Here is a 124,048-nt window from a genome sequence, read left to right on the forward strand (position 1 = left end):
TAAAATTTTAAATAAAAATAAGTATTCTGAGATTTTTATACAAAAAATATTAAAATGTGACCATCAACTTATATGACCATCAACTTAAAATAGCCTGGTGTATACCACAAACCAAGACCTAACAGATACACAAATAAAGAGAAAGGAATCCAAGCATAACACTAAAGAAAATCATCTATTATAAGGGAAGGGATCAAGAAATGCTCCAATTAAAAGACACAGGATGAGTAAATGGATTTAAAAAAAAAAAAGAGAGAGACCTATCTATATGTTACCTACAAGAGAATCACTTCAGACCAAAAGACCCATACAAACTGAAAGTAAAAAGATGACAAAAGATAGTCTATACAAATGCAATCGAAAACATTTAAAAAGCTGTAGTAGCGGGATCCCTGGGTGGCGCAGCGGTTTGGCGCCTGCCTTTGGCCCGGGGTGTGATCCTGGAGACCCGGAATCGAGTCCCACGTCAGGCTCCCCATACATGCAGCCTGCTTCTCCCTCTGCCTGTCTCTGCCCCTCTCTCTCTCTCTGTGTTACTATCATAAAAAATTTGAAAAAAATTAAAAAAAAAAAAAAAGCTGTAGTAGCACTACTTCTTTTAGGCAAAACAGACCTTACAACAAAGACTGTAACAAGGGACAAAGAAGGAAGGGTTTATTACATAATGAAAAGGGATCAATCCAACAAGAGACTATATTAGTTGGAAATACCTATGCACCCAACTTAAGACCACATAAATAGGGATCCCTGGGTGGCGCAGCAGTTTGGCGCCTGCCTTTGGCCCAGGGCGCGATCCTGGAGACCCGGGATCGAATCCCACGTCGGGCTCCCGGTGCATGGAGCCTGCTTCTCCCTCTGCCTATGTCTCTGCCTCTCTCTCTCTCTCTCTCTGTGTGTGTGACTATAATAAATAAATTAAAAAAAAATAAAAATAAAAGACCACATAAATATATAAAGAAAGTATTAATAGGCAAAAAGGGAGAAAATGAAAGTAATACAGTAATAGTAGGTGACTTTAAGACCCCATTTGCATCATGGATACTGACAGAAAAATCCATAAGGACACAGTGACTCTGACACATGAGACAAGATGGACTTACCAGATAAATACAGAACATTCCATCCAAAAATAGCAAAATACACATTATTTTCAAGTGCCCATGGAACATGCTCCAGGACAGATCATGTTAGGCCACAAAACAAGTCTCAATAAATTTAAGATTGAAATCATATCAACCATCTTTTCCAACCACAGTGCTTTTAAACTAGAAATCAATTACAAGGAAAAAAACTGGAAAAAATACAAACATGTAGAGGCTAACCAACATACTACGAAGCAACCAATAATTCAATGAAGAAAGCAAAGAGGAAATAAAAAGTGTCTGGAAACATAAATGAGCATGGAAGTATGATGTTTCAAAATCTATGGGTCTCAGCAAAGCAGTTCTATGACGGAAGTTTACAGTAATACAGGCCTACCTCAAAAAATAAGAAAAATCTGAAATAATCTAACCTTACAACTAAAGGAACAAAAAAAGAAGTAAAAATAAAGCCCAAAGTTAGCAGAGGGAAGGAAATATTAAATATCAGAAAGTGAAAATAAATAGAGATGGAAGAAGGAAGGAAGGAAAGAAAGAAGGAAAAGAAAAAGTCAACAAAACTATGGAGGACTCAAAATCAAAAATCAAAGAAAAGTTACAACTGACACCACAGAAATACAAAGGATTACAAGGAACTACTACAAACAAGTATATGGCAACAAATTAGACAACCTACAAGAAATGGATAAATTCCTAGAAACATACAGTCTTCCAACATTAAATTAAGAAGAAATAGAAAAACTGACCAGACCAGTTACTGGTAATGAAATTGAATCAATAATCAGCAAACTGCCAGCAAACAAGTCCAGGACCAGATGGCCTCACAGGTTAATTCTACCAAACATTTTTTTAAGATATATATATATAATCATATTATATATGACATATAATATGATTATATATATCTATATGAATATGATTGATGGGGGGGTTGACTGATTGGGGGGGAGGGCAGAGAGGGAAGGAGAGAATCTCATGCAGACTCCACACCAAGCATGGAGCCCAGTGCAGGGTTCAATCCCATAACCCTGAGATCATGACCTGAGCTCAAATCAAGTCAGATGCTTAACTGACTGAGCCACTTAGTGCCCCTCTACCAAACATTTAAAGAGTTAATACCTATCCTTCTCAAACTATTCCAAAAAAATAGAAAAGGAACACTTCCCAATTCATTCTACAAGACCAGCATTACCCTGATACCAATGCCAAAGAGAGTCTCTCTCTCTCTCTCTCTCTCTCTCTCTCTCCAGGCCAACATCCCTCATGAATATAGATGCAAAAATCCTCAACAAAACATTAGTAAACCAAATTTAACAATAAATCCAAAGGATCATACACCATGATTAAGTGAGATCATTCCAGTAATGCAAGGATGGTTTAATAACCACAAATCAATGTGATGTACCACATTAGCAAAATGAAAGATAAAAATCATATGGTCATCTCAGATGCAGAAAAAGCATTTGACAAAATCCAATATCCATTTATGATAAACACTCTCAACAAAGTGGGTATAGAGGGAACATACCTCAACATAAATAAAGGCTATGTGACAAACCCCCAGCTAACATCATAGCTGAAATGGTGAAAAGCTGAAAGCTTTTCCTCTAGGATCAGGAACTAGACAAGACTGCCCACTCTTGTCACTTTTATTCAACATAGTACTGGGAGTCTCAGACACAGCAGTCAGGAAAAAGAACTAAAAGGCATCCACGTGGTAAGGAAAAAATAAAACTGTTACTATTTGCAGATGATATGATACTGTATGTTGAAAACCCTAAGGACTTCACCAAAAAAACTACTGGAACTAATAAATGAATTCAGCAAAGTTGCAGGATACAAAACTAATATCCAGAAATTTGTTGTGTTTCTATGTGCTAACAACAAACTATCATAAAGAGAAATTGAGAAAACAATCCTATTTACAATTACATCAAAAAGTATAAAATACCTAGGAATAAATCTAACCAAGAAGGTAAAAGACCTGTCCTCTGAGAACTATAAGACTATGATAAAAGAAACAGAAGATTACACAAATAAATGGGAATACATACCATAATCATGAATTGGGAGAATTAACATTGTCCATACTACCCAAAGCAATCTGCAGATTGAACACAATCCCTATCAGTAGTATTTTTCATAGAACTAGAACAAATAATCCTAAAATCTATATGAAACCACAGCCCCAATAGCCCAAGCACCTACCCCCAATAGCCAAAGCAATCAAGAAAAAACAAAGCAGGAAGTATCATACTCTGAGGTTTCAAACTATACTACAAAGCTGTGGTAATCAAAACTATATATGGTACTGGAACAAAACCAGAAACCCAGAAAAATGGAACAGAATAGAGAGTCCAGAAATAAATCCACACTTATATGGCCAATTAATCTATGATGAAGGCAAGAACATACAATGGGGAAAAGACAGTCTCTTCAATAAATGGTGCTGGAAAAACTGAATAACTACATGCAAAAGAATGAAACTGGAGGGATAGAAAAATACTCATTCTGCCTGCCCACACTCCTCAAGTCATGTACACACACACACTATGCCTGAGCTAAACTGGACCAGTTTCTTATACACAAAAATAAACTGAAAATGGATTAAAGACCTAAATGTTGGGATCCCTGGGTGGCGCAGCGGTTTAGTGCCTGCCTTTGGCTCAGGGTGCGATCCTGGAGACCCGGGATCGAATCCCACATCGGGCTCCCGGTGCATGGAGCCTGCTTCTCCCTCTGCCTGTGTCTCTGCCTCTCTCTCTCTCTCTGTGACTATCGTAAATAAAAAGACCTAAATGTAAGAACTAAAGTCTTAAACTCCTAAAAGAAAACATAGGCAGTAAATCTTGGTCATTGGTCTTAACAAAAAAAAAAAAAAAAAAAAAATTGGCTTTGTCTCATCAGGCAACAAGAACAAATGCAAAAATAAATAATCAGGACTACATCAAATTAAAAAGTTTTTGCACAGTGAAGGGAAACTATCAACAAAACAAATAGGGAACCTACTGAATAGAAGAAAATATTTGCAAGTAATATATATCTTGATAAGGGGTTAATATCCAAAATATATATATCAACACCAAAACTACAAACAATCCAGTTAAACAGTGGGCTAAGGACCTGAATAAACATTTTTCCAAGACATATAGGTAGCCAACAGGCATATGAAAAGGTGCTCAACATCGTTAATTATCAGGGTAATGCAAATAAAAGACACAATGAGATTATCACCTCATGCCTGTCAGAATGACTAATATCAAAAATATAAAAAATAACAACCATTGGAGAAGACATGGAGAAAAGGGAACCTTCCCATAATATACATTGGTGCAGCCCCTATAGAAATTCCTCAAAAAATTAAAAATAGAAATATCATACAGCTTAGCAATTCCACTCCTGGGTATTTATCCAAAGAAAACAAAAACACCAATCCAAAAAGATATATGCACCCCTGTGTTCACTACAGCATTATTTACAATAGCCAAATATGGAAGTGTCCATCAATAGATGAATGGATAAAAATGTGATATATATGTATGCATATATATCAGAGAACAACAACACATGATTTCACTTAGATGTAGAATCTAAAAAACAAAATAAATGAACAAAACAAACATATTCACAAATACAGAAAACAAACAGGTGGTTGTGGAGCAAAGGGGTTGGGGCAAGTGGCAAAATAAATGAAGAGCATTAAGAGGTACAAATTTCCAGTTATAAAACAAGTCACAGGAATGTACAGAACAACATAGGGCATATAGTCAACAATATTATATTAACTTTGTATGATGGTAGATGGTAACTACATTTTTATCATAATGATTATTTCATAATATATAAATGTTGAATCACTATGTTTTGCACCTGAAACTAAATAATATTGTATGTCAAATATATATATATATATATATATATATATATATATATATATATATGAAGATTTTCTAAATTTCTGGAGGAACTGGTTATAGAGTAGTACAATAATCTTCCTACCTAATAACATACATGTATTCTCCACTTTTGTTTTAAAGATTTTATTTATTTATTCATGAGAGACCCAGAAAGAGAGAGAGAGAGAGAGGCAGAGACAAAGGCAGAGGGAGAAGTAGGCTCCATGCAGGAAGCCTGATGTGGGACTCGATCCTAGGACTCCAGGATCACACCCTGGGCCGAAGGCAGCGCTAAACTGCTGAGCCACCCAGGGATCCCCATATTCTCTACTTTTAATATATTTTTCTTATTGTGAGAGAATAAGTGAAATTTTATAACTGTAGTTGTGAATGTTTTGGGCCATTGCTTGCCACCAATAATGCTGAGGAGGACTATAAAAAAGAAAGAGAAGAAAATGCTAATTCAAAAATGTGTCTGCAATACTGACTCTAAATATAATATTTTTCAAAGTTTATAGGCAAGGAGAAAGTCTTTATATAACCATGAAAACCACACAAAAATGCTTAAGATTTCTAAACTGAGTTTTAAGATACAAACTATAAAATGATATAAAATTTATATTTTAGAATAGGATGAGATGTTTCCATTTTTTTCTGGTCTGACGTTTCACCTTTCTTATTTAGTATCTCAAGATATTTGGTCTAAATGCTCAACTGAATATAGTACTACTAAATTGTGGTGATTGGCGGTATTGAGGCTATAACAAATAATACATAGTATTTATTCTCCTAAAATTTTTTTGAAAGAAATTTACTCTTTTATAGAAAATAGCAATCCCTTAATCTTTTCAAGAAATTGCCTCTATCAATATATTCTGAATATCTTACTTCTATTTTACAAAAAATTCTAGTTTCTTCCCTGTGTCTATTTCAATGGAAATTCATATAGTTATTTAATATTTTCAAAGTGTTTTCTCATTATCTGTTCTTCCTCTTGTTTCCTGTTCCTGGAAAATTCTTAGAGTATGCTCTTTTGGTTATATATGAATGTATAGTCTAAAAGACTTAGGTATACAATGCAAGCTATTGAAGGTGACCTGTGATAAAGCATGAAAATAAAACTTTCCTAGTTTCAAAATAATTAGAGAAAAGGGGGAGGAAGGGAACTAGATTAGTAGGATTTGACCAGAAATACAGTGCTTTCCATGTGCAATGATAGAAAGTAATTAGAGATCTCTAAAAAATTTAAGATTTCTGACCTAGCACTCAATATATTATACAAGTAAGTCATTTTTGCTGTTTTATTTAATTCTTCTAGAAACAAGATGGAATTAACATATATACTTTTAGATATGCTTACCCTTGGATGATGCTAAGGTTAACAACACAAAAGTGACCTAAATTTTTAATCCTATAAAGTTGTCTTCTCACTACTACAGATTTAATGGGGTTAGTTTATTTTTTTTTAAATTTTTTTTTAATTTATTTATGATAGTCACACAGAGAGAGAGAGAGAGAGAGAGAGGCAGAGACACAGGCAGAGGGAGAAGCAGGCCCCATGCACCGGGAGCCCGATGTGGGATTCGATCCCGGGTCTCCAGGATCGTGCCCTGGGCCAAAGGCAGGCGCCAAACCGCTGCGCCACCCAGGGATCCCTTAATGGGGTTAGTTTAATATAAAAACAGAAAAATGGATACCTTGGGGAAATCCTGTTGGATATACTTGTACTGTAAAGGATCTCTTCATTCACTCATTCAGCAAATGACTCTCAACATTGCCTGCTGGTGGTTAATACATTGACAAAAGGGGATTCAAAGTGTCAAATCTTATGAGGAAGAGAGAAAAGAAACCTTCACCATCAAAAAGTCACATTAAGAATTTTAAAAATTCATTTCTGAAATGTTAATAGTAAAGCTAGTATCTTAATATTGATGTCCAAATGCAAGGTCCTCTTATAATAATTCTAACAGAATACCCATCTTAATATCTTTTTTTTTTTACTTTCCTTTATTCCAACCTGAAAGAGATCATCCATAAGCTTTACTGACCAAGTTTTCTGGCTGTTAGAACTTGAAATGAAATCTGTGTTCAAAACAAAGTTTGAAACCAGAATATACGGTACCTCTATTCTAAATCTAATGATGTGGTTCTATTGCTACATTTTCAATAAAACATTAGCACAACTTTTGGCTGTTCCTCAGCTGAAGTTGAATTAACAAGCAAGATAAATCAATCAGCCTATCTCAATTTTCATGAATCCATGCATTCATTTATACACAGTTTTTTTTTTTTAAAGATTATTTATTTATTTATTCATGAGAGACAGAGTGAGAGCGAGAGGCAGAGACACGGGCAGAGGGAGAAGCAGGCTCCATGCAGGGGCCTGGTGTGGGACTCGATCCTGGAACTCCAGGATCACGCCCTGGGCCGAAGGCAGGCGCTAAACCACCAAGCCACCTAGGGAACCCCTATACACAGTATTAAGTACTTTTTATGTGCATACTATTGCTGATCATTTTGTACACATTTACTCTCAGTCATAGGGAAGACTGTATTGTAAGATTGGTTTGTTTTGTCTGCACAGCATTCTGAGTATTTTCAGTATAATTCAATGTAAAGGAAGTTTCTGCCTCCTCTCAACTTTGGCCACATCTAATATTAACCACTTAAATGATCCCTGAATATGCTGAGAAAATAATAGAATGCAATAATATAAGTCTAAACTTTTATATAGTTCTTGTAAGAGAATACTTACAATCAGTTCTGATTCATTTGAAGGTTTGGGTACTCTCATTTGATGTGTTTGTTGTAAAATCCTGTGAATACTGCAGGTGTATATAAAGAACAAACTGCAATAATTTAGACAAGACAACTGCAGTACATAAAATCAGGCATACTACTGGCTTCTTATTTTATTGTACTGCTTTGACATTCTAGGAAAATTAGTACTGGACTTAATTTGTCCAGATTTTATCTGGAGAAAAGGAAAATTTTAGATTTCAGGCCATTTATATCAATTCAATAAACTGTCCTCATAGAAATGCCAAACCTGATTTTTCTCATCAGACATACTAAAGCAATCTGCCCTCTCTGTTTTAGTTTTGCATGCAACTCTAAACCTGAATAAATAGGCTTTCTAATGAAGAGATCAATGACTTTAAATGATACACAATTTTATGTCTTTGTAAGTCACCTTTCCACACTGAAACATGAAAGCTCCATAAAATAAGTTAATATTTTGCTTACAGAGAAACAATATTACTTGACTTCATTATAAATAAATATACTTCATATGAGACAATGATATTTTCAAATTAAAGATTAAAATACTCCTATTAAAACCAAAACAAAGATATTTTATGTTCTCACATCTTTATTAAAGTACATAATCCTGGCTGAATAATAACTCATATTTCTATATCACAAACTTGCCTTTCAGTAACACATAATACACTTAAGGTAGATTTACCTTATAGATAGCCTCAGCTTCTAAACACCACTACACTGATTCATACAAATAGCAAAAATCACATAGAGGAGCATCTATCGTTATCTTTCTTAGTACTTATCTTTAGATTTAAAAGCTCCTTAATAAGCAGAATTCCCATAAAAATCCATTTCTTGAGATAGGAAACAAATACTACTCCTATCTTAATATTGCCTTTATCTGATTTGATTGGAAGTTATTATTAATAACATAACCTTTAAATTTCTGGGGAAAACCAATACTTTATATTCACTCCTCAGGGAAGGCTTGATAGCAAGCAAAATGAGGAGCCATTATAAAATCATATTGCTAAGTATTACATTAACTCACAATTCTACATATATAATTATATGCATATCACATCTAACAACTGCTATTTAGTATATCAAGATACATCCATAAGTATCCTTTGGTTGGATTAATATCAGGAGGCTCTGCAGCACTGAAAAATTCATTCTCTGGTCTTCTGGTTGTTAGTATAAATAGAAGCTTTTGAACCTATTTGGTGATCCCAATTTTGGGGCCTATATCACAAAATCATAAAGAGACTAGTGGCCTCAGGTGGAAGAATTTGAAAACTGGAAGGCTTACAATTAAGTCAGAGTTATTGTTAGCAGATCTTTGGGAAATAGAAATGCAGCCAGAATCACTTGATATTAGAAATAAAGATTCATTAAATCTCTTTCAGAAAAATAGCTTTAAAATTTGTGTATCTCCAAATGTTCTTTTTTTTTAAAGAACATATAAAATTAAGATATGTGTGAAAATAAGCCAGTTTCAAGTAAACTTTTTTCTTTTCATTTTTCCCCCTTCAGAAGAATTCTTCTCAACAAGCACAAATACGCTAATCTTTAGAGCAAGACAAATTCTTCTGTGCTAAATCTTTTTAATCTTTTCTTTTCATCCTCTGAGAAAAGGTCTTCTTCATTGGTTGTAGTAGATGTAAAATCATAGTCTCTGGAATGACCATTTACAAAAGTAAACAAGGGATATTTCTCCTTAGAAGAAATTTTCAGCATCTGTAACAAAAAGTACAGAAAAATCCCTTATTGGATGCAAGAGTGCACAGTAGGACCACATGAGGAAATCTAATGTTTTAATCCTGAATCTCTCTTGTTAGTTTTTCTCATTTATAATTATTCATACCACTGTTTCACTGTTCTGGCTAAAAGACAAAAAGTTCATTAGCATTATAGAGTTTACTTATAGCTAAATATCTGCTTCTCCATTAAGAGCTATTAAGCCATCAAAAATTAAGCACATTCATTCCCACCTTACCCCTCTCAAAGTAAGTCTTCTAATCACCTTCCAATTTAAAGGTTTACCGAAGAATCAAGAGTTATCTTCTTTTGGTAGTAATAGACAATAAAACAAAATGGTATCACTGACTATAGGAAAATATTGTGAAAGACTAGTACCATTACACAGTAGAAAAATCATTAAACTAAGTCAGAAGATCCATTCCAATCTCAATTCTACAACTTACCTTGATGAAACCTTGGACAAAATTACCTGACTGTCCTTTACAAAATGGGGCAAGTTACCTCATAATTGTTAAACTGACCAAAAGCAATATAAAAAGTTATTTTAAAAATTGTTTAGTCTTTTCAGAGTCACATATTTGAAAAAATATTTCTGCAGTAATTTGGTAAACATGAAAAATAGTATTCTTATGCATAGTAATAATCCACACCTTATGTATTACCTTCTAAGCCACATAATTCAGAAGTAAAAAAAAAAAAAAATACCTGGAATTTTGTGGGGAGACCAACCACCTTTATAACCTCTGTCAATTTGGGATTCATTAACAATCCAACAACCCATTCTAAACCACTTTAAATCTTTCTGTTAAACAAATTCTATTTAAAAATTAAAACAATTTTCATTAAAAATGAATAAAAATTTTTTGAATGACATTTTGATAGAAACAAAGTTTCCTATAGATAACCAGGACCTATAAGGATTCTGAAAAGTTAATGTGAATTACGGAGAATGCTGAAAAATATCAACAGCATTTACACATCATTAATCATGATCAATTAATTATAACTTGTTTCTAAAGGATAATTTCAGGGGTAAAAACTAAATTCTCCCAAATGTCAATATTCAACTGAAGGATCATCAAATTCTTATATATTGCATTTATAGATTCTCTTGAAACATGGCTAAAATAAATATGTAGCTCTAGCATACAGATACAATGTTAAAATATTTCCATGAGACAGTTAACATGAAATACATTTTTTAATTGAATGGGAATGAACCATGTAAAACCAATTAAGTACTTAGAAAAACTAGATATAATGAAAATCGTAACCTGTAATTTCATATGGCTCTCCTAAAGTATATATTGGTCAAATTTATTTTATTTACATTCTATTTTTTAAAAAGGAAGAAAGAAGAAAAAGTGCAGAAAATAAAAATAAGACAGAGGAAGCTGGCATGTGATCAGGCCTCTTTCATCTCCAGCCAATGGCTGGAATACAGTCCAAAATTGTTGTCATTTTATATCATTTAATGTCACTTGTAAAAGTCCATTATCTAATGGGCATTGTATCATTTTCAAGTCAGCACAACAAAGCTAATATTATCATCTCTTCATCTTTTCTTTCAAGATCAATAAAGAAGTCATTTAGGTTTATTAGTGGCTCAGCAGCTAAGATTCAAATCTGTCACCCAGGGCAAAATGTCAGAAAGGGGTCCTCTATCCTTTAATTATAAAATATACCTACTTTTTCCATATGGACTTGTAGCGTAAGGCCCCCTTTTGCATATTTATTGATTTAGGCTTTGAGAATTATGGTTTTTCTAATTTTTTGTGATTTACTTAAAATATTCTTAAAGATTATCAATGAAAAAACATATTAAAAGTTACTCAAATCGAAAGTTATATCCACACAAAAACTTGCACATGGATATTTATAGCAGCTTTATTCACAATTGCCAAAAATTGTAAGTAACAAAGATGTCCTTCAGTAGCTGAATGGATAAATTGTGGTACATCCAGACAATGGAATATTACTCAGCACTAAAAAGAAATGAGCTATTAAGCCATAAAAAACATGGAGGAACCTTAAGAGCATATCACTAAATGAAAGAAGACAATCTTACATATTACATATTGCTGTAAGAGTCCAACAATATGATGTTCTGGAAAAGGCAAAATGATGGAGGTAGTAAGAGAGTAGTGGTTGCCAGAGATTAATAGAAAGGGAGAGATAAACAGGTGGAGTACAAATAATTTTTAAGGCAGGAAGACTATTCTGTATGATACAATAATGATAGCTACACATCATTATACATCTTTCCAAACCCATAGAGTATATAATGTCAAGAGTGAACCCTAATGTAGACTATAGACTTTGAATGATAATAAGGATGTGTCCAATGTAGGTTCATCAATTAGAATTATGTCTAAAAAAAAAAAAAGAATATATGTCTAGTGGGAGATGTTGATGGGGGAAGGGAGTATATAGAAACTTTCTATATTTTTCCCTCAATTTTGCTATGAAACTAAAACTCCTCTAAAAAAATAAAGCCTATTTTTAAAATGTATATTAAAGGACAAGTGAGTTCAGCAGTAAGGTAAATGATAACCTATCAGTACCTAAACATGATATGGCAGGGAAGAAATAATTTTAGGACATATAAATATGGAATGCCAAAGGAAATTTTAGAAATTATTGAGCTTACTCTCATTTTATAAATGGGAAAATTGAGCCTCAAAGGACTTAAATTACTTTTCCAAGATGATTTAACAGCAACAGCAGCAACAATAAAAAGAGATAAATAAGGAATTATTGGAATATTATGGTGTCACTTGCAACATGCCTTTAAAACACTTTTCCTAGCTCCTAAGCACCCTATTAAGAATATTTTTTCAGACTTGTTTTCTTTTTAAAAAGAATAACCATTGCTTTGAAAATCTGATTCTAAAAACTTCTAAGAAAGTGAAAACTTTAGTTTTTTTTTCTCATATTAGAAGTCAAACCTAAGCTTAAAGTCCCTCCATGATGGATAACATAAAATCTACATGAAAAAAAAATTCTAAACTAGGTTACCTATATTACATAGGCTATTATCAATTGATATACTACACAAAATAAAAGATAACAAAAGTTATCTAATAACTTTGAGAAATTTTTTTCTTTTTTTGTTGTGGTGATATTTTTAATTTTTTAAAAAATTTTAATTTAATTGCAATTAATTAACATAATGTATTATTAGTTTCAGAGGTAAACTTGGGAAAATATTTATTATATAATGTTAAAAGAAAAAACGATATAAAGCCACATGTAAAACTTAATCTCAGGATAAAATCATTTTAAATACATATTTTCAAAAGATTAGAAGGATATACAACAAAATATTAAGTTATCTGTGAATGAAAGACTTAGTGGTATTTTTTTTTATATTTCTAATTTCCAAACTTTCTAACATATATTTCTTGGATAGTTAGGAGAAAACAATTTTTTTTTAAATTTAAGATAACTGAGTACACTCAGTAACTATCTCATAGTTGCTTTTCAAAAGGGGATTCAGTGATTTGCTCAACAATAATTTTAAAATAGGCAAATCCTCTGTTCTATTTTAATAACATAGTCAAAGACTGAAGTGCCTTTATTATCTAAAAGGCAGATCACTTTTCAAGAGGTCAAATAATATTTATTACATTTTTCCTATGTGCTACATTGATGGGTTTCAAAATCTACAAAGGAAAAAGCTGGAGGACAGAAGTTAAGCAATTTCTTCATAATGCTAGTAGGTGTAGGGAGAACCGAAATAGAACCAGATGAGGGCATCCCGGGTGGCTCAGGGTGCTGCCTTCAGCCCAGAGCATGATCCTGGAGACCGGGGATCGAGTCCTGCATTGGGCTCCCTGCATGGAGCCTGCTTCTCCCTCTGCCTGTGTCTCTGCCTCTCTCTCCCTGTGTCTTTCATGAATAAATAAATTTAAAAAAAAAAAAAAAAAAAAGAACCAGGAGATGACCTCTTCTCCCCAGGCCAAATGTTTATCTCTAGCCTCTGCTACCACACATGTACAATTATACCCAGTACAGAGCAGTCTAGACCTATATTCACAGTGGAGCTACATTTTATGTAGTGGTTAATTTCTAAAGTCAGGGGCGCCTGCGTGGCTCAGTGGTTGAGCATCTGCCTTTGGCTCAGGTGGTGATTCCAGGTCCTGGGATCGAGTCCCACACTGGGCTCCCTGGAGGGAGCCTGCTTCTCCCTCTGCCTATATTTCTGCCTCTCTCTGTGTCTCTCATGAATAAATAAATAAAATCTCCTCCATTGACTCGACTTATTCCTACATCCCAAAATGCAGATATTAATTACTGATCCTTTATCTTTATATATTCTATAGTATCTCTTAAAAATATTATCTATTCTCAGTTTCAACCATTTCTCTGTTAGAGAAATGTTATTATCCGTATTATCCATATTTTATAGTTGAGGGAACTAAAAAATACTGAGTGGTTAGGTGACTTGTACAAGTTCACATAGCTAGTGTCTCACAGAGCCAGGATTTAAACTTAAGCAGCCTGGTGTGTTACAACTACTATATTATACTGCCTCCTACAGTAATGGAGGCATGCTGTGATATCAACTCAAATTCATGATCATTTCTGCCTCCCAAAATGAGCTCCCTTCTAGACTTCGCTAGGCTTCTATCATTAGTAACATCATCTTTATTAATTAGGAATGGTTTTTGTTGCCAACTGACAAAAAGTAAAATAAAATAAAATACAACAATGGCTTTATCACAACAAAAAGTCTGACATTGCTAGCTTTGGTTCCTTGATGTCAAGCAGTTCCTGCAATTCTCTTGGCCTTTCCCTTGTGATCACAAAATACTGCTGACACCCCAGGTATTGAGTTCACATTCAGGGCGGGGGAGGGGGGGGCAGGTAGATACAAGGGGAGTGACAGAACCACATCTAAATCTACCCATTTTATCAGAAGAGCAAAATTTTTCCCAGATACTTTCAGTACACATCCAGTTATATTTTACTGGCCAAACTGTGCTTAAATACAAGGGAAACCAAGAAAAATGAATATTTGGGCACACTGTTACCCCAAATAAAAGCAGGATTCTCTTAGCAAAAAAAAAAAAAAGAGGTGGATATCGAACAGGTAACTAATGGTACTTGCACACCATTCAGAGAGGAGAACCCTGATAAAAATAAAACGGGGCAAAGTGATAAGAAAGGATAGGAAGGCTTCTGTAGGTTGTATGGTCAGAAAAGGCCAAGTTGAGACCCAAATGATGATAAGTAATCACACATTAGAATTCTAAGGAAAGAGCACTCCAGCTAGGAAAACCAGCTAGCAGGAAGGCCTAGGAGGCCAGTACATTTAGCATGTTCAAAGAACAAAAAGAAGGCTTGTGTGGCTCAAGGGTAGAGGAAAAGAAGAAATGATTGGTATATAAGAGCCAGATCACCCAGGCCCATGTTAGCCATATTAAACAATCAAACTCATAACATTCTACCATAAACACTCCATAATATTCTACTGTAATGTTTCTGCTCATGATGTTCCTGTCTTCTAACTGCCCTTCATACTTCCTTTCTGATCATACAAACTCAATCACTCCTCAAAGCTGCAGCCCAAGTTCACTGACAATTACCTCATGCTGAAGTGATTATTCTTTTCTCCAAAGTCCTGCAGATTTGTCTAGTGCAGCACAATGATTACAGATATGGACTATGGAGCACTAATTAGTCTCTGCTCAAAACCTGGCTAATACGTACAAACTATATGACCCCTGGGCAAGTTACTTAACTAAACTATCTCATTTTCCTTCAGCTATAAAATGTCAGTATTGATAGAATCTATGTCAGAAAGTTGTTGTGAGGATTAAATCAGTTAATGTATGTAAAATACTCAAAAGATTACCTGGCCTAATATGATAATCTAATATGTTGGCTATTATTCCTGCCATTATTATTACAGTATTAGTTTTCTGGCATTTACTAAATATATTTTTACAGTCATTTATCTTTAATATCCATTTCATGTCTTCCCAACTAACAATTAGCCCTAAGGATTTTAAAAGAAATCAGAGGGGACACCTGGGTGGCTCAGTGGTTTGGCGCCTGCGTTGCCCAGGCCGTGATTCTGGAGATCCAGGATTGAGTTCCACATCAGGCTTCCTGCATGGAGCCTGCTTCTCTCTCTGCCTGTGTCCCTGCCTCTCTCTGTGTCTCTCATGAATAAATAAATAAAATATTAAAAAAAAAAGAAAGAAATCAGAGTTCTAATCATTAAATCCTAGAAGTAAAAAAGACCTATGAAAGAAAAATATCCCTCAGATTTCACTTGGAGAATACAGAACTAGGAGGAAGGAGAAATATAATCATGAACATAAACCTGACACATGGGGCGCCTGGGTGGCTCAGTGGTTGAGCATCTGCCTTCAGCTGGGGTTGTGATCCCAGGATCCCAGGATCAAGTCCTGCATCAGGCTCCTTGCAGGAAAGCCTGCTTCTCCCTCTGCCTATGTCTCTGCCTCTCTCTGTGTGTTTCTCGTGAATAAAAATCTTTTTAAAATAATAATAATAAATAAAAATTAAAAAATAAACCTGACACACTAAGGTGTTTACAGAAAGACATTTACCAAAATAGTAATGGGTATGAGAAATTGTGTACCATTGAAGAAAATGGGTATGTTTGTTCTAGAAAACAAAGACAACTTATTCTCTTGCTTTCTGAGATGGAGTAAAAGTTACATAGAGAATGATTCCAACTCAATATAAGAAGTGCTTTTTTAACAATAAAGATCTGTCCAAAAATTGAAAAGACTTCCAAGGAAAATAATTGGCTCACCATTTGCTGAAATGAAGAATAGTCAGTCAACTGTCTAGACCATGTGGATTGATGTATAAACTGGAGACTGTAAAAAATCATGTTTATGAGCACATATTCTCAAAGTTGAACTGTCTGTCTGAGGTTTGAATTTCAGCACTACCATTTATTAGTTGTGACCTTGAAGGTTACTGAACCTTTGTAAGTAGGTTCCTCATTTGTATAAAAGGATAACAGTACCTACATCAGAAAGTTTGTGTAGATTAAATGAGATAATGTATATCAAGCACATAGCACAGTATCAAACATATGGTAAGGACTCTATAAATGTGAGCTTTGGATTAAATAACCTCTAAGATCTCTTAGATATCTAGGATTCAATGGCTATAATATAAATTTTGTTCTATAGCTAGAGGACAACTGGCTACTTGTAAATATTTTTTCCTGTGTGGACACCCATTCCATAATCAATTTCCTAATACGTTTTTATTTGAGATTTTTATTCTCAAGTATCAATACTATTAGGTAGTAAGTTTATCATTTAAAAAGAGTATTTTAGGGATGCCTGGGTGGCTCAGGGCGTGATCCTGGAGTTCCAGGATCAAGTGCCGCATTGGGTTCCCTGCATGGAGCCTGCTTCTCTCTCTGCCTATGTCTCTGCCTCTCTCTCTCTCTGTGTCTCTCATGAATAAATAAATAAATATCTATTAAAAAAATAAATAGTATTTTACTTGGGGTGCCTGGTGGCTCAGTCAGTCAAGTGCCTGTCTTCGGCTCAGGTCAGATCCCAGGGTCCTGGAATGAAGCCCCACATTTTCTGTCTGCTTCTCCCTCTGCCCCTCCCCTCTGCTTATACTCTCTCTCACTCTGTATCTGAAATAAGTAAATAAAATCTTTTTTAAAATAAATAAGAGTATTTTATTTTTAAATTATCTTTAAGCTGAGAACAAGTAAAAAGAGGAAGAATATGGGATGTGAGATAAAATGAAAATCTACATCAGGCCTTTTACAAGACAGCAGCGCAGAGGAGATATAGTCTAAGTTCAGAGCTTGGGAAAGAGATGTGTTGGTAGGATACTTAGGAAAAGTGAGCACGTTCACTTACACAACTTGGAGGGGAAGAATACATAAAACCACAAAAACAGAGGTGAGACACAAAACTGAAAACAGGGAAACTCACTGAAAGCCTATATACAGACTCAATTCCCAGGTCCCTCCTCAAAAACCAATACCCTTCTTTGCTCCACATTACCCATCCAACACACAGAAAAAGAAAAATTTGTCCTTTGGAAAAACTGAATAAAGATACAGCCTTTGGTACACCAGGCACAGTGATGACTACAAAAGCTAAAGAATTAGGTGAGACTCTAAAATATTAAGCTGTAAGGTCCCCAGTATCGTTCACTTGTTGGTCCAGAGCACCAGCAAGCAACACATTCCACAGGAAGATAGCAGAACTCCTCTCTGAAAAAAATGATACAACTCTAGAGAAAAGATTACCACTTAGGCAAACTCATCACCTCATCACCCTAGTATGTAAAATCGCCAGCTAAAAAGCCATGCTCAAACACACAGAACTGCTACTCACCTCTTTGGTGCCTCACTCTTAAGTATAAACAGACACAGAAGGTCACCAGTTATTTGAGGAAAAGCATCCAATGGAGAACTGGAAGACTAAAGCAAAAACAAAAAAGGATCCAGAAGGAAACAGAAACAGCAAAAGAAGCAGAAGAAAATTTCAAAATTACTATAATTAATTTCCTTGGAGGAAATAAGAAATAATACACCCATTAAAAAAGAAGACAATACAACAGAAGAAATAGGTGAAAATGTATTAGATTTGCTATAATTCAATTACTGAAAAAAATTCAATTACTGAGCTCCTTGCTAATTTATAAGACAAATTTATAACAAAATATCTTTAATTCATCCCTTCATTCAACAAATATTTATGGATTCCTCCCATGTGACGGCAGTTCTGGGCACTGGGGAAACAATAATATACAAAACCAACAAATACTCCTTACTAAAATTACATTCCCATAGAGTAGAAAGGTGGTAAATAAATATGCATAATGTGTTTATATGGCAGAATGTGTGTGTACTTAAGTGCTAAGGAGAAAAATAAAACAAGGAAAGAAGGAAATACTAACAAATGCACAAAGGGTGGCCAAGAAAGGACGAAGAAGGTGACAGGTGAGTAAAGACCTGAAAAAAGTGAAGGAGGGAAGCATGAGAATATCTGCAGGAAAAGACTTGTAGGCACAAGAAAACAAACAGAATCCTTGAAAGAGAAGGACACCTAGCATTTTCAAGGAGGCTAAGTGTGGCTGGACTTGAGAGAGGAAGGGGATAAGGTCAGAGAGGGAATGGAAGATAGAGGGAGATTCCACTTTTAGAAGGCCTTGTAGGCCACTACTTCTATTTTGACTTACAAAGCTCCTGAAGGGTTTTGAATAAAAAAGTAACATGGTATTAGTTACATTTTAACAAAATCACTCAGGCTGCTATACTGAGAAGATATGTATAGATACAGCAAGGGAGATCAGTTAAGAAGCTACTGTAATAATCCCAACGAAGCTATGATGGTGTACCAGGATAATAATGGTAATGGTGAGAGGTCACCAAATTCTAAATATATTCTAAAGGAGAGATGATAGAACTTGCTGATAAAGTTGGGCATGGGGTGTGAGAGTAAGGGATCCAGGATGATTCAAAGTTTTTATTTTTATTTATTTTTTTAAGATTTTATTTATTTATTCATGATAGTCACACAGAGAGAGAGAGAGAGAGAGGCAGAGACATAGGCAGAGGGAGAAGCAGGCTCCTAGCCCGATGTGGGATTCGATCCCAGGTTTCCAGGATCGCGCCCTGGGCCAAAGGCAGGCGCTAAACCGCTGCGCCACCCAGGGATCCCTGATTCAAAGTTTTTAGACTAAGCAATCAGAATAATACAATTGCCATTTATAGAGTAACCAAATTCTTTTCATTTGGTTTATTTTACTTTATTTTTATAATTTACCTAAGTAATATTTCTTTGGATGGATTTAAGACAAAACTGTAATGCCATGTTCCTTTCTAAACAGAGTACTCATGTGGTAAAAGTCCAATGAAATAAAACTAATTTTATGTTAGGAGTTTTTAAATGGGTTTTTAAATCTACAGTTATATCTTACAACTTAAAGAACTAAAACAAGTATTTTAGAAATATATTTAGAGGACCCTGATGAGATTAACCCTGCCAACAAGAACAATCATTAAGAAATGGAAAAAACAGATAAAGCAACTGTTAGGGAGCAGCCAAGAGCAGCTAAGAAAAGTATGTCTTGAGAAATGAAAATCTTAGAGAGGGGACATCAGGAAATGACAGGACAATGGAATATGTATCGTTAAGATACGAACAAAAAACTACTAAAATGGAATTCTATGCAGCAAAGATATCCTTCCAATAATAAAGGCAAGCTCTTCATCTTCCCTTCCACTCCCAAACAGTTCATTAATACAGCCACTAGATGAGGCTAGGCAAAACAGGCATCCATGCCAGGATCAAGGCAGGCCCTCTGGTCTACTGAGTGTGTGGAAGCCAGATTGGAACCTGGAAGATATCACTTTAATCAACTGATCAAAGTTAACATCACCAGTAAAGGCACAAATTGAAAACATGTACCAACCATTAGGATGCAGTAAGAACATACAGAACCACTTCCATGATATACCTGACAAAGATGCATAACCTGAAAGATTATGAAGAAACATCAGGGAAACCCAAGATGATAATCTATAAAAGTATCAAAAGTATCTTGTAAAATAAATAAATAAAAAATAAAAATGTCCCATAATCTTTGAAAATATCAAGGCCATATGAAAAGTCGAGATAAGATGAGGAACTATTCTAGATTGAAAGAGATTCAGTGTATATAAATACAACACAATATTCTGAACTGGAGCCTTTTGCTATACAGAGCATTACTGGGTCAATTAGCAAAACAAATAGTTTCTGAGGATACATGGTAATAATATACAATGCTACTTTCCAGATTTTGATAGTTGTATTGTGGTTAGGTAAGAGAATGTCTTTAGGAATTGCACATTCAACTTTTCAATTATGGGGCATCATGTTGGCAACTTATTCTCAAATGGCTCAGGAAAAAACTTATCTGTACTATATTTACAACTTTTCTGTAAGGTTGAAATTATTTCAGTTTTTAAATGAAGACAAAATAAAGTTGCAGTCAAACAAAATCAGAGAATTTATCACCAAACAGAACTAAAAGAAACCATAAAGGAAGTTCTTTAGAAGGAAGCAAAATGATCCCAAGAGAAAACAATAATACAGGAAAGAATAAAGGGCATCAAAAAGGGTAATATTGACTATTTAAAACAAAATGCTTTGTAGAATTTAAAACAGATGTAGGATTAAGATATATGACAACAAAGTACAAAAATAGACTCTAAGGAAAAAAATTACTAGAGATAAAGTCAGATGATTATAAAATAAATAGGAAGACCTAACAATACTAAATTTGTATATAACTAATAACATAGCATCAAAATATAGAAAAAAAAACAGAAAGCAAGAGAATTTGAAGGAGAAATGAACAAATCTACAATTACAACTGGAAACTTTTATCACATATCTTACATACTATGCAGGAACAAAAAGGACATGAAAAATTTTAACACAATTAACGACTTAGAGGCAAGAGGGAGGGAGGGAAGGAGGAGATTGTTAATAGGTCAGAGACAGGATTAAACAGAACTATTCCATAGAGATGCTGAAGTCTAAAGAAGTAGAAGATGGAAGAGGTATGTATTGTTTTAGCTACACACCCAAAAAACCTGACTTCATCATATTCACCTGACTTCCAAATTTTTCACCTCTTTCAGTTCTCCCAGACCATTTGCCTCCCTATCCACAGAGATTCCATGATTGACCATTTCAGTGAAATAAAAGATACTTGTAACTCTACCTGAAATTCTGCTATCTCCATCATGTCAGACTCTATTGCTCATCTTATCTGCTCCCAATTTAAGGTTCTGAAGCATTCTTAAAGCAAGCCATGAAAGTGTATCCATCAAGTTCATTGTAATTAGGACCCTGATTATTCTCTTGCTGATTTTTACTAATTTTAATGTGGTAGGTTTAAATAGGGCAGATTTTATGGACCAGGTAAGATTTTTATCTGGACCTTAAAGAAAATGCAATGAATATATCTTATAAAATGTTTTTGTACTCCCCTTCCTATTTTTCTTGTCCATAACACGGTATTTTTATGGAATTTTAAAATTTATTTGTAGATTTGATGTTCATCTTGTCCACTTAAGACTATAACGTCATGAAGCTAGGTGTCATAACTTTCTTACTCACCAACGCATACCCAGCTCGACAGTCATTCAACAAACATAGTGAGTACTTACTATGGGCCAGGCAGTGTTCTAGATGTGCTGGGATACATCAGTGACCTGAACAGACAAAACATTCCTGCCCTTGTGAAGTTTATATTCCACTGGGAAAGACCGGTAATAACAAGTACAATAGATAAGTAAATTATATAGTGTATTAGAAAGTAATAAGTGCTAAGAAAAAAATGACAAGGTAAGAGGGAATGGAAGGGGACACTGTACCTTTAAATAAGGTGATCAGATTAGGCCTCACTGAGGAGACATCTGAGCCAAGACTTAAAGGAAGCAAGGGACTTAATCCAGCAGATATCTGAGGAAATCCACTACAATTAGGTTAGACATCTACAAGGAGGCCAACATGACTAAAGCAGAGTGAAAAGGGTACAGTAAGAGATAAGGGGCTGAGGTAAGGGGAAGGGGCATGGGGACAGATCATCTGGGACCTTGGAGGATATGGTAAGAACTTTTTAAATTATAAATGAACTGGAAAGTCAATGCAGGTTTCTGAGGAAAGGAGTGGTATGCTTTGACTTAAGTTCTAAAAAGATCAGTGAGGCTGCTGAATCAATAACAGGTTCAGGGGAAGGGGGCTTAGAAATAAATTAGGCCATTGCAGACCATTATAGTATCAGTAGAGGTATGAAAAGTGGTCTGATTCTAGATATATACTGAACATATAATTGGTTATAGGATATGAGAGAGAGAAAGGAGGTAAGGATAACTCCAAACTTTTGGCCTTAGCAGATAAAAGGATAAATTTGCCCTTAGGTGAGATGAGGAAAATTATGAGCAGGACAGGCTTGAAAAGGAAGATCAGAATTTGATTTTGGAAATGTACATCAGACATACAAGGGATGCTGAATGGCATTTGGACATCTATAATCTATAATTGGAAGGAGAGGTCTGAGCTAAAGATGTGATATTGGTTTTGGTTGACTATAATTGGTATTTAAAGCTACAGGACTAGAGATCACCAAGATAAAGAAGACATGAGAACTAAAAACTAAGCGTGGAGCACTCCAACATTAAGAGACTCGGGAGAAGAGTAGACAACGGAGAATTGAGAAAGAAAAACTAGTGAAGAATGAGAAAAACCAAGAGAGTGGTCACAGAAGCCAAATGAAGAAGATGTATGAAGGTGCAGTGAGTGTTCAGCTATGGCAAATACTAACGTACTAATATTAGGATAGGTAAAATGGAAACTAAGATATGACCAATGGACTTAGGAATGTGGGGAGCATTTAGTGACCCTGAAAGGAGTTTTGATGGAGTGGTGGCGGTGAAAGCACTCAAATCTTGTTGATTACATGAATCTGCATATTAATGAACTATTAATTTTTTTCTCCTAGACACTTAGATATAAAGCAGACTTGTTTTGGGGCTCTCCCTTTCACTTGCCTTCAAGTCCCAGTGACTACTTGTCTTATAGATCCTACTTTCACAAACTCTCAAAACAGTTCCTTCCTCTCCCATCCCACAACTCTCTCCTCATCCAAGTCTTTGAAGAAGGCATTACAAATCAATGAAGGTTAGGCTTTTAAATAAATAATGCTAAAACAAGCAGTTATCCATGTTTCAAAAAAAGATACATATCAACACATATACAAGTTCTAAATGTGAAAACTTTTGGAAGAAATGCAGGAGAATGTAGGAAATCTGTTTATTTGGTTATTACAGATTCCTTTGATACAAAATCTGATACAAAGAGATACTTTGTAGTTTACAAGATTGGTTACGTCTTACAATACGAAGTGTTAATAAGGATGTGAATCATTGGAAATTTTCATATACTGCTTGGTATGATCACTTTGGAGAATATTTGACAGTATCTAGCAAGTCTAAAAATATGCCTACCCTGTAACCCAGCAATTCCACTCTAGTATATCTAGGGCATCTAATGTAATAAACCCAGTTAAACTAGTACAAGTGAATGAAGAAATATGAACAAGAATATTCTTAAGAACATTATTTGTAAAAAAAAAAAAAAAAAAAAGAACATTATTTGTAACTGAAAAGTGAAACAAGCTAGATGACCATCAAAGAAAATTTAAATAAGTAGTAATACATTGCAAAATGTATTATTATTCAGCAGTTATGATAAACTAGACCAAGACGTATAGATCTAATTCCTAAGTCACTACTAAATGAAAAAGCAAATTGCAGGATATATACATTTTCATATAAACATATCATTTATGATAAATTTAGTAACATGCAAAGCAATATATGTTGTTTATGGATATATTAAAATATGAGTATTACATACTAAGTTATAATAATAGTTACTACTGAAGGAAGGAAGAGAATAAGGTTGGGGAAGGTTAACATGCTTCAATTATTTATGCTCAATGGTAGCACATGGGTATTTATTATGTTATTCTCTGTATTTCTGTATGCTTGAAATTTAAAAACTAATAAAATCAACATATTGCTAAATCACAAACCTCTTCAGCCTGGCATTCAAGACTTTCCACAATATTATCCAACTTCCTTTTCTAGCCTCATCCTTTGATGTTTCCTACAGCAGTGTTTCCCAAGCCGTGGACACATATATACCTCTTTCATTATTTTTGTTATGTATGCCATCTCTGTTATGATCAATGATTATTTTTCTTTTTATAGTTTTTAACTTAAATAGCCTTGTACAAATCACTAATTAACAGGAAATTACATGTTTAATATGCCAGTTATATTTTTCTAATATGAATATAAATAAATACATATGGATTAAAATATGTGTCTCGGTGCCACCTAAAAACATCAAGTATCATACTTTGGGTTGCACAGTCTCACACCAGTAGTTCTCAGATTTGGTGTACAAGGCTACTTGGGAGGCTTGTTAGAACTGGAGACTCCCAGGGCACCTGGGTGGCTCAGTGGTTGCTCAACCACTTTGCCTTTGGCTCCCAGGGCACCTGGGTGGCTCAGTGGTTGCTCAACCACTTTGCCTTTGGCTCAGGTTGTGATCCCAGGGTCCTGAGATGGAGTTCTGCATCAGGCTTCCCACAAGGAGCCTGCATCTCCCTCTGCCTATGTCTCTGCCCCTCTCTTTCTGTGTCTCTCATGAATAAATAAAAATCTTAAAAAAATTAAAAAGAAGAACTGAAAACTCCCAAGCCATCCATATAGGATCCTAATTTAGGCAGTCAGAAGACAGAAATCCTATTGTACATGTACCCTTGGCACCTAAACAAATACTGTTTGCCATTCTTTAGACAAGCTCTATGTTTTCCTTTTCCAATACCTTTCCTCTTACTTCCTCTGCTAGAAGTAACCTTCTCTCTCCTTAAGACAGTAAAAATTCAGCCTACATTTTAGGGCCCAAATTAAATATCACCATCACAATAAAGAACTTTGACCTGGATCTGACATTGCTCTCATTTCAACATCCAACCTTCTGCTATCGATTTATTTCTATTTTTTGTATGGGTGCTTATCATATTCAATGTAACATATGTATTGTCTTATTCCCTCTCCTAGACTATAAATGCTGCTTGAGGGCAGAAGGCTTATACTTGTTCAAAAGTAGGGGTTATGGCTTAGTCATTTTATGGTTTCAACATGGTCGTTACTCAGATACTTGCTGGGCTGAGCTCTGCTAAACACTGAATTAATTTCACAATTTTTATTAACATTTTAAAAGTCATGTAGCATAAGGCATTAGAATATTCATTCATACAGCATTACAAATTAAACATAAGAATCTAGGCTACCTAGCTTTCTTTCAAAATGAGACAACTGAAATTATATCCTACATTGAAACAAATAATTTAAACTGTTTTAATTTTTTAAGAGAAAAAAATAAGTTTAACAAAAATGACAAGTTCAGTTTTTAAAATGAAAACTATTTAACTTACAATCTTCCAAGCAAAAGTAAATGATCAAGTTATTAATCAAAAAAGATAGTTTTTGATAACTGCTACAAAAAGCTATTAACTTAAGAACAACACTATTATTAAAGCAAAGTTAATTGACTGGCAAAATTCTCAGTACTTCCAAATGACATTTCAATATGGCTTCCCTTTGCTTTAATATTGCATATTACTCTGGTGCATCATGAGCAATAATTTCTAAGCATCTTTCCCATGTAAAACCTGTAACATATATACATACATACACTTATATATGTAAAATATATATTATATACATATATAAAACCCACAAAAACTGTAAGTTTTAATCAGAATATCAACATGCAACTCATTTGTTTATCTTGTTTTTTCAATTTGGTAATAATAATCTGGTTGGTTTCTATTCCAGGAGTAGACTACACTACTGTTCTAAATACACTTATTTTCACCTAGAGAGAAAATAAACTAGTGGAAGCAGAAACAGGGCTTCAAATGGGAAATGTTCATCAACATTAATCTATATTACAGTATCATCTGGATTTGTATATTTTAGCACATATTTTACATGATACTTTATAAAGACAGAATTGTCAAACAAAAAATATACAAATGATTATATTAACTTCAAGTAATAAAAGGGGGGGATGGAGAAGATATATTTTGTTACGTTCACTTGGTCCTCTGAGTTAAAAAGAATGAAAAAGGCGACAACTATGAGAAATGAAGAATAAGGAAAAGTTCTCACATATCTCATTTTCTCCCCTCATTCATTTTTCTGTCATGCTCCTGTTAAATTTCCTCTTTTATATGGCAGGTCAAGTAAACTAAGCATATACGAAACTTTTTTATTTAACTTTTTCATTCTATTTTTACATTGTAAAAATCAAATTTCAACCTGCTGGGTCCATTTTCCAAAAGAAAACTAACTAACTGGAAGTTAAAGCAATAATGAGGGCAGCTGTGGTGGCTCAGCAGTTTGGTGCCGCCTTTAGCCCAGGGCGTGATCCTGGAGACCTGGGATCGAGTCCCGTGTCAGGCTCCCTGCATGGAGCCTGCTTCTCCCTCTGCCTGGTCTCTGCCTCTCTCTCTCTCTCTGTGTGTCTCTCGTGAATAAATAAATAAAATGTTTTTTTTTAAATAAATAAATAAAGCAATAATGAGGTACTATTACACCTGAGCTCAAGTTAAAAATTATAAAAAATGAGTATAGTATTGGTTTTACTTACCATAAAATGACAGCCTAACTATTGATACTAATAAAGACAGCTACCCAGTTATGGTTACTTCCTAAATAAGTAATCTTTTTTTATTTTCTAAAGTACTAAATATAAACAGACCTTAAGGTTCTATAAATGTTTTAACAGTACTCAAAGACCAAAAAAATGCAGAAGTTTAAAGGTAACGAGAGAGAGTTAAATAAACCTATTTCAAAGATCCTATAAGTAGAATAGATCAGATTAGACAAGCTTATTGGAAGGTAATAACATAGCTCATTTTATAAAGCAGTTCTGAGAAATCCAAAAATACCATTTCTCTTTAAAAAAAAAAATCAAGGAAGCACTTGGACTAACATGAAATAATGCACAATTTGGCTTGATCAAATACTTCATTAATTTTTTTTCTACCCCCTAAGGTACTGCCCTTTTAAAATCCTCTTCAAATAAAATATAACCTAATTGCTTACACATGGCTAGTTTGCAAAGGGATTTTTATTTCAACAGTGCCACCTAGTGGAGCCACTGATACTTTCAAGTGGTCACTAGTTGGTTGCACTAGTCTCAAAGGTTAGGAGTCCGCAAATAGTTTTATTTTCTGGTTCACAATATTCTTATTAACATTCAAGGGGAAATTTTACAAAAAAAAAAATTACAGATTTTTGTCCTCTGACAATCTATCTCTAACAAAAATTAGGTTATTTACACATACAATATTTTAAATAAAAGTACCTTAGTGATTTCTTCAGAAGCTCGTTTGAAGTCCTGAACATTTCGACAGTAAAATCCTATTGTACAGCTAGGATCCATTTTTCGAAATGACATCTTTTTGGGAGAAGGGCAGTGGAATGTCTGCAATTTTAAAAGTTCTTTAAGATTAATTCAGTTTTATTTGATGGACTTGAGTATATACAAGATATTACTTAATTTAAAATCTTCCATCTAGCTTTTCTCACAAATATGCTTTAAAATAATGTTTTAGTCTATCCTGTGCAAGTGGTTCTTTCCATTCTCCAAAGCAAAACATCACAGCCAACATTCAATTCACCAAATCTCCACTTTATGTGACATTAGTGTCATCTGTAAAAGAAAAAATGTTGGTCAAGTGGCATACATTTATAACACTTGCAGAAAGGAGGAAAAATGTGCCACTGGAAAAGACATATATAAATAAGCTAGTACAAGGTTTAGAATCAAGTTAGTTATTTCTATGAAAGTTCACTTAAGCCTGGGGGTGGGGGGTGTTGAGATTGTTTAATGTTTAAAACCTTTTAATAAGGATATCACGACTTTGTAATAAACAAATACACAGATTCATGTAAATGTTCCATAATGATATGAAAAGAGGTCAATTTGAGAGTGTGACAATTCAAGCTGCTTTTTTCCCTTGTAGATAGTTCAGTCATACATTAGATTCAAATCCACTATCATGGCAGTGAATATAGGCCAAAAAAATGTGTTTTCAAAACTCTGACTTCTATAAAATGCTTAGCTAATACTTACTTTATATAGTGAGATCCAAACTAACTAAACTAGAGCCTCTAAAGTACGAGTCAACACAAGTATTATCTTGGTTGGATTTTTTTCAATACTCTTTCACCTGCTTTATCTGTTTTATTGAAAACAGATCTGAAAAAGCACAGAAGAAATATACAAATTTGTTAGCTAACGATATACAGGAGTATATTAGTGTATAAGGGACAGACAGCTCTAGGTCATATTTACAAAAAGTTATTCTACATAATACAAGCTATTTAAAAATAGTCACTCAACTCCTTCCAAAGCCAATAATAAGGAATGTTTATTTAGTTTTTACTACACGAAGTTAAGGAAGAAGAGCCAAAGGTTTATACAGAGTCCAATAAAGTATTTTTTAAACTCATCTACAAGGATGTCCTACATTATGCTAAATTAATGTTTTCATGTAAGAACCAATAAAACTAAACCAAATGGGCTTAAGTGTTGTTTCACTGTATTGCCTCAAATCATTGTAGATATTAACAACAAACACTACATTGTTATTCATCATTGTTTTGATACCTTCAAAGAACTTCTTAAATTATTCACAAAATCACAGATACAAATCTCTGATAACTGAAAACTGAAATTGCTATTGGGTATTACTATATAAGGACTTGGACTCATATTATAAAGAGGCATTTTATACCATTAAAACTTAAAATTATATTCTCTCATTCACCCAAGAAGATTCTGAAGTCAAGCCAACATTAATTTATAATTCAGAATCATTTCTGTTTGTTGCCAAACAAGTTAAGACTTTAAAATATTTTCCCAAGGGACATTACACAGCTATATTTGCTTTGTGATAATTCTTTGAGCCCTGTACTTATGATTTCTTTTTTAATTTTGAAACTCTGATGATTGGTAAGAGTAGCACCTTCTACTTTACAAACACATTTTAGGGAGTATTTACTAGATACACTTCTGTGACAATGAAATATGTGTCTGAAAAAAACTAGTCAAGGCGAGTCAACTCCTATTTATTTCATTTTTCAACAAATAATTTATTCATTGCCTCAACAAATAGTTATTAGGCACCTACTAAATGCCAGGTACTGTTCTAGGCTTATTTTTTGGAATAGTGGATTCTATTACCTAAACATACAAATAATATTGAAACAAATATGCTATTTTGGTGATTTAGACCCTTACAACAAAGCACCTCCTACTAACTGCAGTTCACATATGTTATTCATGAAGGGTACATCTTTCACTGATGAATTCAATTCACTCATCCATCTAAGCACATCACATCACTCTTTTTTTTTTTTTTTACATCACATCATTCTTACAGCTTTAACGCCACTATTCTCCAAATTTACTAGGGTAGATTAAAATAATCACCACTGCACGGACTTCCTAAAATCTGAAACTTGAAACTGGGGGCCCAGGAATCACAAAAGACTAACGTGTATTAATAAGGCTTTTCCTGCTTATTAGAATAATATTTAATAATAAAATATTGCCTTAATAATACAATGGAATTTGTTATTTGTAAGAGTTAGAACCAGTCACTTTTTTTTTTTTAATTTATTCATGAGAGACATAGGCAGAGGGAGAAGCAGGCTTCCTGCGGGGAACCCCATGCAGGACTCAATCCCAGGACTCCGGAATCACAACCTGAGCCAAAGGCAAATGCTCAATCACTGAGCCATCCAGATGTCCCACTTCTAATAAAATCTTTAAAAAAATTAAAAAGAATACTTGGTCTAATATAGTTTCAAAATGTTATAAGCTAATTCTAAATATTTAGGAATTCAATACCGTAAGAACAAAAGATGTAATCTGCTAAATCTCTTCTTCAATCTCAAATATTCAAATATCATACTACTTTCTTAAATTTTCATAATCTTAGTGGATTCAGGACACTCACTCAAAATTACTTACATGGAATTGAGTAAAAGACCTAAGATTTTAATTTCTCCATCTCCTGACCAAAAACAAGTATTGATCGAAAAAAGTTGCTTTCAAAAATAATTTTGGGGCTCCTGGGTGGCTCAGTGGTTGAGTGTCTGCCTTCAGCTCAGGTCGTGATCCCAGGGTCCAGGGACTGAGTCCCATATCACGCTCCCGATAGGGAGCATGATTCTCCCTCTGCCTATGTCTCCACCTCTCTCTTGGTGTCTCTCATGAATAAATAAATAAAGTCTTTAAAATAATAATAATTGTTATTATTGTTGTTGTTGTTGTTATTTTGGGTGCCTGGGTGGCTCACTTGTTAAGCATCTGACTCCTGATTTCGGCTCAGTTCATGATCTTAGGGTTGTGTGATTGAGCCCTGCATCAGGTTTCATGATCATCTTGGAGTCTGCTTAGGACTTTTTCTCTCCCACAGCCTTTGCCCCTCCCTGCCTCTCAAATAATAAATAAATAGAATCTTTAAAAAAAAAAAATTTTAATCACTGAAGTAAAAGTAGTTTTAGAATGCTCATATAATTATGTTAATCAACTGCAAAACATCAAGAGCTTATAAATACACACAACCTACATAACAAGGCAAAGATAGTCAACTAATATACAGGGTAGTTAAAATACCTCCCACTTGAAGCATTTTAAATTTAAAATATGATAAAAAGCAAAAAGTAAAATGTTATTTCTGTACAAAGGCAACTTGCTGTAGTTTTTATATTATACTCTCATAGAAAAATAAATGGTACTATTCACTAAATAGCCTAAGATAAATCCCTGAACTCAGAAAAATGAAAAGCTGTCCAGAGGAATTACCCAGACAGGTTGAGATACTCTCTCAGCATCTGAAAAATATAAATCTAAACCCACTTTCTCAGTGTCCCAATGTATAAGAAATAAATGCTCTGTGCGTTTCAGAAGTTATGTAACTTCACTAAACTTTACAAATCTCTTAAAATCATTTCCTCCTTTCCATTCTTACTACCAACATCCTACTTCAAGGTTCTATTGATGAACCTATGAAATGTTGCATCTGCCTCTCAACAGTGAGCTGCAGCCTTTCTAATATTGCTAGTGAAGACATAACCAGGATAATCACTCATTTGGTTTCTTTGTGGAATCGTTCAAAATATCAGATGAATAGTCTCTCTACTGGTTGAAATAGTCAACAATAATAATCTTTTAATTTGCCTATTTTTAAAAATATATTTTATTTATTTATTCATGAGAGACACACAGAGAGAGAGGCAGAGATACAGGCAGAGGGAGAAGCAGGCTCCATGCAGGGAGCCCGACATGAGACTCGATCACAGAACTCCAGGATCACACCCTGGGCCGAAGGCGGCGCTAAACCGCTGAGCCACCAGGGCTGCCCAAGAGAAGGAAAATTTAACTATTATTTAATACTTCTGGGGTTTTATAATGTATATTTATCATATAAATATGATTGTTAGTGTTTTCTAACTTTATAATATGTTCTAAATATACATATATATGCATAATATAAACTAAACTATTAGAGGCCAGGCGTCCCTAATTTGCCTAGTTTAGATAATACTAGAACACTATGAATAATTTTCCATCTGAGTTTCAAATATCTACTTTTTTAAGCAGTTACTATGGATGGCACAGATACACTGGAAATGTAACTCAGATATAGGTGCCACAAAATCACCACGTAGTTGAAAGAGAATTGCAACACGGTTTTAGCACAATTCTGTGCCTCCCACAGTATCAGTCAACTAGAAATATTTATTAAGGTTTACATGAAAGATACTATGAAGGAAAAAAACAGAAAACAAACCTTACTTCTGGGCTCAATCTACTTTTACTTTTAGTTCAGGTATAGTTTACAAAGAATGCTAGGCTGTTTTATAATGTATCTTTCAAACCGGATTTTAATCTTAAAGTTTATTTTCATAATCTATCCTTTAAATACTACTAGATATCAATATTAGCTAGGAAGCAATTACTAAATAAGTATTAAACCATATTTCCAATTTGTCAAGCCCTTGAGAATTATTGATCCATGCCATTCAAGTGATTACAATTATTTGAAAAGTTTGTAAAAGCAACAACTGGGAAAACAAGAATCAAAAACCATGTAATAATTACATGTCTCATGTATGCACTCTCAAAATTTTCTGAATTAAAATACTGGATCACAGGGGTGCCTGGCTGGTAGAGCACGTGACTCCTGATTTCAGGGTTGTGAGGTCGAACCCCAGAGTGGGAACAGAATTTGCTAAATAAATAATTTTTTTAAGATAATAATGAAATTTAAAAATAAAATACTGGATCACAAATGACCAACATAAAGGAAAAAATATGTTAAGAAATCAGAGCTAAAACAGGGGCATCTGGGTAGCTCAGTTAGTTAAAGATCTTCCTTCGACTTGGGTGATGATCTCCGGGTCCTGGGATCAAGTCCCATGTCAGGTTCCCTTCTGAACGGGGAGTCTGCTTTTCCCTCTCCCTCCGCTCCTCCACCCCACTTGTGCTCTCTGTCTCTCTCTCAAATAAATAAATAAAATATTAAAAAAAAAAAAAGAAATCAGAGTTAAAACAAATATTAGAAACCCAACTAAGCTCTTAAAAAACTTAATCAGAGGTTAAGACTCAGCTATTATACTTAAAATAATTTAGCAGATAGTCTTAAGTCACTTTGTCATTCTAACCCAACTCCATCATCTTCTTTTTCTCACCACCCTCTACTTTTTTCTTTTCTTAAACCATACCTAACATTTTAAATTCTTCAGTAACATTCAGCTGTTTATCTACAAAATTACCTGGAGGCTTGATTATTTAATTTGTTTTTTTTTTTTTTTCAGTTTTTTTTTTTTTTTTTTTTTATGATAGTCACAGAGAGAGAGAGAGAGAGGCAGAGACACAGGCAGAGGGATAAGCAGGCTCCATGCACCGGGAGCCCGACGTGGGATTCGATCCCGGGTCTCCAGGATCGCGCCCTGGGCCAAAGGCAGGCGCCAAACCGCTGCGCCACCCAGGGATCCTGATTATTTAATTTGGTAGGTGTTGGATACCTAACAAGTTAGAGACAAAGATAAATAAAGAAAAAAGTATGTCATAAATTAAAATTCAGCAACAAATTATTTAACCTCTGACCACTGTGTGGATTATGGTTTTATAAGTCAGTAAAATATTATTAACTTGTAATACCATAAAAGTATAGCTGTCTAGCACATCTCCAAATAATTGGAGTTTGCTTCATATAGTAAGGAAACAGTACCAGCTCTTTATCTATGGTACCTCAAGAGGGAAATCCTTTATGCTGACGTCTACAAAAGATTGGCAGTAATGAGGATCCATGTAAATCAAACTGTCATCTACAAGGACAAAACAGAAGACAAGTAATTCAAAAAACACCTTATTATTACACTGCTTACAATCCAATTTCTATGTAGAATAGCTGAAAAAAACCTGGGAGTAACAGCTTGCCAGACTGATATTCATTGACTGAAACATAGGTTTGCACAGGACAGATTAACTTTTGCATAATCAAATATGCTTGTATAAGCAGAATTTTTATAAAGTGATGAGACTGTCATTTAATTTTTGGTGATAAAATTACTTTCACAAACACACAATTATATTCTACAGTTTGCATATGAAAAATGTATTGCACTACTTTATCCTGACAGAAAGAACATATTGCTTGTCATTTTATCATCAACTAGCACCACTAAAACTGGTAAAAAGTAAATATGTAAATAGTAACTGCCAGAATGTGGCAGCAATGTCTTCTGAAGTTTATAGTGAAACCAATAAATTATGCCTGTTTATGCAATAACAGAAATTAGACATACATTTTACAGAATCCAATTATGTTGTGGACCAAATGACAAATGAGTGGCTATGGTAGGACTGATGAATTTATAAGGTACTCATTTTGCTGTTAATCATCCTGCTTCCAAATGATCCCAAATTAACTTTCCAACTTTTAAAAGAAAACAATAAAGAAATAAATTTTACTAAACCACTAACCTTGAAATCCAGCAAAGTAGTATGACTGCTTAGGTTTGCCACCAATAATACCCACACAATATTCAAGGCTTAAAATACCCTGCCAAAAGAAATTAATTCAGATTTAGACTCAAGAGGCAAATGATAATTATTGAAAACAATCAAATTCATATTAGCAGTATTAACATGTATAGAAGTTCCGAGATTTTTTACCACCAGTTTTACTGTTATTACATATGCCTCCATATTTTAAAATCCTTTTATCTCCTGTACCATTTTCCATTTTCTTTAAATCACTAAACATTAACAGGACTAAATCAACTATTCTGATCAGCATGACACTCAATGACATTAACTACTATGTCCCAGATACAGAAATAAATAAGGTCATCTTATAAAGGCAATAAAACTCCTGCCAAAGCCAAAAACACTTGGCCTTCAGTTAACTGGTTCAGCCTTATAATGATCAACGTAGTATTTTCATCAGGTTTTTTGAAATACTAGAAATAGTTCTTAGACCTTATTCCTGTTTTCGCTGAACCTCAAGTCTTAGAATCACAAACTACAAACCATTTTTCTAATCAACATTCACTTGACACATTTTTATGCTATTTCATAAATTTATTGCAATAAACATAAAGACAAATGAAAACAATTTAATCTGAGGCAAATAATAATTGCTATTGTACTTAAAGTCAATTTAATTTACTAATCATAAAATATCAAGCATACCTCAATAAATTATTTAGTGTGCCCCTCAGCATCTATTCTAAGTAGAATTCTATTTAAGCTGGGCCAAATAACTCTAAACCTTTTTTAAAAAAGATTATTTGTTTGTATTGATTAATTGATTGATTGATTGATTGATTGATTTTAAGGGAAGGAGTAGAGGAGGAGGAAGAAGGAGAGAGAAAATCCCAAGCAGACTCTGAGCTCAGCACAGAGCCAGACGTGGGGCTTGACCTCACAATGCAGAGGTATGACCTGAGCTGAAACCAAGAACCCTGTACTCAACCAACTGAGCCACCCAGATGCCCCAATAATTCTATACCTTTTAAAAAACATCCAGTTGAATTACATAAAGTCTTGTCAATAGTTTAGTTTATATTATGCATATATATGTATATTTAGAATATATTATAAAGTTAGAAAACACTAATAATCATATTTATTTGATAAATACACATTATAAAACCCCAGAAGTATTAAATAATAAATTTTCCTTCTCTTGGGCAGCCCTGGTGGCTCAGCGGTTTAACGCCACCTTCGGCCCGGGGTGTGATCCTGGAGACCTGGGATCGAGTCCCGTGTCGGGCTCCCTGCATGGAGCCTGCTTCTCCCTCTGCCTCTCTCTCTCTGTCTCTCTCTCTGTGTCTCTCATAAATAAATAAATAAAATCTTAAAAAAAAATTTCCTTCTCTTAAATTATAGGATGTTTTGTAATCTACAAGATATAAAAATAAAAAGTATATAGGGCACCTGCGTGGCTCAGTTGGTTAAGCAGCCAACTCTTGGTTTCGGCTCAGCCCATAATCTTAGGGTTGTGACATGGAGCCCTGCACTGGGCTCCACACTCAGCAGTGAGTCTGCTTCTGATTCTCTCTCTCTCCCTCTCCCTCTGCCCCTTCCACTCCTTGTTCTCTCTCTCTTAAAATAAATAAAGTATATGAACTAATGCTTTTTTCCCTTTAATAAGTAATCAAACCATGGAGCATTTTTTTTTAATTAAAAAGATGTTCTTAAAAAGAATATGTGTTTGGAGGTGCCTGAGTGGCACAGTCAGTTAAACACCCGACTTTTTGTTTCCACTCAGGTTATGATCTCAAGGTTGTGAAATAGAGCCCCACATTAGGCTTCATGCTCAGGACAGAGTCTGATTGAGAGTCTCTGTATCCCTCTCCCTCTTCCTCTGCCCCTCCCCGCCCAAGCATACACACACACTCTCTCTAAAATAAATGAATATATCTTTAAAAAATAATGATATGTGGTTATTACAAAAATATACATAGAATATATATTAAAAAGAAAAAATTGGGAGGACCTGCGTGGCTCAGTGAGTTAAGCATCCAACTCTTGATCTCAGCTCAGGTTTTGATCTCAGGGTCCTCAATTGAAGCCCTGAACTGGGTTCTAAACTTGGCATGGAGTCTATTTTTAAAAAGAAGTAAAATTTCCTGAGTGCCTGGGTGGCTCAGTCAGAAGAGCATGCAATCTCAGGGTCATCAATTCAAGCCCCATACTGGGTGCTGAGATTAAATAATTTTTTTTAAAAAACTAACAACAAAAAATAAAAATAATAAAAATAAATTTAAAAACTAACAAGTTCTCAAAACCCCAACACTCAGAGCTCATCATTATTAATATTTGGGGAATACCTTCTTGAACTCAATCGATGTTAATTATATTCACATAGAGATTTACGAATACAATTCTATGTATGTGGCATCACACTATCTATGCTGCTATAACTTTGGTCACTCATGTTGTAAACATATTTTTCTATCAATACATATAGATCACTAGTATAATATTTAATGGCTGTAAAATATTCAATTTTATGAAAATAGCAAAATGTGCTCCAAAATCTCCATTATGAATAGTTGTTTCCAGGTCCTCACTGTTCCAAATAACTCTTTAGAGCAAAAAACAACTATAGATTTTCAGTCATGTGAAAATATCATAGAGGGTTTTTTTGGAAAGGAGAACTGCAACTAAAAAAGTTAAATAAAACAAAGAAGGCATATTATAAGTTAAAATTTTAGAGCTAACAGGGATGCCCAGATGGCTCAGTAGCTGAGTGTCTGCCTTTGGCTCCGGGCATAGTCCCGGGGTCCTGGGACCGAGTCCTACATCAGGCTCCCCTCGAGGAGCTTGCTTCTCCCTCTGCCTATGTCTCTGCCTCTCTCTCTCTCACACACATGAATAAATAAAATCTTTAAAAAAAATTTTTAGAGGGCAGCCCAGGTGGCTCAGCAGTTTAGCGCCTGCCTTCGGCCCAGGGCGTGATCCTGGAGACCGAGGATCGAGTCCCACGTCAGGCTCCCAGCATGGAGGCTGCTTCTCCCTCTGCCTGTGTCTCTGACTCTCTCTCTCTCTCTCTCTCTCAAGAATAAATAAATAAAACCTTTAAAAAAAATTTTAGAGCTAACAAATAAATTAAGATGAAATTATACACAAAATAAAAAAATGTTATTATTCAATTTTTATTATTATTCCATTAAGTCTATTATTCTATTCCTTTCCCTTCAAATAAAAATATTTTGTTCAAGAGTGCCTTATTTCAACCTGAGGCAATCTGATCAGCTGACACACAAGGTTTCTGACAGAGAAAGCCATGAAGAAGTGAAAGTTCTAAGTCTCTCATAGCCAAGAAAAGAAAGAAAAAAAATATATAGCAAGAATCATCAGTGATTCTCCTCAGCAAAAAAGAAATGACTCCAAGTAATAAAGACTTTGGTTCCTGACATCTGTATTTCCTTTGCAACAGACTAGAGCAGATTTAGCAATAAACACTTAGAAGCAGATTAGGAACTAGAATGCCATTACATGTAAGAGACTGTATCTTTGGAAAACTGAAACATTTTTCAGTTCCTAAAAAAGCTTCTTCACAGTTATCTAGTAGTGAGAATTTATTGAGCTGTACCCACGAAGCAATAAATAAGACTGAAGTAATCAGTCAAAAAGAAAAGTCCTAATTTGTCTTGCTGGAGAAGGAGAACATATTAGATTTTCCCCATTCCAGGTCCTTTAAAATATAAATAAATAAATAAACAAACAAACAAATAAATAAATAAATAAACTTCTTGAGCTAAGAGCTGATAAAGCACCAACCTCACCAAATTTCTTTCTCCTCACAGAATCTAACAGGGGATGAAAGATTGGAATTACCTTGATTAATAAATTTGAAAAATAGAACTGAGTGAATTTTAGAGGGTACAATGCACAATGGTTTGGCAGGAATAAAATACAACTGCTGACAATGAAGGAGGAGGAAGTGGAGGGAAAGGGCAAGATGGAGTGGGAAGGGTGGAATGTGGTGGAGGTAGAAGGGGCAGTGGAGGAGGTGAAAAAGAGAAAGGAGAGAAAATGAGGAAGAAGCAGCAGAAGAGGAAAAAGATTATTCTTCTTTTAGGATTATTAGACACTATTTTTCACTTCTAAGTGAATGCCTCTTTACAAGTTATCATTTTGGCATTTGACCCAACCACCCCTAAGCAAACATAACACATCGCAATTAATCCACAGCCATTTCAATCATTTTTTGCTGATAATTGAAAATTTAAAATGTATAAATTAATCTGGTAAAAAGACTTTTACATTTTTAAAAGTTCGTATTTTAGGAGCACCTGGGTAGCTCAGTTGGTTGAGCATCCAACTCTTGATTTCAGCTCAGGTCATGATCTCAGGGTCGTGAGCTCGAGTCAGGCTCTATGCTCAGTAGGGAGTCTGCTTGAGATTCTCTTTCTCCCTCTGCCCCTCCCCCTACTCATGCTCCCTAAATAAATAAACAAAAATTAAAAAAATAAAAGTCCATATTTTAGGGAAAAATAACAAAATAACAAAAATATTGGTCTGTTACCAGTTTGCTGTCTGAACTTAAACTTACCACTTAACAACTGCCTTTTCTGTTTTATAAAGATAGTTCCTAGCTGTTGTGAAAGCAAAATAAGATATATCTGTATTAAAAGTGTTATACAAATATGAGAGTTAACAAGTATTTGTTGAGCAACTCCTACATGCTGCGTACTGAGGATCACTTTAACAGCTAATCATAGTTTGTTTCACTACACTTTGGCTTCCAATGAAATATTCAAGAGCATAAGGCAATCCTACCATCTGATAAAAAATATTAATATACCAAGTAGCAAAGCCTTCAGCTAGATGCAATATACCTTGAAGCCATCTGCAGCCCGTTTCATCAGAAATGGGGGTTTGACTAAAGAAGTCAGTTCCAAGATTGTCTCAGTTTCTAATCTTTTCATGGTTATATAAAAGGCAGAGGGAATCCAGTTTGGACCTGATTACAACCTACTGAGACATGGCCACATGCCAAGTCCCAAAACCCTCAATGGACTCACTAGATGAAATGGATCATAACTTCCTACATTCTACCATTAACTTTACTAAAGAGCTAGACGTTAGAAATCAAAACCTCACTTCTCGGTGCACCTAGGTAGCTTAGTCAGGTGTCTGCCTTTGGCTCAGGTCATGATCTCAGGGTCCTGGGATCAAGCCCCATGTGCTTCTCCCCCTCCCTCTGCTGTTCCCCATGCATGTGCATGCTTGCTCACTCTCTCTCTTTCTCTGTCAAATAAATAAAATCTAAAAAAAAAAAAAAAACACTTCTATGTAGGGGATTCATGTTATCAATATATTATAGTATTAGTATTATTAGTAACATGTATGCCCACAGAATTTTAGTAACTATTATGAAAAGTCAAACCTGCTACCAAACATCCATATCCCATGTACGTAAAACAGCTGCTCTAGATTTTTAGAAATAATACAGTCTACAGTAAGAATATATGTTCCACCCCATATATACAAGGACTGTGAAGCTTCATGTAAGGGACAACTGTTAAAGAAAAATTTCAAGATTACTATATGCCATAAAACTCTATTCAGAGAGGAATTCTGTCTCTGGCCTTGAAAAGATGAGAAATTTTACTAAAACTAAGAAAGTAATATAAATCCTACAAGCTTAACCAAAACTAAGTATTTCAAAAGTTTTGTGCAAAAAGCAGAATCAGACCTATAAATACAGAGAGAAGGGAGATGGGGAAGAGGGACGAAATGGGTTAAGGGGAAATGGAGATACAGGTTTCCAGGTATGGAATGAATAAGTCACAGTCATAAAAGGCATAGCATAGGGAATATAGTCAGTGATACTGTAAGAGCGTTGTATGGTGACAGATGGTAGCCACCCTTGTGGTGAGCACATCATGATATATGGAGAAGTTGAGTCACTATGTGGTGCACCTGAAACTAATATAACATTGTCAACTACACTCAAGTAAAAAAAAAATTTTTTTAAGTTTTGTGATAACTGAATACCTTGGTGCCCAAAACAAGGTAACATAATTAGACAAATTCATCTGGAAAAAAGAATTGTGTGTTCTCAATTAGAACAAATTTTTTAACTGGTTAATATAAAGAAAACCAAGACGGAAGCTTCCCCATACTATCTTCATCATTTCTATCTAAATAAATAGTCATCCCACTTATTGACTTTACAGTGGCACAGGAAACAAATTAAGAGGTAATAACAGCAGTAATAGAAAACTCAGTTTATTCCAATTATTATCTCAAAATAGTTTAATATGGGTTTTATAAACAAAGGTACATATTTTTAACAATCATAAATAGGGATAATGGGAACTGTAGACATAGTACAGATTATAATTATTGCTATATCTGTGTCTCCTTGATTAGTTACAAAAAAATTAAAAGGCTGTTTACTTGGTCATAGAACACCATACTCTTCAAATCACATTTGATCTTGCAATACTGAAATTTTAATCTCTAATATCAAGCTTTATAATCTGCAACTATAAAATCATCCCTATCCATTTCATAGAAAAAAAGACTGCAAACCTATATTTTTCATTTTAGCTAGCATTGCCTTAAAAAAATTAGTTATTTCATACCTTTACAAAATCTAAGTAGTCGATGTTGGTTCTTTCCCCACCAAGTCTAACAGGGATTAGAATAATAACAGCTTTGTCATCTGTATTATCAGAGGCCATGGAAGTGCATTGTTTATCAATTACATCAGAACTGTAAACTGAGAAAAATATAATGAATATGTTTATTAAATTTTCTAAAAATGATTTTCAGAAACATTATTATTTCAATCCCTCCTTCCCACTGGCCAGTCATCTAATCTCCAATATCACTATCAAGGTCTCAATGAGTTAAAAAAAAATCTCTACCTCACTTATACATTCAGCAGATACTTACTGAATATCAACTATATAGCAATAAGGGCTTCACAAGTGAGAAAAAGAAAGGAAAAACCCTGCCTTCATAGATTATATACTCTAATATGAGGAAATAGACAGGAAACAAATAAAATACATGTCAGATGGTGATGGGTGCTTTGAACAAAAACAAAGGGAGAAAGATGAATAGAAAAAATGGGCATGGCAGAGGATGGGGGTGAAAATAAGGTGGTAAGGAAGACCTTACGAAAAATATAACATTTAAGTCAAGACAAAGTAAGAAACCAAGAAATGCCAATACTTGGAAGAGCATTCCAGGTATAAAGATCAGTAGATATAAAGATCAGTCAATGAAAATGCCTTAAGGCAGAAGCATAGCCAGCATATTCCAGGAACAAAAGGGCTGTGTCTCTGGAGGCAAGTCAGCAATGAGTAAAATAATAGTAAATAAGGTTAGGAGATAAAATAAAATGTTGGGGGAGAATGAAGACAGATTGCATGAATTCCTTTTTTTTTTTTTTAAGATTTTATTTATTTATTTACTTGAGAGAGCAGAGCGAGTGAGAGAGAGCATGAGCTGGGATGAGGGATAAGCAGACTCCTCACTAAGCAGAGAGCCCAATGTGGGGCTCAATAGCAAGATCTTGGGATCATGAAATGAGCTGAAGGCAGACGCTTAACCTGCTGAGCCACCCACATACCCCAGACTGTGTGAACTCGTAAAGGCCATTGTAAAGACTACAATTTTTACTTTGAGTGAGAAAGCATGCTATTGAAGACATTTTTAGAGAAGGAATGTCCTAATTTGACTTATCCTTTACTAGTATGGTTCCTATGTTGATAACAGACTGTAGGGGCAAGGGATGAAGCACATAAAATAGTTAGAAAACAGGGCACCTGGGCAGCCTGGGTGGCTCAGCGGTTTAGCGCCGCCTTCAGCCCAGGGCCTGATCCTGGAGACCTGGGATGGAGTCCCACATCAGGCTCCCTGCATGGAGCCTGCTTCTCCCTCTGCCTGTGTCTCTGCCTCTCCCCCCACCCCGCCTCTGTCTCTCATGAATAAATAAATAAAATCTTTTTTAAAAAAAGAAAACAGGGCGCCTGAGTGGCTCAATCAGTTAATCACCCAACTCTTGATTTCGGCTCAGAGTTGTGAGATCAAGCCCTGCATGGGAGTTCTTTGCTCAGTGGGAAGTCTGCTTGAGGTTCTCTCTCTTCCTCCCCCTGCTCATGCTTGCATGCTCTCTCTCTCAAATAAATAATTATTTAAAAAAGAATAGAAAAGAAAAAGAAAGTAACCACAGTAATTTAACAAGAAATGATAGTGGCTCGAACAAAGGCAGTAATTGTGAAGATAGGGAACAGTCATAGAATGGTCATGTGGAGCTGGTTAAAAGTGATCGGTAAAAAATAAAATAAAATAAAAAAGTGATTGGTAAGTTAAAGAACTCCTTAATAGGGGATCCCTGGGTGGCTCAGCGGTTTAGCACCTGCCTTTGGCCCAGGGAGCGATCCTGAAGTCCCACAATCAAGTCCCATGTCGGGCTCCCTGCATACAGCCTGCTTCTACCTCTGCCTGTGTCTCTGCCTCTCTCTCTGTGTCTCATGAATAAATAAATAAAATTTTTAGGGAAAAAAAAAAAAAGAACTCCTTAATATGTTAAATGCGAGATGGGAGAGGGGAAAAAAAGGAGTCATAGGTGATGTGAATGGTTTTTGTTTAAGTAAACAGAGTAAGAGACATACCATTTACAAAGACATCCTATAGACAACTATAGGAGGGGAAAGAATAGGAAAATCAGGAATTCAATTCTAGACGTGCTAAGTTTCGGATATCTATTAAACATGCAGGCAGGGAGGCTAAGTATGCAGTATGGATATAAAAGTCTGGATTTGGTTGAAAGATCCTATAAATTTGGGAGTTGACAGCATATAGATAGTCCTGTAAAGCCATGAGACCAGGTGAATTCAAATCTGTGAACAAGAGATGAGGTCTAAAAGCTGAATAGAATTTTAGAGATCAGCGAGATAAGGAAAACCAGCAAAGAAGACAGTGAAGGAGTGGAGAAGGTAGAAGGAAAACCTGAAAAGTAGCATTCTAGAAACAAAGTAAACAAAACGTTACACAGAGGAAAAAGTGGTCAACTGTGTCAAATGCTGCTGGTAGATTATGTGATGTGAGGACTGAGAAGTGACCACCAGATTTTTAGCAGGATTAAATTATTGAGAAGAGCAGTTTGAGTAGAGTGAGGGATGTGACAGCCTAAGTCAAATAGTTTGAAAGAAAAGGGGAGGATTTTGTAGAACCAAATATAAACAAAACTTTGTTTTGTTCAACAACAAAAAAGCTTTCTTCAAACCCCCTGTTGGAAGAAAACCAAACTTCTGCTCTTATACAGTTAACTGATTAATAAATTATGCTTCTTGCACCCCACTTCCTCCCTTTAAATTCCAAATTTAGGATATGGCTATCAAATTTTCCTGTTCAGCAGCTTCCCTATCTCCCATAGTCAATCTAAACCAAAGGTACAAAAATGGAACAACAGTTCTTTCCATGTTTCAATTCTATAACTTTACTTTGTCCAAAATACTCTGTAACAGCTTCTAATTTATAAATCTTTAAATTCTCTAATTTTTCTGAGGCAGTGCACACATGATCATCCCTACCTCTGACTCTTCTGAACTAATTATACCTTAATCAAATGAGCTTTCCCTTTAGAGAACAGATTGCTGGTTTCTAGGTGGGGAGGAGGGTGACGTGGGTAAAGGGGGTAGAAAGGTATAAGCTTCCAGCCACAAAATTAATAAGTCATGAGAATGTAATTTACAGCATGAGGACTACAGTTCATAATATCATGTTATTATATTTAAAAGTTGCTAAGAGGGGTACCTGGGTGGCTCAGTTGGTTGGGTGTCTGCCTTCAGCTCAGGTCTCAGGTAGTAACCCCGGGATCCTGGAATCAAGCCCCATGTCAGCTCCCTGCTCTTCCCAGAGTCTGCTTGTCCTTGTCCCCCTCTCCTTCTCCATCTCCCCCTTCCCCAGTTCGTGCACTCTCTCTTTCTCTCTCAAATAAATAAATATTTTTTTAAAAAGATGCTAAGAGAGTTAAATATTTTTTTAAAAATCTATTTTTTAAGTTGCTTAAAAGATTTTATCACAAGAAAAAGAATTTTTGTATGGTGACAGATGTTAATTAGACCTACTGTGGTGATCATTTCACAATATACACAAATATTCAGTCATTATGTTGTACATCTGAACTAATATAATGTTACATGCCAATTATATCTAAATAAAAAAGTATGACCAAAAAATCAGATAAAAATTAGAATTATATACATTCCTTACCTGTACAATCCTGTGCAACATAAATAGTTATTCCTTGTAAATCAGGGTGTCTTGCTTCTTCAACTGCTTTTCTAAAAAAAATAACATGTATCATCCTTTAAAAGCCTAACAGTTCCAGTTAATAATTAAAGTTTTAAAGGAAAGAAAGCCATCTTTTTTTTTTTTTTTACTTTTCTATTTAACCTATAATGTCTGCTTTCAAAACTATTTTCTGAATGGTATCAAAAACCATGTGAATCCCTTCTAAGTAGAGTATTATACTAAATTACTCAAAGAACATTAAAGTATAAGTTACATGGACGCCTGGGGTAGCTCAATCGGTTAAGCATCTGCCTTCAGCTAGGGTCATGATCCTGAGGTTCTGGGACAGAGCTGCACACACATCAGGCTTCCTGCTCAGCAGGGAGCCTGCTTCTCCTGCTCCCTCTGCCCACTGCTCCCCCTGTTTGTGCACTCTCTCTCTGTCAAATAAAATCTTTAAAGGGGATCCCTGGGTGGCTCAGCAGTTTGGCGCCTGCCTTTGGCCCAGGGCATGATCCTGGGGTCCCAGGATCAAGTCCCACGTCGGGCTCCTTGCATGGAGCCTGCTTCTCCCTCTGCCTGTGTCTCTGCCTCTCTCTCTCTTTCTCTCTGTGTGTCTCTCATGAATAAATCAATAAAATATTTTTAAAATAATTTAAAAAACGTAAGTTACAAAAATTATTAAAAAAAAAATTCTTGAGTATAAAGCTGTAAACCCTGCCCTCCAAAAAAGGATTTCTCTCAACCACTCACCTGGCTATATTAAACATTTCTAACCAGCAGTATTACCATATGCTTCAAGTTTTACATCAAATTAGTTTACATTACTAACAGTGAATTATTGCCCTCTGCTACATTTATGAAAGTTTTTGCTTTTCTTTAAATAATAGCATGACTTTTGGGGCACCTGAGTAGCTCAGTTGGTTAAGCCTTGTACTCAATTTTAGCTCAGGTCATGATCGCAGGGTTGTGAGATCAAGCTGAGGGACATTCTCTTTACTCAGCAGGGAGTCTGCTGGAGATTCTTTCTCTCCCTCTCCTTCTGCGCCTCCTCACCATGAGTGCATGTGTGCATATGCACTCTCTCTCAAATAAATAAATAAATCTTTAAAATAAATTAATAAATAATAGTATGACTTCTTTTCCCTTCACTCAAAAACCTGTATAACCTGAACAAATGAATTTCCTAACTTTAAGCCTTAGAATTCTATAAGTAAAACTGCAAACTGAAAAATATTTCTGAGTATAATGTTCTCAATGGTGCACATGATTTGAAAATAGTCACAATAACATCTGTAAAAGGAAATTACACAAATGGAAGAAATAGAAATTTTTTTTTAATTCTTTTTTTTAAATTTTTATTTATTTATGATAGTCACACACACACACAGAGAGAGAGAGAGAGAGGCAGAGACACAGGCAGAGGGAGAAGCAGGCTCCAGGCACCAGGAGCCCGACGTGGGATTTGATCCTGGGTCTCCAGGATCGCGCCCTGGGCCAAAGTCAGGCACTAAACCGCTGCGCCACCCAGGGATCCCAGAAATAGAAATATTTTTATTTAACTTCATAATTTTTTAACTTCACATGACTTGTTATTTATGTTTGTATGTGTTAATTTAGAAGAGGGATTGGTAAAGAATGGCCCATAGGCCAAATACAACATGTGGCCTGTTTTTGTACAACCTGCAAACTAAGAATGGTTTTTACAGTTTTGAAGGGTTGTAAAACAAAAAAAAAGAAAAGAAAAATGGGCAACAGAGCCCTTTATTTACCATAAGGCCTTTTACAGAAAAAGTGCTCTGATCCCTGGAGTACAGAACATAATATCTTCAAGAGTAGAAACTAAGCTTTTATAATTATGCTTTTATACATCATACCAAGCAGGACTTGATATTATTAACAAAACATGGGACACCTAGGTGGCTCAGTCAGTTGAGTGTCTGTCTTTGGCTGAGATCATGATCCCAATGTCCCGGGATTGAGCTCCGTGTCTGGCTCCCTGCTCAGTGAGGAGTCTGCTTCTTCCTCTGCCACCTTTCCCTACTAATGCTCACTCTGTCTCTCTCTCAAATAAATAAATAAATCTTTAAAAAAACAAAACAAAAAAAGCAATCCATTTAACAACATTAGGTAAATACATTTCCATTTGTAAGCATCTGGCCTATACAATATTAAAGCCTATTAACATGCAAAAAATCTTATAATAATTTCCAATTTATATGATTTTAAATGTAATAAACTTATTATAACACACTATATTTGGATGGCATATTAATGATTCCATACACAACATGGGTCACACAACAAATAAGACAATTTTTTTTTAATTAAGCAGTTTCATAAAAGGCTGAGGTATAGTGAAATTTGACTTTCAACTTTTTTCTAACTACTCTGAATGTCACAGACCCTTTACTCTTACTATAATTATAATATTAATAGTCCCATACATTTACAATTCACAAGAATTTGATGTGTGCAAAGAAATGCTGAAAACATCAATTTTAGCTCTTGACATTTCATTACACTATCAGTACATTACAGCCCCCAGGTTACACTATTAAAAAAAAAAAAAACTATAATGTTATGCATGCTCCAAGGTTGAAAGAGTTGTTAGTTTTTAGAACATTCCGATAAGAGACCCTGAATATCTATACCTATGAACAAGAGGAAAAATTTGTCATAGATAAATGTAACTAGAGTGCAATGTCTTGTTTTTTCCTTATTAGCAAATGAAAGCTTCCTTATAAATATACTCAAACAATAAGACTTGAAAAGTTCCAATTATATGTATGCACTGCAAAAAACAGTATCCCTGAGCCTAAGGACCTCTGTCATAAGATAAAAGAGTTTAATACAATTTTACCTTAAGATGTGAGCAACCACAGCTGGTCCATACCAATCTCCGGCTTTTTTCCCAGACTTCTTTCCATATTTTATTAGTTGATGTAAACCAAAGAGAGCCAAAGGGGAATCACCAAACCAAGAGATGATTTTCCTGTGATAAATTTCATTTCGCATTTCATGATCATCAGAATGTCTCCTGATTGTTTCCTTCTGAGAAACTGTAGGGGTATTGAGTTCACTTTCCCCTGAAAGTGATGCTTCAAATGATGCAGTAAATTTTTTAACAGTGTTGGAAGTCCATGAGTCAGAGTCTGAATTTTCAATGTTCAAAGCATCAGGCCAGGTCCAAGCTATAGTAGTTCCAAAGCAAGGTTTCAGATCTTTTAAATAGTTAGATTTTAACAATTCTACTAAAATAGATAGCATTTAAAGTCATATAGATTACTAAACTAAAATAGTAAACTCAGAAGCAGCAAATTTCTAGAGACAAAAGGTAGATTAATGGTTGAATATGGCAAGCAGGGTATTGGGAGTGACTACCAAAGGGTATGAGGTTTCTCTGGGGAATGATAAAAATGTCCTAGAGTTAGGTTATGGTGATGGTTGCGAACCCTGGAAGCATACCAAAAACCACTAAATTGTTCACTCTAAGTGACTAAATTATGTCATGTGAATTATAAAGCTGCCTAAAAAAAACCCCAAAAAACAATTAAAGGTATGAGCACAGAAAATATGGTAAAATATCAATAATGTTTACTTTTGAGTGATAATATTATTCTCTGGAGTTTTCTGTTGTTTCCAAATTTTCTAAAATGGGATTATATTACATATGATCAGGAAAAAAATAACCAAAATGAAAAAGAAAAAAATGGTAAACTCAAGTTACAAATAAACAATTCTGGAAAATGCGTTTCTTTCTTCTCTTTTCTTTGACAGTGCTGAAATCGAATGAGGACTTTTGTACTCCCTTACCAGTAATGCTTATCAGACATCCAGTGTTGACTACAATTTACATAATGACTAACACTAATGAGAGAATAACTTCATAATGTGGATTTTGTTTTGATTATATGTTAAAATAGAAGTCTAACCACAGAAGTTTTAATTTTCTTTGTTTTTCTCTCAAACAATCCTTTCAAAATAACTCAATTACGTTTAGGGAGTAAAATCAATTCTTTAGTAAATGAAAAGTTAATAAATAGAAGTCATTAAAGATCAAAGATCCCACCAAAACCAAATATATTCACTACTTCAGTTTTTATGATAAGATAGTTCCAAGCATCCATGTAATTTTAACAAAATGAGTCACAGATTCAGAGAACTCGTTAGGACTTCGAAAATTATCCTAATTCTTGTCCATGATTGCACAAAACTACAAATAAACCATCTTAGAGAAAGTTTAATTTTTTTCTTTATATTATCTGTACCACTCTTGAATAAACATTCTAAATAATTTCATCAATAATACCTACAGAAAGGTTATCAGATATGTGCCATGCCTTGCATGTCTAACACTTTAAAAATATGGTAATGCTTAGTAATAACCATATATGATAGCCTAAAATAGTTAACTAAAAACTTCCTACAAATGTACAAATTATAAAAAATGGACTAATAGAAATGGTAAGAGTTTTTATTTTTTAAAAAGATATATGTAAGAAGAATCAATTACATTTTGGGGAATCTAGGAACATAATGACCTTATTATGAATATGCCTAGTCAATTTAACTGATTATAATCATATTTGCAAAGATAAAAATATTTTAAAGCATTATGGATATGTAGAGAGAAAATAAAGAAACCAGTTTAAATTTCTTAAGATTTAAATAATGTAAAAACATCAACTAACTGCTCAAAGTCATTGTTGTTGACTGCTCAAGATTTATTGAACTGGGGCAGCCTGGGTGGCTCAGTGGTTTAGCGCTGCCTTCAGCCCAGGGCCTGATCCTGGAGACCCAGAATTGAGTCCCCCCTCGGGCTCCCTGCATGGAGCCTGTTTCTCCCTCTGCCTGTGTCTCTGCCTCTCTCTCTCTCTCTCTCTCTCTCTCTCTGTGTCTCTCATGAATAAATAAATAAAATATTTTTTTAAAAAAGATTTATTGAACTGGAGATAATCCAGAGAAGTCAATCAAAAAGAACTAAATAATAACACCAAAAAAATCCAAAGGCTACTAAAAAATTGTAGTTACATATAAGTCATACCTAGCCTACTTCAATAAAGTTAGAATATGCTAGCTTAATTACAACTTTCAGGAAACATCAGGAAGTCAAGAAATTAACCATAGAAAATATCTGCAGTTTACAAGCTGGAGTTAAAGCAAACAAAGATGGGATCCCTGGGTGGCGCAGCGGTTTGGCGCCTGCCTTTGGCCCAGGGTGCGATCCTGGAGACCCGGGATCGAATCCCACGTCGGGCTCCCAGGGCATGGAGCCTGCTTCTCCCTCTGCCTGTGTCTCTGCCTCTCTCTCTTTCTCTGTGACTATTGTAAATAAATAAAAATAAAAAAAAAAAAAATTATAAAAAAATAAATAAATAAATAAAGCAAACAAAGAGGCACCTGCGTGGCTCAATCGGTTAAGCCTCTGACTTGATTTTGGCTCTGGTCATAATCTCAGGGTTCGAGGATCAAGCCCCACAGCTCTGCACTGGGCATGGAGCCAGCTCAAGATTCTCTCTTTCCTTCTTCTTCTGCCCCTCCTCCCCAAACAAAAAACAAAAAAAAAAAACACAACCCCTCCACCAACAAACAGAGATTTGATTTACCTCTACCAAGAAAGTGCAGTATGAGTCCTTGAGCCAGTAGCATCTGGCCAGTTCTTAATGTGCAGCCCCAACCACAGTCTGTCGTGAAGGCCGAGCCTTCTATTTGAGGAAATTCTTCCCTGTAGGTCAACCATATTCTTGAAATAAAATCTTTACGAAATTCTTCTACATTTCCCGCAATTACATGATCTTCTATTGTACATCCTGATCTTGCAGGTAACAGTTTATTTTCATCTACAAAATAAAAATATGAACTAAAGTCTAAATATATGCAAAGAAACTTCAATAATGCTATTATGTCCCCATCACTGTCCATCAGATATGGAGTCTATTACAGTTTTTCTGATACTTTTTCTCAATTTCAATGAAGATATATATTATTCTGCCTCATCAGACTGTTAGGAAAATCAAATGAGAATGGATGCGGAAATGTTTTGTACACTCTTAAGCTAGCTAATAAAAGGTGTCATCAGGGCAGCCCGGGGGGCTCAGCGGTTTAGTGCTGCCTTCGGCCCAAGGTGTGATCCTGGGGTCCTGGGATCGAGTCCCGCGTCTGGCTCCCTGCATGGAGCCTGCTTCTCCCTCTGCCTGTGTCTCTGCCTTTCTCTCTCTTCTCTCTGTCCCTGATGAATAAATAAATAAAATATTTAAGAAAAAAAAGGTATCATCAGTAATATTGTTAATAATATCCTATATTCCAAATATAATCAACTCTTTTATGAGGGGTTAATATAAAAATACCTTTTCCTTTTGCCTCATTTGGCTCAGGATATACATATTAGTGCTCTCTAAAATGAGATCTGCAAATAAAATATCATGATTTGTCAATATGTAAAGATGAATGTAATCACATAAACTAGTTCTAAAGATCAAATAAAATGTGCACATTGTACTTATTATCATGAATATTTATACTCAAGTTATAAAATCAAAACTAAGAAGCTAAAGAGTAAAATATGAAATTCTAAAATATAGTTATCCTTTCGCGTTGAAATAAAATTTTCTTTTTTTTTTTTTTTTATGATAGTCACAGAGAGAGAAAGAGAGAGAGGCAGAGACACAGGCAGAGGGAGAAGCAGGCTCCATGCACCGGGAGCCCGATGCGGGACTCGATCCCAGGTCTCCAGGACCGCGCCCTGGGCCAAAGGCAGGCGCCAAACCACTGCACCACCCAGGGATCCCTCTATTTTTTTTGAAATAAATTTTTTTAAAAACTGCTCCTACCCACGTCTTTTTTTTAGAATTTATTTATTTATTTATTTATTTATTTATTTATTTATTTGAGAGAGACAGAGCGCACCAGTGGTGGGAGGGGCAGAGACAGCGGGAGAAGCAGGCTCTCTCCTGAGAAGGGAGCTCCACAAGGGGCTGCATCCCAGAACCTGAGCCAAAGGCAGATGCTTAACCACCCAGACGCTCCCACATTTTTCATTTCAAGAAGCTTTTCTAAATTTATTATCTGTAGTACAGTTTCTATGGGAAAACTATGGTCACTATTTGCCCAATAACAAAACATGAGGGCTCAAATGAACTAACATTCCTTGATTACTCTCTCAAAATGAACTGACATTACTTGATTACTCCTAAAGAGAATATCTTAGAAACCTTTACAACCTCAGCATGCAGCACAGTGCCTAACACAAATAGATCCTAATAAATGTTTCTTGTTTTGGGTAGCTGGACAGGTGGATAGATAAATTTGCCTATAACTCTCAATTCCAAGGAGTTCTATTTCCACTATCCTTCTGCAGGATGTTAAAGCAATTTTATCACGCTTTTATTCTTTATCCTTCCTGCATCTATCCTTCTTCAAGCTCATTCTGAAAAAATTACAATCACCTAAACTTCATAATATTCAGCTTAATGGAGCTAACTTGTGGCATACAGTTTCAATGACAATACAAAGAATGACTGCCAAGCTCCCATTATCAATGAATCTCTCTCAATATTTGAAGTAATTACAAATAAAAATGCCTAGAAATTGAACATGGCCCTACAAATATGTCCAAAATGTAAGTAAATATAAAATCCTTTTTAAAAAGATTTTATTAATTTATTGGATAGAGAGAGAAAGTATGCGCACAGGTGAGCACCAGCGTGGGGAGAGACGGAGGGAGGAGAAGTAGACTCCCTACTGAGCAGGGAGCCCGACTTGGGGCTCCCAGGACCCTGGGAGTATGACCTGAGCCGAAGGCAGGCACTTAACCAACTGAGCCCCCCAGGTGCCCCATTAAGTGTAAGATTCTTAAATTTGATAATTTGCCTATCATTTCATTTCTACTAATATTAGGACACATTTGCAAAAAAAATTAAATTATTTTAACTAGGCTAAATCTGGCATCTTTCAAGCTTTTAAATTTATCTTTCTACCTTTCCTGAGCTACAAACTCTTCACTTTATATAATTCTTCCTTCCCAATGTAAGATATTATGTTGTGCATTGTTTTTTTGTTTGTTCATTTTTAAATAGTTTATTTATTTATTTATTCATGAGAGACAGAGAGAGAGAGAGAGAGAGAGAGAGAGAGAGAGAGGGAGGCAGAGACACAGGGAGAGGGAGGAGCAGGCTCCATGCAGGGAGCCCGACGTGGGACTTCATCTTGGGTCTCCAGGATCACACCCTGGGCTAAACCGCTGAGCCACCAGGGCTGCCCATGTTGTGAATTGTTATGTCAATATTTGTAGTACAGGGGCTCCTGGGTAGCTCAGGCAGTTAAGCCTCTGCTTTCGACTCAGGTCATGATCTCAGCATCCTGGGATCGGCCTGCTCAGGGTGATCTCCACTGAGTGGGGAGCTTGCTTCTCCCTCTCCTTCTGCCCCTCCTCCCTGCTCATGCTCTATTTCTAATTAATAAATAAAATATACTACAAATAATATTTATATTATATAAATCCAAGTGGTCCTGCCAGGTAGTATTATCTTGACCAAATATCAAAATTTAATTTTACAGGTTATCTGTGTGAGAAGCAATTGAGGATTTTATCTCATTCTAAGTAAGCTTAATCTTTTCACAGATACCATGCCCCTATCTGCTAGGATTTTTCTAGGTTTTCTCTGAGATGATTCAAGACATGATAGGCCCAGAAACTTTTAGGGAAAAATGTAATTTGAGGCTATCTCTAACATACCAATTCTATCATAGGGGCCAAAATGATTTAACTGTAAATTGAACAAAGATAAGGATCTCTCCCTAATTTTTGAGCTGAGGAATATCTACAGACAATCAGTTTAGCCTTAAGAATGAAAATAGTACATGGACAAAAGGAAAAAAGGAACTTTTTTAAAAAGTAGAGAGTAAAAAACTTTTACTAAAAGTAAAAGGCTAGAAAATAAAAGCTTTTTCTTAACTTTTTCTAACTAAAAGAGATCCCTGACTTTTGCCTAGGGATCTCTTTGTAGAACATTAGAAAAGGCATTAAAGTAAGATATCAAGTGATCTTATTCTGTGTGCTATTGCTTTTTGTACCCTGTCTACTGTTTTTAGGGATCAGTGTTGCTCTAGATTTTGCCAGAGTTATGCCCAAATGTTGTGGAAATAATATCCCAGAATTTGGAATTTTTTGAATCACAACTTTTAGTTAAAAATGGCATGCACGAAGAAATGAGGACTTACACAGAGCTCTATCACTTAATTTCCAGAAATCTGAACACTTTTTAGATCTCATTCTGTTGGGGCACCTGGGTGGCTCAGTCAGTTAAGCATCTGCCTTCTGCTTGGGTTGTGATCTTGGGGTCCTAGGATCGAGCCCCACATCGAGCAACCAGCTGAGTGGGAAGTCTGCTTCTCCCTCTCCCTCTACTCCTCCCCTGATCATGCTCTCTCTTTCTCTCTCAAATAAATACACACACACACACACACACACACATAATCTCATTCTATTACTGATTGATATTTAAAGTATTTTGTCTGACTACAATGGGATTGAATTAAAAATCAATAAATAATGCAAGAAAACACTACAGACACTGTTGTCTATATGTTTAGTTTTTCAAAATGTTGAAAAACTAAAAACAAACCAAATGCTCATCAATAATACAATGAATGATTTGTGGTAATTCATATAGTGGAATATTATGCAGCAATAAAAATAAAACTAGAACTACCGTAACAACATGGACAGTTCTTAAAAATACAACCTTGAAAGTCATAAGGAAGTAACAGAAATAAAATATAGTTTGATTCCATTCTCAAAAAGATCAGAAACAGGACATTCAAAATCACCGGTGACATTGCAAATAGCAGGATTTTTTGGCATGGGAGGGCTATAATTGGGTAGAATAAGCATACAGAGATTAAAAATTACTCAAATACCATACGATTTCACTCACATGTGGAATCTAAGAAACAAAACAAATGAACAAAGAAAAAAGAGACCAAGAAAACAGACTTAGTTATAGAAAACAAACTGGTGGTTACCTGAGGGAGGTGGGTAGGTGGATGGGTGAAATATGTTAAGGAGATCAAGAATACACTTACTGTGATGAGCACAGAGCAATTATCAATGGATAGAATTACTGAGTCATCATATTATACACCTTAAACTAATATAACACTGTATGTTAACTATACTTGAATTAAAAGTTAAATAAAGGGCAGCCCAGGTGGCTCAGCAGTTTAGCACCACCTTCAGCCCAGGTGTGATCCCGGAGACCTGGGATCGAGTCCCGCGTCAGGCTCCCTGCATGGGTCTTTGCCTGTCTCTCACTCTCTCTGTGTCTCTCATTAATAAATAAATTTAAAAACCCTTAAAAATAAAAATAAATAAAAATAAATAAAAGTTAAATAAATAGGGACACCTGGCTGGCTCAGCAGTTGAGCGTCTGCCTTCGGCCCAGAGTGTGATCCAGGAGACCTGGGATTGAGTCCCACATGGCTGAGTCCAGGCTCCTGCATGGAGCCTGCTTCTCTCTCTGCCTGTGTCTCTGCCTCTCTCTGTGTGTGTGTCTCTCATGAATAAATAAACAAAATCTTTAAAAACAAAAAAAAGTTAATAAATAAAAGTAATGTTGTATTTTTCCTGTTGAGTACAGTTTTGTTACTCTCCTTAAAAGTGTATACACAAGGTTTTTATCTTTTCTATGTATGAATTCATAATTTCAAAATTTTAAAAATTTAATATAAAATTATTAAAGTAATAAAAGTTCAGTATTTATAATAAAAAAATAATACAAAGAAAAAAATTTTTTAAGATTTTATTTATTTATTCATGAGAGACACACAGAGAGAGAGGCAGAGGGAGAAGCAGGCTCCATACAGGGAGCCCGATGCAGAACTCGATCCCAGGACCTCAGGATCGTGGCCTGAGCCGAAGGCAGACGCTCAACCACTGAGCAACCAGGTGCCCTGAAGAAAAGGGCATTTTTCCCACTGGATTCTGTCCTGTCATACACCCCAGCTTGGTGCTGAAACAGATACTTGCTACTTTAAAGAGCAGTAGGTGAAGATAAGGCCAACATGCTAAGATTAGCAGAGTAGGAAGATGAATAGAGCATGAGCCCGTGATGTCACAGAGGCACTGAATTAACCAACCTAGTGCCATTCCTACATAGGACTTCTGCTTGTGTACCTTAATACATCCCCTTATTGTTTTAGCTATTTTGAAATGCATCCATTAGCAATCTTTCCAATTTGGTCTCCTTCTGTAGTTTTATAGCAGCCTGTACTTCTGCTCCATCACAGATACCCTTATGGGAATAACTTTTGTACTTGTTTGTTGGATGTCTCTCATCTGCTGGACAGCAAGCTCCTTGAGAATAAGGACTGTGCCTGTCATACTTTCAGCATTAACTCCAGTGCCTGGCACATTATAAGGCTCTCAATAAATATTTGTGGAATAAACGAATAACCTTATTCATCAAATTCCTTACTACTGAATCCTTAAGTTGTTTCCAACTTTTTATTTGCTAAATAAAATATTTGCTTAAATGAAGCTACAATAAACATCCTTGTACATGTGCTGTCCACAAATACAGAGAACTTCTCTGTAGTAAATACTTAAAGGTCAAGTTGCTGGGTCCTAAGTTGTATGTATTTCCAATTTTTCTAAGTACTCTCAAATTACTCAGGAAGAGGCTGTACCAGTTTAAATACGCTCCCATCAGCAGTGCTTGAGTTCCTATTTCTTCAGTCTTGCTAATATCTGCTATCATGAAACCTTTCCATTTTTGCAAATATGATGACTAAGAAATTTGCACTCCCTTTATTACTAGCATAGCATAGCATTTGGCCATTCAAATTTCTACTTAAAAAGCACCTGACCTGTTCATTTTCTTGGCTCATTTTTTTCCTGGGTTGTTTATGTGCTTCTATTAATCTGTAGTTCATTATTTTGGAGACTAACATTTTATTTAAGGTATAGATGGAAAGAGAGAAAGATGATTGTGTGATACACACACAGAATATCTACACACACAAAAAAGAGGATGAGAGTGTGCAAATATCTTCTCTTTCTGGCTTGCTATGCAACTTTGGTTTCTTTTGTCATGTAGATATTTTACATTTGTATTTGGTCAAATTGATTGATATTTTCCTGTATAGGCTGTATTTTTATGTTTTATATAAGAAGTTCTTCTCTGGAGTGCTTAAGTGGCTCAGTGGGTTATGCATCTGACCTTGGCTCAGGTTATGATCTCAGGATCCTGGGATTGAGCCCAGTGTCAGACTCCCTGCCCAGTGCAGAGTCTGCTTGTCTCTCTCTCTGCCCCTTCCCCCTGCTCATGCACTCACTCTCTCTCTCTCCCTCCCTCAAATATTAAGTAAAATCTTTAAAAAAAAATAAGAAGCTTTTCTCTACCACAGTGTCATAACCACTAGCTCCTTAAAACAATACAATCTGGCCTTGATGCATAACACAGACCCACATCAATAAATGTAGGTTAGCTGCTGTTCTTTTCTACCTTTACCAACTCTGGTGAAACTACTCTCTCAAAAGTCATCAGCAATTTCTCATTAACAAATCCTACAGCCTCTACTAAGGTTATTTCCTACTCGACCTCTTTTGAGCATCGGGCATTTTGTCCAACTCCTTCTTCCTGAAAGTCTCTTTCCTTTGGTCTCTATGATAATATACCATTGTGGGTCTTTGTCCTACATATTGCCTGTTCCTTCTTAATTTCATTCACTAATTCTTCCTTATCAGGATATCCTTAAAGATGGATGTTCTCCACCTGTACTTTCCATCAATGTGACCTTACCCATTGGCCTCAAATGCCACCCCTTTGAAAATAAATACAAATCAACTCTAAATAGTTTACTTCATTCAGACTGTTCATTTCTAAATAGTCTACTTTAAACACTACATGTACCCCCAAACCCATGCTTCCTTCAGTATAGCACATTTGGTTACTAATACACCTATCATCCAAGATAATAGTTTTTAAGTCTTCTTTACCTCCTGTCTCTCATGTTACTAAACCAAATCATTTATTAAATGGTGTTGATACTATCTTAAAATATCTCAAATCCATCTCCTCCTTTCCATTTCTACTACCCTATATCAGAGTCATTGTATCTTGCCTGTTAACTGACTTCATTTTTTTTAAAGATTTTATTTTTATTTATTCGTGAGAGACACAGAAGGAGAGAGAGGCAGAGACACAGGCAGAGGGAAAAGCAGGCTCCATGCAGAGAGCCCGACATGGGACTCAATCCCAGGACCCCAGGATCACTCCCTGGGCTGAAGGTGGCACTAAACCACTGAGCCACCAGGGCTCCCCTGTTAACTGACTTCAAATCATTCTTCTGTCAGTTATTCTTCTAAAATATGTATTTAGTTATTATTATTATGTGCTCCTTCTGGGCAAGATCAATGTCCTAACCAGTACATTCTCAATATATGATTACTGAAAATAATCATGTGAAATTTGGCATTCTGTTGCTCTAAAATCATTCTAATTAAGAAACCAACTGGGCACTCCCACTCTCTATATCTTGAAAACTTAGTAAACTTACTTATGCCCCAAATTCTGTGAGATGTAGGAGTCCAAAGCTAGCCCCCAGGATTTCTGCTAGTTCTCCATAGCTTAAGCTTTAATGGTCCTCCCTGCATCCAGCCACTGCAATGAGTTGTCTTCTTCATTCCACATGTCAAATTCATCCCCTTTCCAAAAGAACTCCTCCTAGAGGGATCCCTGGGTGGCGCAGTGGTTTAGCGCCTGCCTTTGGCCCAGGGCGCGATCCTGGAGACCCAGGATCGAATCCCACGTCGGGCTCCCGGTGCATGGAGCCTGCTTCTCCCTCTGCCTATGTCTCTGCCTCTCTCTCTCTCTGTGTGACTATCATAAATAAATAAAAATTAAAAAAAAAAAAAAAGACTTGCAGTTGTCTTAAAAAAAAAAAAGAACTCCTCCTAGATCCAGCATTTCATAGGCTTAACTGACTTTACTTAAGATCAGGGGATGTCAACAAGGGAATGTCTCAATAGACATGCAGCCTCCTACCACCATTCTAGCTCCTCTCTTTTCTCCCTCCAGATCCCCACATCCTCTCCATCCCTATATCACCACTCCTAAACCAAAGCAAAATACAGTTGATCCTTAAACAATGTGGGGTTAGGGGCTCCAACCGCAACCCTGTACTCAAAAATCCATGTATGACTTTTGAGTCCCCAAACACTTAAACTGATAGCTTATTGTTCACCAGAAGCCTTACCTGATAACATAGTCAATTAACACATATTTACATGTTATATGTAGTATATACAGTATTTTTACAAGAAGTTAAAGAAAATATTAAGAAAAAAACAAGGAAGAGAAAATACATTACTATACTTAAATACATTAAGTATACATGTATACTTACATTACTAAGTAATGTAAGTAATGAAAAAGTAATGAAAATACATTACTATACTGTGCAGAAATCCACATATAAGTGGACCTGTGCAGTTCAAACCTGTTGTTCAAGGGTCAACTGTAGTCTTCTCTATTTGTCTCATTCATATGTCTTACAATCATTTACTTTTTGTCTCTCGAGTTGAGGACCCCCAAGAGCCTACTACAAGGATCAAAGTTCAAAGTATTTCTTCCAAAAAACATATAGTGCTATCCTTAAAAAAAAATTCTAATAAAGGGTGCCTGGCTGGCTTAGTCAGTAGAACATGGGACTCTTGATCTTGGGGCCACAAGTTAAAGCTGGGTGTAGAGATTACTTTTAAATTTTTTAATTGAATTTTAAAAATTCTAATAACTTTTTCTCCAATTTCCTATATCATGACTCATACTACTTAGGATGCTTATATGTACCAGGCACATCACTAAACCCTTATGAAACAATTATCCTTAATACTTAGGAAGAATAAATAATTTGCTTTAAGTAACAACTAATTAGTAAAAAGAGCAAAAATTCAAAGCACCTGTCTAACTCCAAAGCCCATATTCTCCTCTGCCTATAAACAAATGACATAACTTTTTAGCATAGCACTCAAGAAGCTCTCCATTATTTGATCCGTTTCAGTATTCTCTCTCACCACACCAACACTGGACATCTCTGTTTCTTAAATATACTCTCTAATACCTTGTGCCATTCTATTTACCTAAAATGCATCCCTTCTTCGTCCATCACCTTCTTATTCATCCCTCAAGAATGATGTGAGAATTCAATTAGTGAAACATGTAAATTACTTAAAATGCTGCCTGGCACATTATAAATAATAAATGTTAGCTGTTATTATTACATTTACAAGGTTTTAGAAAATTGCTGATAAATGATATGCCAAAATAGGTCAACCAAAAATAAAACCTTTGATAATGAATAACATACTCTCACGCACATTCTCTCCCTCTCTCTTACACATACATGCACATTCACACAAAATACACACTCATACACACAAAACCAAGCAAAGACATACAGTAGAAAAAACACCAGTAGTGAAGTGAGACATAGTCTTGGTTTAAATTTCAGCTGTGCCATTTAATGTGTGTGACTTTGGATAAATTACTGAAATTCTCTAAGCTCCTGTTTCCATACTCATTATGGTAAGGATATCTGAATCAACCTCGTAGGCTGGTGGTAAGAATTAAAGACATTTTACAAAGAGCTTAGCATGATGCTTGACACATAGAAGGCACTCATTAGGGGCACCTGGGTGCTCAATGGTTGAGCATCTATCTGCCTTTGGCTCAGGCCGTGGTTCTGGGGTCCTGGGATGGAGTCCTGAATCGGGCTCCCCACAGGGAGCCTGCTTCTCCCTCAGCCTATGTCTCTGCCTCTCTCTCTGTGTCTCTCATGAATAAATAAACAAAATCTTTAAAAATAATAATAATAATAAAGTTACCAGAGAACTTGATAAAAAATATCAATTCAAATCATATTTACTTATTAGCACTCATACTATTGTTAAGTCCAAAACTATGAGGGATATAACAAAAGAAGTCATATTCTCATCCTCAAGGAGTTTATTAAGAACCCAAATCAAAAAAAAAAAAAAAGAACCCAAATCATACGGCAATATATTTTGTGTTACATAAAACACAGGCTCTTAAAAGAAATATGCCAAAACACAGGAATAAAAAGTAGTATGGTGGTTGCCAGAGGCTAACAGAAAGAAGGTTGGGGAGTTACTGTTTAATGAGTAGAGTTTCAGTTTCACAAGATGAAAACTTCTGGAGACAAATGGTAGTAATGTTATTAGTACAATATTATGAATGTATTTAATACATCAAACTGTACAGTTGAAAATTATTAAGATGGTAAATTTTATGTGTATTTTACTACAATAAAAGAAGTATAAGTAAAAAACAAAAAGAAATATGCCGGGCAGCCCCGGTGGCACAGCGGTTTGGCACCGCCTGCAGCCTGGGGTGTGATCCTGGGGGCCTGGGATGGAGTCCCATGTCGGGCTCCCTGCATGGAGCCTGCTTCTCCCTCTGCCTGTGTCTCTGCCTCTCAGTCTCTCTCTATCTGAATAAAATAAATAAATCTTAAAAAAAAAAATGCCAAAAGTAGATTATCTAGAAATAAAACAATGAAAATAGTTACACAATGAACTTTGACAAAGATTTTTAAATGGGTTACAAATTTAGCACTTACCTTCAAATTTAAAATGGTAACATTTTCCAAGCAATAATACAGGGGAATTTCTACTAAAATATGTTTTTGTTTTCAACACCCAACCTAAACAAGAAAACAGAAAAGTAGTTTTGCAATTTAAGGATTTCAGACTAAGAGTCTAGCAGCATTTCTTTTTTTTTTTATTTCAAATAGTTAATTCTCAACTATGGACATGCATTTTTTGCAAGAATAGCAAAATATATGGACAATGAACTGAAAATACAGGTCATTTATGCTACATTCAAATATAATTAAGTATTTTAAACACATTCTATCCACGTAAAGGACATGAGAAAGAAAAGAGTTTAATTTCTTTTCAAACAAGTCACAATGTTCTTATGGAATAAAATTTAAAAGATACAAATTCTACTCCAGTTTCTGACATCAACCTCTTTTCCCAAATACAACAAATGTTGCCAATTTTTTATATTTCTTTCCATCATTCCAAGGAAGTAATTTAGGGATAAGGTAACACAGCACACTAGTGCTTGTGATAAATGTGGATCAATGTTTTCTAGGGAAATATTATAACACCATCATTTTAGCCACCTGAGGATCTCTGAAAGTAGCAAATAAAGCTTTTAGAGATCCTCTTCTCAGTTTTCCACCTCCCAGTTCCTAATCCTCAGCTGTAGCTGCAAACTCCAATTGTTCCAGTTCTCTTCCTACTAAACTGTATACGTCCAGTATCCCCTTGGTTTTTTCCCCACACCCCAGAGACCATGGCCTCAGCCAAAACCAAGAATCGATTGCTCAACCAACTGAGCAACCCAGACGGCCCTCCTTTTGTTTGTTTGTTTTTATAGTTCTCGGTTTCCTGAGAAAAACATTTGCCCATTACAGTCCTGAATATTCCCAAGTATAGCTTATGGTAGCCTTCAAAGTTGCTTCTAAAATGCAAGAAGAGGGCAGCTCCGGTGGCGCAGCGGTTTAGCGCCGCCTTCAGCCCAGGGCATCAGCCCGGGTGGCCCAGTAGTTTAGCCCCGCCTTCCACCCCGGATGTGATCCTGGAGATTTGGGATCGAGTCCCGCATCGGGGAGTCCGCATCGGGCTCCCTGCGTGGAGTCCGCTTCTCCTCTGCCTGTGTCTCTGCCTCTCTCTCTAGCTGTGTCTCTATGAATAAATAAATAAAATCTTCAAAAAAATAAAGTAAATAAAATAAAATAAAATGCAAAAACATATAAGCAGAAAGAATATGAAATTGGGAGTCAACAGACTTAGGTCTACTTTTTTTTTTTTTTAAGATTTTATTTTATTTACTCATGAGAGATACAGAGTGAGACAGAGAGGCAGAGACACAGGCAGAGGGAGAAGCAGGCTCCATGCAGGGAGCCCAATGCGGAACTCGATCCCGGGTCTCCAGGATCACGCCGTGGGCTGCAGGCGGCGCTAAACCGCTGCGCCACCGGGGCTGCCCCTTAGGTCTACTCTTAAGTAGACTACCTGCCATTTATATCGAAGAATTGTTAGAAAATTTAAAATCAGTGATTCTTAAGAAAATGCTCCCCAAAGTTGTATAATACAAACACATATAAAAAACAAATACATAAAAATTTGTATTCATGATAAGAATTATGCAAGTATTTGAATTTGCTGGAAAAAAGAATGGAAAATCAAACACATGAATCAGGCTTTCATTCAGCTTGGATTACTACACTATTCTCCAGAATGGTTTCCGTTGCCATCAGGCTTTCTTTGCTCTAGCATATGCCACGTGTCACTGCCAAATTCATCTCCCCATGGCTCAGCTTTGATTAGGTAACTCTTCCGCCTAAAAGCCATCTTCAGTGACTCATTACGTAACAGATTTATTATGAACCTCTCAGTGACACTAAGGACTTTCCAAAATATGATACAAATTACCTGTATAGTCATCTTTTCTGCTACTTTTCACCTGTACTCAAAGTGAGGTTTGCTATTTGGCTCCTACTATCCCATGACAAAAATGTCCTCCCCAATATAGGCCTATCTAAATCTTACTTCTTCTGGCTCATGTACGCACTTCTAAGCCATTTTTTTCCTAAGGCTCTAATGCTCTTCTCTGAACACCAGTGGGAAATTAGTATTCACTGACCACCTACTGTATACCAAGAAGTAGGCTAGGCAGTTTACAAACATATTGTCTTAGAAATATTATTACTACTATACCAGAATGATTCTAATCCCCCAAATAGTAATAACCCCTTCCCCTCCAAAGGCATTTTCTAGGCAAATTTGAAAAACTTCACAAAAACACCTTCAAATAAAAGGAAACAATCCTTAAGGAGGAACTTCTCTCTTTCTCTCTATGCTTTACTCTCTGCCTACCCCCTCTGAAGAGTCACCAGTCTTTCCTCAAGAAAAGAGAAGTTTCAAATCTGATTTCTTAGAGCCTGGGGCATGGCAAGGATCCACATTTTACATGAGCACAGATTTATAGTGCTTTCAAGCTCAACCATCATTCATATGGTACACACTCTCACTTTTGTACTTCCTGTGCAAATCCTGGCAGGACCTAACCCTCATAATAGCCTGACTTCCTTTAATACTCCAGGATGCTAGGTACATAAAGAAGACTTAGGACTTCTCATAAGGTCCAGCCATTTTTCTCTTTTTCTTTTTTTTTTTTTTTTTTTTTTTTTAGGGTCTTACCTTTTTATTTTTTTAAAATAAATTTATTTTTTATTGGTGTTCATTTTTCTCTTTTTCCACAGGCATATGAGAGCTGAATTAGACCAGTATGCCAAGTGACTAGTCTATATTCTTTTTTTCTTTTAATTGTTTAGTTTTAACTGATCAATTTTCATTTTATCTGTTTAAATGCACTGTAAGAAATGTACCATTATCTCTGCCCTAGCTTGTTGATGCTGAACCAGGGCACTAAGGCACCCAGAGATGGAAAAATGAAGGATGTAAAATCCATAGAGGCATAGGATAACAGAGCCTGGGGCATTGGAAAGAGCCATGAATAAGAAGTATGATTATAAATAAGTTATTCTAACACATATTGAAAAATATATATTCATCAGAATTCTTATACTCAAGAATATATTTTTTATTTTATTCCTCAATCTCCCCTACTTTTTACCTCTACATCTCAATTTATAGGAGCAGAGAGGCGAGGCAGGCAAATTAAATGTCATTATGATTTCTAAATAAAAACTAATTAAATAAAACTAAATAAAGAAAAGTAACTTAATTTGGCAAACAAGCCCTTAAATAAATTGACAAAGGGCAGTGACTTTCTATGAGGGGTGAGCATTGACCAGAAAGAAGAATGAAGAAACTTCCTGAGGTGAAGGAAATTTTCTATATATTGATTAGATTGTTAATTTCACAGGTATAAACATGTGTCACACTCTGGAACTTGTATACTTATGATCTGTTCATCTCACTTTACTTTCTCTAAATTACAAAAAAAAAAAAATCAAGAGATAAACTGGAATAGTGTTTCAATTATTTGTTCCTGTTTAACAAACCAATCCACAACTTAATTTGAAACAACTTTTTTCCTTCTATCACACAGTTCTGTGGGTTGACTGGGCTCAAGTTCTCCTGCTGGTCTTGCTTAGAGTCTCTAATGTAGTAAAAATCAGATGGAGAGACTCAGTTGAGACACTGCATTGGCTGATGCTTTCTCAGGGCCTTTCTTCTTCATGTGGCCTCTCCATGTGATTTCTCCAGCTGAGTACCTAAGTTTGTTACATAACAGTTCAGAGCTCCAAAACAAAGCAAGTAGAAGTTGCCTCTTAATGGCCAGGCATAGAATTGACACAGCCTCATTTCTATCTCATTCTATCGGTTAATATAAAGCACAAGCCAACCCAGATTCAATGAGAAAAGAGACAACACAAGATATGATTAAAGATCCTTACTAAGGACCATCTTTGGAGACTAGCTACCATAAGCAGAATATTACAAAACCTATAGTCCCTTAAGTCAGCAAATTGAAAATCACAAGTCTTTAAAAGACGTAAACAAGCCAAAGAACATAGAAATAAAAGATGGTAATGATTTTCTGGAGGATCAAAAACATGCAGAAAAAGGATGGTTAAAAAAAAAAAGGATGGTTTACTTATTACTATTTTATTTTTTTTTTTTATTTTTTTTATTTTTTATTTTTTTTTTACTTATTACTATTTTAAAAGGGAAGTCCAGTTTATATACCTCATAAAGTCATGGAAATAAAAGGGGGGAGGGGAGAAGAAAGCAAAAATGAAAGTTTTACAAGAAAGTAAGGTCCACAGCCTTTTAAATCTTAAATGCTATGCCATTTCTAGTTCCATCTTCATCATTTTATAATATTAAAATTGACGAAAGCAATCCTAACTTATGTTTCACTGTATTCAGAAAACAGCAAGACTGAGGAACAAGGGAGGCTGGGTTTGAATACCAGTTTCAAGAGTTATGACCAGTTCAAGACTTATGACCTAGATATGTGACCATGGATATGTCACTTAATCTCAGTTTTCTAATTACAAAAAATTTAAAAAAAAACCTCAGAAAGATATCTATCTCAGAAAGATATGAGATTTAAATGAGAAGGTACATAAATTATCTACAAAATGCTAGTGTGCTAATCAGTGTTCAATCAATGTTAGTCCTTCCTACACCACACATACTATACAAACTCTAAGCAAGGAAAATACATAAAACATTTTACAATGATTTTCACCAATAAAAATACATAAAACATTTTACAATGATTTTCACCAATAAAATCAAACAAAAATACTACTCCATAACTTGAAGCTATGTAGAATAGAATACTTAGCCTGAACAATCTAATCTGTTCCTTTGAGATTAGAGATTATCATAATTTTACTATGGACACTTAAAATATCTAGATATTGAAGACAACACAAATCTAAATGATAGGTTAAATAACAATTCCTAGGATACTACTAAAATGTATTATCTAGTTCCTATGTGGCAATTTTCAGCTTACAAATGAAATCTTCATTACATAACCTATTCACCAGATTAAATGGCTTAAAAATAGCATTAAATCTCTATTTGCAGGTGAACATGATCTTACATACAGAAAATCCTAAGGAATCCACAAAATAACAAAGCTAATAAAATACAACACCAAGGGAATCCCTGGGTGGCTCAGCAGTTTAGCACCTGCCTTTGGCTCAGGGCATGATCCTGGACTTCCCAGATCGAGTCCCACATCGGGCTCCCTGCATGCAGCCTGCTTCTCCCTCTGCCTGTGTCTTTGCCTGTATCTTTCTGTGTCTCTCATGAATAAATAAGTAAAATCTTAAATATATATATATATATTAAATAAATAAATAAATATATATATATATATATATATATATATACAAATAGCCAATAAGTATATTAAAAAAATGCTTAACATCATTATTCATCAAGGTAATGCAAATCAAACTCAGCAACATACTCACACCCACTAGAATGGCTCTAATAAAAAAAAATGGGCGGGGCACATGGGTGGCGACATTGTATGATGGACAATAGAGAGAGGTGGGGAAGAATAGGGAGTAGCTATGAATGGGTATAAGGTTGCTTTGGGGGTGATGATGGTTGTACAGTCCTGTAAATATACAAAAAAACACTGAATCATAAAAGGGTACGTTCTTTAGTATGTAAATTATATCTCAATTTTTTAAAAATCAATGTTCAGAGTTTTCAAAATGCAATGTCTCATTATTACCAAGTTATAACTATCTAAAGAGCTTGCTGTCCATGCCTTCCAGTAAACCAAGAGCCACTGTCAATTATATTTTACCTGAATTTGCATTATGAAGGGGTTTTGCTAAATGTTATCTTCCCTATTTTATGGATATGAACTTCTTCCTGCTGCAGCTGATTCTGCTAAGTATTTCTCCATTTTTGAAACTTTCTTAATCTCTAATTTGTTTCTAATCCCAAGTGGGTTTCAAAACCACCTTATGATCCTTACTGGATTTGTTTGCAAACCAAGAATAACTAGGTTAAAAATAAAGGTCTAGGGATACTCCTAAAAGAAATTCATAGGTATCATCAGAGTGTGAACTCTGCTTTGTGTGTTCAAAGGTCTATTTTTGCTTGCTTCCCCTAGTTTATATATGAAGTTGCCTGAAACTGAGTTTGAAAAACTGAGGTGTTAACATCACTTAAATAAATTCCATCTGTTTTTCAATGTTTAAAGAAAAAAGGACCCACATAGTATGCCTGAGTTTCTAGACAATGCTTATGATGATATTTGGCTCCTTCTTCAGGATATATGCTTATCTCCATTCTTATAGAAATATTCATTCAAAGAGAAACTTAAGCGATTGTGACTTAATAAGGCAGATGATATACATCTTCAAATATTTCTTTGGATCTATACAGTTTTTAAATAATACTTACTATATTTCATGTTGTTCCAAGCAGATATAAATTTAGTTTTTAGCTTGTCAACTTCATCTGTTCCTGTGGCCTCCATATTCAAATTCTAAGAAAAAAGCCATTACTTGATTGCATTCTTCTGTAAAGTTAAATCTTTTGTACTGACTAAAAGAAAAAATATTAAAGAAAAATAAGTAATGAGTATATATTATATGGCAATACTGCTGAAGTTTTACTTGTGATTAAGTACAATTTAAACTGCAAATGGGAAAACCAATTTTTCATTTTATATAACAGAATATAATTTATTCGATAAATAATTACAAAAAAATAAATACCAAATATCACACAAAGCCAAACAACAATCTCCTCCAAGTACTCACAATTAAGAACAACATATCAGCTTAGTAAGCCAACTCAGCTTTGGTGCTTGTGAGACTATTCAAGAATTGTTTTATTTGTAATCAGAGAAGATGGTTTTAAATCTTGTAAGAAACGGTAACTATCTTCAGAATGGAGGATTCCACTTAAACTGATTAAGTCACTACTATCATTTTAAGGCATTTCCTACCTTTCCTTCCTACCTCAATACTGCAGCATTTATTTATTTTTTTTAAAGATTTTATTTATTTATTTGACAGAGATAGAGAGAGAGGGCAAGCACAAACAGGGAGAGGTGCAGAGGGGGAGGGAGAACTAGGCTCTGCAACGAGCAGGGAGCCAAATGTGAGGCTCGATCCCAGGACCCTGTGACCTGAGCTGAAAGCAGACACTTAACGACTGAGCCACCTAGGCACCCCCTGCAGCATCTTTTTAAAAAACAGAATGGTTCAGGGGCGCATAGGTGGCTTAGTCAGCTAGGTAAGGGATTCATTATTTCAGCTCAGGTCATGATCTCCAAGTCCTCAAATCAAGCCCTACACTGGGCTTTGCACTCAGCAGAAAGTCTGCTGAAGATTCCCTCTCCCCCTATCCCTCTCTCTCTTTTAAATAAATAAATATTTTTTAAAAAAAAAGAATGGCTTAAATATACAACAGAAAATGTTTTCTTACTTTAAGAATAAATGTAGCTTATAAGTACTTGTTTTATAACTGATTTGAGGGAAAGTTGAGATGTGTAATGTAATCTGAAAGAGGAACAAATTACACCTTAGAATGCTTGTGCTTATTTCCAATAATTCACACAGTTTACTTTTCAAGAATACTGCACAGAACATTTCCCTTTTAGGTATTATAAATATCTACTCAAAAGTATTGATACATTTATTTCTCTAACAGTACACATTCAATTTTATAGTATGTACTAAAAGCTACTAATTATACAATACAGTTGAAGCAGGAGAAAGCATGGTCCACTGGAAAAATTTTAAAAGCCAATATGACTAGAACACACAAAAAAAAGGGAGCTTGAGATATAGCGATAGGTTTAACATGGGCTACAGCACACACGGCCTTGTACACCATGCTAAGAATTTTGTTGCTTATCCTAAGAACAATTGGTTTCTAACAGGAATATTAGAATCTGATCTGTGGGTTTGCCTCCCATAGCAGCACAAAGAATAGATTAAAAAAGACGAGAGCACACAATTAGAGTTTATTAGTACTGTACAGGACTACAAGAGAGATGATAACAGTTTGGAATGGAGCAACAGAAAGTGAGAAAAACGGACATATAAGGAAATGTGTCAAAAATTCAATGTCTTGGTGATTAAATGAATATGGAAGGCAAGAAAGATAGATATGCCAGATACACCCATGTTCCTGGCTTGTGAAACTAAATAAAAGGTACCAACCATTGAAACAGGGAGCATCAGAAGAAAGTCAGGTTAGAGAAGATCATGAATTTGACTTATATGTAGTTTGAGATGCTCTGAGAGATACATTAAAGAATCATTCATTTATTTAATTATTTAATAAAGTATTCCCAGACACTGTTCAAGGAAATGCAGATATGGCTTAGGACAAAAGTTGTGAAATACTTCCTCTCATGGAGCTTACATTCTAGAGGTATTCTAGAGAAGCCAACTAGGCAGTTGGATATATAGATCTGGAGCTTAAAGGTGAGGTGTGAGCAAGAGCTATTGGAGAACTGATGACATTCTTCAGCGTATTAGAGATTCTCTCTCTCCCTCTCCCCCTATCCTTGCTCCCTTTCTCTCTCTTTTAAATAAATAAATCTTTTTTAAAAAAAAGAATGGCTTAAATCTACAACAGAAAATGTTTTCTTACTTTAAGAATAGATGTAGCTTATAAGTACTTGTTTTATAACTGATTTGAGGGAAAGTTGAGATGTGTAATGTAATCTAAAAGAGGAACAAATTACACCTTAGAATGCTACATGATACGGAGAATGAGAATTAGAGCTACAAAGATGTTCCTCAAGGACTTTGCCTTATTTATGTTTACACCCTTAGCCTTGAGAATATTCAAGGCCTTCAAGAAATTATATCTGCCCTCTTACTTAGCTTCCTCTCTTGCTACTCCTTCACATGTACCATACACTGAAGCCACTTTTAATATTAATATTAAAGCTTCCTAAACTGGACATGCTCCCATGTCTTTGCATGTGCTGTTTCCTCCACCTAGAAGGCCTTCCTGCTCACCCTTACTTTTTGACTACCTTGTTACCATGAGTCCCTAAGACCCAGCTTAAGTTTCATCTCTTCTGGTCAGACTTGTAAGATTTCTAACCCCCTCCATACCTCAAACTAAAATAGATGGCCGTGCTCTTAGCTCCCATAGGATTCTTTGTCCTCCTCTATCATGGCATTCATCACACTGTATTGTAATCTTCTTACCTCTTACACTAGATGGTCAACTTTTTGAATGTCCTTAAGCTCTGCTTGACATGTGCCTGGTCTCAAAATATGTTAATTAAATAAATCAGTGAACTGATAAATTGACATAAGTATATCACTTAGCGTTTTTATAAGCTGTAAAATTCTATCAACTGGAAATTTTTTCACTGACAACTAGAATAAAAAATTTTCCTCCAGAAAATTGCATAATTTAACAAAATTTAGAAAAGCAGGGAGAAAGGTTTATTAAAATGTGCATCTACATGATTGATTGATTGATCCATTAAAAATGTCTCCGGAGGGGTGCCTGGTTGGTTCAGTTGGTTAAGCGTCTGACTCTTGATTTCTGCACAGGTCATAATATCAGAGTCATGAGATTGAGCCCTGCATCAAGCTCCATGCTCAGTGTGGAGTCTGCTTAAGATTCCTCTCTCCTTCTCCCTTTGCTCTTCCCTCCACTTGTATGCACTTGCACACTCTCTCTCTCAAACCAATTAAAAAAAAAAAGTCTCCAGAAAGTTTGTGATAATGGGGAAACAATGCAGAATCTAAAACTTTATGCATTATATGATACTAGCTGGGGAAGGAGAAGGGAAAAAATTAGAAGTACATCAAAAATTGACAAGTTTCTCTGGATATAAAATTGTGTGTGGTTATTTTTATACCACTATTGTCTACCTTTTTCAAATCTTATACAAAGAACAGATGTAAGTTTTAGAATTTAATTTTTGTATTGTTAAAAAGCCACTAACTAGGATGCTTGGGTGGCTCAGTCGGTTGAGCATCCAACTCTTGGTTTCAGATCAGGTCATGATCTCAGGTTCATGGGATTGATGCGGGCTCTGCACTCAGAAGGGAATCTGCTTGAGATTCTCTATCTCTCTCCCACTGCGGCTCCCCTTAAAAACAAAATGGTTGCCAAAGGGGCAGCGGGGCGTGGGGGTAAGCAAAATGGGTGAACAGGATCAAAGATACAAACTTCCCGTTATAAAATAAATAAGCAATGGGGATGTATTATACAACAATGGTGGCTATACAATATAAAATTGTATTGTATATTTGGAAGTTGCTAAGAGTAAATCTTAGCACAAGAAAAACAAATTCATTACTTTGTATGGTACCAGATAACTAGACTTATGGTGGTGATTATTTCCCAATGTATACAAGTATCAAATCAATGTTCTACACGGAAACTAGTATGTTATGTGTCAATTACATTTCAGTTAATACAAAGAGAATATTCAAGGGCCTCCCACAAGTCAATGAGAAAATCTCAGAAAAAAAAAAAAAAAAACAGTAGAATACACAAAATACAGGAGTTTTATAAACGGATGACACAACTTTACAAATGGATGACCAAATGGCCAATATGCCTAAGTAAAGTCTTTAATAGGGAAAACATTTATTGAAACAAGACTGTGTTACAAATATACCAGGTTGGCTAAATCTTAAAAAGTCAATAAATTACAAGTGTTACATGTTAAGCAACAGGAACTCATACACCACCAGTGTGATTAAAACTTAATGTAGCCACTTTGCCAAAGTGTTTGGCAATAGCTATTCAAAGTGAACATATTCATAGCCTTTGCCTAGAAACTGTGCTCCTAGGACTATACACAACAGAAATGCATACATATGTTCAATAAAGCATATATATAAACCTATTAATAGTAGTTCAATTCACAGCTCCAAACTACCAATTCAAAAATCCATCAACTGTGAAATGGAAGTACTGTGTATTTTTTTTTAAGATTTATTTATTTATTTAGAGAGCGAGTGAGAGAGCACATGAGCAGGGAGAAGGACAAGGAGAATTTCAAGCAGACTGTACATTGAGCCAACAAGGGCTCAGTCTCCCCACCCTGAGATCATGGCCTGAGCCAAAACCAAGAGTTGGTTGTTCAACCAACTAAGCCATCCAAGTACTGCTATGGTATATTTATAAAAATGGAATATTATATACAGCAGTACGAATGAACGACAACTACATCAACAATGTTAATAGATCTTACAAACATAATGTTGAGCTAAAGAAGCCAACACACCAAAATATATATGAGTCCCTTTCTAAAGGTTCCAAAATAGGCGAAATTGATCTATGATATTAGAAATCAAATTAGAAATTACCTTCAGGGAAGAGGAAGGAGTGACCTGGGATGTCTAGGTGGCTCAGTGGTTGAGCACCTGCCTTCAACTCAGGGCGTGATCCTGGGGTCCCAGGATTGAGTTCCGCATCAGGCTCCCTGCATGGAGCCTGCTTCTCCCTCGCCTAATTCTCTGCCTCTCTCTCTCTGTGTCTCTCATGAATAAATAAATAAAATCTTAAAAAAAAAAAAAAAGAGGAAGGAGTAACCAAGAGGAGATACAAGGGTAGGCTATGGGTGCTAATGTTCTATTATAATCTACATGGTAAAAATATGGGTCTAATCCCTTCGTGAAAACAGAACTGTCCATTTATTATATGTTTACTTTTCTCTTTGTATATTATACTTCAATAAAAATGTCTATTAAACAATTACTTTGCCAATGTGGAACAGATGGCTTTGGGCTATTCTTTGCCTTCAGAGGCAAGTCTTGAGAAGAGTCCATCACAATTATAATAGGCCAGCCTAGATGCAAATCTGAACCTAGCATGGGGAAACTACTCAAACCTCAAATGAGGAACCATCTATTTTTAAAGGGGAGCGAAAATCATATTCTTCAAAAATGTCAGTGTCATGTGAGACAAAGAAAGGCCATGGAAACATTTCACATCAAAGGAAACTAAAAAGACACAACAGCTAAATGGAATACCTGCTTCTAAGAAAAAGGAATAAAATTATAAAAGGTATTATATTGATAAATCTAGACAACAGACAGTAGTATTTTTACTAAATCTACACTGTAATATTTAGACATAAGGAGTCACAATGAATACAACTTCTTCTCAAATGGTTCAGAAAAAATATTTCATATATACATATAAAAAATATGAATCTGGGTAAGGGATTTTAGTTGTGTTTTATGTATTTTTCTTACTTAAACTTAGAGAAAATATGCAACAATAAGAATAGAATTTTTAATTTTTTTAAAAGGGAATAACTAAAAATTTTAAACGAGGGGAGGATTTGCCTTACTGAATATTAAAACACATTGTAAAACTAGAGTAGTTAAAGTCTAGTTAAACTTAAATTTATTATTTGTTAGCAAAGGATGACAAGACTAAAAACATAATAGGGAAAATAGAAATAAATCCAAACACATGTGAGACTCTAGTACCTGATATAAGGAATGTTTCACATCACTGAAAAAAAAAAAAGGCTAATTTAATTTAAAAATAAAAAAATAAAAGTGCTAGAGTAGGGCAGCCCTGGTGGCTCAGCAGTTTAGCACCACCTTCAGCCCAGGATGTGATCCTGGAGACCCAGGTTCGAGTTCCACATCAGGCTCCCCACATGCAGCCTGCTTCTCCCTTTGCCTGTGTCTCTGCCTCTCTCTTTCTCTGTGTCTCTTATGAATAAATAAGTAAAATCTTTAAAAAAAAAAAAAGTGCTAGAGTAATAAGCTAGCCAGTTTAATAAAGCTACCTCGTGCATTATGAATTCTAGACAAATAAAAGAATTAAATGCAAATGCACCCACTTGGCACATGTATACATACAAGGAAATATTAATTTTAAAAAATTCTAACAGTCTTGTAGAAAAGGACTTTCTAAGCATGGCAATGCAAAACCAAAAATCAGAAAGGAAAATGTAATTGCATAAAAGTGAAAACTTCAAAGGGCAACTGGGTGGCTCAATCAGTTGTGTCCAACTCTTGATTTCGGCTCAGGTCCTGATCTCAGGGTTATAGGATAGAGCCCTGTGTCGGGCTCTGTGCTCAGAGGGCAATCTGGTTGAGATTCCCTCTCCCTCCCTCTCTGCCATTCTCTTAGCTTGCTCATATGCTCTCTCTCTCAAATAGATAAATAAAATCTTTTTTTTTTTTAATGGAAACTTTCATATAGGAAGAATAAAAAGAACATTAACTGGGTTGAGTTATAATTCATCAATTAGGAAAAAATTCAACAGCTATTACACAGAAAAAGGGTAAATGTCTCTAACATACAAAGAACTACAAATCAATAAGGGAAAAAACACCCAAATAGAAAAAAAATCCAGGTACTCTAAAAAAAAAAAAGACCAATAAACATAAGAAAATATTTTCAAACTTACTAAATCTAAGTAATGCACATTAAAGGAATTTCATATTTTTTCATCATCATAAAAGATGAACCTGGGGGAGCCTGAAGAAACATTTTACATAATTATTTCTCAAATAATAAAGCCCGTGAATCAGAGAATATATCTTGTTCACTACTGTATCCTGACACCTAGCAAACTGGTGTGCTAATAGACACAAATATCTGATGACAAAATTATGCTATACACATATTATGACATAGATCTATATTTATTACCATAAAAAGATATCAAAGAAACATCAAAATATGTGAGGTAAAACTGATAAAACTGTAAGAAGAAACAGATGATTCCTCTACTAAGGTTGGAGACCTTAACACCCCTCTAACAGAAAGAAAAAAAGGGTCAGGAGGCAGAAAATCAGTAAAGACAGTGCCGAATTAAACAGCACCACCAATCAACTGGACATAATTGACAGACTACTTCACTCAACAAAAACAGACAACATATTATTCTCAAGTTCACATGGAATATTCACAAAGATGGACCAGATTCTGGGCCATAAAACACATCTTAACAAATTTAAAAGAATAGAAATCATACAATATTTGTTCTCACCAAAATGGAGTTAAATAAGAAATCAATAACAGAAAGTTAGCTGGAAATATTCCAAGTACTTGGAAATTAGATAAAACACTTCAAATAACACATGGCCAAATAAGAAACATCAAGAGAAATTAAGAAATGTTTTTAACTAAATGAAAAATGAGAATGCAACTTAAAATTTGTGATGCAGAAAATTCCCTTAATATTTACAAGGAAATTAATAGCATTGAGTGCAAACATTAGAAAAGAAGAAAGATCTAAAATCAATAATCTAAAGTTCCAACTTAGGAAACTAGAAAAAGAAGAGCAAATTAAACCTCAAGTAAGCAGGAAAAAAGAAATAATAAAAATTAAGGCATAAAGAAAGAAACCTATAGAGAAAAATGAACAAAATCAAAGCTGGTTCTTTGAAAAGATCAATGAAATCTATAAGCCTCTAGCAAGGCTAAGAAAAAGAGAGAAGACACAAAAGACTAAAATCAGAAATGAAATAGGACATCACCACAGATCCCATGGACAATAAAGGATTATTATGGACAATTCTAAGCTTGCAAATTCGATAACTTAGATGAAACGAAGCAATTCCTTTAAAGACACAGTTTGCCAAAACTCACACAAGAAATAAACAATTTAAATAGGCCTATATCTATTGACCAGAAATTGAATCAACAATAAATAAACATCTAAAAAAGAAAGCATCAGGTTCAGATGGTTGCACTGTTGAATTCTACCAAACAGTTAAGGAAGAAATTATACCAATTCTCTACACCCTCTTCGAAAAGACAGAAACACAGAGAATATTTCCTAACTCATTCCATGAGGTCAGCATTACCCTAATACCAAAATCAGACAGACGTTATTAATGGTACTGGCAAAAGAGAAGACAAATAGATCAATGGAACAGAATAAAGAGCCTAGAAATAGAGCCATATAAATATAGTCAACTGGTCTTTGACAAAGGAACAAAGGCAATACAACAGAGCAAAGACTGTCTTTTCAATAAGTGTTGCTGGAAAACTGGATGTACACCTGGGGGGGTGAGGAAAGGAGATAGGGGTATCCCTGGGTGGCTCAGCGGTTTACCGCCTGCCTTTAGCCCAGGGCATGATCCTGGAGTCCCAGGATTGAGTCCCACATCAGGCTCCCTGCATGAAGCCTGTTTCTCCCTCTGCCTGTGTCTCTGCCTCTCTCTTTCTCTGTCTCTCATGGATAAATAAATAAAATCTTAAAAAAAAAAAAAAAAGAAAGGAGATAAACGATCATACACCCTTCACAAAAATTAATTCAAAATGGATCATAGATGTATTGGAACACAAAACTATAAAAGTCCTAGAAGATAACATGGAAGAATACCTAAATGACCTGTAGCATGGCAATGACTTTTTATAACTGGTGAGCTAGACTTCATTAAAATTAAAAACTTCTCTGTGAAAGACAATGTCAAGAGAAAGAAAGGACATGCCACAGACTGGGAGAAAATGTTTGCAGAAGACACATCTGCTAAAGGACTATCCAAAATATACCCAGAATGTTTAAAACTTAACTATAAGAAAATGAACAACCTAATTTTAAAATGGGCCAAAAACCTTAACAGACTCACCTCACCAAAGAAGATATAAGGATGGCAAATAAGCATATGAATATGTTACACATATGTTATCAGGAAGAGCTAATTAAAACAATGAGATACCACGACATATCTATTAAAATGGACAAAACCCAAAACACTGATAACACCAAATGCTGACAAGGACATCAAGCAATAAGAACTCACATTCATTGCTGATAGGAATGTAAAATGTTACAGCTACTTTGGAAAACAGTTCAGCAGCTTCTTACAAACTAAACATACTCTCAGCATATTATTCAGCAATTGTGGTCCTTGGTATTTACCCAAATGAAATAAAAACAATCCACACAGAAACCTGCACACAGATGTTTATAGAAACCTGCACACAGATGTTTATAGCGCTTCTATTCATAATTACCAAAACTTGGAAGCAACTAAGATTTCCTTCAGTAGATGACTGGATACATAAACTGTAATACATCCAGACAGTCGACTATTACTCAGATGCTTAAAAGAAATGAGCTATCAAGCCATAAAAGATATTAGGGAAAACTAAATGCGTATTACTAAGTGAAAGAAGCCAATCTTAAAAGGTCACCGTTTATCAAACTGTATGATTCCAATAGTATGATATTCTGGAAAAGGCAAAACTACAGAAACAGTAAAAAGATCAGTGTTTGTGAGGGATGGAGGCAGTGTGGGTAACGGATGAATAGCCAGAGCACAAAGGACTTTTAAGCAATAAAACTATTCTCTAGAGCATTATAGTTGTAGATACATGTCATTATACATTTATCCAAACCTCCAAAATGCACACCATAAGTGAACCCTAAAGTAAACTATGAACCTGGAGTGATAATGATGTGTCCATGTAGGTCTGACAATAACAAATGTGTACCACTCTGGGACAGAATGTTGATAGTGGGGAAAATTCCGTTTTGTGGGGCAAGAGGTATATAAGAACTCTGTCTCTCAATCATGCTATGAACCCAAAACTGCTCTAAAAAAAGTAAAGTTTACTGACTATACAGTTTGAGGAAGAGAGAATAGCATGAATACAATTTACCCATCTGTAGGTATATATACTATATATACACATACAGTTACACTAATATACAAAAACATTGTCTAGAAGTCCATGCTAAAGGTGGAACTAAGAAAAATAAATAAAAGTGGACCTGAAAGATGAAATGCCATCTTTTCTTTATATTTTGTACTTTATTTAAATTGTTTACATTGAACCTCTTTTAAAATAATATTCAAAAATAAATTGCTCAGGGGGATCCCTGGGTGGCTCAGCAGTTTAGCACCTGCCTTTGGCCCAGGGCGCGATCCTGGAGTCCCGGGATCCAGTCCCGCGTCGGACTCCCTGCATGGAGCCTGCTTCTCCCTCTGCCTGTGTCTCTGCCTCTCTCTCTCTCTGTATCTATCATGAATAAATAAAATCTTAAATAAATAAATAAATAAATAAATAAATAAATAAATAAATAAATAAATAAAATTGCTCAGATAAAAAATTGAATACAGGAAATTACAAATGTGCTTGAAACTGCTTGATGAAGAAACCTACAGAGAGGACAGTCTATTACAAAATTCCTAAGCAACCTCTGAGAAATAGAAAATGCTGAGACAGTACTTTTTCCTTTTTAAGATAAACAGTTTTATTCTTCTGGTTCTTCAAGACATCAGATTCAGCTATTTAGTCATAAAGAAAACATAACTTCCTCAATGCAATTCCCTAGGGCAGCTCTGGCTGAATAAAACAACTTGGAGGATATCCCTAGTTAATTCATAATTTTTGTTTCTCCTTAAAATAGTAGTAAGATTTGGAAAGAGGAAAAGGAACAAATTAATAATGGAGTCCATTCAGTCTCTTAAAATGTCTTTTTTTATACTTGTATAAGATAAGCCAAGGAAAGGCAAGACAAACAGTACTTTGAGTTTAACTACAAATGAGCAAAAAACACAAATGAAACCACAATGAACTTTAAGAGTAGTCCCATTATCTTTAAAAAAAATAATAAAATAAAAAAAAAGAGTAGTCCCATTAAAAATTCTAAACTATACACACCCACAACTTCCCTTTCCAAAAGCTTTCCTGATATTTTTTTAAATGAATTAAAATTCATTCTCTCTCAGGTATAAAATGATGATTTACCTGTTATCTAGTATATTTCAATCACTTCTTGGCCTTTTAGTTAAGATCAAGTGTATCTAGTATCTTTCAGTCTCTTTTGTTATCCTAAATACTTGGCTCCAGTGAGCAAACTAAAATCTTGTTTAGTTTATGTATGTCAGAGCCTTAGTCTGGAAAACCATTAAAATAGCATTCTTTGAAACTTCCAAACACGTTTAAGAAGGGATTTATGGTAAAAAAGAAAAGGGGATTTTTTTTTTTAAGAAGGGATTTATGGTTTTTTCCTAAACTTTAGAGAAATTAGTAACTTTTTTCAACTAGACTTCATTTTTTTAAAGATTTTATTTATTTATTTATTTATTTATTTATTTATGAGACACAGATTGAGAGGCAGAGACATAGGCAGAGGGAGAATCTGGCCCCCCACAAGGAGCCCGATGTGGGACTTGATCCCGAATCCTGGGATTACGCCCTGAGCCGAAGGCAGACACTCAACCACTGAGCCACCCAGGTGTCCCTCAACTAGACTTTCTTTTTTTTTTTTTTAGACTTTCTTTATTAATGCAAACTACAATAAATCTTATCATCCACCAGTCCCATATTTCTACTCACTGCTTACATTCTGACAAATCCATTTTAATTAAAAAACAGCAGTAAAGAGGAGAAAGCTCTATTTTACTTTATCTTCGTAAACATAAAGCTACCAGATGGGGTGTATTCCTAAATTTTACTGTTAATGATGTGAAAAGCAGAGTGAACATTAAGCAGAGTTCTTTTGGAAAGCAGAACTACAATATTTGATATGAAAATCATCGATTGAGACCCAGATGTCATTTTTAGAGAGTCACTTTTCTAACCATAACTGTGCATTAAGACAGTCGATAAATTATAAACTGATAAATGTAAAGGGTACTCAAATCAATGTCCTTGAAGGGCAGATGAAGGTAATCAGCCTCTCCCATATAGCAATAGATAGAAGAATATTTTATCCACTGAGAATTTAAAGCCAAGTAAAAGCTCCTGACAGACAGAACTTTAGGGACTGATTCTACAGAATATATCTCAGTCACACAGTACAACTGACAAAAACACTGCAGACTTACAGGATTTGCGTATGCTTAGGCATCTTCTCCAAATGGTATTCTGCAGCAAGATGAAATATAGATATTGATTTAGAATTTTTATGTGCTTTTAGCTATACCATCAAATAAAATGAACTGTGAGGTCCATTCTAAGTTTTCATCTACTGTAACCTTTTCTACCTGCTTGCATTTTTAGTAACAAATATTAATCCCTTGTCTGACCTTGAACGTCTCTCAATATGTTGGTCTGTCATCTCTGCTTTTATTTCTTTCCATCTCAGTTCTTTGTCTGCAGAAGCATCAATTACTATATCCATTTCTTTGCCCTCTTTTCCTATATTTGCCAATTTTCTATCTTCATACACTAAACTTGTAGTCTAAAAATGTTTATAAACCCAGCATGTTTATTTCTTTTAAAAAGTCACAAATTCGAAGAAAGGGAGAACCCTGAAAATATTTATTTGGATTGTCCTCTTTCAGAGCTAAGGGTTAGGCAAAGTAAATGGCAGTAAGAGATAAAAATAAAAAGATAGAGCAAAGGAACAGCAACATAAAAAGGGTAGGACTCACATATTCAGAAACTGGCTTTTAAAAGAGGGATAAAAGAGCTGATAGCAAAAAGATTAATAAGGGACTAATAAGATCGTTTTTGCTCAAGGATATATATTATAAGCATTCTTAGGACTCCTCAGGAACACACCCTCCAGTTAAAAACACTAAATCAATACACAGCTACTTTTATAGTGATAACTCAAATAAAATTTACTACTTATGCATTATTCTCTTGAATGTAAAAATTAAAAAGAAGAAACTAAGTACTGAGCATTTATTTACTCTCATTTACCCTCACACATGACTTCTATCCAGGTCCTACAATCAAATACCTCCATTTGTACAGCACAGAGTATTACCCGTTCACAGACTATAAAGTCATCATCATAACAATCTAAATGGGATATAAGGAGCTTAAATGACTTCAATCATTTACTTTAAATTATAGTAATAAGTATTAATGATATCTGGGCTGTTTTAAGCATTCCTTGATCTCCCTGATCTTATCTCTAAGAAGCATATACTTACTGTAGTTTGATAAATAAATTTTTAATTATGTCAAGTAACCTCTGGTGGGTCCCAGATAACTATGAATTATTGGAGCTTCCATACTTTAAAATGCAACTTTACAAGTGGTTAAATATGCAGTCTGCTTATAAGAAGCAACAATTGAAAGATGTCAGAATCTCAGGATTAAAAGGGAATTTATAAACTATCTAGGTAACCAGTAAGTAGTAATATAAATAACATGTCTTAATCATTTTCCCAAATAATACATTCCAATCTATCTGTAATCTCTCCTAACCTATGAACAGTGAAAGCAAGCAGTGAAAGAAAATGTGTAAATTTAAAAGATTGAAAAAAAATATCACTCCCATCCCCAGGAATCTATTCTGCTGTCTTGTTCAAACTCACTCACTAATCATTAATTGGGTTCAACCACCCATATAATAGCGAGCTCTCCTTTACAACATGCTAGCCAAGTACATTCACCCAGTCTCTGAGTGAACACCTCCAAACAGGAAGTTCAGTACTTAACAAGCTCCATAGGGAGCTAAAAATACTGCTGTAAGTTTAAAAGGCTGACACTATTTTAAACTATTTTTCTTTACTAATATAACTGTTCTAGAGTATCCATATAGCTACATTATTCCAGCTAACTTTAAACAACTTCATTTGCTTTAAAGACATACAAAACCAGGATGCCTGGATGGTTCAGCGGTTGAGCATTTCCTTTGGTTCAGGGCGTGATCCCAGGGTCCAGGATGGAGTCCCACATCAGGCTCCTTGCAGGGAGCCTGCTTCTCCCTCTTCCTGTGTCTCTGCCTCTCTCTGTGTCTCTCATGAATAAATAAATAAAAGCTTAAAAAAAAAAAAGACATACGGAATCAAAGGTCTGTGTCATTTCCAACTGTTGCTGGTTGCGTCTTCTGAAACTAATCTATCAGATAACCCATCAGATATTTAAAGACCTCCAATACCTTTACCCCCTCCCGCTGCATCATCTCTTTCCACATTAAATATTCTCAATTCGGGCAGCCCGGGTGGCTCAGGTGGCTCAGGTGGCTCAGCAGTTTAGCGCCGCCTTAAGCCCAGAGGGTGATTCTGGAGTCCCCGGAATGAGTCCCACATAGGGCTCCCTGCATGGAGCCTGCTTCTCCCTCTGCCTGTGTCTCTGCCTCTCTCTCTCTCGTAAACAAAATCTTTTTAAAAATGTATAAATAAATACATATTCTCAATTCCTTCAATTAGAAGACTGCTATATGAGTGGTAATGAAGGCCTTAATTAGGGTATCAATAAAGGGATGAGAAATAAGATATAAGCAGAAAGCTGACATGGTAGAACTAGTAACATCATACAAATATATGAATGTTTATGTACTCACAGACAGGAAAGACTAAAGTGACGGGAGAGTTCAAGTCTGATTATTTAGGATAATTATGCCATTAACTGAATCAGGTAATCCAAGAGGAGAAGGGGAAGGGGAAGATGGGAAATTCAGTTTGAGACACACTGATTTTGAGGTTTGTTTAACAAGTAAATATGGACAAGATCTTTTCCAAGTCCCATTCCATTAGTTACTTCTGCTACAAAAAGATGCATCTAGGCAGCCTGAGTGCCTCAGGAGTTCAGCACCGCCTTCAGCCCGGGGCTTGATCCTAGAGACCCGGGATCGAGTCCCACATCGGGCTCCCTGCATGGAGCCTGCTTCTCCCTCTGCCAGTGTCTCTGCCTCTCTCTCTCTGTCTCTAATAAATAAATAAATAAAATCTTAAATAAAAAAAAAGCATCTATATTATTGAGACTGGTAATTATACCTCATTCAAACACAAAATATCACATTTATTCATTCATAAAATATTTGAGTGGTTACTTTTGTAAGGTACTAGGAGATATAATGAGCCATGAAACCCAGTTCCTGTCCCCATTAAACTTACATTCTAAAATGCAAGATGTTTATAACTAACCAGAACTTAAGATGTAATGTGGTTATGTCTCACAGTAGAAATATAAAATGTTATAATTATTAAGAGAAATATTTTTCCCCTTTCCAATGAGAACATTCACATAGAAAAATATCACACACAGTGGGATTCTTCAAATACAAAGACCAAGGACACACAAATAATATAAATCTTACTATTCTGGGTGTAAATAAGGATAACACTAGCCATATTTCTTAGGAATGAGTTAAAGTACCCTCAACAATTATATCTATTGTTAAAGATTAATGCTTGAATTGTATCATTAGTCAAAAGAAGAGCATTGTTTAAAATGTTCACAAACACAATTGTTTTGGCTTACAAATGGAATTGTTTGATGTCATTTTTCTCATCATTTCTAATTTTAAACAGTGTATCAATTTGAAAACAGAGCTACAGATGTAAAGCTTTACAAAGATTTTTTTAAATGCATATTTTATACCTGATATAACTGTTCTAGAGTTCTCTATAACTATATATTATGACAGTTTTAAATTATTATGGCTACTTTAGTCATTTTACCAGAAAATTTATTTTGCAGAAAGAGTCTATTAAAAGTAGATTAGTAGAAAATTTTATTTTAAACTGATAATCAGGGCAGCCCAGGTGGCTCAGCAGTTTAGCACCACCTTCAGCCTGGGCCATGATGTTGGAGACCCAGGATGGAGTCCCCTGTCGGTCTCCCTGCATGGAGCCTGCTTCTCCCTCTGCCTGTGTCTCTGCCTCTCTCTCTCTCTCTCTCTCTCTCTCTCTCGATTAAATAAAATTTTTTTAAAAAATAAATTAAAACAATAAACTGATAATCACAGGGAAAATATAATACAAAGAACTTTGAACACATGATTTCATTATAGATCTTTAGCATGATTTCATTATAGATCTTTTGCCTAAGGACGTAAAATGGCAAAGAAATCTTTAATTGGTCAGTAAATCTGTTGTTTGAGAGAGTATCAATATAGTAATACCAAAACTATCATAAGTGTTTTACAGGAGACATTAGATGAGTAAATATATTGATACAGGTTTGAATCAGAATTCTCCCTGCAGGAAAAGGAGATACAAATATGAACTGATAGAAAGTGAAGATGAACTCTGTGGTTTTGAATTTGAGTTCATATCCTTTGAGTGTGTGTGTGTGCATCTGTGTGCCCATTTAAAGACCTAAAAGCAATGATATTTCAGTAGCAATGAGTATATTCAGTGCCAAGCCGTGGTTTCTGAGTAGCATTTCCCACCAAGTTGAAAGAGTATTCCATGGTAGAATAGCTCATTCCAGGCTTCAAGCAGTGAATATACATACAAGGTGAGCCTGGAACGTCTTATTGTACAAAAAAATAAGAATATGCCAACCAATGTGGACATATGCAAAGGCCACAGAAACTGGCTTGAATTTGACTAATCCAATTTGAGGTAATTTAATCACCAAAAACAGTAATAGTGGGCACCTGGCTGGCTCAGTTGGTGGAACACGGGACTCTTAATCTTAGGGTCATGAGTTTAAGACCCACTCTGGGTGTGGAGGCTACTTCCGAAGAGAAAGAAGGAAGAAAAAGAACAAGGAAGAGAAGGAGAAGGAGAAGGAGAAGGAGAAGGAGAAGGAGAAGGAGAAGAAGAAGAAGAATGGTAACAAACTTATAACAGATAAATTAAAAAAAAAAAAAGAATCCTTGTGTATATAGTGATACTAAAATAAAAGGACAGAGGAAAAATAGCTCTTCTTTAGAAAAGATAGCCAGCAAACATATATAGGACTGAGAGAACTGGAAAACCACTATCTGGCAACCACCAGTGCAATGACTGACTCAGGCGAGCATGATCCATGACTACTAAAACCAAGGATAAAAAAGAGAATTGTTGGAAAACAGAATATCCAGTAATCTCAAAGTATTACCTACACAGATTACTATTAAGTTCACATGGGAAAAGATAGCATTAGGATGTAGAAATCTGGGGCACTTGGGTGGCTCAGCGGTTAAGTGTCTGCCTTCAGCTCGGGTCCTGATCCCAGGATCCAGGATCGAGTCCTGCATCAGACTCCTTGTGGGAAGCCTGCTTCTCTCTCTGCCTATGTCTCTGCCCCTCTCTCTCATGAATAAATAAATAAAATCTTTAAAAAAAAAAAAAGAATGCAGATCTCTGGTTAACCTAAGAGACTGATCTTTGATCTTAACATTACCAATAATGGGGTAAACTGCCATTATAGTCTTCCTGAAGTGGTGAAATGGAAAGTTAACAATATCTTCTATGGAACATCTTGAAAAAAACTATTTAACCTGAAATTGTATGGATACAATCAAGACAAATTCATTTTGTGAGGCATTCTACAAAACAAAATGGCCTGGACTCTTCAAAAATGTCAGTCTTGAAAGACCAAAAACAAAACAAAACAAAACAAAAAAAGAAGAAGGAAGAAAAAGGTGAGAATTGCTGCCGTCGCCTTGAGGGGCTGCCCCCCTATCAGGCTGGCCTTGGGGCACACAGATCCCTGTTGAACTGAAGGAAAACTGCTTCCCCACAGCCCCAAGCAGCACCATCAAGACCCAAAGGAAGTGAGGGCAGGGCCTGGTTCTGGGCTTTACTGCCTTGCATTATCCTGGGCAAACATTCCGATACCATGCCTGGCACACACACATAGTAGGTACACACAAAAAGGACCAATAGGAATGCCTGGGTGGCTTAGCAGTTGAGCATCCACCTTTAGCTCAGGGTGTGATCCCGGGGTCCTGGGATCAAGTCCCACATCAGGCTCCCTGCAGGGAGGCTGCTTCTCACTCTGCCTGTGTCTGCCTCTCTCTCTGTGTCTCTCATGAATAAATAAATAAAATCTTTAAAACACACACACACACACACACAGGAAAAGGAAATTTCCTAAGAAAATTCATAATCTCAAAAAAAAAAAAAATTCATAATCTCTGATTGGAAGTACTTTTCTTAAGATTTGTTTATTTGAGAGAAAGTGCAAGCGGGGGACTGGGGGTAGGAGCAGAGGGAAGGGGATAAGCAGACCCTGCACTGAGCACAGAGCCCGATGCAGTGCTTGATCCCAGGACTGTGAGATCATGACCTGAGCAGGAATCAAGAGTCAGGGCGCCTGGGTGGCTCCATAGTTCAGCATCTGCCTTTGGCTCAGGTCGTGATCCCTGGGTCCTGGAATCAAGTCCCACATCAGGCTCCTCTCAGGGAACCTGCTTCTCCCTCTGCCTAACTTCTTTGCCTCTCTGTGTGTCTCTCATGAACAAATAAGTAAAATCTTGGGCAGCCCGGGTGGCTTAGCGATTTAGTGTCGCCTTCAGCCCAGGGCCTAATCCTGGAGACCCGGGATCGAGTCCCACGTCAGGCTCCCTGCATGGAGCTTGCTTCTACCTCTGCCTATGTCTCTGCCTCCCTCTCTCTCTCTCTTACTCTCTTTCTCTCCCTCTCTCTTTCTCATGAATAAATAAATAAAATCTTAAAAAAAAAAAAATCAAGAGTCAGATGCCTCACTGACTGAACCAATCAGATGCCCCAATTAGATTTTTTTGGGTATTTTTTTAAAGCTATAAGGGACATTACTGATAAACATCTGAGTAAATTCAAAATTTTTATTATGGCCTATACTATCAGTATTATCAATCAGGTTTAAGTTATTTGGGTTTGCACATAACATTATAGGTATATAGGATAATGTCCTACATAAAAGTTCATAGGAGATATATGATGAAGAACTTTGGAGTGAAGTGTCATGATAACTCCACCTTAGTTTCCAATGGTTCAGCAAGAAAAAGAAAGCACACCATATGTTATTTAGAGAGAGAGAAAGCAAATGAGGTATAATGTTAACAAGTGAATCTAAGTAAAAGATATACAGGCATTTGTTGTACTATTCTTTCTGCTTCTTTATAGGTTTGAAACTTTCAAAATAAAAGTTGGAAGAAAAAAGTAGGGTGGAAATTAAATTGACTTTCAAGCAGCTGAGCAGACTTTAAATCTAACTACTTCTTTATCCTATCCATAAGCACTAAAAGCAAACATGAAGTTCAAAAAGTTTTGGCTAAAAATAATTACAAACCAAGCCACAATTAGTTTCCTATTATAGCTGTAGACTAAACATAATCTCTGATGAAAATGCATTAAAAAAGGACATGTGTTAACTCATCTAGGACAATTATGAATCAGCAAAACTATCTTACATAATACTGACTCCAAATCCAAATATGACTAACCAAATTTTTCTCCAATTGAGATCTTTTAGATATAATGATATATAGTTTAGTTTAGTTATAATTAAAAATGTTGTCACATGGGACACCTGGGTAACTCAGTGGTTGAGCGTCGCCTTTGGCTCAGGGTGTGGTCCCGGGGTCCCAGCATCGAGTCCCACATCGGGCTTCCTGCATGGAGCCTGATTCTCCCTCTGCCTATGTCTCTGCCTCTCTTTCCGTGTCTCTCATGAATAAATAAATAAAATCTTTAAAAATAATAATAAAATGTTATCACAGGTATAATTTCAGATCACATATCTGTAACAATAATAAGCACAAATTCTGTACAGGAATTTTGTTAACCTATGCACATACATCATCTCATTTAATCCTTAAAGCAACTCTATAATGCAGATACTATTATTATCCTCATCTTACAGATTATGGGGAAAAATGGCTTGGAAAGACTAAACTTCTACAAGGTCATACTGCTAGTTAATAACAAAACACACCTTGAGTCTAGGCAATCTGACTCCAGAGCCCATGCTCTCTGTTCTACACATTCTACTTCTTCACTATGAAATGTAAAATTTTAAAAATAAACTGATTGTATTGATTCATATCTATTAAAAGGAGACAGTTCAAGGAAAAGACAAAAGCATGTCTTCCTCCCTAATACACATTTAAATTTACATACACACTAATTGAATGAAGTTATAATTTAGCCAAATGCCCAATTTATTTCCAAATCTCACATGAAAATAAAGATCATATATAATTGTACTACTCAGTTACCTATTCATATATATGGTTGAATGTTACATAGAAATTCAAAACATACACCAACATATTTCCAAATGCTTTATCCCTGCTCTCTCAAGGAAAAAAAAAAAACCTGAAAAAATTGATTTCAGGTACACCATTCCTCAAATATACTTAATTCAAACAATGACATAAAAGAAAAAAATAAGAAATTAACCTTGAAAACTGATGCCACCATAAAAAAAAAATATTAACAAACAAATCATGTCCCAGCAAACCTGATCACCTTACAATGTTCTCTCAGTAACTGTACCATTATCCATCCAGTTACATAACCCAAAAAGCAGTGGTGCCATCACCTTTCTCTCCCTCATTCCTCACATCCAGCCCATCATCTGGTCCCCTCTCCTATATAGTGCTAAATCCATCCACTTCTATCTTCACCACCATCTTACCCAAGATATTATCATCTCTCATCTGGCCTCTCCCCATCCACACTGCTATCCCTCTTGTAAACAGTTTTTCCTCTGTATAACATCAAGTCCTTTCTTAAAGCACTTACGATAACTGGAACTTTATTTTTTATTTTTTTGAAAAATGCAGAAAAGACATTTATTACCAAACTATAAATTAGAGGAGGTGGATGGGGTGCAGTAGGAGGAGCTGAGTGGTCACGTTTTGGGCATCTGCTCCTTCTCTCTGTCCTCCTGGGCCTGGATCCTGAGCTCCTCCTGCAGGCGCTCCCAAGCTCGGACCACCTTGGACTGCAGGTAGAAGGAGCCACCCACGGATTTATCATTCACCTTGAACAGGTGTTCATAGTTCTGTGGGGGGGGGGGGGGGACGACACCGTGAGAGGGTGTGCGGTCTCTGGGTTACAGAGGCAGGGGAAGCTTTTGGATCTCCTCCGGGCTCAGCTTGGAGACATTGAGAATCTGCTGGGCCTCTTGGAGGCTGAGGCCAGACAGGTTGGAGGCAGCTGCAGACTGGTGTCCAGCACGTCCTCGAGCATGAGCTGCTGCCCGGCTGGCTGCAAACTCCTGCTGCAGGGCCCGGGCAAAGGCCCTGCCCACCACCTGCACCCCCATCACAATGATCTGGGCCAGGTATTTGGCCATGCTGGCCGCTCTGCCTCAGGGTTGCGGGCTTCGGCTTCCTGGCCCCGCGGCCCCAGCTCAAGGGCCGATAACTGGAACTTTAAATTTCTTTGAACATTTGACTTATGTCTGCCTTCCCAGTTATGCAATACTTTCTATGAGGGTAGAAAATGTATTTACTCACCATCTATTTCATCATTATGACCTAGGAGAATGCCCAGTTAATAAATAAATGCTAAATGACTGAATGCCTGTCAAAGATTGCAAATTTATTTATAAACAGAAAGAAATTGGTTATAAAGTCCACTAACCATCATAAGGAGTACTTTATTTCATCATTTCTACATCACATATTTACATTTTGACTCTGAAAATAAATGCATCTTATAGTTGATGATCTCTGTTTAGTTGACAGTATTTTTTTTTCATAGTAGTTCATAAAACAAAGGTTTTATCTTGGAATTTTTTTTAATCTCATGATTTGAAAAAATGAGTAAATCTACAACACGCCTGGTCCACTGAGTTCAAACTTGATAACGTAGCCTCCCTTCTCCTTTGGCCATCACACTACTCCCAATATTCAATAATTAACAGAGCTTCCTGGTTCTTTCACCAACAGCTATCAAATCCATTCCTTTCTTCCAGTCCCACTATAATAACATTAGATCTATCTAATTCCTCCTTGCTTTATATCTGAACTTTTGTCATAGCTTCATTCATTTAAACACTTGTTTCTAATTCAACCAATACTGTGCACTTGTGTGTGCAAGGAACTGAAGATACAAAGCAGTCCAGTTATCTGTCCCTCCCTCTCTTCTTTCTCCCCTACAATTCAGAATTTTCTTCTATTCCTCAAGCTAGAATCACTTTCTTCCCAGTTTCTACCTACCAAAACTATTGTCACTACTTTAGTTCTAGATTCAATCTCATCTTCTTCATTAAATCTTTCCTAGTTAATCTCTCTTTTCAACTTTAACATTCTAAAACACATAAAATCTAATATAGCTAATTGGCTTACTTGCTACTTCTTGAAGGCAAAGTTTACATCCCATACATTCTGCTATAGTGTAAGCTCCCCAAGAGAAGGGACTTTTGTCTCCTTTGTCACTGTTTTATCTCCAGCAACAGATAACAGATATCATGTACCAAATAACAATTGCTTTTAAAAGTACTAATTGGATTAATGTTTCTTATATAATCCAGAGTAGAGAACACATCTTTGCAGCTGTGGTACAGTAGGATGAGTCAAAATAAACTGGACTAACTAAGTGACTTGAACTGTTTGAGCTTCAGTTTCTTGACCTGCTAAATGTAAACAATGTTCACAAGCTCACTGAGTTGTTGTATTGATTAAATGCAATAATGCTTTAACAGGGGCAGTCCTGATAGCCCAGCGGTTTGGTGCTGCCTTCAGTCTGGGGTATGATCCTGGAGACCTGGGACTTAAATATTTATTTAAATAAATAAAATCTTTTAAAAAAAAAAAAAATGCTTTAACAGCACCTAGTACAGAGTTGAGGAGAAGAGGATGCTCTCAGTAAATGTTTTGATAATTTTCTGACAGTTAAATTGCAAGACATATTTGATAAATGCCTACAAAATGAATAAAATCTCAGGAAAAATATTAAAAGTTTGAGTAATGTCTAGCATCTTATCATTCATCCAATCAAAATTCCATGAATATAGAAAAAAAGACCGTCTCTTCAACAAATGGTGTTGGGAAAACGGGCCACATGCAGAAGACTTGAGACTTCTTCAAGATAAAAAGTTTATGCACAGCAAAGGAAACAACAAAACCAAAAGACAACCAACAGAATGGGAGAAGATATCTGCAAATGACATATCAAATAAAGAGCTAATATCCAAAACCTATAAAGAACTTATCAAACTCAACAACCAAAGAACAAATAATCCAATCAAGAAATGGGCAGAAGATATGAACAGATATTTCTCGAAAGACCTACACGTGGACAATAGGCACATGAAAAAATGATCCACGTCACTTTTCATCAGGAAAATACACATCAAACCCAATGAGATACCACCTCATATCAGTCAGAATAGCTAAAATTAACAAGTCAGGAAATGACAAACATTGGCGAGGATGTAGAGAAAGGGAAATCCTCTTACACTGTTGATGGGAATGCAAGCTGGTGCAGTCACTCTGGAAAACAGTATGGAGGTTCCTCAAAAAGATGAAAATAGAGCTACCCAATGACCCAGCAATTGCACTACTGGGTATTTACCCCAAAGATATAAATGTAGTGATCTGAAGGAGCACCTGCACCCTAATGGTTATAGCACCAATGTCCACAATAGCCAAACTATGGAAAGAGCCCAGATGTCCATCAACAGGTGAATACATAAAAATGTATATATATATATATATATATATATATATATATATATATATATGAATACTATTCGGTCATCAAAAAGAATGAAATCTTGCCATTTGCAATGACATGAGTGGAACTAAAGGATATTATGCTAAGCAAAATAAGTCAATTAGAGAAAGACTATTATATGATCTCACTCATGTGGAATTTAAGAAACAAAACAGGATCAGAGAGGAAGAGAGGAAAAAATAAAACAAGATGAAATCAGAGAAGGAGACAAACCATACGAGACTCTTTAATCATAGGAAACAAACAGGAGGGGGAGGGGTAAGGGAATGGGGTAACCAGGTAATGCACATTAAGAAGGGCACCTGATGTAATGAGCACTGGGTGTTATATAAGACCAAGGAATCACTGAATTCTACCCCTGAAACCAATAATACATTATATGTTAATTCACTGAATTTAAATTTTAAAAAATTAATTTAAAAAAGGATTCTATGAGTGAATTACATCTGAAATATATATATTCAGCTCCAAATCATAGTCATGGCTGAAACCATTTCAGATTAATTAGGAATAATTCCAATTTGACAGGGTATATAGGTAAGTAATATTTATATTTACTGACATGTATAGACTATATTTGACTGCTTAAAGAGGAATGTAGGGAAGCCTCAGTGGCGCAGCAGTTTAGCACCACCTGAAGCCTGGGGTGTTATCCTGGAGACCCGGGATCGAGTCTCACATCGGGTTCCCTGCATGGAGCCCGCTTCTCCCTCTGCCTGTGTCTCTGCCTCTCTCTCTCTCTCTCTCTCTATATATATATATATATATATACATATGAATAAATATATAGAGAGATATAGATATAGATATAGATATCTATGAATAAATAAATAAAATCTTAAAAAAAAAAAAAGAGGAATGTAAGTGTCACTATTAGGATTTCCACAGTGCAATAATCAGAAGAGAAGAAAAGCTACAGACTCATTTGAGTTACACAGTCCCCATAAAGCCAGGAAGTACAAAAATTTCTGTCTGTGAAACATAAATGAACAGCACCTAATGCTGTTTTACCAGATTTATCAAAATATGTAACAGTATACCAAAAACAATTACAACAAAAAAATTTTTCAACATACTTGCCTTCCTTTCACAGAAAAAGAGCATTAGTTAAACGGTTTTTAAACTTTTTTTACTACATTATACAATTCCTTATTTTGGCTATTGTTTACCTTTAAACAGTTACCAAAATTTATGGAGAATGAGCTGATAATTCAATACAGCATCAGATTATTGTATCAATTAGAAACCCTTCCTTGTTCAGGAAAGAAGATTTATTAATGTGTAAATTGGAACATACATAGACTTTACCTTTCAAGGCTTTTCCAATCCCTCTGGGTACTTTCAATGACTCATAATCTCATAACAAATCACAAGCCAGCTAGAAGGAAAGAGCATTCCCTTGTGTCCATCTGCTATTAACGGACACTAAATCACTGCAAATTCCACAGGGGGGACACGCTCCGACTAAGAATGGGGAGGGGAAATCCCCCCCTAAGTAATTCCAACACAAAGAGCCCTTAGGACAAAGTATTCTCCCCTAACTATAGGGTAGCAGCAAACCTCTGTGGGAAAATAACACAAAAGGAAAACGTAAGCCAAAGAAATCTTAAGAAATACAAACTCTCTAAGCAGAGGCATGCGGAGTTGACCACTGACTCTCAGATTCACCCGTCATCAGAAGAATGTATTCGAACCTCCAACCATGTGGATGTGGGTGTGGATGTGGATGGAAGCGCTGGGATGAGTGAGAACCAAGTCAAGTGAGTGGACCTTAACGACTGGATGGAAAGGCGTGAAGATACTCGGGCGAGTGTGTTAAGGTCTGCAGCGGTAACGAAGGCCAAAAAGGAGGAAAAAAGGGTTGTTAGGAATGAGAAGGCAGATCTTGAGAATCTAATGTTTGTTTTTCACTTCTTTTCTTTTTTTTTAATGGGGAAAAGGTTATAAACAGACGCAACAGCTTAGGGGCCAAGAGGTCGTCTCTGGATTACAAGCAAAGCCACAAGGGGGGCAGCTGCCCACAGGAAGGTTTATGGTTAGGTCTGGAGCCCAGGAAGGGCGAGGGGTCAGAAAACAAATCACTCTAGAAAGTAGATGAGGGAGGCGCCAAAAGCCTCAGCCTCAACGGCTGGCCACAGGACCTCCACAGAGGACAGGGTTCCCCTCACCTCCCCCCCAAAAAAACCGATCTTTTGGCGACCAGAGACACTAAGTCCCAACCTTCTCCTGACTCCGCTCCACTCAAATCACCCAACTTAACAGAATTGGAGACGTGTAAAAAAAAAAAAATGTGCAGGAGACACCAACCCGGGAAAGGCTCCAGCTCTAGCAGCAGCCGCCCCAAAAGCAGCCCGTCCACACGCAGACGCTCCGACCTCGGCGCCGCAGCCACAGGCACCTGAGCTCCCCCGGCCGCCGTAGTTAAGAGGAAAGGCCTCCCCTTCCAACCCAGTAAGTCAGACACTTCCGGGGCACTAAATCCTTCCGATTGGCCGTAGCAATATTAGCGCCAACAGAGCCACGCTCCACTTCAGCCTTCCCCGCCCCCCGCCCCCCGCCCCCGGTTCCCCACCTGAAGCCCTAGGTTACCAATATGGCAGGCATAGAGCCAAGGGAACGTATCTTGCCAGTAATTAGTGTCTCTGGTAGATAATCCTCACTACGCCGGCTTTGAGGTCCCGCTGGACAATTGGACTTCAACTCCCAGCGTGCCACGAAACGCCACGCCCTCTCCGGTAGCGCCTGAACTACAAGACCCAGGATCCCCTGCGCCCCTCAGTCTTCGCTCTCCTCCTGACACCCGCAAGACCCGAGATGTGATTTCGGAGGAGTCGCTAAATTCCTTGGGTTAATGCAGACCGACTTTGATAAAAATACAGATATTCCTTGCTATCCTGTTGTGAAGGTTCTCTAAGCCAAGCTATAGTTGAAACTGTAGGTAAATACTTATATAAGATATTAAGGAATGTGGGATGTCTGGGTGGCTCAGTGGTTGAGCATCTGCCTTTGGCTCAGGGTGTGATCCTAGGACCAGAGATCGAGTCCCACTTGGGGCTCCCTGCGGGGAGCCTGCTTCTCCTCTGCCTGTGTCTCTGCCTCTCTCTGTGTCTCTCAAGAATAATTGAAAAAAATCTTCAAAAAAAAAAATCTGTTAAGAAATGTGTGCACTTTCCACATTACGATTATTTTCAAGGGTTGAAACACAGGATGGTGTAAAGGCTTTTTATGAAATGGAAATTTTTACCCACACTCATACGGGTTTTGATACTAAATTACTAAAAAGTGTAATTCTAGGTCGTTTTGCAGTACTGAAAGATTGTATTGGAAAAGGGACTACCAGACATGCTCCTGAATTGCATAAGAAATTATAGTAAGAGCTAGAAGTAAAAAATTAACAATCTGTACTGCAGGACTGTGCACCCACATGGGAAAAGAAACCTTTCAGAATGCTGAGTTTAAAGTTCAAATGGAAAAAAAATTTTTTAAGATTTTATTTATTCATAAGAGAGAGAGGCAGAGACACAGGCAGAGGGAGAAGCAGGCTCCGTGAGGGGAGCCCAACATGGGACTCGATTCCTTAACTCCAGGATCACACCCTGGGCAGAAAGCAGAGCTTAACCACTGAGCCATCCAGGCATCCCCAAAATGAAATTTTTTTTATGTTTTTCACCTTTTTAACGTGTTAACGGTTTGGATTATTTTCATGGTTATTCTTACAAAAACAGATAACTGGAGCTACTTATTTTCTATTATGTGGTAGGGCAACCAAGTAACAAATCACACAAAAGATATAGCAAGATCATAAATGTAACATTTATGATAGGGAACAAACAAAATAACTGTTTCTTTGCTTCATTAGATAGCCCGTGGTTCCGTATTTTAAAATATAGAACTTTGTTTCAATTTCTTAGGACAGACATAGCATGTATCAAACCAGCGGTCTAGATGCCTTTTTGTTACTTTCATAAAGATTTAGGTTATGGAGAATAAATAGATTTTATTTTTGATATTGTGCACTAATAGCCTATAAGAAACAATACTTGAATTCTTAAACTATATGGTAATTATACAAAATAAAATTGATGCATACCATAAACATTGGTTATCTGTGGATTTGCAGCTAAACAGATTCTAATTGGTTAGAAAAATGGAGTAGAATACTTTCCATTTTTACAACCTCACGTAGAAGTCACAAAGGGAAACTATTCTGTAACACCACCATGGCATCCACTACCATGCAAACTGCTTTCCAACTACAGTGTGCTAAATTATGCAGCACTAGCAAGTAAATATTTAAAATCTATGATCACAGAAAACAATCTGCTGCTTTCCATACTCATGGACCAAAACAATATGAATGCAGGGAGAGAAATCTTTCCATTGGAATGATTAGAGGTAATGATAAACTATAATTAGGTTATCTGTTATTCATAAATGTTTGCAGTAAATAAATACATAATTGCATCCACTTATTAAAGATGTTATTAAGGAAGCTTTTAAAATATGCTAAATAATTGACACACATATTCTAAAGTAGTTTCAATGATCAATTGTGTAAACAAACGTGGAAGAGAGTTTAAAGAGTTCATAATTCATGTAACAGACTTTAGGTTTTGAAAGGAGATTCTTGGCAGCTGCAGTATTTAGCAATATTCTCTCCTCATTTTTTTTTAAAGATTTTATTTATTTATTCATGAGAGAAACAGAGAGAGGGGCAGAGGGAGAAGCAGGCTCCATGCAGGGAGCCTAATGTGGGACTGGATCCCTGGACTCCAGGATCACGCCCTGGGCCAACGGCAGATGCTCAACTGCTGAGCAATCCAGACGTCCCATCTCCTCATTTTTCAATGTGTCTTTGACTTTCCAGTTTAGCCAATTGCCAAGCACATGAAGTTAAAACTGGACAAGATATTCATTTCAGTTCAACAAATACAGATTAGGGCTGCTAGGGACAAAGCACTTTGTTTAGCCACTACAGTCTATTTCTGAAGCACACATAGTTTTGATAGTTGGGAAAGATTGAAAAGGGAAATGAAAACGTAAGAGGGCTTAATCAGAATGGAAAATGGAAAGTAAAATATATGTAACATCATCTACTAATAATCACTTATTCATTTAGGGCTTTTCTTTAAGATTTTATTTATTTATTTGAAAGAGAGAGCGAGAACAAGAGCAGAGGGGAGGGGCAAAGAGAGGGACAGACTGCCTGCTGAGCAGAGAGCTCAAAGAATGACCCAGGGATCATGACCTGAGCCCAAAGCAGACGCCCAACCAACTGAACCACCCAGGTGACCCATACTTGGTTAACTGGAACTCTCTAAAAGCTAACATACTTTCTAAGAGGCAGGAGCCACATCTTAAATATTTTCTGTCCCTCTCAATTGTAAGACAGTACTTTGTTCAGAGTAACTTGCTCACCATTAGTGTTTGTGGGAGTTCGGAGTGATGTCCAAATGCCTGAAACTCCTTTCTTATTCATACCTGTAGTTTTAATATAAGCCATTTTTAACATTCAAGCTTCATTTTCTTCATTAGTAATTCAGATTCTATATAAAATCGATATTAAAACCAGAATATTTCATTAATCAGAATGCTACACTCTAAAATCATGAAAGAGCATTTATTGCTGTGTATGTAACAACATTTATCTTAAGTATCAAGACCTTTCTAAAATATCATCATATCCCAGGCACATACTGAAGCCATACCAGCCAATCTATTAGATTGTGATACAGCTCCAGATTTTTGTTAGTAAACTTTTAATCCTTAACTTCTACCAAGCATACTTCTTTATCCATCTCCCTCCTGAACCCAAGAAGAGATGAAAGTTCTGTTTAATAAGTAAATGTGTAACATGAATCCCTGGTCAAGGATATTATCTTGAGGGGCGGCCTGGGTGGCTCAGCGGTTTAGCGCTGCCTTCAGCCCAAGGCCTGATCCTAGAGTCCCGGGATAGCGTTCCACGTCAGGCTCCCTGCATGGAGCCTGCTTCTCCCTCTGCCTGTGTCTCTGCCTCTCTCTGTGTGTCTCTCATGAATAAATAAATAAAATCTTAAAAAATAATAATATTATCTTGAAATAAATTGAGCTCAGCCCTTGATGAGACCAGTAATTTGTAGGCCTCTGAAAGCTAAAAAATGGGGGTGCCTGGGTGGCTCAGCCAAGTGCCTTCAGCTCAAATCATGATCCCAGAGTCCTGGGATCCAGCCCCACATTGGGCTCTCTGCTCAGCAGGAAGCCTGCTTCTCCTTCTCCCTCTCCCTGCTGCTCCACCTGCTATTTTCTCTCTCTCTCTCTCTCTCAAATACATAAAATGTTAAAAAAATTAAAACTAAAAAATGATAAAATGATTTTGAGGAAAACTTAAAAGAACCTGTGTTTTATGTAACACAAAATATATTGCCATATGGTTTGAGTTCCTAGTAAACTCCTTGAGGATGAGGATTATGACTTCTTTTGTTATAACCCTCATAGTTTTGGACTTAACTATAGTATGAGTGCTAATAAGTAAATAGTATTTGAATTGATATCTTAGTAAAAAAAATAATCCTTTTTGCCAAGTAATGTACATATAATAAATTCAACCTCAATTTAATCTTTTTCCTCCCCCTTGCCACAATCCATAGAAATGAGACTCACAGTGACATATATCTAGGAGATACTTTTAGACTTCTTCTTTGAGCTCTTCAGGCGAGTCTATGTGCTTGCTCTTATTTCAGAGCCCCACAGCACTTTGCTTATCCTATACAATTTCACAATTAAATCTGTGTTATCATATGCTATGGGATGCTGAATAGGACGGAATTTTTTTTTTAAGATTTATTTATTCATGAGAGGCAGAGACAGAGAGAGAGAGGCAGAGACAAAGGGCTCCGCAGGGATCCCCCTGGGGGCCTCAATCCCAGGACCCCTGGGATCATGACCTGAGCCAAAGGCAGATGCTTAACAAACTGAGCCACCCAGGTGCTGAGACAGAATTTTTTTTTAAAGAAAAGCACCTCAGTGTCTCTTCTTAGGATACAAATATGTGACAGGAATATTTGGGGAAGCGTGTTCAACATTTTGTCATGGAGAATTTCAAACACAGAAAAGTTGAAAGAATTTTTTTTAAGATTTCTTTTTAAGTAATCTCTACACCCAACGTGGAGCTTGAACTCACAACACTGGGATCAAGAGTCACATGCTCCACCAATTGAGTTAGCCAGATGCCCCGAAAAGTTGAAAGAATTTTGCAGCATGTATCTGTATACTCACCATTCTACCATTAATATTTTTAAAAATTTTTTGAAGATTTTATTCATTCATTTATGAAAGACATAGAGAGGCAGAGACATAGGCAGAGGGAGAAGCAAGCTCCCTAGGGGATCCCTGGGTGGCTCAGCGGTTTAGCACCTACCTTGGGCCCAGGGCATGATCCTGGAGTCCCGGGATGGAGTCCCACATCGGGCTCCCTGCATGGAGCCTGCTTCTCCTTCTGCCTGTGTCTCTGCCTCTCTCTCTCTCTCTCTCTCTCTCTCTCTCTCTCATGCATAAATAAATAAAATCTTGAAGAAGAAGAAGAAGAAGAAGAAGAAGAAGAAGAAGAAGAAGAAGAAGAAGAAGAAAGAAGAAGAAGAAGAAGAAGAAGAAAGAAGAAGAAGAAAGAAGAAGAAGAAAGAAGAAGAAGAAAGAAGAAGAAGAAAGAAGAAGAAGAAAGAAGAAGAAAGAAGAAGAAAGAAGAAGAAGAAAGAAGAAGAAAGAAGAAGAAGAAAGAAGAAGAAAGAAGAAGAAAGAAGAAGAAAAGGAGACGGCTCCCTGCCGGAAGCCTGATACAAGACTCAATCCCAGGACCCCGGGATCATGCCCTGAGCTGAAGGCAGACACTCAACCACTGAGCTACCCAGGTGTCCCAAGATTTCCCATTTTTTAAAAGATATTTTAAAAAGACTTCATGTATTTATTCATGAGAGACACAGACAGAGAGTGAGAGGGAGAGGCAGAGACACAGGCAGAGGGAGAAGCTGGCTCCACGCAGAGAGCCTGATATAAGACTCCATCCTGGGACTCCAGGATCACGCCTGCGCCAAAGGCAGATGCTCAACAGTTGAGCCACCCAGGTAGCTCCAGATTTCCCATTTTTTAATGTGAAATATGAAAACAATATTTTAACTGTTCTTTCCAGCCCAAACCGTTCTCCACAGCCTAAAATGAAATCTAATTATGTCATTCCCCAAATGGTTGCCTATACAAATCATAAAGTCTATGATTCTTAAACATAGTACACAAGATCCCTTTAGAAAATAGCCTCAGTCTGTCTTTCCAGCCTTGTGTTGTACCACACTCTCACTCTCACCTTCCAGCTATAATGAATTTTTGAGTTACTCTACATTGGTTGAACTTCTCTCTGCTGCAGGTGGCTAATTTTTTTTTAAGATTTTATTTATTTATTTATTAAAGACAGACACATACACACACACACACACAGAGGCAGAGACACAGGCAGAGGGAGAAGCAGGCTCCACGCAGGGAGCCTGACATGGGACTCGATTCCGGGTCTCCAGGATCACACCCTGGGCTGAAGGTGGCGCTAAACCTCTGGGCCATCAGGGCTGCCCCTAATTATTTTTGTCATTTAAGTTATCTCAGGACTTTCTTCTCTAAGGTCCCTCAATTTGAGAGTAACTGACATTCCTTGTTCTCTTAATATCTTGTCCATACCTCTATCATAATGTTTAACAAACTGTATTGTTGGAGCATAGTTTTCCTATCTGAATTCTCTTCATATTTCCAGGATTTAGCACAGTGCTAGGTGTTTGGCAGATATAAGTTTTAACTAGATCATGTGTGGCATTTCAAGACTAAGGTTTACTTTGCAGCATTTGCTGAATATGGCTATGAAATGAAAAGAAGGATGGAATAATACCACATTTAGGAGGTAAGCTGACTTCACTGAACTTGTTTTCAAAATTATGGGGATTCTGTAGCTAGGCTGAGATAAAGAGAGCAGTGGAGAAATAGAAAGATTTCTATTAGGAGATTTAGGAGAAGATTTAGGAGAGGTAATAGAAATAAGGTCACTCTCTCTGTGTCTGTCATGAATAAATAAAATCTTTTAAAAAATAAAAATTAAAAATGGGAAATCTTGGGGCACCTAGATGGCTCAGTTGGTTATACATCTGCCTTCAGCTCAGGTCATGATCCCAGGGTCCTGGGATGGAGCCCTGAGTCATGCTCCCTGCTCAGCAATACGTCTGCTTCTCCTTCTGTCCCTCCCCTAATTCATGTTTGCGCTTTCTCTCTCGCTCTCTCTCTCTCTCTGAAACAAATAAAAGAAAATAAAACTTTAAAAATAAAAAAAAATTAAAAATAATAATTTAAAAATTTAAAACTAAATAAAAAATGGGAAATCTGAAGTAAATAGTAAGAAAAGAGCAAAAGAATTGATTAGAGATACTAGGATAATAGAATCTAGAGGAGAAATGGGAGGAGAAAGAATCAAGAAAGACTCCTGGTTTCAGCTTTTCTGATTTTCCATATGTTGAGTTAGGAATGCTTGGGGCACCTGGCTGACTCAGAAAAGCATGCAGCTCTTGATCTCAGGGTTGTGAGTTTCAGCCCCACACTGGGTGGAGAAATTACTTGAAAATAAAATCTTAAAAAAAAAAAAAAGTGGGGGAGGGATACTTGGGTGGCTCAGCGGTTGAGTGTCAGCCTTCGGCTCAGGGCATGATCCCAGGATCCAAGATCGAGTCCCACATCTGGCTCCTTGCCAGGAGCCTATTTCTCCCTCTGGCTGTGTCTCTGCCTCTCTCTGTGTGTCTGTCATGAATAAATAAATAAATCTTAAAAAAGAAAAGAAATGCTTGAGAGTTGCCAGATGGCTATGTCCAGGAAGCAGTTAGGAAGGTTAAGAGGAATATTTGAGCTCAATATACACCTTTAGATGACAATTTAGATGACAACGTTAGATGACAATTGAAAAAAACATAGGGGGATCCCTGGGTGGCGCAGCCATTTGGTGCCTGCCTTTGGCCCAGGGCGCGATCCTGGAGACCCGGGATCAAATCCCACATCAGGCTCCCGGTGCATGGAGCCTGCTTCTCCCTCTGCCTGTGTCTCTGCCTCTCTCTCTCTCTCTCTCTCTGTGACTATCATAAATAAATAAAAATAAATAAAAAAAAAGATTTTGAAAAAAACATAGGCATGGATAAGATTGTGAGCTAGGTAATAGGGATGTAAGGTCATAACCAAGGAATGACATAGGGTAGAGAATGGTATATATATTAATGTCTCAAAATCCTTCAAGAAACAGGATTTTTACATAAAAGCAGAGGATTACAGAATGAGGAGAAAGCTGAATTCATCTCTAGACCTGGTGTGCATGAATAAATGAGAACAAAAAAGACAAAAACAAAAATGCATAAATTCAAGAAAGTTGCAAAGAGACCAAATCCAGAGAGAAGTCAGCATTCATTAAGTCCAGGGGTGAGGGGAGCCTGGGTGGCTCAGTCTGTTAAGCATCTGCTTTTGGCTGGGGTCATGATCCTGGGTTCCTGGGATCAAGCTCTGGAGCCCCCAAGCCCCCATGTTGTCCACAGGCTCCCTGCTCAGCTGCTCAGCAAGGAGTCTGCTTCTCCCTTTCCCTCTGCTCCTTTCTTTCTCTCTCCTCCCCTTCCACTCTCCCCTCTCCCTCAACCCAGCTCCTGCTCTCCCTAGCTCTCTCTCTCTCTCTAATAAATACATAAAATCTAAAAAAAAAAAAAAAAAAAAAAAAGACCAAGAGGTGAATTTTGTGAGGAGAATCATGTTGTAGCAAATTAGAGCATGAGAGAAGGAATGGAAAGATTTCAAAAGAAGAAAAGTAGTAAGAGGATTGAGTCAAGGGAAAGGAAGCACAGGTGAGAACACAAAAAGAATGATGATGACCAAGGATGACAGGAATATGAATTATATTCACCAGCCTCAAGGTTTCAAACAGAAATTCTAAATAAATCTGAGGTTCACCATAACCTGTGTGTGCTTTCAAGACTCTTGGCAGCAGGAAGTGCAACTAACTTGCTTACACTCACATTCTTGTTTTATAATTGGACCCACACCCTCCTTACAGCCCAGAGCTTCTGGGCAGGAAACCCTACAAGGCATAAATTATGATTTGCCTAAAGTTTAGACACTAATCAAACATTGTGGCCCATTTCTTTTGGTTTAGGCATGAACATGTGGCACAATTCCAAGCAATGAGATGTGAGGAAAAATTTGCTAAGGAGATCTGGGAAAGGTTTTTTTCTCTCTGACAAAAAGCGGTTCATGCTGTACACTCTGGTCATAGCAGCATTATTCAACTATGGCTAAAGGTGGAAGCAGCCAAGTGATTATCAAAAGGTGAATGAATAAGCAAAATGTATATAGACACAATGTAATATAATTCAGCCTTTTAAAAGTATGAAATTATGATACATGATACAACATGAATGAACTTTGAGGATATTCTACTGAGAGAAATAATCCAGTCACAAAAAGACAAATACTGTATGGTTCCACTGAAGTGAGGTACCCAGAATAGTCACATTCAGAGTTAGAAAGTAAAATGGTGGGATGCCTGGGTGGCTCAGTGGTTGAGCATCTGCCTTGGCTACGGGCATGATCCTAGAGTCCAAGGATCGAGTCCTGCATCGGGCTCCTTGTGGGGAGCCTGCTTCTCCCTCTGCCTGTGTTGTGTCTCTGCCTTTCTCTCTCTCTGTATCTCATGAATAAATAAAATCTTTTAAAAAAAGGTAAAATGGTGGTTGCCAGGGGCTGGGGTAGGGAAAAGTGAAATTATTATTTAATGGATATAGAGTTTCAATTTTTTTTTAAATTTTTATTTATTTACGAGAGTCACACACACAGAGAGAGAGAGAGAGAGAGAGAGAGAGAGAGAGAGAGGCAGAGACACAGGCAGAGGGAGAAGCAGGCTCCATGCACCGGGAGCCCGACGTGGGATTCGATCCCGGGTCTCCAGGATCACGCCCTGAGCCAAAGGCAGGCGCTAAACCGCTGCGCCACCCAGGGATCCCAGAGTTTCAATTTTGTAAGATGAAATGAGTCCTAGAAATAGATGGTGGTGATGGCTGCACCACAATATAAATGTACTGAACTGTACAATTAAAAATGCTACTGAACTGTACAATTAAAAATGGTTAAAATCGTAAATTTTGTGTTATGTATATTTTATCACAATTTTAAAAATTGGAGGGAAAAAAAGCAATGCATGCCAAGACCATTTAATATCAAAATAATAGTCTCTTCAACAAATAGTGGTGAGACAACTGGATTTCCACACACAAAAACAATAAATTTGGATCCCTAACCATATGATATTCCCATGCCATATTTAAAAAGTAACCCAAAATGGATCAAAGATCTAAATGTAAAAGTTAAAATAATAAAACTCTTAGAAGAAAACATACAAGTAAAATTTCATAACCTGGATTTAGCAATGACTCCCTAAATGTGACACCAAAGCACAAACAAAAAGGAAAAAATAGATAAACTGGACTTGATCAAAATTTTAAAAACTTTCATGCATCAAAGGACACTGTGAAGAAGGTGAAAAGATAATCCACCAAATGGAAAAAATATTTGTAAGTCATATGTCTGATAAAACTTTGGTATCCAGAATATATAAAGAACTAACAGATCAGAAACAAAAAGACATCAACTCAATTGAAAGATGAGCAAAGGATTTGAATAGATGCTTCTCCAATAGATACATATAGTCAATAAGCACATGAAAAAAACGTTCAACATCACTAATTATATTTTATGATAACTAAAATGTATTTTTTATATTTAAACATACATAGCCCTCCGCGAAGTCCCCGGAAGCCGTAAGCGGCATGGCCGGGACCCCGGCGCTGCAGCTGCCGAAGCTTCGAGAAGACTTCAGGATGCAGAATAAATCCGTCTTCATCCTGGGTGCCAGCGGGGAAACCGGCAGAGTGCTCTTAAGAGAAATCTTGGAGCAGAACCTGTTTTCCAAAGTCACGCTCATTGGCCAGAGAAGGCTCACCTTCGATGAGGAAGCTTATAAAAATGTGAATCAGGAAGTGGTGGACTTTGAAAAGTTGGATGACTACGCTTCTGCCTTTCAAGGTCAGGATGTTGGATTTTGTTGCCTGGGTACCACCAGAAAAAAAGCTGGGGCGGAAGGATTTGTTCGTGTCGATCGAGATTATGTCTTCAAGTCTGCGGAGCTGGCAAAAGCTGGAGGGTGCAAACATTTTAACTTGCTGTCCTCTAAAGGAGCTGATAAGTCAAGCAATTTTTTCTGTCTGCAAGTTAAGGGAGAAGTGGAAGCTAGGGTTGAAGAGTTACAATTTGATCGTTACTCTGTGTTCAGGCCTGGAGTTCTACTGTGTGATAGGCAAGAATCACGCCCAAGTGAATGGTTGGTTAGGAAATTCTTTGGCTCCCTACCAGAATCTTGGGCCAGTGGGCACTCTGTGCCAGTGATGACTGTGGTTAGGGCAATGCTGAACAACGCCACTGCCGCTTCTAGCCCAAGCGGCAAGAAGAAAGAACTGCTGGATAATAAGGCCATCCATGACCTGGGGAAAGCCGACAGCTGTCTCAAACCATGACCATGCCGGAGAAATGCTTCCTGTGTAAAACGCAACACCCACTGCCTAATTGGTACTTTCAGGGTCTGAAAAAAGTTATTGTGTTTTAACTGTGGTTTCACTAGTCTCAGCTGCCCAGATCCAATCAAAAACTATTGTGAACTGCATTAGCAGTTCAGAGCCTGGTCTTACATCTATGTGCGTCACCCAGGGAGTTTTCCAAAGTAGAGATTTGTAGGCTCTCCCTCAAACCTCTGGAGCAGAATCTTCAAGGTATGAGTACAGGAATCTGTTGTTTTTGTTTTTGTTTTTTTTTAAAGCTTCCTCTAGTGGTTCTAGTGGTTCTGGTACCACTGGTGGGGAGGCCTGCTTTGAAAGGCTTGTCTGCAGTCAGAGCAGCAGCACAAACCTTCTATATTCTGCAGATGAGGTCTGTTATAAAACTGTCCTTCGTGTCTTTGCGTTACCTGGTGCTGACTGCTGTATTTGTGTAAGTTTAACATTGTGCCTTACTACTTGTTCAAAATATATAATAAAAGTTATATTACTGAAAAAAAATAAACATACATATATGTGTATATATATATATATACACACATTTAAGAGTAATATATAATGTTTAAAAGTGCAAAATGTGGGCACCAAGCGTGGCTCAGTTGGTTAAGCATCTGACTCTTAATTTCAGCTCAGGTCATGAAATTGAGCCCCACAGCCTCTGCACTGAATGTGGAACCTGCTTAAGATCTCTCTCTCCCTCTGCCCCTTCTCCACTCACATACCCTCTCTCACTCAGTCTCTCAAAAAGAAAACCCACCCCCCCAAATTGCAAAATGTTACACAACCACTGCATTAATTATGCATTCTGTATAACAAATTACCCATTTCTTAGTGGTTTCGTTATTTGTTTTTTATTTTTTAAGCTCGGCATGGAGCCCACCACAGGGCTTGAACTCACGACCCTGAGATCAAGTCCTGAGCTAAGAGCAAGAGTTGGACACTCAACCAGCTAAGCCACCTAAGGCACCCCCATTTCATAGTGGTTTTAAAGAACATTTATTATGTCACAATTTGGAGGGATTAAGAATCTGGGCATGACTTAGCTGGATCCTCTGCTTCCCAGTCTCCATCGAGGTTATAATCAAGGTAATGGCCAAGGTCTGTGGACTCATCTGAAAGCAAGACCAGGGAGGAATGTGCTTCCAACTTCAATCAGTGGTTGTTGACAGGATTTAGTTCTTTGCTGGACTGAAGGCCATAGTTTCTTGCTGGCTATTGTCATAGCCACTCTCATTCCTTTGCTCAGTAGCATCTTGTTGCCAAGAAGGCAATAGGAAGAGTCTGCCAGCAAAATGGAAGTCATCATCTTTTAAAATCCAATCATAGAAATAATGCCTCAACACTTTTGTTGTATTCTACGTATTAGAAATAATCCACTATGTCTAACTCACAATCAAGAAGAGATGATCACAAAAAAACCATACAATGGTGCCTGGATGTTCAGTCAATGGAGCATGTGGCTCTTGATGTCAGGGTTCTGAGTCCAAGGCCCACATTGAGTGTAGAGATTACTTAAAAATAAAATCTTTTAAAAAAAACAAACTCTCTAAAAACCAAAATGAAAGGGCATACGTACAAGGAGACAGGGATGCCTGGGTGGTTCAGTGGTTGAATGTCTGCCTCCAGCTCGGGCCATAGACCTGGAGTCCCAGGATTGAGTCCTACATCAGGCTCCCCTCGAGGAGTCTGCTCATGTCTCTGCCAATCTTTCTGTGTCTCTCATGAATAAATAAATAAAATCTTTGAAAAAAAAACATAAGGAGACAGGGATCATTGGAGGCCATTCTAAAAATACCCACCACAGTCGCTTTATACAATTGTTGCAAATACCATTCTAATTCATAAGTATCTTGGAGCCACAAAATGGAATAGGAATAGAGGCAAGAAAGTGAATGATTAGCTTTATGGTGAAATGATTTCTTGCTCTTCAAGAATCTATTACTTTCATGCTTTCTGAGAGAAGGGATTTGACAGGGCAATTCTCCTTTTTTTTTCTTATCTAAGCGTTTTGCCACTCAAATTCTCTGAAGAAGTGTTTATCTTTGATATTGCCACCAACAAAACCTACAACCACTACAGCATTTGAACACACTTGCATTATACAGGCCAAAGGGTGTGAGAATCATTTCCTTGGGGCCTGAACATTATTAGTCATGATGAGAACAAATAGATTTGGGTGAGAGATTGTCCAAATTAGTACTGAGAACCAGTTAGTAGAATGATAAAGACACTCTTGTGTTTGGTGGGTATATTATATATGCAACTTTCTAAGGCATAAGGCACTGTCCTAAGACATAGGACAGTGATTCCTCTTTCCTGAGGCTAATGGCATAACAGATGTGTTTCAGGCACCTGGAACCTAGTAGGCAGTAAATATTATACTCCTTGACATGTCTAAGAAATAACATTTCTTAACTTTTAGATGATTTGAACTCCAGTCAATATGGCTTAAAAACTCACAATTTTCTTTTTCTCTTTTTATTCCTTCTATTCTTGTGGAAGTTAACTATTTTTCCCATTACTTTTTTTTAAAAAACTGAAGCTCTTTCTTCTACCTTACACTACTCTTCCGGGAAAAGCAGCAAGTTAAATACTGCTCATAAACATTATTTCTGTTAGCCTAAATCTTAGCCTGACTCAATTTCAGGTTCTTCTGAATCTAAATATAGTCTCTCTCTCTCTCTCTCTCTCTCTCTCTCTTTCTCTCTCTCTTGATAGAAAATTATTAATTATTTTGGGTGTTAGGAGACTCAGAAATTCAGTGAGCCAGGAGAAAGAGGAAAGAGTCTAATACTGGCAATTTGTCACTTGAACCAAAAGTCAGGTTTCAAACTTTGAACTGGGGAAGATTCAAATAGTAATGTTTATGAATAGTTCAAAATAACATGGAAATGTGCTTTATGTTTTAATAGCAAGTGAAAAAATCTGGATAAAAATTATACTTGTAAAATAATCACAACTCTTTCAAACAAACAAGAAAAACTACACTTAGAAGAAAAGATATCAAAAAAAGAAGAAAAGATATCAAGATACACAGATTAAAATATCAACAGTAGTTGCCTTTAGATGATGAAATTGTGAATAACTTTTTTTCTTACTCCTTTCTGCATTTGACAAATGATTTACAATCTGTATTTCATTTTAGAAATATAAAGGGATTGGTCACTTAATATTAATAGTTTGATATTAATATTAAACCTTGATATTACAAAAGCTGCAGTTTATAAGGTTATAAAAAGATTAGATTAATATATTTTAAAGTAAAAAGGTAGCCAGAAGAGATCTCTTGTTATTTATTGTTTTTGACTTTACAGAAACACAAAAATTGGGATCATGTTTGTTCAATCCGTACTTAAAGTTTATTATTTACTTAAGTTCACAAATTTGTACCCACTGAATGACAAATGCCATTTTCAAAATAAATATACTATTTTTTTTAAGATTTTATTTTATTTACTCATGAGAGATACAGAGCAAGAGAGAGGCAGAGACACAGGCAGAGGGAGAAGCAGGCTCCATGCATGGAGCCTGATGTGGGACTCGATACCAGATCTCCAAGATCACACCCTGGGCTGCAGGCAGCGCTAAACCGCTGCACTACCGGGACTGCCCTCTCCTATGGTTTTGAAAATGTTTAGTCTTTGAGGCATGAGACATGGCTAAAAACTCAGTTGGCCAGTGCCTATGAGAATATGACATTGTCCTGCCTCAGGGGAGCTTGAAATCTATTGGGGGAGACAAGAATGTACACAATGAATTATAAAACAAGGCAAAATGTGAATAGGACTTAATAAAGACAAAATCTTATTGTGGCATAAAAGTAGAATAAATTCCTTGAAATAAATTCCATCTCAGAATAGATGGTAATTTGGGCTGGGCTAAATATATACGTGTGCATGTGCATATTCACATACATTCACTTCTGTGTATGTATATATGTACACATATATATGTACATATGTATACACATAGATATTCTGATTTTTAAAATAATATAGGTCAGGACACTTGGGTGGCTCAGCGGTTTGGTGCCTGCCTTCAGCCCAGGGCGTGATCCTGGAGTCCCAGGATCAAGTCCCACGTCGGGATCCCTGCATGGAGCCTGCTTCTCCCTCTGCCTGTGTCTTTGCCTTTCTCTCTCTCTCTCTCTCTCTCTCTCTCTCTCTGTGTCTCTCATGAATAAATAAGTAAAATCTAAATAAATAAATAAATAACCTAGGTCTTTGAGGTGCCCAGGTGGCTTAGTCAGTTAAGCATCTGACTCTTGGTTTTGGCTGAGGTCATGATCTTGAGGTCAACGTGGAGTCTGCCTTTCTCTCTCCCTCTGCCCCTCTCCCTGCTTGTGCATGCACACATGCACTCTCTCTTTAAAATAAATAAACAAAATCTTAAAATACAATAAAGTAGGTCTTTGAAAAAAATTCAAACATTTTGGAAACATATACTACAATCAACATAATGATCCCTAAGAATTTGTTATATAATCTCAAGTTTTTATGAATATATTATCATGAAATATTATTATTAAGACATTTGTTAATATACTGAATATGTATGGATTGCCTATTTTAGGGACTTGGGTTGTATCAGTGAACAAACACAATGATTCCTCTTCTCAAGGAGCTTACATTTTAGTTGGTTAAGACAGAACAAACAAGGGCACCTGGGTGACTCAGCGGTTGAGCCTTTGGCTCAGCTTGTGATCGCAGGGTCCTGGGATGGAGTCCCTCATTAAGCTCCCCTTGGGAGCCTCTGCCTCTGTCTCTGCCTCTCTCTGTGTGTCTCTCATGATTAAATAAATAAAGTCTAAAAAAAAAAAGACAGAACAAAAAATGAAATAGGGGCACCTGACTAGCTCAGTCAGATGAGCATGCAATTCTTGATCTTGAGGTTGTGAGTTTGAGCCCTACATTGAGTGCAGAGATTACAAACAAATATAAATAAACTTAAAAAAATAAAAAATAGGGCATCCTGGGTGGCTCAGCGGTTTAGCACCGCCTTCAGGCCAGGGCATGATCCTGGAGTTCTGGGATCAAGTCCCCCATCGGGCTCCCTGCATGGAGCCTGCTTCTCTCTCTGCCTGTGTCTCTGTCTCTCTCTGTGTGTGTCTCTCATAAATAAATGGATAAAATCTTTTTAAAAATAAAATAAAAAATAGGGGATCCCTGGGTGGCTCAGCAGTTTGCACCTGCCTTTGGCCGGGGGTGTGATCCTGGGGTCCCGGGATCGAGTCCCGCATCGGGCTCCCGAGCCTGCTTCTGCCTCTGCCTGTGTTTCTGCCTCTCTTTCTCTCTCTGTGTCTATCATGAATAAATAAATAAAATCCTTTAAAGTAAAAAATAAAATAAAATAAAATAAAATAAAATAAAATAAAATAAAATAAAATAAAAAATAGGGACACCTGGATGGCTCAGTAGTTAAGCAATGGCCTTTGGCTCAGGGCATGATCCTGGAGTCCCAGGATCAAGTACTGCATCAGCCTCCTTGTGGGGAGCCTGCTTCTCCCTCTGCCTGTGTCTCTACCTCTCTCTCTGTGTCTCTCATGAATAAATAAATAAAATCTTTAAAAACATAAATAAAAAATAAAAATAAAATAAATTATGTAGAATGTTAGAAGGTGATAAGTCATTTGGAAATGGAGGGACGAATTAAAAACAGGATAGGAGGGATCCCTGGGTGGCGCAGCGGTTTGGCGCCTTTGGCCCAGGGCGCGATCCTGGGGTTCCGGGATTGAGTCCCACATCAGGCTCCCTGCATGGAGCCTGCTTCTCCCTCTGCCTATGTCTCTGCCTCTCTCTCTCTCTGTGACTATCATAAATAAATAAATAAATAAATAAATAAATAATAAATAAATAAATAAATAAAACAGGATAGGAGGAAGGCTCAAGAGTCCCAAGGGATAAATTACAATTTTAAATATGGCACTGGAGGTAGACCTCATTTAGAAGTGACATGTGAATGAAAATTTAAGGGAGATAAGGGAGGAAGGCAAGCAGATAGGAGGGAAGAGCATTTTAGACAGAGGGAACAGGTAGTGTGAAAATCCTAATGTGAGAATGTGCCTTATCTGTGCACTTCTCTAGTCAGAAAAAGTCTGTATTTGGAAGCTAACAAGCTCACTGTGACAGATAGTTCTCCCACATTCTAATTTTCACTTAAAATCTCAAATTTTATTATCCGCAAAAAATATATATATTGTGTAGTTTTTATTGAAATAACAGGTTTGAAATGGTATTTCAAGAAAAAATTGTCTAGTTTAGCCTGGAAACTCAAATAATCACAGACTTCTGCCTCCAGAAGTGTGAGACAATAGATTTCTGTTATGTAAGCCACTAAACTTGTGGTACTTTATTATGGCACCCCTAGCAAGCTAATACAGCAAACAATAATTTATGAGTTAAATATACCCTTCTTTTATAACTAATTCAAATATTGCCAGCTCATCAACTGGATACACAAATGTGTACAATAATAATTAAATTCAACCATGTTTGATATTTGGATGACATTCAGTTATATAAGACCATACATTTAAACAAAGTTTTCAATTTATCTTTATAAAAGTATTTTTTGGCAAGGTAGAAATATAGAACATTAGTTTTAGCTCTTACATTTAGGTTTTTTTGCTTTTGCTTTGTAGTTTTACAATCAGGTCTTTGATACATTTTGAGTTTCTTTTGGTATATAATTGGAGGTAAAGCTTCATTCCTTTGCATATGGATTTCCAGTTGTCCTAGTACCATTTGTTGAAAAGACTATTCCTGGGATGCCTGGGTTGAGGATCTGCCTTCAGCTCAGGTGGTGATCCTGGAGTCCTGGGATTGAGTCCCCCATCGGGCTCACTGCAGGGAGTCTGTTTCTCCCTCTGCCTATGTCTCTGCCTCCCTTTGTGTGTCTCCCATGAATAAATAAATAAAATCTTTATTAAAAAAAGAAAAGACTATTCCCACACCTGAAACTGATAATATATGTTAACTAAATTGAATTTAAATAAAGAATTTTTTAAAAAGACAAGACTATTCGTTCGCTACTAAATTGTGTTGGCATTACTGTTGAGAATCAATTTTCCATAACTATATAGGTATGTTTCTAGACTCATAATTCTATTCTTTTCTTTGAAAGATCTCTCTTTCAAGTAATCTCTGCACCGAATGTGGGGCTCGACCCCACACACTCCACCAAAGGTCCTGGGATTGCATCCCCTTGCTCAGCGGGGAGCCTGCTTCTCCCTCTGCCTGTGTCTCTGCCTCGTTCTCTCTCTGTGTCTCTCATGAATAAATAAAATCTTAAAAATAATAATAATTTAATTTTTAAAAATTTTTAAAGAATTTTAGGATCATCTTGTCAATTTCTGCAAAAAAAAGTCAGCTAGAATTTTTATAGGAATTGCATTGTATCTGTAGCTAAATTTCAGGAGTCTCTCTATAAGCCATAACAATGCTGATTACATGATATGAACTCAATATATTTTGTATCTGGTTATAGTTAAGAGTAAAGACTTTGCAGCCAAATTCCTTGAGTCCTAAGCCAAGTGGTGACACTTATTAGCTGTTTGACTCATGGACAAGATATCTAACTTCTTTGTGCTCAGTTTTCTTATCTACAAAATGAAGATAATAATAGCACCTACTTACTTTATAAGATTGTTGTGAAGTTTACAAGAATTAGTATATGGAAAGTACATGGACAGTGGTAGGCATATATATTATCTACTCTTATTATATATACTCACTTTACAAAACATGATATACCCTGTTATTATCATTCTTAGTGTAATAGCCGAGTTGGCTAAATTTCAAAGAGTAACTTATAAACATGGGCATCTGTGTTTCAAGTTATAACTATAATATTAAAGATATTCTCCTTCTAACAAAGCATAGCATGAAAGTCGGTCAGATTAAATATATCCAAGAAAGTGGATCATAGTATTACTCACAGAAGTATATTCAGCATAAAAAAGTAATGAATTAAACAGATTTCAATGAGCTGCCAGTAGATGGCTCTCTTAATTTGCTGTTTTGATTTTCAGTTCAGATTTGTGCTTTTCCCAGTCACAGCCATCACACCCTACCCACCCACCACCCACCCCCGTGACAGAGTAGAAATGGGTCCCCAGAAATTATCTAATTCATTTGTCTATTTTCTGCGACTTAAAATCCATGGTTGTATTCATTTGCAGCAGTACCTTTTTGGAGGATAGCTGTAGGAGTTTGTTCGTTTGTTTTTAAGATTTATTTTTATTTATTTGCGACAGAAAGCAAAAGAAGTAGGCGAAGAGGGAAAGAGAGTCTCAAGCTGACTCCATACTGAGTGCAAAGCCCAATGTAGCACTCGGTATCACAACTGATAACGGGACCTGAGCTGAAACCAAGAGTACAATGCCTAACTGACTGTGCTACCCAGATGCCCCGGTTTGATGTTGTTTCATGAATGAAGCCTCAGGGAACACTTTGGGTAATGTTTTAATCAGAGACAAGAATTTTGATTATTTTTACATGTCATGATAGTTGGATGAAAATAATTTATTTTTTAAATTTTTCTTGGAAAATGAACTTCTAATTTTTCTAATTATCAGTGCTTGCTTCAGCAGCACATATAATCTTTCTTGTTATCTCATTTTTTATAACAAAGTCAAGTAATGACTTATAGAAATCCATCTCTTCTCTAATATATTGGTTGTTTAAGATGACATTTTACTTTTCTTTTATTATACTGTGATTTATTGGCATTTATTAGTTTTGCTCTTAGTTCTTCAAATGTTTGGAGAATAAAGCTTTATTTTATTCTACAAGATATTTGTTGCTATGACAAATATATCCAGATATTCACCAGTTAAACCTTATAACATATAGAATTTATAGTTCTACCCATTGTCTCTGCAAAGTTCTAGAAATTATTTCTTCAGATTATGTCTCTAAACTCCTGTGCTCTACAGTTCTATCTCATCCTAGGCTAATCCGGGGGAAACCCATCTCTTCACTGCTTTCACAAAAGACCCACTTACACGGAAGCACTTGATGAAGATCTGTAGAATCCTAAAGAGAAGTCACAGGGCAAGGCTTTGGTCTTTAATTAGAACAGTCTTCTGATTTTACTCCATATTTCCCCCTCTTACTTCTCTCCATTTCTTCCTATATAACCAGAATTTAAAAATAAATTCCACTCTCATTCATAGAATAGATCTGCCAAGTGTTAGACCTTCTCAAGTTCCTCAGACTCTTCAACTGACCCAATGGATAGCTCTAAACCTGAGATGGACCTTCAGATATGTCTTGAATCAACGCAAGAAGCCAGACCTTGAAACCCCTCATTGATCAGTCTGGAGGCATATTGCTCCCAGGAAGGAGGCATAACCTGGAATAAGGTGCCTCCCTTTGTATAAGGACAATTTCCAGAGAGAGACTCAGCTTTAAGCCATCAGCAGCCAATACTCCCAAAACCCAGGGAGAAATCAGTGCTTCCATCCTAAAGGTGACATCTGGGCAGTTCACCACAGAAATCTACCTCAGAGTCCATCTTCAGTAAAAGGAAATGAGGCCTAAACAGCAAAAAACAGAGAGTCCAGAAAGAAATAGGGAGACCCAACGATACTATTTTAGTAGCTCACCTTAGCTCTCTCCCTGGAATTCCCAGTTACAAGAGTCAATAGATTCCATTTTCTGCTTAGACCATTTGATATTGGGTTTCTGTCACTGGCAAGTGAAAGTCCCTGACTAGTAATATCATATGTTTAAGGAAAGCAATAATCAGTAATTTCTTATTTCAGCACAATATTATACTTTATTTTTTTATACATCAATCTTTCTAATTAGACTGTAAATTCCTTATAGGATCATATTTTATTCATCTGATCTCCAGCATCTATAGCAGTGCATAAATAAAGGAGATAGTGAATAAATATTTGTTGAATTAATGAATAAGAAAATAATGAAATGATAGACAATGCACAATATAGACATGCATAAGTCCACAGAACTAAAGAAAGCATAGTTAAAAGTTTATCTGAAGGGCTCATAGGTGGCTCAGCTGGAAGAATGTGCTGCTCTTGATCTTGGGGATGTGAGTTCAAGCCCTGTGTTGGGTGTAGAGATTACTAAGAAAAATAAATAATCTTTAAAAAAAAATATTAAGAATTGGGATGCCTGGGTGGCTCAGCAGTTTGGTGCCTGTCTTCGGCTCAGGGCGTGATCCTAGAGTCCCAGGATTGAGTCCTGCATGTGCCTCCTTGTGGGGAAGCCTGTGTCTCTGCTTCTCTCTATGTGTGTCTCTCATGAATAAATAAATAAAATCTTTTAAAAAAAAGAAAAGAAAAAGAAATAAACTTAGGGCATCTGGATGGTTCGGTCAATTGAGTGTCTAACTCACAGTGTGAGTTTCAGACCTGCATTGGACTCTGTACTGACTGTGGAGCCTACTTATACCTAATTAAACAAATAAACAAACAAACTTTAAAAAAAAGTATACTTGAAAGGTACAATATTTGGCCTCTGATTTTACGTTTCCTCTCTTAGCTCAGTCTAAATTGGAATTTAGGGATGCCTGAATGGCTCAGTGGTTGAGCATCTGCCTTTGGCTCAGAGCGTGATCCTGTGGTTCCGGATTGAGTGTCACATCGAGCTCCTTGTGGGGAGCCTGCTTCTCCCTCTGCTTATGTCTCTGCCTCTCTCTGTGTGTCTCTCATGAATAAATAAATAAAATCTTTAAAAAAAAATGGGGCAGCCCCGGTGGCTCAGCGGTTTAGCACCGCCTTCAGCCCAGGATGTGATCATGGAGACCTGGAATCAAGTCCCACGTCGGGCTCCCTGCATGGAGCCTGCTTCTCCCTCTGCCTGTGTCTCTGCCTCTCTCTCTCTCTCTCTCTCTCTGTGGGTGTGTGTGTGTCTCATGAATAAATATATAAAATCTTTTAAAAATAAAATAAATAAATAAAAAATAAATAAATTGGAATTTAGCACAAAATACTCAGATTCTTTAACATCTGGTAGCTTTAAGGTGATGCTTAAACTAGGATTGGTGGAATGCTCATTCCTTCCTAAATACACTTTTTTACCTTCTCTCTGATTCTGACCTCCATATTCATTCTTAGTCTGTGGATTTGTTCACTGTATATTTGGTCCCAGGCCCTGTGATGGACTCTTGGAATATAGCAATGAGCATGATAGAAAGCCCTGCATCCAGGGAATATATATCCTTAAAAAGGAAAGCAGATTCTATGGGACACCTGGGCTACTCAGCGATTGAGCATCTGCCTTCAGCTCAGGGCATGATCCTGGGTTCTGGGGATCTTCCAGGGTGTGATCCTGGATACCCGGGATCGAGTTCCACATCAGGCTTTTCACAAGGAGCCTGCATCTCCCTCTGCCTATGTCTCTGCCTCTCTCTGTGTGTATCTCATGAATAGATAAAGTCCTTAAAAAACAAGTAAGTAAGTAAATAAATAAATAAATAGAAAAAGTATAACAATTTTAAAAGGAAGGCAGATTTTAAACAATTACAAATACAATATGTATTACAAAAGGTAGTTATGAGAGTGTATAATAGGGAAAGATAACTGAAATCTTGAAATTAGGGAAATTATCCCTGAGAAAATGACAGAGATTCAAAGAATGGAAGTTAGCTCCCAGAAGCCCCCAACAAATATTTTACTGTGTTTCATTGGCCTAAAGTAATCAGCATAATCAGGTGAATGCACTAATTCTATAAGTGAATAAATAATTTTATTAATTCAACAGAAGTTCACAAAGTAAGCTAACAAGAATCCACTTCTGGAACTAAAGGTGAAGTTAATATCTCCAAAATTATATGGTTAAGAGTAAGAGAGGCATTTTCCCAAAAGGAGATTTTTGGCTGTAGCTGCAGAGAAAAAGTGAAAATGGATGTTGGTGAATAAGCACAAGCATTCCATCAAAGGGAGTGAAACTCAGTTCAGAAAGCCAGCTAGAAGACCTTTGCAGTGATCCAAGCGAGAGATGACTTAAATAAGACGCCAATGAAAGTTGAGAGAATGGTTAAGACATGATCATTAATTGACTGAGAGAATAAGTGGAGAGACTATTCAAACATTACTCCAATATTAAAGTTTTAACTTACCCAGCTTTGATAGTGAGCCTAGATGTCTTAAGAATTTCCTGATGGACCTTGAATGAGAAAAGATTTCCCCATCTTATCACAAAGTTCTTTTGAGATGTTTCCTAAACTATTTCTTAAGATTTTATTTATTTATTCACAAGAGACAGAGAGAGAATGAGAGGCAGAGACACAGGCAGAGAGAGAAGCAGGCTCCATGCAGGGAGCCCGATGTGGGACTCGATCCTGGGTCTCCAGGATCACACCCTGGGCTGAAGGCGGCACTAAACCACTGAGCTACGAGGGTTGCCCTTTCTAAACTATTTTAATAAATGTTTCCTTTACTGTTTAGACTTCTCTGTTGTTCTTCTGGACTCTCATATGCTTCTTTGCATAGTGTACTGCTTTTCTGAACCATATTCACTAATCAAATGTTAAGCCCCCTTCTACCTTACCTTCTTTATGTTCTGTACTAGGCAAGCATCTAACCCCTTAATACTAACCATTGGCAAATGTGTTGAAGTTTGAAATTATTTTAGTCTTTTTTTTAGTATTTTTTTAATATCAAAAAATAATATATCCAGACTTGTAGACATAAATTGCGAAGGCTGCTCAACTGATGATTCCCTTGCGATTCTATTTTGTGAGAAATTCCAGATCCCTGGTCACAAATGTAAGGCACGTGATCTAAACTGGGTCAGGTTAAGTTCCTTACTTCCCTAGCCACAGTGATTCATTCAAGGGATGAGCTCGTTGTTCCTTCATAGAGATTTTTTCATATTCAAGTTGAGAAAAAGAGATTCACCTTTTTTTTTCTAAAATAACTAAGCTTGAAAGAATACAATTTTAAACCTATTTGCCTGTGTACTCTTCAGAAAAATAGAGACACAAGATATGGAAAGAGAGAGAAAGCAACAGAGAAAGAGATTTTTTTCTTTTTCTTTAAAGCTTTTATTTATTTATTCATGACAGAGAGGGGGAGGGCAGAGACACAGGTAGAGAGAGAAGCAGACTCCATGCAGGGAGCCCAACACAGGACTTGATCCTGGGACTCTGGGATCACTCCTGAGCCACAGATCTTATAATCCAGGAGCATTTATATCACTGGACTCTGCTGTCTTTGGAGCCAGCTCAAATTCTGACCTTTCTATAGTTTGGTCATTAGCTCTAGGAGGGATCCCAAGTGCAGGCACATGACAGGCACTCTAAAAATGTTGAGATAGAGCCTTTACTTTGGACCAAGATGAAGTGAGGGACCACATACGCCCTTCCTTCCAAGACAATTATAAGGCAGACAAAATATATGGGAAAAAAGTTTTAAGACATTGGACATTAGGCAATATAAAACTATATGATTTTTGTGGTACCTGGCTGGATCAATTGGCAGAGCATACAACTCTTTTTTTTAAATTTATTCATGAGAGACACAGAGAGAGAAGCAGAGACATAGGGAGAGGCAGAAGCAGGCTCCACGCAGGTAGCCTGATGTAGAACTCGATCCCAGGATCCCATGATCATACCCTGAGCCGAAGGCAGATGCTCAACTGCTGAGCCACTCAGCATCCCTAGAGCATACAACTCTTAATCTCAGGTCATGAATTCAAACCCCACATTGAGGGTAGAGCTTCTTTAAAAAAAGGACGGGGAGATGCCTGGGATACTCATTCAGTTGGGCATCTGACGCTTGATTTCCATGCAGGTTGTTTTTTGTTTTGTTTTGGTTTTGGTTTTGGTTTTGGTTTTGGTTTTGGTTTTTTGGTTTTTTGGTGTTTTTTTTTTTTCCATGCAGGTTGTGATCTCAGAATCGTGAGATTAAGTTGCGTCAGGCTCTGTGCTCAGCTGGAGGGGAGGGATCTGCTTGGGATCCTCTCTCTCTTCTTTTCCCTCTGATCTCCCCTCCTCTCTAAAATAAATAAATAAATCTTCAAAAAAAAAAAAAAGTATGATTTCTAAAGGGAGGAAATAAAGTGAGCCCTATGAATACAGTCTGGAGAGTTTCCATACTTCACTGCAAAGAGGGAGAACCTAGGTGGAACCTCATGGTCTCCCTGAGTTGAGAAGATAGAGCTGGAGTCATGAGAGGATGAGGAACAGTTTTCAGGGCAGTATACCAAAGAGGAGATTGCTACACAGAGGCACTGCTCTGAAGATCTGAAGAGGGTCTACCTCTATTGCTTAGCTGCATATTGATCAGAGTATGGATTAAAGGAACTAAGGTGGAAACTAAAAATAAATAAACTAATTAATTAATTCTTCGTGATTTTCTTTGAGCAGATCTGTGTTCCAACTTGGGAAATAAATGTATCCTTATAGTTTCTAATGAACAAAACCTCTAATGGTTTTTAAACAATTATTGGATGAATGTGAGCCAATCAATTCTTCCTTTTTCCTTAAGCTGGTTGTGGCCAGATTGCTGTTGCTTACAACCAAAGAATCTTAACCAATACACCTTATAATTCCACTTCCCAGAGTTTATCTTTAAGAACTAACAAATGATTCTAAACATTTGGTTATAAGAATGTCTATCATTTAGGCCTGGAAGAGCAGGGGTCCTCATTTCATCTGGTCCCCTAAATTTAGTGAGATAACCATCCTGAACACCTACAAATTCAACCTGAGATGTAAAGAAAGAATGGCTGGAACTCTACAAATAGAAAAGTGACCACTTTTTGTAACGCAGGAGTGCAGAGAAGAGAAACAGAGGGGATATATGGGAAGATAAATGATAGGGCAGGGAGGCTTCGTAAGCTGGCTGCGGGAAAGTGAAACAGCCCTGGAGTGCAAAATCAGGACCTTTAGAAATCTGCTCCTGTGAGAGACTTCCCTGCCTGAAAGGTGCTCAGTGGTGAAATGGGGCAGAGTTGCAGGTGGGATATTGGGGTCTCAACATTCCCAGAGACACAAACAACAGAGATGCCTGAGCCAGCAGAGTCCCAAAGCATTGGAGCAGGGAAAACAGGCTTAGGACAGTGAGCATGGGAGAAGTCTCAACTTCTTGTGCCATAAACCACAAGCTGCAGCCGGATCAGGTGACCACTCTCCCTGATGAGTCCCTGCAAAAGACAGAAACACAACAAACCTGGACTTCCTCTGGGAGAGGCAGAGCAGGTGCACACTAGATTGGGTAAATGCTCTCCGTGTCTGCAACAGACAGAAACTGGGCGACCCTCTGCTTCCTCTGGGAAAAGTGGGGCAGGTGCATCCACAAGCAAACAAAAGCTCTCCATGTCAGAACCCTACAAATTGTACAAATCAGTGTCCCCCCCTGCCTACCTCCGGGGAAGAACTGAGTGGGCTGCACCACAGGAGTCTGCAGAGTTTGGCACACACCACAATTTCTCAGCTCTGGGGCTGGAGATCAGGGCTCGGCCATTTTTTTTTCCATTTCTCAAAAGAAGCTCCAAAAGCCTTCAGGGAACAAAAACCTCACACAGCAAACAGCTTACACTGAGCCAGCCACCTTGCAAGGGCAGTGCAACTCCACCCAGGCAGACACCTGAAAATCCTCACAGTGAGGCCCTCCCCCAGAACACCAGCTGGAAGAACAGGGGAATAGCAAGTTTACTGACCTAACAAGACTGGAAAACTCCAGAACTAGGAGAAAATAGTATATAGAACTCGAGGTTTTTTCTTATGATTCGTTTATCTTTCAGGTTAAAATTTCCCAATATTTTTTCTTTTTTCCCCATCTCAACTAGTTTCTTATTTCATCAACTCTTTGTTTTTAAGTCTTTTCTTTTATAACTTTCATATTTTACAATTACATGTTATAGATATATTCTTTTTTTTTGGCTTCTTTTCGTTGTATTCAATTTTATTTTGTACATATGTAAGTTTTGCTTTTTTTATAATTTTGGAATTTAGTATCTGCTAATACATGGCCAAAATTACTCTCAGGACCAAGTGGATCACTCTGCTTTGTCCACTCTATGAGATTATATTCTCCCCCCCTCTTTTTTTGTTTCTCTTTTTTTAATTTGTTTTTCTTTTTCTTTCTCTTTTTTCTTTTATCTTCTGGTTCCTGACCTCTTCCAAACCTAAAGGAGCAGGAGAGAGAACAGCAAATAAAGCCTAAACCAAACAGAAGAGAAATAATGAAGATTAGATCAGAACTCAATGAAATACAGACCAAAAGAACAGTAGAACAGATCAATGAAACTAGGAGCTGGTTGTTTGAAAGAATCGATAAGAGACAACCCCCTAGCCAGAATTATTAAAAAGAAAAGAAGAAAGACTCAAATTAATAAAATCATGAATAAAAGAAAAAAGATCACAACTGACACCAAGAAAATACGAACGATTTGAAGAACATTCTATGAGTAATTATATGCCAACAAATTAGGCAGTCTGGAAGAAATGGATGCATTCTTGGGAACTTATAAACTACCAAAACTCAAACATGAAAAAATAGAAAACTTTGGGACGCCTGGGTGGCTCAGCAGTTGAGCCTTTGGCTCAGGGCGTGATCCCGGAGTTCCGGGATGGAGTCCCACATCGGGCTACCTTCAAGGAGCCTGCTTCTCCCTCTGCCTGTGTCTCTGCCTCTCTCTCTGTTCTCTGGTGAATAAATAAATAAAATCTTGAAAGAAAGAAAGAAAGAAAGAAAGAAAGAAAGAAAGAAAGAAAGAAAGAAAGAAAGAAAGAAAGAAGAAAGAAAGAAAGAAAGAAAGAAAGAAAGAAAGAAAGAAAGAAAAATAGAAAACCTGAACAGACCAATAACCAGCAAGAAAATTAAAACAGTCATCAAAAACCTCCCAAGAAACAAGAGTCCAAGGCCAGATGGCTACCCAGGGGAATTCTGCTAAACAATTAAAGAAGAAATAATACCTATTCTACTGAAGCTGTTTCAAAAGATAGAAATGAAAAGACAACTTCCAAACTCTATTCTTGATCCCAAAACCAGACAAAGACTCCAACGAAAAGGAGAGTTACAGATCAATATCTCTGATGAATGTGGATATCAAAATACTTACCAAGATACTAGCCAATAGGATCCATAGATACATCAAACATTATTCACCACCACCAAGGGGGATTTATCCCTAGGAAGCAAGGATGGTTCAACATTTATAAATAAATCAATGTGATAGATCACATTAATAAAAGAAAAGACAAGAACCATATGATCCTCTCAACTGATATAGAAAAAACATTAGAGGGATCCCTGGGTGGCGCCGCGGTTTGGTGCCTGCCTTTGGCCCAGGGTGCGATCCTGGAGACCCGGGATCGAGTCCCACGTCGGGCTCCCGGTGCATGGAGCCTGCTTCTCCCTCTGCCTGTGTCTCTGCCTCTCTCTCTCTCTCTCTCTGTGACTATCATAAATAAATAAAAATTAAAAAAAATATTAAAAATATTTAAGAAAAAACATTTGAAAAATATAGCATATTTTCTTCATTAAAACTCTTAAGTATAGGTATAGAGGGAACATACCTCAATATCATAAAAGCCATCTATGAAAAACCCACAGCAAATATCATTTTTTAAAAGATTTTATTTATTTATTCATGAGAGACAAGAGAGAGAGAGAGAGAGGGAGAAGCAGGCTCCATGAAGGGAGCCTGATGCAGGACTCAATCCCGGGACTCCAGGATCACGCCCTGGGCTGAAGGCAGGCTCTAAATTGCTGAGCCACCCAGGGATCCTGCAAATATCATTCTCAATGGGGAAAAACTGGAAGCTTTTCCCCTAAGGTCAGAAACACGCCCAGGATGCCCACTCTCACCACTTTTGTTCAGCTTAGGACTAGAAGTCCTAGCCTCAGCAATCAGACAACAAAAAGCAATAAAAGGCATCCAAATTGGCAAAGAAGTCAAACTCTCTTCACAGATGACATGATAGTGTATGTATATGAAGAATTCAAAAGACTCCACCCTCAAATTGCTAGAACTCATACAGCAATTCAGTAACATGGCAGGATATGAAATCACTGCACAGAAATCAGTTGAATTTCTACACACTAACAATGAGAATGAAGAAAGAGAAATTAAGGAATTGATCCCATTTACAATTGCACCAAAACCCATAAAATACCTAGTAATAAACCAAACCAAAAAGATAAAGGATCTGTACTCAAAAAACTACAGAATACTTACTAAAGAAATTGAGGAAGACACAAAGAGATAGAAAAACATTCCATGCTCATGGATTGTAAGAGTAAATGTGAAAATGTCTATGCTACCCAGAGCAGTTTACACGTTCAATGCAACCACAATCAAAATACTGTGGACTTGGGATCCCTGGGTGGCTCAGCAGTTTAGTGCCACATTTGGCCAGGGTAGAAGCCTGGAGACCTGGGATCAAGTCCCACATCTGCCTCCCTCCATTCAGCCTGCTTCTCCCTCTGCCTGTGTCTCTGCCTCTCTCTCTCTCTCTCTCTCTCTCTTTCTGTGCGTGTGTGTCTCTCATGAATAAATAAGTAAAATCTTAAAAAAAAAATACCATGGACTTTTTTCACAAAGGTGGAGCAAATAATCCTAAAATTTGTATGGAACCAGAAAAGACCTTGAATAGCCAGAGGCATGTTGAAAAAGAAAACTAAAGCTGGTGGTATCACAATGCCTGGCTGGCTTCAAGCTATAATACAAAGCTGTGATGGTCAAGACACCATGGTACTGGCACAGAAACAGACACACAGATCAATGGAACAGAATAGAGAACCCGGAAATGGGCCCTTAACTCTATGGACAACTAATCTTTGACAAGGCAGGAAAGAATATCCAATAGAAAAAAGATAGTTTCTTCAATAAATGGTGTTGGGAAAACTGGACAGCCACATGCAGAAGAATGAAACTAGACCATTCATTCTCTTACACTATACACAAAGATAAACTCAAAATGGATGAAAGACCTAAATGTGAGATAGGAATACATCAAAATCCTAAAAGAGAACACAGGCAGCAACCTTTTTGACCTCAACCACAGCAACTTCTTGCAAGACACGTCTCTAAAGGCAAGGTAAACAAAAACAATAATGGACTTTATCAAAATAAAAATCTTCTGCACAGGAAAGGAAACAGTCAACAAAACTAAAAGGCAACCTACAG

General features: G+C 36.6%; 2 protein-coding genes and 1 pseudogene across 8 annotated transcripts; 1 reads left to right on the forward strand and 2 right to left on the reverse strand.

Moving 5' to 3' along the window:
- Positions 1–8,351: 8,351 nt before the first annotated feature.
- On the reverse strand, positions 8,352–94,015 carry ATG4C (autophagy related 4C cysteine peptidase). Of its 7 annotated transcripts, none has more exons than XM_026006944.2 (12): positions 93,613–93,781; positions 67,490–67,633; positions 61,126–61,209; positions 50,094–50,327; positions 47,348–47,678; positions 44,464–44,534; positions 40,821–40,957; positions 34,195–34,273; positions 33,460–33,536; positions 27,496–27,615; positions 17,884–17,969; positions 8,352–9,502 (listed from the first exon to the last, which is right to left on the reverse strand). In XM_026006944.2, exons 2-12 carry the CDS (start codon positions 67,563–67,565, stop codon positions 9,496–9,498), a joined length of 1,302 nt encoding a protein of 433 aa, XP_025862729.1. In that variant the 5' UTR covers positions 67,566–67,633; positions 93,613–93,781; the 3' UTR covers positions 8,352–9,495. The 7 variants fall into 7 exon arrangements, 6 of the variants coding, with proteins under 6 accessions (XP_025862729.1, XP_072586836.1, XP_025862728.1 ...); XM_072730735.1 differs by lacking the exon at positions 17,884–17,969 and adding an exon at positions 50,835–50,893 and having other exon boundaries at positions 50,094–50,716; positions 93,613–93,705; XR_011995970.1 differs by lacking the exon at positions 17,884–17,969 and having other exon boundaries at positions 27,496–27,843.
- LOC112926072 (mitochondrial import inner membrane translocase subunit TIM16) lies at positions 88,399–88,977 on the reverse strand. Its single transcript, XM_072732066.1, is given in 1 exon segment — positions 88,399–88,977. A coding segment is annotated over 1 exon segment (447 nt). The 5' UTR covers positions 88,919–88,977; the 3' UTR covers positions 88,399–88,471.
- A 10,118-nt stretch (positions 94,016–104,133) lies between the features above and the next one.
- LOC112926015 (oxidoreductase HTATIP2 pseudogene) lies at positions 104,134–105,422 on the forward strand (annotated as a pseudogene).
- Positions 105,423–124,048: the final 18,626 nt, after the last annotated feature.

Source organism: Vulpes vulpes, chromosome 12, assembly GCF_048418805.1.
Source record: "Vulpes vulpes isolate BD-2025 chromosome 12, VulVul3, whole genome shotgun sequence".
NCBI lineage: Eukaryota > Metazoa > Chordata > Mammalia > Carnivora > Canidae > Vulpes > Vulpes vulpes.

What these genes read in the sequence shown, in the direction of transcription:
- ATG4C (XM_026006943.2), bottom strand. Translation starts at nt 67,565, where the DNA reads ATGGAGGCCACAGGAACAGATGAAGTTGACAAGCTAAAAACTAAATTT. An exon ending in TGTTGCACAGGATTGTACAG is followed by an intron (nt 40,958 to 44,463) that starts GTAAGGAATGTA and finishes TATTTTTCTCAG; the next exon opens with TTTACAGTTCTGATGTAATT. An exon ending in CTACTTTGCTGGATTTCAAG is followed by an intron (nt 33,537 to 34,194) that starts GTTAGTGGTTTA and finishes TTGTCCTTGTAG; the next exon opens with ATGACAGTTTGATTTACATG.